The sequence below is a fragment of the Thunnus thynnus genome, chromosome 6, assembly GCF_963924715.1.
Source record: "Thunnus thynnus chromosome 6, fThuThy2.1, whole genome shotgun sequence".
In the NCBI taxonomy this organism is placed as follows: domain Eukaryota; kingdom Metazoa; phylum Chordata; class Actinopteri; order Scombriformes; family Scombridae; genus Thunnus; species Thunnus thynnus.
In genome coordinates this window covers 2,171,652-2,315,830 of record NC_089522.1, presented here as the reverse complement: position 1 = coordinate 2,315,830, position 144,179 = coordinate 2,171,652, and the positions used below count along the sequence as shown (strand labels likewise).

The window sequence follows — 144,179 nt, the reverse complement described above, 5'->3', positions numbered from 1 at the left end:
TTTATTATAAGTCATAGCCACTAAATCACACATGAACATAAAAATGTGAAAGATTTTTTCTTACTTTGAGGTGTTTGTTTATTTTTGTTTGTAATAAAATAATAATTCATTTATTATGTTTTTAATTAAAGTAACCCCTCCAGACATGTTTTAAAGAACATGAAAACACTCTGCTTCGACTAATAACTTGTGTCTGATATGGTTTTTCCTCCCTCATTAAAAAATCCAGAATCCATGAACATCCAAATATTTTTCATGTCAAAAGTTTTTCTGCTAGACACAAAACGCGTCCTACTTCCCTGTCAAGCTCATTCTCAGTGTATGTGCACCGGAGGCTTCAAGTTTCCACATTACACTTGTGTAAGTTGCATAGTCGGCCACACGTGGCTCCAAAATAGTTGTAATGCAAGTACACATGTTTGAACTGACATTGAAGGTGAGCACTAGGGATGCAGAGGTATCCCGGTTTCATGGTTATACCATAGTATGAAAATTGATAGTTATCATACCATGTACATTTGCTTATTACCAGTTTTGTAAAAACAAACAAACAAACATTCACGGAATGTCACAGAAATAGTAATAAATAATTTAATTACTTAATGACTAATTGTACAATAAAAACAGGGATGAACTCATTAGTTTGCAAATCAATTAACTAATCCATAAATAAATAGATCAAGTTACAAAGTAATTCATAATTTGATTTTATTGCCCATTAGAATATCAAATAATGAATTACTTTGTAATTTGGTCTATTTATTTATGGATTAATTAATTGATTTGTGAATGAATGAATGAATTCCTGTTTTTATTGTACAATTAGTTATTAATTAATTAAATGATTTATTACTTTTTCCGTGACCCTTGTGGTCCTCCAGATATGTCAGTCCAGTCAGATAAACAGTATAATTTTATCATGGTTAGTCCTGCCAGAGCAACTGGTGGATCAATCATTAAACACTTGTGCAGCCAAACATTGTCCAGACCTGCTTTATAGGTTTAGATCCACACAATAACTTATGAGACTAAGGCATTACTCTGATTAAGACATTTCCTTGGGTTGCTAATAGGAACCAACTTATAGCACAGGACATTTGTTCATAGCCTGAGGAGCATTTGTTAACAATGGGAAAGATAGGGTGAAGCATAGAAATAAAATGGAGATTGTGTATTTTGAAAAAAAAATACATAGTCTGTACATACATACAAAGTACATGTTTTACATATACAGACAGATGACAAATTAAAGGAAAAACTGGTACAGGTCTGAATGGTTGACCCCTACAGTGAGGGGATCCGGTGGCTCTGTTATTCTGTGGGGGGCATTTTGCTGGCATGGTTTGGGTCCACTTGTCCCCTTAGAGGGAAGGGTCACTGCAAATCAATACAAAGTTGTTCTGAGTCATCACCTTTAACCTGTGATGAAACATTTTTATCCTGATGGGAGTGGTCTCTTCCAGGATGACAATGTCCCAATTCACAGGGCACGAGGGGTCACTGAATGGTTTGATGAGTATGAAAATGAAGAGTATGAGTATCAAAACACCAAATGAGGGAATATCTTTTTGAAGAATGGTGTTGATCCCTTCAGAAGACTTCAGAGACTGTAGAATCAATGCCAAGGCTAAGAACACCATTCTTCAAAAAGATATCCCCTCATTTGGTGGTTTGATGATGGTGGTGGAGAGTGCTGTCTAACACATCAATCCAAAATCTCCCATAGGTGTTCAAAAGGGTTGAGATCTGGTGACTGCGAAGGTCAAAGCATATGATTCAAATCATTGTCATCTCATCAAACCATTCAGTGACCCCTCGTGCCCTATGAATTGGGGCATATTTGTACTGATGGAACAAATGATGTGGAAATGTGCATTATGCCAGCCACCACATTTTTTCACCCAGCTATCATTTTGAGAATTGGCCACTTTTTACATTTTTTTGGCTGGCCCTTGTTTGAGAATTTATGTATGAAATAATGCAAAGGAAACTCAATGCTTGATGTCAAGTTAAAAAGTGATAGATATACTATAGGTTGAGTCTTATAACTAGTAAAAGGGGGGAGATGATGTGGACAGTTGGGGTTCGAGGGGTTGAGGATCTCACCTGTGCCATGAGAATGCCGATCACTACACCAAGCTGATGAAGAGTGCCTAATGCTCCACGGAGAGATGTGGGTGAGATTTCCTCAACATACATTGGTACAAAGCCAGTGGACAGGCCTGAGTAGAGACCCACTATGAAGCGTCCAATGATGAGCATCTCCCAGGAAGCAGCCAGCTTGGAGAAGCCCATAAATGCAGCAGCAATAAAAGCGAGCACATTGGTCATGAGCATGGAGTTCCTCCTTTAGGAGAAATAACAAGAGTATTCATTAACACTCTGTTTGTCATGTCTATTGGAAGGAGTGATTAATAGTGTTGTTGGTCACAGGAAGAGTCATACCTGCCGAAGCGGTTGACGAAGAGGCCAACAGAGAAGGAGCCGAACATTCCTCCCACAGAGAAAATGGCTACAGAGAGCGACCACAGAGCTGTTAAAGTGGTCTGAGAGATGGGCTCTGAAAACCTGCTGGTCCAGGTCTCATTGTAGAAGTTCTCAATGATCTGAATCACAAAACAGCACACAGTAGGCTCAGTTGCTATGGCTCCACCATTTTGGTCCAGACTGAAATATCTCAACAACTATTGGAAGGATCATCATGATTGTCACTGTGAGCATGCTGACGTTAGCATTTAGCAAAGTACAGTCTCACAGAGCTACTAGCATGGCTGTAGATTCTTGTCAGTGTTATACCCAATTTCATTTCCACATTCTCAGATCCTTCTAGATGTGGACTAGGAATGGGCAGTGTCACAATTTTATTCCTATACAATCAACACCACACACAATCAACACTAGACTAACCATTTCCTGATATATGAGCTGACAAATCTATTTTCCACCTCTGATAATGACAATAAAGTCTTTGTGCTGATACATAATTTGGGACAGCTGTTCTAAATCAATGTGCCTGATAGCCCAGTCTAGATTAGACTGGTTGTAACCACAGCAACAATACAGATACCGCTGTACATTCATTTCATTCTCGACTGTCCTTTATATCATGATTTGAGACAAATATTGTTTAAATATTGTATATATTGTTTTAAAAAATTCTAGATCTATATTTGATAAGAGCTGATGATGGAGCTTTAAGTTAATTAAACAATATTACAAGAGAGGGTGTGCTTTACCGTCATTGTTGGCATGACAGTGATGCAGTCAGGAACAAGGTGCTTGCGAGCCCAGCATCCATAAGCACCCTCGAGTGTAATATTGCGATTATACAACTGTTACCAACAAAATATAAAACAAAATATGTTCATATTGTGGGGCAATTTGCTCTAAAAATAAAAAAACCTTTTTGCTAGTGTTATCGCAATTTCCATGTAAATACATGGGGTATGATTAATTCCTAGAAAACAATCACTCATGTCAGTAGACTCCTATGTAATGACACCTAGTTTACTTCTCCAGCAAGTAGGCCAACCCTTACTAACAACCTAGCAACAGACATGATTTCTAGTCCCAGTTGAGTCAGCCAGCCAACTTGAGCTAATACTTTCAAGAGATCATGGGATTTAGTAGCACGGTGTCACTGACTCACCAGCACAGCTGATAGAGGATGCCAGAGTGAAAGCTGAGATATATTCTCGACTGAAGGGAAAAACAATTAAGTCCTGTTGTGTACAGGGGTGCTGGGTAATGATAAAGAGTGGAGAAGGGTTTGGGTTTTTCAGTGTGTGTGAGTGTGTAACTCGTCCCACAGTCTCAGAATTCAATCCATTCTGTCTCAAGGGTCTATTTTGTTTTCCCCACTATCCCAAACCAGTTCAATTCAATCCAGTTTCACAAACATAAAAGAAACACAACTCAAAAGTCTGCTCTGGGTTTTACCGCTGATATCCACAAAACAAAACAAACCAAAAACGCTAGAAAGCAACACAGTACATAAAATAAGCCCAACAGAACTATTTACTATTCACAATGAAATGTCCCAGTATAATAAAATCACAGTTTGGCAGAGGGACACCTTATGAGCTTAGGTAGTGGTCCAACTGCATGCACAGCATCTTTAACTTGTACGGCAACCTTAAGCTCCTTAATCCTTCATGCCTCCAACATACTGCTGCATTATCTCATTAACCTGCTCCCTGTCATTGCAGATTTCTGTCAGGCTGACCAGCTCAGAAGCTTGTCACTTGACTCAGAGACTTAGTTTAGCATGCAAAAAAACAAGTCACTGGCCAGAGTCAAACTGAGGGCGTTGTCATCATTCTAGACCATTAGGCAAGGATTCTCCACTCACTTCATTTAAAAGCATAATATTTGTCTTTATAGCTTTCATAATAACGAGTATTTCATCATTTGTAACTGAATAATTCATGTGTAAGTTTTCCTATGTCTAGTACAAAATGAGTTATATAAATAAAGTTTTCTAAACTGATTTATTTCTACTCTGAGGCATGCTTCATGCTTCATTAGCTTCCACAGATATTTTAATATAGCTGTTGTACTTATAAATACGATTTTAAGCTATGCGGGACTATGCCTTAACCCATGTGTTTTTTCTCATAATTTTAACAATGAAATGTAAAGTTTGAGATTAACCTTTTAGGTCTACGTGAACTAACTCACTTCTATAATGGAGGGGTAGTGAGGGCATACAGTAAAGTATACGTCTGGATTTATGGATATATGTCTGGATTCAACTTTTACTAAAATACCTTTCAGTACCATGGGTGCATATTTTCCGATCCAATCAACTTTATTTATATAGCACGATTTTAACAAACACAAGGTTTCCAAAGTGCTGCTTAGCAAGATAAAAAACACAATAAATAGCACAACAGAACACAATAAAACGATAAAGGACACAATAGGATAAAAGTAATAAAATAAGATAAAATCAAATAAAATATAATAAAAACAAATAAAATCAAATAAGATAAGTGTTATTGCATGGCTCTCCCTCTTTTCACGGTCATTATTCTCACAAATTCTCTTTAAATATTTCTTGTCTATTTTCCCTCCTTCTTTCTTACTCGTCTCTCACACAACAAAATACTCACACTCTGAGGAGCGTTGATGACACCAGTGTTGTAGCCAAACTGAAGAGAGCCAATCACAGCTGTCCCCACAGCCAACATCAGCTGGGGTGTCACCTGTTATGACAGATAAAAAGTGTTCTCAGTTGCTTGAATGTAGGTTTTTTAAACAATGCTGTCAGATTTATGAATGTATGACAAAAGTAGCAACAGTAATAGTGTGTGTGTGTGTGTGTGTGTGTGTGTGTGTGTGTGTGTGTGTGTGTGTGTGTGTGTGTGTGTGCCTGATACTGTTGCACTTGCTATATTGTAGCTTCTTAATTACATGTTAGGAGTGCTGCCTCTGCAGAAGAATCATTTCCACAAAGATATGCAAATATAAATGTTATAAAGACAGCACAACAGTGCAGACACATAAAACACATCACATTACTGAGTGTAGTCATGGATGAATTACTAGACAAACTTACCAGGCACAGGCACAGGGGCCCAAGAAGTCAGTAGACCCCTAAACCTGAGTCAGTTTCAAGTGTTTAAAGTGACTGTTATTTACATTTTTCTACAAAAAGTCTGAGTATTTTTATATTGAGAATCTGACAAATCCAAGCACAATCCAATATTTGATTTCATCATTATTTTTTATTTTTTACAGCTGATCAATGCGTACAGCTACATAAATATCCCCTTGAGATATGAACACACTCTGATTTGAATAATAATTTGTTTCTCATATGGTTTTCCCACAAAAAAGTTCAACGACTACTTAAAAATTCTTAAAGTACATCTCCTCCTTCTCCCTCATTGAAAAAACAGAATCTATGAATATTCAAATATAAAAAGTTGAACTGCTGGACACAAGATATCTTCTACTTCACTGAAAAGTCCATTCTGTGTATGTGCACTGGAGGCTTCAAGTATCCACATCACACCTGTGTAAGTTGCATACTGGACCACGATTGGTTCCGACCATAGACTGTATATGCAGATGGACGCAGCGAGGTATGACGTCACCTGTTGGTTTGCATTGGAGCTGATTTGAAGCCCAGAGTTGCAGCTTATGTTTGGCGCCATCTTTTCCATTTGGAGCCAGGACCTTCCAAATAAGGAGTGCAGGGTATTTCCTTGTTTGCTACATTAAACTTAGTGAAATATCTAACTAAAATGGAAATCTCTGTCGGTCTGTATATACTGTACGTATGTCTGTCCTTTGATTTTTTTTGACAACCATTCATCCAATCAGTTTCCCTTCCTCTATATTTATTTCACAGATATAGTGTATTCACCATTAGTACTTTTAATGTTTGATACTTTAAATAGGCCTAGTGAGGCTCTCCCTGAGGAAACAAGGCAAGCCAGGACTCAAATATATGAAACAGATCTGTAATTGAAATAAAAATGATTTAATAATTGTGTTTGTGAAATATGTGGTCACATTGAGTTTCATAAATGAGTGAAACAGCATGGTTCTGGGTTGAAACAGCTGGTGTGTGTATAGTAAAACACAGTGAGGCCCACTGCTGGTGGGAGGTGATTCATGACCTGTTCTCTCAATGAAGAAAATGACAATCACAGCAACAAATGCAGTGGGATACTATGGATAATTCAGCTCCATGAAAGACATGAGAGTGGACCTCGACAGCAAATAATGTGAGTTTAATACATCCTCTCTGTTTGTCTTTCTCTTTGCTCACTGATTTTCTTTCCTGATGGTTAAATGTGTCTCTGCGTCTGTCTGTGTACAAATAACACAACTTTACACTTTCATATTGCATGTTCAAATCACCTTATAATATAAGTTGCAGTATATTAACATCACTACCCTGGGACGAGTTGGCCCATGGATGCATTATAAGAGCTGGATAGGGCTCCACAAAGCCAATTTTTACCAGTAGTCACTCACGGTATTGCAGTGAAAAATTCCCCTGCGGCCCAAAAAGCATTTTCCCCATAGACCACCACTGTAAAAGAGACATCTGTAAAACTGTTGACAGGACACATTGAACTGCAAACAAGGTCACTTATGACTCTCTCTATTATGATTTTTTGATGCATTGGGGCTTTATATTTATAAAACTTTCCTCAAGCCAAGAAAAACGATTTAAAAATCTGTGACATCATCACAATTTGAAGTCTATTACATTAACACCATTGCACATATTCAGTGGGCCACACAATGCAGATGCAAAAGATAAAGATCCGAAAGATAACAACTTTGGTCTTTGGCGTATGCACTGCACACAATTTAAGAGTGTAAAGTCATGTTATTTGAATGCAGATTAAAGCGATCGGGCTTGTCTGTGTGTATTTAACTCCAGAGCAAAAATGCAGAATGCCATATTGTGTAGACCACTGTAGGTTGTTGACCTGCATGGGTACTGCAGCTGTTGTATACACAGACATAGTCGCAGGGACAGAATCTGTCTTGAATCATTTGGAATTTCTCCAGTTTTGCCTTTATTTGTTCAGTGGTGGTGTGTGATTTGTGTCTAGGCAGTAGGTCTGGTTGCTTTGTGAGAATTTCTCACCCACTCTCACTATTCTTTTGTTTTTAATCTGTGCTGTATAATGAGTAATAAGCGGAAAGTAAATAGCATACTGTAGGGCTTTTAGAATATTCTTTTTATGTCATTCATATAGAAAAGTGCGTAAGTCATGTATTTGATAAATGCATTGATACTTTTTGATGTGAACATAAATCTGTTGTTGAAAAGTTAACTAACTGAATATTATGTGATTTGTTGTACTACATCACAATAGAGCAATAATACTGATTTGAAGAAGTAAACTTTGTTGTTAAAATGACACATCATCCTTCTTTGTAGTTTATTTCTTTAGATAATGTCTACTAAAATGAATGCTTAGTTTCATAGTTCACCTAACTGGCCCCTCTAAAACAACAGGCCCCTGCAGTTTACATGGATTAGAACCACAACAGCTTTTACATGGTAAATTTTCACACTTAGGACTTTAGGGCTGCAACTAACAATTATTTTCATTATCAATTCATCTGTTGATTATTTTCTCAAGTAAATAATTAGTTGTTTGATCTATAAAATGTCAGAAAATGGTGACGCTGTTTCCCATAGCCCAAGGTGACATCCTCAAATGGCTTGTTTTTACCTGACTAACAGTCCACAACCTTAAGATATTCAGTTTTCTATTGAAGAGGACTAAAGAAAACAGAAAATATTCACATTTGAGAAGCTGGAATCACAGAATTTGGTCATTCATGCTGCTACTCTCACTGAAGTGAAGGCTCTGGATTTTTTTTTTACCCCTGCAAAAGTATGCAGACTAGAAATGCTTGATTTTAAGGTGCTGTTGTTGTACACCATTGTTACACAGTGTAGTGCATAATGGATTTGGGAGTGATGTTCACACTTCCAGAAAACTGTGGGTGGTGATGAGCCAGAACCAGAAACATATTGGAAAATAAAAATATAATTATATAATCTTAAGAAATACTTTTTTCTCTCTCTTGGTGAACTTTAATTGGTAATGGTCTCGGTTTGATCAATGTCTAACAGCGCAAGTATATTAGAATGTAACTGATTTTCAGCCACACACATCTTGGGAAAACAAGAGTTGCATCATTGTCAGTAGACCATTCAAGCTTCTTTTCTGGAACTAGACAGTTTACAACATTGTCATCTATTGATCACATAGGAGTTACCTTGTCGCTGCACTCCATGTTGGCTGTTCAGATCACTCACAAACTCTGCTTCCACACTATGAAAAAAACCCAGTCCTTCTGGTCTGGCCAATATAATCTACTTTCTACAAAAACATGTCATTATGGTGATGTCTGCAGTATCATTTAGTCCCACAACAATGTTAACAAATCTTTCTCAGTTCCTCTCTCCATTTACCTGCTGCAGTAAGCAGCTTAATGACGTCAGCACTAAGTGGATCTTAATGGAGGAGCCTCTGGAGTGGAGTAGGTGAATCACTGAGCTGATTGGCTGAGAGGGAAATACAGGAAGACAAACATACAACAAACATACTCTTCAGAATGAAATTAAATTATATTGTCAAATATTATTAAACATATAATTACATATCCCTTTATCACTTTGTGAAGGGTAAGGTACTATGTGAGTTTTCAACTTCGGTGTCTTGTAGCTTGATAACTTTTTTTTTTTGTTTTTTAGAGGGCTAGTAGCTTGCAGAGCCTCACAGTGGCCATCAAGGAAATTAGAAATGTAGCCTCTTGGTACTGGGTTTCCTCTCACAGTTCAAAGACATGCATGTCTGGTGAATTGGAGAGTCTAATTTAGCTGTAGGTATGAGTGGTGTGTGACTGAGTCAGTGTGTGTGTAGACCAGGCCTGGACCGGCAATCAGGAGTGCTGGGCCTGGTTTAAAACTATTTTGACGACACAACGTCTTCTGTCACACTATCCAGGCTACTGTAATTTGTTGAAACTTAAAGATCTATGTTATTAGGGCCTGAGCCCCAAAGGGGCAAAGACCCTCTTGTATCTGTTCTGTTTCTTTCTTTCTTTCTTCTTTATTGTTCCGCCACTTCAGACCTAAATTTGACTCCCTAAACATGCTCAAAAACTCACCAAATTTGGCACACATATCAGATCTGGTGACAAATTTGATAAAATGTAAAAATTCGATACCTAGGTATCGAATATGGCCGTCACGGCCTGTAGGAATGTCATAGAGAGATTGAACCAAAGGTCAATTATTCATCTCATCAAGACTTACAAATCATACACTGACACCCCTGACCTAAATCCAACAGGAAGTCCACAATACACACGAAAGTATGACTTTGTGCCAATTTTGGACCCCGAACAAACGCTATCTCCTCCGAGGGCGTTAATGGTATCGGCTTCAAACTTTAATACATGACTTATCACACTGTGCGGAACAAAAGTTATTAAAAACTTTGTAATAACTCAAACGGTTTAGATTTTATAAGCCCCGAAATGTAAACCAATGGGGAGGCAATCTCTGGGCATGGACTTTGTGTCAAACAAATGGTTCTGATGTCTAAACTTTAAGTCTGACCACTTTGAAACCTGGTCCTCCACATGGATTCGCGACGAAATTTCCTACAAAAAAATATGATTTTTAATGTAGGATTTGGCCAAAGTCATGGAATTTATGAGGATGTTTCTCAAGAAGAGTGACATTCTCCTCTCCAACTGAGAGGGAGAGAGAGAGAATAGGAGGGGGGGGGGTGGGTGTGGGGGTTGAATGGAACTCATTGAATGAGAGTGATAAAGTGCTGCAGAAAAGTAAAATCAAAACTAAAATTTCTAGCTCTGTACTGCAGTTTTTCCTTTATTAGGGCCCAAGCACGTAGTGGTTCGCTCACACTCTCCATTCAAATATATGAGTATTTTTCTGTGTCCAGCTGCAGTTACTTATTGTCTCTACACACCTGACAGTACACATTTCAATCAAACTTTCACCAGGTCATGTGGGTTAAAAGTCTTTACTTTTCTAAAAATAAACTTAATGAAAATTAGGAAATTAATTTGTTTTACACACAAACTCATCAAGAGTTTTGTTTACTAGTTGAAATTCGAGTGAATGGGCCCAAAACTTGCATAATTTTGATGCCACAGGTGTGAACAAGACAGACATGTGTCACCCTGCAGAAAATTCTCATCCTCGCACTGTTGAGATTTGATGTTTCGCCATGACAGAGGAAGTTGCTATAACTTTATTGTACATGCTCCAGTCTGCACCAAACTTTACATGTTTGATAAGAGTCCTGGCCTGAACACGTCTACATGACAATATTTCCAGTCTTATAGTCTTATAGTTGTAATTTGCAGTCGCACAGTGTGCGAGTAAATTATTTTTCCACTTCGCACATATCTATTTTTAGGTACAAATGCGAGTGAAATACTCGCACTGTAGAGCCCTGTGACAGTACACATTTCAATCAAACTTTGACCAGGTCATGTGGGTGTAAAGTGTTAAAAGTGCACAATTTTGATGACACAGCTGTGAGTAAGTCAGCCTTATATGACAAACATCATCTGATTCACATGAAATTTTCAAGGTGTGCTCTACAGTTGATATACAGCGACATGATGTTTATTTAATGCATGTTTTCTAGCACCATATAGTGGACACAGGAAATGATATTTTACTCCTTCATGCAATGTTAGATAACAGACAACTAAAGTTACACGTCTTTGTCCAGCAAATACTCGTGGCACCGTACATTTAAACGTACAACAGACATGAAGTGCAATCAGGCAGATTCCCAGAGCCATGGAGACGAGCTTTGTGATTCGTCAGCTTCCAGAAAGTCCCAGAAAACGCCATTTTATTGACGTGATTGGTGCTACCTTTGGCTCGATTACTGGGCGTCGTGATGGCCTGATGACGTGTCATCATGCAAGCTTACAAAAACAGCCTGCTTGAGCTTGGCTCTTCCTACTTGGTCATCGACATCGAGGTAAGACGTGTTTTCATCTCTGTTACTGTTGAGATTTGATGCTTCACCATGACAGAGGAAGTTGCTATTACTTTCTTGTACATGCTCCAGTCTGCACCAAACTTTACATGTTTGATAAGAGTCTCAGCCTGAACACGTCTATATGACAATATTTTATCAGTTATGCAAACTGGATGAATAGCGCCCCCTACAAAATTGCAGCAAAGCAGCCCCAGTATCAGGCAAAATAGTGGACAAAGGAAGTGATGTTTGTCTCCTTCTTGCACTGCCTGAAAACAACCCGGGTCTGAAGACATCTACATGCCCGTGACAGAAGCCCTTCGACTGTGCCGCGGCCCGACATGTGCAAAGGCGCGAGGGCCCGTTCAATGTTGCTTGCAGCTTTAATTTCTTTTTGAAGGTGGAGAGAGTAGCATTGGTGCCACAGTAGTACAGAAGCCCACTACTTGAGAGCAACCTGCAGGTAAAAGACAGTTATACAGTTTAGGGTGATTTTAAGGAAAAAATAGTTTTAAACAGGTGTACTCAAACTTCTGATGGGTGTATAGCAGTAAATTGAAGAGGGTATTGCGCTCTTGCTCTGTTCTTTCAAGTGGAGAGAGTGGTTAACTATTAAAATGGTACATTAAAAATATGGTGTGCTCTTGCTTTTTTTCTTTTTGGAGGTGGAGAGAGTACTATTGGTGCCACAGTAGTAGTAGTAGTGTTGTCTCCCTTCTTGATGATATGTACCTTTTTTAGTTTTATGTGAGGTTAATAGCAGAACATTGTATTAAGCAGTTGTTGGCTCACTAGTTTGTTATTCACATACACTAAAATTCATCAAAATGCAGGAAATTAAGTGTTTGTAACTAAAATTTTCCTAGTGGGGGACCCCCAGACCCCGTTCTTAAAAAGTGGCCTGACTGGGGCTATATTCCGCGCTGTATTTCCTGGCCTGAATGATTTTCCCAGTCTGGGGGTTTTAGCTCAGTAGTCAGCGCAGTCGTATATGATCTGGGAGACTCCAGTTCAAGACCTGGTGTGGGGACCTTGTTCATAAGGTAGTTTATTCATGAACACTCATTGTAACACTTTCATTTTCTAAAATTAAAAGCGTAATAAAAACGAAAAGGATTTTTAAGCCTCTTTCCACTTTTATTCGAATACAAATACAAATACAAATAATTTTTCTGCCTCAACAAATACACATACAAATACAACATCCCTAACACATAACCCCATTGATTCCGGCAGTGGACCTTTGCTGCTTGTTGTTCCCTATCTCTCTCTCCCCTTGTGTCCTGTCATATCTCTGCTGTCACTAAAGGCATAAAATGCTAAAAAATATAGTTGAAAAATAATAATAACAGTAACTAACTTATAGTGAGTGCCATGAAATAACACAGTAATACAGTAATTATACACTAATTATACACTAATTCTATAACATGGTATACAATGAACATTATGATAAATGTGAATTCACCAGGACCATGATAACGTTCCTGACATATTTCATATTTTGGTACCATTTATTCACTGCAGTGCTACATTTACAAATAGATGTGATCAGAGGCTCCTCTGGGTCAGCCAAGTCCCTGACTCAATCCAACATCACTGTGTGTGTGAGTGAGTGTGTGTGTGTGTGCCTGTGTGTGTGTGTGCCTGTGTGTGTGTGTGCGTGTGTGTGTGTGTGTGTGTGTGCCTGTGTGTGTGTGTGCCTGTGTGTGTGTGTGCGTGTGTGTGTGTGTGTGTGTGTGTGTGTGTGTGTGTGTGTGTGCGTGCGCATGTGCGTGTGTGTGTATGTGTATGTGCAAGGAGTCCCTCGTGTTTATCCAGGTGAGAGGCTCTTGCTCTCTGTCACTAATCCTCTGAGTACTGCAGCTATTTATATGTCCACTCAGTGGAGACTGTCTCACTGATGCCAACATGCTCGACATGTAACTTGATGTTGTGGCCACTTATTACCACAAGTTATACAAGCATGGTGTATTTTCCCCAAGTGCTTAAAGCTGGAGTATGGGACTTTTGTCTTGTCTTCCCCCTCTGGCAGTGAGAGTAATTACAAAAAGACTGTCAACACGTGCTTACGTCATAGACTCTGCCATAGCCTACTCTGTTGCTACTATTGCGGCTGTAAAACACGGATAAATTGTTTTCAGCCTCACACAACCCCAGTGATATGACTCATGTCATTATCTGAATGTGATCCATTTGGTCTGATAACATTTGTAAAAGTCTAGAACAGCCGCATGATGAAATTATGTTTTCCTCATTCAAGTTACCAGAGAGCTAACTTGAAGTTAGCCGGCTCGGCTGGGAGAAGTCTCTAAAGTGCATGCTCTACCCATAGAGTATGTGTAATATGCATTCATCCGGCTAGTGCGGGAATGTCAAACCCAACACCAGATTAGAATCTCTGGTATACTGTGAAATATGAATTTGAGATTTACCTGGCAGTGATAGGCTTAATCAGCATTGTGTGAACTTGTTTGGCCAGGACTTGAATGTCACAGATATGCATTTATATGTAAAAGTTCCACACTGTAGGTTTAACCTTATCAAATTGATATTTTCAATACTAATCCAATAGTTATCCATTAGTTTCAGTAGTATCATAGTTGTATACGGTCCAGACAGTGCCTAGTCCCAGCTTTAATTTTTGAGAAGGTTAACATCAATATAGAAAGAACTGTGTGGGAGATACAGCCCTTTTAACACATAGTGCCCTGTGAAAGATTGCTCCTCTAATTTCTATCCAGATTAGAATATTTGCCATTTCACAGGAGTCTGGATTTTTAGGTTCCTTGAAGCTGCTTTTTTTTGTCCAAAAGATGTTTGGGGCATAAAATGAAGTGTTTTAACTCCACTTTACATTGTCCAATCTGCCCCAAATCTCTCATACTTGATAAGAGTACAGACCTAAACACATCTACATGTCAATATTGAGTCATAGTCATAGCACCACCTAATGCCAACAAGAAGTCTTAAGCGCCACTCTTTTGCAAACTACTCCTAGCAGGTTAGTCAGAGACACATAAAATTTGATCAACCAAGGTGTAAGACCTTAATGATGATTACTACTGAAGCTTTTGAGTTTTCATCAAAAGATGTTGCCATGGCAACACATTGGTCGCCACAAAATACAAAGCTGTTTTTAAGGGGCTAGACAAGCTTGAAAACTCACAAAACTTTGACCACACATGACAAGTCTTAAAGTCTGTAATATTGGAAAGGTGGCAGGCATGAGTGTGGCAGAATGGCTCGACAGCGCCCCCTACATCATTTAAACGAAGCAGCCTCCGTGCCACGTTAAACTTACACATATGAAAATCGGTACACACATGTATTATGCCAGGGCACACAAAAAGTCACTTGGACACATAGCTTAAACCCAACAGGAAGTCGGCCATTTTGAATTTAGTAGTCAATTTTGGCGATTTTGCATGCCATGTAACGTTCATCGCTGCTTGCACCAGCGCGAAGCCCTCTTGTATCCAAAGGAATTATTAGGGCCCAAGCCCCAAAGGGACGAAGGCCCTATTGTATTTCATGTGTTTGTTTCTTTCTTCTTTCTTTCTTTATTATTCCGCCACTTCAGACCTAAATTTGACCCCCTAAACATGCTCAAAAACTCACCAAATTTGGCACGCACATCAGGCCTGGTGAAAATTTGATAAAATGTAAAAATTAACAACCAACCAACCAAAATGTACTCTCTAGCGCCACCTATGTAACTAAAATGGTCGCCACAACCACTAGGAATGTCGTAGAGAGATCAAACAAAAACTCAATTATTATATTATCTCATCAAGACCTGCAAATCATACGTTGACACTCCTGACCTAAATCCAACAGGAAGTCCGCAATTAGCCTTTCTAAATAAGACTTTGCCTCAATTTTTGCCTCCGAACAAAATCTATCTCCTCCGAGGGCGTTAATGGTATCGGCTTCAAACTTTAATACCTGACTTACGACACTGTGCTGAAAAAACTTTGTAATAACTCGAATGGTTTGGATTTTATAAGCCCTGAAAGTTACAGTGCCACATCACATCAAATGTACCCCTTACAATGTAAAACTATGGGGGAGGCATGGACATTGTGTCAAACAGAGGCTTCTGACGTCTAAACTATAACTCTGACCTGTATCAATGGATTCATTACGAAATTTCCTACTAAAAAATATGAGTTTTAATGTAAGATTTGGCCAAAGTCATGGGATTTATGAGGAGATTTCACAAGAAGAGTTCTCTAACATTCTCCCCTCCAACTGAGAGGGAGAGAGAGAGAATAGGAGGGGGGAGATGGGTGTAGGGGGTTGAATGGAGCTCATTTTTGTAGGATACAGCAGAAAGGTCTATATACATACAGTACGTTATATACAAACTTTGCATGAAGTTTGGTGTTATTATCATTTATTTTACAATAATTATAGGTCTAATATGTATAATTCAGTAGTGGTGATGACCCATGAGGGGCAGGGAAAAAATGAAGTGAGGGTGACACTTTAGTGATAAAGTGCTGTAGAAAAATTAAATCAAATCTAAAATTTCTAGCTCTGTACTGCAGTTTTTTCTTTATCTGGGGCCAAGCACCTAGCGGTTCGCTCACACTATGTTTCACACATGTGTTTCATTCAAATATAGGAGTATTTTTCTGTGTCCAGCTGCAGTTACTTATTCTCTCTACACACCTGACAGTACACATTTCAATCAAACTTTCACCAGGTCATGTGGGTTAAAAGTCTTTACTTTTCTAAAAATAGACTTGATGACAATTGGGAAATTAATTTGTTTCACACACAAACTCATCAAGAGTTTTCAATTTACTAATTGAAATTTAAGTGAATGGGCCCAAAACTTGCATAATTTTGATGACACAGGTGTGAGCAAGACAGACATGTCTCACCCTGCAGAAAATTCTCATCCACACACCAAGATTGAGATTTGATGTTTCGCCATGACAGAGGAAGTTGCTATAACTTTATTGTAAATGCTCCAGTCTGCACCAAACTTTACATGTTTGTTAAGTCAGACCTACATTCAACAAACATCTACATGCCCGTGATAGAAGCCCTTCGACTGCACCACACCCCAACATACGCATGGGTGCGAGGGCCCGTTCTTTGCTGCTTGCAGCGTTAATTAGGGCCCGAGTCCAAAGGGTACATACCATATTTAGATGATTCCAAACAGAGCTGTTATCTTCATTTTTTGGTATCACTTACCGTTTGTCTGTAATTAGTTACCAAACTTTTGAAGGTGTGGCCTGATGCATTTAATGAGCCATAACTCTTCAATGCTGATTCGGATCGACACCAAATTTGAGAATCTTGTACATGTTATGACAGTTAACCATTATGTAAAATTTGATACAATTCTACCCACAGAGGGCGCTACTGTAATATTATAACATGATATTTCTACAGTTCTGTTGTCTTCAGTGAAATGAAACTTGGGGCACAAGTTCTCCATGTCAATGTGCACGACATAGTGAAACATGGTGCCAATAGCCCCACCTTGTGGCCATTAGTGAAACACCACCATACTACTTATTAAGTTAAATATCTCTTAAATTCAACATTCTATGGTGAATGTTCGAATTGCCACACACAAACTGTCAGAACTGCAGGCTGGGGCTGAAACAGAACATGCCACTGCATGTAGTGGGGGAACTGCTGAGACACTCCAAGAAACAGGGTCAGGGAGGAATGAGTGCCATGCAGCACAAAAACAAAAACAGCATCTGTTTTTCCAGACTGTTAATCATGACAAAGTGTTATGGGACCTAAAATCTAAACCCAAAGGCATTCTTGGTGGACATTTAAATATCCGGAGCATAATCTCAAGAGGAGATCAGATTCATACTCTACTGTCTGATTCAAACCTGGACTATCTTTGTTTAACTGAAACCTGGCTCCATAGAAATGTACCAGCAAACATGATAGATATCCCTGAGGGTGTTGATTTTTATCAAAGAGAAGTACAAATGCAGAGAAACAGAATTGAACACCACTCTTGAATGTTTAGCCCTAAATGTGATTCTTTCACCTCAGATAAATTTTAATGTTGTTGTTCTGTATAACCCACCATCATACAGTGCCTCCTTTTATGATGAACTACAAGATATAATGAAAAGTTTTGATTCACCCATAGAAACAATATTATATGGTGACAACAACATTTATTGGTTGGACAAAAATAATGAACAAAAACTGAAAATGAGTATGTCAAAGTTCAACTTCCAGCAGATGATTAAAGGACCTATAAGAATCACTAGAAACAGTAGAACCCTGATTGATATGGTATTTACCAATAAAACAGATTGGATAACAAAAACATGCCACCTATTAACTGGTCTGTCTGACCATAATATGACTCTTACCGTCTGGAAACTGACAAAAAAGTGGCTGCAGTATTTTTGTAGCAGCAACCCCGATCAGGTGAAGATGATCATCCCTATGTCCAAAATTGTGCAATTTTAACGTGATCTTGGGAATATTAATTGGGATCAGCTTATAGAAATAGATGACGTGGATGTGTGTTGTAACTTCATGACTACTGCTCTTGTGAAATTAACAGCAAAATATACCAAAAACATGAAATGTAAACAAAAGAAAGCAACTTTACCATGGCACAGTAATGAAATACGTAAACTTATGAAAAATAAGTTTTTTCATAAGTTTACGTATTGATCATCTGGCCTTGAAAACATCATTGTTTTCAAGGCCAGATGATCAATACTGATCATCTGATCTACAAAAGTTTAAGAAATAAAGTAGTCCTGGAATTAATCAAAGCAAAAGCATGAATGAATGGTATGATAAAGCCACCGTGGCGCATGAATTTAATATGTATTTTATACAATCAGCAGTGGAATTAACACAAAATTTTGATGCCCCAACTATAATTAATAAAACAGAAGTTGAACCATCAGATTCTTTTTGTATCAAAGAGGTCAATGAAGCAAAAATTGCAGAAATTATTAAGAAATTATCAGATACTAAGGCAAAAGACATTTATAATTTGGATACTTGTTTCATTAAGAAATACATCTCTATTAATAAGACCTGTGACTCATCTAATCAACTTATCAATTAGGACCAGCAAATTCCCAAATAACTGGAAAAAGGCAGTCATCACACCGGTCTTTAAAACATTGCATCTAATATGCAACTATCACCCCATTTCTATTCTTCCTGTCCTGTCAAAGGTACTTGAGAAGGTCGTCACAGCACAGTTAGTTAACCACCTCGAGACCAATCAACTCCTTCATCCACAACAATTTATTTTTAGACCAAAATGTTCCACAGAAACTGCAAATTTCATTGAAAATGTAAAGCGTTCATTGGACAGAGGTAATGTCATGGGGGCAGTGTTTCTTGACCTGAAAAAGGCATTTGACACTGTCAACCATGACATTCTCCTGTCTAAATTGTCTACATTCAACTTTTCAAAACAAGCAATTGATTGGTTTGAGTCATATCTTCAAACTAGAGAGTAATGTGTGAAAGTTGACCAAGAAAAGTCATCCCTTTTAAACAACAGAATGGGTATTCCTCAAGGTTTGACCCTGGGTCTGCTGCTTTCAGTTTGTTTATAAATGACCTACCTACAAGCTGCCCAGAGGCCAACTGCCAGCTTTATGCAGATGACGCGGTCATATATGTACCAGCCAAGTCACCTAGCAAGGCAGCGGAGATCTTGACTCCATACTTGGATGATGTCCATCAATGGCTGCAATGTAATCATCTTTTCTTGAATTTGAAAAAAACAGTTTCTATGTGTTTCTCCATTAGCAAGCAGGGCTCACTTGAAAATTTGAAATCAAGATACAGAATGAAGAAATAGAGGAGCTCAATGATTTAAAGTTTTTAGGAATAATCTTAGATTCACAACTCAAATTTGATAAACATGTAAAGAAGATTTCAAAAACAGTAAAGTCATAATTTTCTTAAATTAGTTTTCAAATGTATCAATAGTTTAGCTCCCAAGCCTCTTTCTTGATATATCCAAAGACAAGACAGTACCAGAGTAACTAGGAGCATGGTGAATGGCAACTGTAAAATACCATATCGTAGATCTAAATTTGGACAATTAGCCTTCTCCATACAGGGCTGTCAACTCTGGAACACATTACCAACTGAAATCAAATTAATTTCAGATATAAAATCTTTTACAACAAGGGTTAAGTGCTGGCTAAAAGCAAACCAGAGCTGTACCCATTTTTAGGTAATTGTATTGTATTGTTAATTTCTTTTTCAAACTGTACATCACAATCAATGTAATTCAGTGTGTATTTTATTATACTCCCATATCTGTAGTGCACTGTGGTTTTTATGATGATGAAAGCTGTATATTTTAATTACACTGTATATGTAAAGCCCAACTAGGGACAAGTTTCATGCTCTGTGTCGGAACTAGCTTTTTCACAAGAACTCTGTGAGCTGTGCCTCCAGCACAGCTGCTGCTCCTCTGCATTGTAGTGGAGAATTGCTTGATCACTCAATTTACACACAAAGAGAACATTGTCAGGTTTTGAAACAATGTAATAAAATAATACAATCAGAAGTACAATGCATCATATTTCTGAGAGAGACAGAGCATACTGTACCACCTAGAATTAGCCAGTTCTTAAGTACCCTTGTACATATATAATACACATACATATATAATATAACTAACCCTAAATGTCAGTGAACAACCCTCAGACAGAAACAAGGGTCAAGTGTGCAACTAGTCTAGGAATAGTATTTCTCCTCAACCATATGTGCCAGAATGACAGCACACAGGTGTGGACCAGAGCAGTATCAGATAACAGAGTGACATTGTTATCACATTGAACTGAAGAACAAACAACACTATCCTCTAAAGGCTTGTCAAATCAACACATCAAAGAGACATAGAGATCCACAGAACTATAATTTGTCCTACCACTGGCTCAGACAAAAGTACAACAACATAAACTAACTGTTAAACAAAGCTAAATAACTTGCATACTTTTGCAAACTTGCAAAAGTTTCATTTTACACAGCAAGGAGATAAGTTTAAAATAGACACAGCATGAAGGTATTTGGAACAGGTGTGGAATAACACATTAAAAAGAAAGTCATACAAGTACTTGTGTAAAATAGCATTTTATTTCTTTCTCAAAATTGTAATCCATGCACATTGTACCTCAGTGAGTATTACACAACCCAGTGTGCAGGTCATCCAGTTCCCTGCTCTGTCAGCCTAACAGGGGTGTCAGGTTTCAACATGCTAAATGGCAGCTTATTGACACATTGTGTGTGTGTGTGTGTGTGTGTGTGTGTGTGTGTGTGTGTGTATGTGTGGCTGACTTTACACTGACACATTGTAGATGTGATATCCTCAGCCCCTTCAGTGTGTTAAAAATACAAATTCAGAGCTCTGAATAAATCCAGGTATGATAAATAAGAAATGTGTTTGGTCACAATTAGTTATCTGATTATTAGTTGCTAATGCTATATCAGGTAACATGATATTAGGCCTGAGCTGGAGACATGCTGACTGTGAACTAGGTAAAGGTGACAGGTATGAACATATCACAATTGTGCACAGTGATGAAATCTTCATCTTGAATGACCCCATCGTCATAAACTGTTGTTCTTTTCAAGGCAGTCCTGACCTAATAGCTCCCTTCCCCACGGACCTGTTATTGTTGACTCTGCCTTTTTTCTCTGCACTGTTGTTGAGTTGAAAACCATGTAATGGTGTATGTGGATATGTGGAATTAATGTCCTTAGCCTGAAAAACAGTTGTATATGGGTGGGAGAAACATCTAAATGCATTTTATGTGTAAGTTTATTGATTAGAGAGTAGCGTCTGGAAGAGCTCTTCATCCACCACATCCTTTCCTCATTTAATTTTGTACAAATGTTTAAGGTGTGTACTGTGATAAACACCAGTTAATCAGAACAAGTCATTAGGCTTCTATGTGTTCCCTCAGCTCAAATTATCCCAAGGCAAAATGACACAAGTCTAGTTATAAACAGAAGCTGATTATAAACTGGAACAGGCATATCCAGATTTCCAATGAGAAACTCAACTGTCTACATAGTTTGTACCACAGTGGGTTCATTGTGGAAGGTGCAACAAGGATGCAACTCCCTTATCATTATCGTCAGTATCTGCTGTTTCCCAGTGACTCACAATTTAAAAACGATTGGTTTTCTTGATTTAAGGTCAGTGCCTACATGTTGCTGCCACCAGAAACAAGAAAAATATCCTTTTCTCGTAATTATGACACACTTTAACTTATGAATGTTTCTTGTTATAACAAGCACATAAGTCAGTTATTCAACCAACATGGTCAGCTCTATAATTATGTTGAATTTACTCAACACTATGGAATCCCTATTTCACTAAAGGATTTCTCACGTGTCTTTGATGCTGTCCCCTCAGGTGTTTTTTCTCTTTTTAAAGGTTTTAAGGGAAATGGCAATCACCCTATACTGTTGGATGCAACTGAAACAGCTGTTGGGAAAATTTGTTTTTCATGGCAAACTAAGAATAAAAAAATAAGGCAATCCATCAACTTTTTCCACAAGAAACTCTTGAGAAAGAGTTTGGCTGAGTCATAGACATATCCTTTAAAATGCTTCAGAGATTTTATCTAATTAATCATTATTTGCAGAAACTCAAGAAAGACATCGATTGTGGGGATCTCAGAGAAATACTGGTACATTTATTTTGGTCTTTGTCCCACATACAAAACAGCTGTAGAGTAAATTGTCACAATTTATTGCTGATCCTATCTACCCTCACTTTTTATTACTTTGGAAAAATGTATTGTTTGGATTCACTGAATATGACAAGAATCTGCTCACAGTTCTATGTGATTAATTTGCTTACTGTTTTGACTACATTTTATATTCACAAATCCAAATTCTTAAGCACACAGCCAAACTTTTCAGAGCTGACACTCCATATCAAACCAAACATTTCTTCAATATCTGAACGTACAAACAAAAACAGTGTTCAAATTTACAACCACTGTAAGCTTTACAAGTTATTTAACTATTTATTTATTTATTTTATTACAACCTTTAGTCCCCCTGGCATGTTTGTGATTTTAGACTCAAGTTGTCTACACAAAGTACTGTAAACCTGTTGTATACTTGTTTCAATAAAGCTGTTTAAAAAAAAAAAACCCAAAAAACAAGAACATTATTGACAATGATGCATTTACATAATTACATGGGAGAGAGTATTGGCTTATGTGGAAACACAGAAGAATGTTGAAATATGCAGGTGCATACATAAGCATGTAAGCAGACTAAGGTACAATATAAACTGAAGTAATACATGTTTTTGCTTAGGACTCTGTACAAAACAGGGCCTCAAGATTATACGTCATCTTAAAGCCCTATCATGGGGTTTTTGTTGTGCTTTAGTTGCATATACAGTATTACCAAACAAATTTGCAATTAATCAAATAATGAACCTGAAGCCTTGGGCCCCCTGAGGGTCTGGGACCCTGGAGCAGTTGCTTGGTTGATAATCCAGTCTTTACAGCACTAATACAACAGTGGATGCAGAACGTGATTACAACTGAAGAATTCCACACAGCTTTTTATTCATCTTAAATTTTTAAATTAACTCTTAACAATGCATATTTTTCTCATAAAAGCCAGGTATCTTGAGCATCACATTGGACAATTTTACAAAAAATGTATAAAGTAAGATGAGGCAGTAACTGTCTGCCATAAATATATATTTTTCCCAGAATAAAAGCTATCTATATTTAAAACTGTACATGTGGCAACTCAATGGTGTACCAGTGTCCAGAGCATCAGCATAGATTACATGTCTGTTTACATTTGTATTTCCAAAGCCTTTAAATTATGATTTTAATATTTTTTTATATTTATATCAGCATCAGTAAGTTAATAGGCTACAGTGTCACAGTATGCTTTGACCTGGTGTCTTTTTCATTGTTCTTGTTTTAACAAGAAACTAAATTATCTTATGATAAAAAAGTTGATTTTCAGTGAGGTTTTTAGTGCCATTTTAACAAGAAATGTTTTTTATTGTGGAAAAATATCTCATTATAACAAGGACATTTTAATTATAATGGACAAACTTTATTGGAACACAAAAGTTCTCATTATTGTTATAAAGAAAACTACTGTTGTGTATGAATGATCATAATAAACAGTGTGAAATTGTCTTCATCATCTTTACAAAAATGATGTTTTTGAGGACATGTACAATACAAATGTTGAGATGTTAAGAGTTAGTGGGATAAACAGTATGCCATGTAAAAAAATTGTAATGTACTTCTCTTTTTTTGTTGGGAATAACATGTTTTTATGAAAGAAGCCATGTTCTTTGCCAGTGTCCCATGTGTAAATACCCTGCTATACAGATGTGTTTATTTTGATATTCATCAGGTCAGTATTGTCAGCAGGGTTGCTGTGCCCCTCTGCCACCATTAGGCACCTTTCCATCTGGGATATAGGTCTTTATGGCAAAGGCAACAGCTGGCTGGCTGTCTGATGTAGGCAATCTGGTTGTCAGCTGCTCAGGTCAAGATAAGGCTTCCAGTGTGTGCAGTGGTCGGACTTATCAGTACCACCTCACATCATTTCTCTGCAAGGTGATGATTTGTACATTCAGTTGTTGACAGATTGAGTCAACAACAGAGTTACTCAACATGTGGAAAATCCCTGCCATGTCATCTGGCTGCTGCAGTGCCATGCATTGTCCTATGGCCTGCCTGCCCTTTTACTTGTAGTTATGTAGTGATCAAAATTCACTCTGAATACATAATAAATTCACAGTGTGTCTTGTTGAAATGCTACACATCAATTAATAGCGGGTCAAAATGCCGGACACTCCTCTACATAACTGAATATCACTATGTGACATTTTGTACAGTATTGAAAAAACTATTTAATGAGCTTTAGAAACCAGGCACAACAAATAAATATGATGCACATTTTAAACATGTCAAGGCAGCAAGTAGACAGTGTAACTGTAAATAAACTCATCAGCAGCTCACACATTTGACTGTCTGTCTTATTCTTATTGTCATAGTGTCATCATGAAACTAAGATTAAAAAGAAGTTTCACTCATACACAACATCTCTATCTGCATTACATCTCTATACTGGGTTTTCACCCACAACAGTATACACATCAATCAATCATTTATTATTCAAAAGCATTAAAAAAGCAATTCAAATATACCATTTGAAGTATCCTATGGAAATAAAAACATTCACTAAAAACACTTTACAAAGTATATAGCATCTTCTGTGGTTACTCAGTGAGATGTATCCACAAACAAACTTGTCTGGTAACCAGGTAACTATAAATCTGTACGAGCACAGGTGTCATTTGGTAGTTGTTGGAGGTCAAATATTTGTTTTGTATGAACGACTGAATATGGTATAGATGACACAGTACAGTTTCTTTTTCTTTTACCAAATTCACCATTCACTGAAATGCTAAAAAAACTCTTTTAAAAAATACTGTGAAGTAAGTTCTGTGTTCTTGATAGCAGCAGTAAAAGACAATGCATAAAATATCAACAATTTCATGGTGCTTTTCCCTAAAAAAAAAAAAAAAAAAAAGACGTTTGAAATGATGGATTTTATTCAGAGAGTTCCATCATCGAGTGGCTCTGGAGGTGCATCGAGCAGCTCAAACATGTCATCGATGACCTGCCACAGACAGTTCTCCAGTGGAAAGTCATTGTCCACCAGATTGACCAGGAAGTAGTTGTCGTGGATATACTTGATGATCATCCGTGATGGAGACTCATCTTCATAGAGTTTGGCCCACTGCTCGATCCACAGAGCAAAGGCCTCATCCTGAGGAAAACATGGGGACAGGTTTGGTGAAGGGAACATCTGATAGAAGCAAGTCAGAGCAGACCACAATCACATGTCCGTTATCTCTCAGGGTGCCAGTCCTGCCTCATAGGCCTTACCATTACACTAGCATTGAAGGGCATGGATTTATCAACCTAACTGGCCGAAATTTCTCAGTGATGCGAATGTGGTCCTACTGTTAGGAATAGGAATACAAGCATTTATCAGCTTTCTTAAACCAGTAAATCATTTGCATCTGTGCTGATGCTTAGAAGACTTCAGAGATATCCTAACCTGTTAGGAGCTGCAGGAGATCAGACAGAGACATTCTGTTGGAGAGAGATGTTTTGGGCACACTTGATGACAATGAGGTTTGACACAAACTTAAGCTCCTTGCAACCTTACAATTTTGGTCAAATGGACTTCTGCAACAACTAACACTTTCTGCAGTAATAATTAAAACTCTGACTGTTCTTAGTGCCTCTGAAATTGCGCATGACTCAAGAGTCCTCCTTAAGAGCAGACTAAAACACATTTGAACACTAGCTTGTTTCCCCCTGGAAGTTACCTTCTTAATGCTGATATAGGATATCTTTTCCCAACAGTGGGTGGCTTTATAGACATACTTAATTTTTCCCCATCTGTAAAACCACACACTGTAAGTTCACAAGACCCAGACCAGTAAATGGTCACTGCTTGTACATTCTGCACAGTACGTGATTGGATAAGGCTGCCTCGGACATGTCAGACAGCTGTGTCAAGTTGCCTGCTATTCATTTGTTATATTAATAAAACCAGTGGGTTGCAAAAGTTTACTGACAGCCCACTATATATAGTGATAAACATGAGATTCAATCTGTGTATTAAATGATAGGTTGACAATTTTTCAAGTGTGTTTAAAACAACAGTCAGGTGCCCATTTGAACACAAGAGGTTTTCCTCGCTGTAATCATTCCTCCTGTTCATACTGGCTATTAAAAGATCCCCTTCAAATGTGCTTGATGTGATGGGAGCCAAAATCCAGTGTCTCAAAAATGCATTTAAAAGTTGAGTTAGTCATATCAAGTGGATATCTGCCACATTTACACATTCACAGTCTTTTTAGCATCAAATTCCCTTTTTGTTTCCTTAGACAGTGTTTCCCTGTTGAGCTGTGGTGGAAGTATAGTAACAAAAAGAAGGACTTTGTTACTAAAAAGACTGTTACATTGAAAGATATCTACTTGATTTGACTAATTTGGACGGCTGAAGGTTCATATTAGCTTCAGATAAACCTTTAAATACATTTTTGCACAGAAGGAGGACTGTGGATTTTGGCCCCCATCACTTACATTCTAAGTGCATTATGAAGGGATCTTCTAATGGTCAGTATGAACAGGAGGAATGATCATGGCAAGAAAAACTTACTTCAATGTTCATTTGGGCTCCTGACTGTTATTTTACCTGTTGAACCTGTCCTTTAATTTTGGCATCATATTGTTGTATATGTAAACATGGTAATTTACCTAAGTTACCTAATTTTTTGCTTTCAAACATTAAGACTTTAAATAAAAAGTGGCACTGTTTTCTGCATTTCAAATTTGACCGCAGTCCAAAAACAGGCTCAGCTCAGAGCAAATGTCCTTCAGCAGAGACAATTACTATTTGAATCTATTGTTAACAAGAGAGATGAATAAAGAAAGTGTTTTTTCATGGCTGCTTTGTGTTTTAAAGTCTGCCAGACATCTCACAGGACAAAAGTTATTATATTCAATCTATGTGTTGGTATTTCACAAAATATTCGATATATTTCTTTAAACCACTGTAATTTCTTGCTTTTGTGCAGCTACTTCCAGCGGTAAAACAATCACCACTATATTCTGAGTTTTGTTTCCCTCAATAACAAAACCAGCATGCGGATGAAGATTCCTGAATTGCTGCACATTAGCAGGACAGTCTCTTACTTACCTTCCAAAACATAAAGCTGACTGGGTCCACTACAGTAGGCTGAACAATCTCCCTGCCAGGGAAGATCCCCCATGTCACAGCATTCGGCTGCATGTCTGGGGCGTTGGTCAGGTTATGGCCCTTCACAGAAGATATTTATTGTCATGTATTAATAATAAATATACATTCAAACACTGAATGGCAGGTGCCTTCTGTTCAAACTCACGTGCACGTTAACAATGTGGTAGTTGACACGGGGCTCGTACTTCTTCAGTACTTTGAGGAGGGCAGTCACATTTTCACTGGAGGTGAAGAACTCCAGATAGGCCTGTTGGATTGAGGCAACATGTCAACATATCAGACAAAACCAGCCTACTAGCACTCCATAACCACTCTATTCAAATACACTAAAAACTGAGCTAAACCAAACCAAATGTGGACGTGCCTTCTGAAAGACGTAGCCTCCCGCAGGTCCCCAGCCTACTATAGGGTCTGTGGAGGGTTTGCCGTTGATGTTGGGCTGGGAGTTGATAGTGAGCACGCCTCGTCTGTTCACCTTCTCCAGCTCCTCCTTCAGCAGGTTGGTCTCTTGGGCAAGAGGCTCATCGTTCCACGGCAAACACATCACCTGGCAGAAGAGGAAACCTAAGCCTAAGCATGGTAAATTGTCTCATGTCTGATGACAGTTACTGCTACAACTCTGTACAGAAGTGCGGTGTTTGTTTTGTTATCAGCAACAGTTGTCGCATTTACACTTTTAGTTTCACTCTTATTTTAATCTTTCTGTCATCTCAAAGAAGCTTGATTAACCCTCTGAACTTCAGTTCACTGCAGTTACTATTATCCAGAGCTTTTGTCAGTGTGTGACACCGGAGCAGGAAGTTAAGGCAGCTAGCTGAGGTTTGCATGCCAGCCGGTGTTTCGGTTTAACCAGTGACCATATTATCTGGTGACTTTCAGCTGAATGTGTGGTGGTTGTCATGGTGACGGCAGCTGTTGAAAACAAGAACATGACATGTTGGTGTCTGCCTAAAAGTCTTAAATTATCTTATGTTCAACACAGTATATAATCGTCTCGTCCTTTTGTATTACATTATGTAAATTAAATGGTGTGCGTAAGCGTGCATATGTGTGAGAGAGATGGCCTACAATGGTGACACAGTTTCGTATATGTATATTGTAATATCGTATGTATGCTTCACTTTGGGCTTATACTTGCAACGGTCACAAACTTAAAAAAGTTAAATTGCATTATTGTATGCAAATTAAGCGTGGCTGATGTTTGTACAGGTTGGACGGATGGACAGTAGTTGAGTTGTGATGGTACTGTTGGGGGGCGGGACTTTAAGGCTGCTTTATTACAAACAATTCCTCCATATAAACCTGGAATCTGTGTGTTACAGCTGACCTGTGCAGATGTGTAGCAAGATTATAAGATTCAGACATTAATTTAACACATTTCAAACCTGCCTGAGTCACATTAATAGCTGTATTTTGACATTTGACATTTCAGTAGGTTATGTTACAGATGCATCTGTGTGTGCGCATCTGTGCTAATTAAAGACACCCAGTTTGAGGCTTTTGTGCTCTCTGCAGTTATCAGTCATTATGGACCAATCTGTGTGCTGAAATGTGGCGAAAAGCCTGATACACTGGAAACCGCTCTGCTCACTCAGTCAGACTCAAAACAAGAGCAAATTGCACTCAGCTGCAAAACGTTACCGGCATGTTTGCACCATCATATAATTATCGCAATATCTTTTGTGAATCAGACCTTGAGGCGGGGAAGATAGCGGTTGAGAATGATGCGCAATTCATGGTGCTATCAGCAGCCACAATCAACTTTTTGTGAATTTGCACTACAGTTTTTTTTAATCAAGCCCACAATAGTACTTTCAAACATGGACACCTTTGCAATTTTGCTGGAGGATTCAACTGAGGGTCGACTAGTGGTATACTTCCAAGTACGAGACTGCCTTGTATTCTGAAATTATCCTATATTGTTTACGTTTTTTGTTTATTATATACAGATTAACAGCGGCACATACAAACACACACTCCGTTCAGTGTCACATCAGCACAAGCAGGTGGAGCACAAATACGCACCGCGCTCACATGAGGAAAACCAGCTATTTATGTTTTTTTCTTTTCCTGAAAACAAATCATTTTAAAAATAGTTTTACTAAATATATATTAAAATATTTTTCATATTTTTATAAATATAAAAACTCACTATTTGTGCTTTGACGAATACTGTTTCCGGATTGGCTCCACCCCTATTGCTTTGGCTGTATGTTTAGGATGGTTGTCCTGCTGAATGATGAAATGTGCTCCAGTGAGTTTTGATGCATTTGTCTGAATGTCAGCACACAGAATGCTCCTGTATACCTCTGCATTCATCCTGTTGCTTCAGTCAGCAGTGAAATCATTAATAAATGCCAGTGTGCCAGTTCCACTGGCAGCCATACATGTCGAAGCCATAACAGAGGCACCATGTTTGACAGGTGAGATGCTATGTTTTGGCTCATGAGCTGTTTCTTTTTTTCTCCTCTTTCCATCATTTTGATAGAGGCTGATTTTTGTGTTATCAGTCCATAGACTCTACCACTTTCTTTCTCTATGTTTTTGTGAACTACAGCCTGTCTTTCTGTCTGTGTTTTAACAGCTGGAGTCAGAATGTGGTTACCCTTGCTAAGCATCAAGACAGGGAACATAAACACACATAGAAGATAGATATTCATCTGAACATCTCACTCTAAGAAAGAAAATTAGAGATTTCCAAAAATGTAGAACTATTATACTAAATTCTCTGATTACAGCTTCTCAAATGTGAATACTGTCTGTTTTTTTTAGTCCTCTGACAGTAAACTGAATATCTTTGGATTGTGGACTTTTAGTTAGGTTAATACAAGACATTTGAGGACATCGTCTTGGGCTTTCAGAAACAGTGATCAACATTTTTCACCATTTTCTGACATTTTATGGACCAAATGACTAACTGATTAATTGAGAAAATAATCAACAGATAAATTAATAATCAAAATAATTGTTAGTTGTGGCTCTAACTGCAGGATCATCAACTATGTATGAAAGGTCCTTTAGCAGTCAGATCAAGTACACAGACTCACAAGAACAACACACAAGAGAAAGGCATTCTATCAATAGTCTCATCTACCTTGTGTCCACTGCGGTTAGCTTGGGCTGTGATGTAGCAGGTGAAGACCTCATATACGCTCTCCTCGTTCATTAGCTCCTCACCCCACATCTGCAGCAGTGCGTCTTTGGATGACTTGCTCTTCAAGTAGAACAGGTAGTAGTCATTTAACTCACCAAAAGCTGGAGATGAGGAGTTACCCCTGACGACATCAACAACAGGATACTGTTTTACCATACAGCCACAGGACAGTATTTCAGGGTTCCCACACATTTTCACAGACAAAATTTCAAAACTTTTCCATGACTTTTCAAGGAATATAATTTCCATGAACATACAATTAAAGCAAAAATAATCTTTTTTTTCACTGAAATTTCTTCAAGCGTTCTACATCTCACTGTTTCATATACCCACTGGGCGCACAGACTAGGCCTACAGCCTACGGTATACAATTAAACATCTATCTGCAAGTTATTTTCTTTAAATAACAATGTGTTATTTACTTTCATTTGGGCTACTCTTGAAATATGCTATGCACTGTGTGTGCTATCCATTGATTACCTATAGGCCTATTGTATAATGAAGACCGATAGGATGTCTTCAAAGGCAAAGTGGATGAAGGGAAATAAGTGTGCGCACGCAGGTGAACACGGCGTTCAGGCTCACCTAACTGCAAACTGTCATGATTCTTCACTGCCGAAATAAACTCATTGCAAAATGACAACTTTCTTCTTGTTTGTCCGAGTGGTGAGCCAGTGGGGAGCTCCTTTTGGAACTGTGGCCTCTCACTCCTTTCTTGTTAATTTAGATTTTGATTATACAATCTTGAATAACTTTATTCTATTGCTGTCACTATTTCTATTGATTGCTGGACATTAAGACTCTCGTAATTTGGGGTATTTTGTCATATTTATAAATCTATATTTTGGTGTTATTCTAACATCGGCTTGTATAGGCAGCTAACGTGAATGCGTGTGTATCTGCCGAGATTTGATTCATTGATCTTCCTTTATATTTTGATAGCTACATAGTGGGGTTATAATATCATCTTCGATTGTTTCATCATTATACATATTATTGCTATATTGTCAAGAAATTATGTGTATGATTTTCAGTTTGTGGCTTTAATTAGTAGCCTAAGAGAAGGCCCAGTCTTATAGCAACAGTAGGATAACCAATTAGACTAAGTATTAGGCCATCCGATCTGTCTCCCTTAAAACATTAAGAACTGATAGTAGACAATTGTAGGCTATGGCACTATTTGTAAGCTAATTTAGCCTAAATAAAAGATTATGCCATTATGGTCTATAGTTAACCATATCTGAAATGGGCACAGACACAAAGCCATTTTGTTATCAGCATTCTAGTTATAGCCTAATAGAGGGATTAGGCATTTGAGAATATTAGCTATAGCCCACGAGAGGAAAATGGACCAGGCCATATACATCAGGCGATGCTATAATTGATTTTTATGTTTGGAGTTGATGAAGAAAAGGTGCAAAGAGTTGAAACTGGTAGGGGATCTGGCGCTCCTGCATTTCTAGCCTAGCCTATATTACATCACAATGGTAAAAATAGAGGGAAGGCAAATTTTCAAGACATGAAACAATGATACTATTCTGTAGGCCCTAAACTTTACATTTTGGGATGAAAAGCCAAAGCATGGCTACACGAGAGGTAGGGCTGTTATAATCAGAGGATAGGCTGTTACACGTAGCCTATAAAGTTGTCTGTGCAGCTGTTTCAATCATCACAACAACAGGTTGGCTAAATGTGAACTTTGCATAGGCTACATAGTTTGCTGGCTAGGCTACAAAAATCAATGGCACATTGCTTTTAGTAGCCTACACACTAGTTTGATGAGCGAGGATGCATGTCAAAGTAGTGATGTGCGAGTCATGAATGAGTTGAACAACTCTTTTTACTGACTCCGGAGCAACAAGTCCTCATTTCCACTAACTTGTTCACTGACTTGCCCCTCCTACCTGCTAGCTAGCTAGTGCAAACTGCGAAGACGAGGCAAGACAACGTGTCACTATTTTGCAACTCTTATATTAACTGTATTCGTGGAGATCCTTAGCACAGGGTCTGCTCTCCTGAGGGTGACAAATGATTTGTTCTTGTGTTTAGATTCAGGAAATTACAGTATTTTAATTCTTCTGGATCTCTTGGCTGCCTTCGACTAGGTCAATCACTCCATCCTCTTGGACCGCCTTAAGCATGTTGTTGGCATTCAGGGACAGGCCCTTTAGTGGTTTGACTCCTACCTCCAAGACCAATCAGCCTCTATAAGAATTATAGAGCCTTATATAAGAATATTAGGCCCTATTTTGTTTTCTATGTATATGCTTCCATTGGGGTTTATTTCCAGAAAATATCCCCTACCTTTATGATGCAGACGACACCCAGCTTATACCTCCCACTGAAACCATGTGATCCATGCAGTGTTAACTCCCTCCTAAATTGCATTGAGGATATGAAATCCGGGAAGGCAAAAAGAGTTCCCTCAGCTAAACCAGAATAAAACTGAGGTCCTAATCTTTGGCCCTGCGGACAATTCTGCAACCACATTCAACGCCCTCGGGCCTCTGTCATTGAATGTGAGGTCCCACGCAACAAATCTTGGTGTTATTTTTGATTCTGGTTTAAAATTTGACAAACAAATCAACTCAGTTATAAGTACTGGCTTCTTCCATCTTAGATCACTGGCAAAGGTAAAATCATTTTTGTCCGTTAAAGATTTGGAGACTATAGTTCATGCTTTTATTTCCTCTCACCTTAACTACTGCAGCTAGTTCAAAAAGCAGCAGCGAGACTCCTCACTGGTACCAAGAAGATAGACCATATCTCTCCTGTACTGGTCTCTCTTCATGGTTTACCGGTGAAGTATAGAACTGATTTTAAGATTCTTTTATTTGTTTTTAAAGCACTGCATGGACTGGCACAAGGCTACATCTCTGAACTGCTCATCCCCTATTCCACCTCCAGACCCCTCAGATCTGCTGACCAATCACTACTCTTCATTCCACACACCCAGTTAAGACTAAAGGTGATCGAGCATTCTCACTTGTTGGCTCTAAAATATGGAATAGTTTACCACTGACCATTAGATCTTCCCCCTCCATTGATATCCTTAAAACCCGTCTATAGACCCATCTCTTCTCTTTAGCCTTATCATCATGAAGTCATGCCTGACCACACTCTAGCTTTAATTTGTTTGTATTTATTTTTTGTTTGTGCAATGCTGTTTATGTTGTAATTTTATCTGATTTTCTATCTTATTTGTGACTGTTCTTTTTGATCCTGTGTTTTTGTTTGATTGTAACCATCAATAAAATTACCCCATAATTTTAATTTGTAAAGCACTTGGTGACACTGGTCAGTGTCTGTTGTTTTTAAAGGTGCTCTATAAATAAATTGACTTGACTTGAACTGACTAAGTGACTCGAGTGACTCGAAAACCTGACTCTCTTTCATGAGTGACTCATAAAAACTCGAGTCAGTAAAAAGAGTCAAACCTCCCATCTCTATGTCAAAGTAGAGATAATCTGATAAAATGGCGCTTGGTCATTCAAAAAAAAAATGCAGGGCTAATTAGTTAGCGAACAGAGTTGCCAAGTGCAAGGTTAACATTAGCTGGCCAGCTAACACCTGAAGCAAATCGTTACCCATTTGTCCATTGTTTATGTTAACTCATTTTCACTGATTGAACATTCAACAGCAACAATACAAATCTTACCGTTGCTATTCCATCATGTGGAACTCTGATGTTTGATCTGTGACTCGGACCTATTCGCTAAAGTTGAGTGATGCTCTGTATTTAGATATTCCAACACTGGTCTATGTCACACGCAAGTACACTGTAAACAATCCCACTGGCTCGTGAGTGCGACGATTTGCGAAGAACAACACCTGGTTAGATGCAGCTCTCACCGTTTTTTTTTTTTTTTTTACACCATCAAAGTCCACCAACAAGAGACAATGAATTGGAAGTTACCCCTCTCTCTCTCTCTCTCTCTCTCTCTCTCAGAGAGACAGAAATCCGTTGTAAAAATGGAGAACTTGAATCTCTAATTAATTTCATTACAGACAACAAAACTAAATTCCATGACTTTTCCAAAAGTTTTGATGATTTTACTCAATTTCATGACTTTTCCAGGCCCAGAAAATGAGATTTTAAAATTCCATGACTTTTCCAGGTTTTCCATGACTGTGGGAACTGTGGTATTTTTTGACAGTAGGCTTCACCATTTTAAACAAGTAAATAAGTACTAATCAACATAACATTCTCCTCTAATCCTAATTAAAGACATCAAATTAATGCTACTTAACATTTATTCATTAAATACATATTTTAATAAGGAAATTGACATTGAGGTTTTGTCATACAAAATCTGAGTGAATGTTTGATCAAGCTTACCATCTGCCATTAGGGAACTCATCCCAGTCCTGAGTTCTGTAGATGTAGCTCTTGGGTCTAGATGCCCAGAAGATGGGTCGAACATCCTCTACCTTCCGTTTGGGATGTGCACTCACCGCCCATGGAAGAGGCCGCCTGGTAAAGACAACAAGCTCTGAAGCTCTAGACTACTCTGAAACACAATACCAGGTCAACAAAGAGCAGGGGACTGTTCTTCAAAACAAGTGTAATGTACCCAGGCTCTCTCTGGCCCTGTTTACACCTGACATTAACATGCGTCTCGGGTGATCCGATCACAATTGGACAGCTATAGTTACAGGTGTGAATGCACCCAAGATGCACTAAGGACACATTGAGATCCGATCACTCAGACCACATTCAGAGGTGGTCTGGACCACATGTGGCCACATTCATTTAGCAGTGTCAACGCAATACGTCCTGGGCCACACTGAAGGACCACCTACTCAACTGACCAAACATTCATATTTCTGGCAGACTAGGCACGGGAATTGAATTGCTGCCTCCTGTGTTCAGCTTGTTTGATAACAGGATAAAGAAATGCATTATTTTGTTTTCCGTCTTTCATGTGAATTAAACGAACGTCTTCCACCTCCCGTTTTTTCCTGTTTTCCCCGTTTCCCTAACCCATTTTCCTCATCAAATCGACAGTCAGAATAGAAATTTAAAATAAATAAATAAATAAAACAAACAGAAAAAAACTTTTTCGCTTGACTGTCTAAAAAAATATTTCAGAAGGTAAACGTTGCTGGATAGTTTCCTATGTAATGTCAAGTTGATATCTATAGTTTTTAGTTTTGCTGCACTGCTCGAAATAATGGAGCTCAGGATTTATCAGGAGTACAGCTGCTGTACTCCAAACAGTATGAACCTGGACTGTGTGTGTGTAACAGCTGACCTTTTGTATGTGTAGAAGAACACAGAACATAAATTAACATTAGGTCCTGAGCAATCCTGTCGGCATGTCAGGGATTTAAATAATCAATGAAGTTATGCTGCTGTGCCTTGTGCATAAATGCGCACAGCGTCTCTCAATGGGGGAGATGTAGCTGCAAGGAGATTGCTGCATATAACTCTATATTTGTTACACACATACATTCCAACGAAGCATTAGAGCAAATCAATAGGATGGGCATTTGATTTTCATGAGGGTGCACACAATGCACTGTATATTTGTTTATCCTGTTATCAAACAAGTTGAACACAGCTCTGGATGGAGTGGACCCCCGGTCCTCCTGCCAGTTAAAAACAACAATGAATCTGGTCTTGGCAAACGGAAATGATGTTAATACTTATTTGGGAAGTGAGATCCGATCACAAGTGGTCACTCAAGACGCATGTGGAGACGAATGTTAATGCCAGGTGTGAACAGACATACTTATAGCTGTCCACTTGTGATCAGATCACCCAAGACGCATATCAATGCCAGGTGTAAACAGGGCCTCTTTTCTGTATCTGATTTCACTAATCCTGATTAATTTACCAATCTAGGAGCTTATGCATGTGAAAGAGGTGGGATATGTAACAAACAGCCAAACATATGCAGAGGATAAGTGATCCAGAGCAGCATATTTAATGGTATACAATGAAATTATTGATTTCCGCAAGGAAGTTCACGTTCATGTTTTTCCTCCAGGTGCTCCGACTTCCTCCCACACACCAAAAACATGCAACATGCAAAAACATTGCCTGAAAGTGTGAATGGTTGTCTGTCTCTATGTGTCATCCCTGTGATAGACTGGCGACCTGTACAAGGTGTACCCCACCGCTCACTCAATGTCAGCTGGTATTGGCTCCAGCCCAAGCGGGTAGATACCGGCCTGAAAAGTGAAGCCAATGCAGAAGTGCCTTAAACTTGCATTATTTCTAATGGCCAGCAGGGGGCGACTCCACTGGCTGCAAAAAGAAGTCAGTTTGTATGGAAGTCTATAAGAAAATGACTCTACTTCTCACTTGATTTATTACCTCAGTAAACACTTTGCTAATGAGTCTCAATTGTTCATTTCAAGTCTTATTATATCATATATTGTAAATGCACCATGCTAACCAAGCTAGCAGCTAGCGCTATGGTCAGCTCCACCCTCTCGACCTAATATGGTCACCTCTGGCTCCAAAAATCAAACATGGCGACAGTCAAATTCAAGATAGCGATGGTCAAATCGCTAAACTTGAGGCTTCAAATTGGCAGTTCACAAACCAATGGGTGACGTCACTGTGACTACGTCCATATTTTTTACAGTCTATGCTCCAGCCCCTCGCAACCCTCTAGAGGATAAGCAGTATAGCTAATGGAGGAATAGAGTCCATATATTACAATAGCAAAAGTTACAAAAACAAAACACAGCACTAAAACTGGAATGCAAACAGAGCAAACAGTTACTGTTACAGATAAAATAATACAGTAACCCAATGATAAAAGCACTATCAGTGCTAACATATTGGGTAGCCTTGAATGAAAAAATGTGTTACTAAGATTTGTGTACTTTTTTTCAAGAAGAAACTATTTAGTAACACTTGACAATATAGTAAAACACATATGCAATAATATAAAATCTTGATGGGAGAAGTTTAAATACAATTTTAATCTAATGAATAACTGCTTAACATGTAACCTTTAAAATGAATGTGCTGTTAATGTAGAGAGGAGTACTCTGAAAATGTGTTTTCAATGATCTACCTGCTATAGAGTTCATGTGATATAACCAGAGTGGGACACTAAATGAACTGTAAACATCGACTAGATTTCCAATGTAACAGATTGCCATTTAAAGTCTTTCTACTGGTGTCTCTGCTGCTCACCCTGCTCTGTTACACTTGTCACTATATTGTGAATGCAAATGGTAATGTATCATGATGATAAAATCAGTTTACAAAATTCTGTTGTCCAAACTTAAATTAAAAACTAACATAGTTTGTTAGTTTTGTCTAATACAAAGCATAAAAGTGGAAAACAGTTTGTTGCATTGAATATTAATTTCTTTCCTAAAACTACACATGACTAGGGTTGCAACGGTATGAGATTTTCATGGTATGACAACCGTCACAGAAAATATCAGTTTCACGGTATTCCACAATTATTATCATCAGTTACAATGACGCTTACAGGAATGAAAACAGAAGGGTTTTTTTTGGTTGAACAAACACTTAATTATAGTTGTAAAGTTAAACTTGAAATATTTTTTTTTAATGTGATTTGAATGTTTGCACCAGTGATGGTATTCACATCCTTTACTTGAGTAAAAGTACTAATACCACACTGTAAAAGTACTCTGTTACAAGTAAAAGTCCTGCATTGAAAATGTTACGGAAAAGTATGTAAGTATTATCACAGAAATGTCCCTTGTGGCTGTTATACTAATATATATAATATCATTAGATTATTATTACTGATTATTATTACTCATTACTGCATTAATGTAAAAACAGGATTTTACTGATGTAGTTGGTTGAGGTGGAGCTCTTTTGAACTATTTTGTACCCAACTGCAACTAATGATTATTTTAATTATGGATTAATCTGCTGATAATTTTCTTCATTAATCGATTGATTGGTTTGTAAAAATTCACAAAATAGTGAGAATTGCCATCACAAGTGCTCTAAACAATTATCAAAATAGTTGCCAATTTACTGTAGGTTCACGACAGAACAGCCAGACTGATCTTGTCTGTACCTTAACTATCACACACACTCACTTATGTCAGCCCCCCGAGCCAGGAAAGTTTGTGTTTGTTTCTTTAAGGGGTCAGATTGCACAATTCAATAGCACATTTTATGATCGACGTTCAAAGTTCAAGTTTTTTCGTTAAGGATTTAAGTTATAAATGGGACACTTACTTTGATCTGCACGGGGGAAAGTGTTCCCTCCTTTGGCAGCCACTTTGTGTCCACATTTTTTACAAATTGGATATCTGTCCTCAAGGACAACTTTATGTTTGTCTTTGCGATATCCAAAATATTCCAAACGCTGCTGATTTCATCTTCTTTTTGGGGGAATGGTGGCATCAGTTAGCTTCTCTCTGCCATTTTCTCCGCTGCATGTGTGCATGTGGCATCAGTTGCCGAGTCTGACAGGCAGTCGAGGACGAAAGGAGATGCGCACGAGCAGGTGAAATTCTCTGTTCAGTTGCTTTTTTTTTTTTTTTTTTTTTTTTACAAAACCCTTAATAAGCAAATGTACATGGTATGATAACCGTCAATTTTCATACCATGGTATACCGTGAAACCGGGAAACCTGCAACCCTACTCATGACTTTTGCTGAAAGCACTAATGTCCCATGAGCAGGCAAGGAGATCACTGACCTGGGGTCTTCTATCCACATGCCCAGCTGTCGGAGGACCTCCATGGTGGCGACCTCTCGATTCAGTGTGTAGAAGTGGAGGCCAGGTACCTTGCCGCTGTCCAGCAGTACTCGGCACATCTGCACTGCTTGTTGGATTCCATAGTTACGGATAGCAGCGTCGTTGTCTTTGATGGGCTCAATGACTCTGGTGATCTCCTCTGGTACCTCGAGCTTGGACAGCTTGACAAGCTGACGCAGAGACTGGTAACCCTGGAGGAACAGGTTAAAGTTCAGCTTTATCCCAGAGGATGGTGTGAGAGAGGTTTAAATAGTGGTAATCATTTGATGTATTTCTTGTATATATTATACATTTCAAAATTGTTATTCTCAAACTAAGTGGTCAGTGTTTAATAAGCCATTCAACACCTGTTCTACACACCTTGCTGTGTAAAATGAGACAGTTGACTGTATGTAAGTTATTTAGCCTTTGTTTAAGTTAGTTTATGTTCTTGTACTTTTGTCAGCCAGTGGTAGGACAAATCAGTTATGTAAATTTTTATGTCTTTAATGTGTTGATCTGACAAGCCTTTAGAGGACTGTTGTCTGTTCTTCAATTCAATGTGATAGCAATGTCACTTTGTCATCCGATGCTGATTTGGTCCACACCTGTGTGCTGTCATTCTGGCATACATGGTTGGGAAGAAATCCTAGTCCTAGAGTAGTTGACCCTTGTTTCTATCTGAGGGTTGTTCATTAACCTTTAGGGTTAGCTATGGGTATTTTTGATCCTTTACAGGGGTACTTAAGAACTGGCTGCGTGCCAAATTGCCAGAGAGAGAAAAGGTAATTCTAGGTATACTTCTACTTCTGATTGTATGATTTGATTATATTATTTCGGTACCTGACAATGCTCTCTCTGTGTGTTTACTGAGTAACTGAGCAATTCTTCACTACAATCATCTGTCTGAAATTATGTGATAACAGATAGAACATTCCTTTAAGGGTAGAGATACACAGGTTGTCTACAGATAAGGATCTGGCTTCAGTCCTTCTTCAATTTATGAAGTCCTAAATGGGACATGAGCAAAAGCTTTTTTCCACAAGTTTGTGGTGCCCACCAGAAAGTTTGTGGTGTTTGTGGTTTGGGGTATTTTTACCTTTATTGGACAGATGACTGCATAGAGGCAAGAGTAGAGACAGGGGTATGATTCAACAAAGGCTGGAATCAAACTGGAGATGGTGCAGGTATGTGCCTTAAAGAGCAACTTTTTTTTTTTTTTACTGGATTTACAGTTTATGTGTCATGAAAATAATCCTGTAAAAGGTTCATGTATGATTTTATTTGTTTAACGAGACATAAAGGCAGAAATTAAGACAGAAAAATCAGCATTTTGAGCAGCACCCTTAAAAAAGCTTTTTCCCTCCAACAACGCATCATATTATGTCATATAAGGGAGTTGCTCTCCCCATCCCAGCTGCAGTACACTGTGCGCTACTAGGTACTTATGAGTCTGAGCTGTCGTCATTTATTGAATTTGTATTTTTTTTTGCTAGTTTTGTTTAGCATTTTATCATTTTTCATCATTGTGTATAATTGCCAACATGTATGTGTATGTGTAACGTGTATAAATGCTAACATTAGTTAGCTAACACTGTTAGCATCCTATTTTGTAAACATGGTTACTGTTTCACACAGCATGTTGTTAATTATTGACTTTGGATATCTAACACCCCATTCTGGTGTCTAGTTACATAGCTTAGTGACTTTCTCTCAGCTAAATCATTTGTAAGAATTTGTGCACTCAAATATCTTTATGATTTTATGGGGGGAATTATTATTATGCACAACTCCAACATGAAATTATTCGTCCAGTGACATAACTCATATTAGAGTATGTATATCAATAGGGAAATAGTCCTCCTTGTTGGACACACAAGAGAGGTCTATTAGAATTATAATTGTTATTAATCTCAATTATGATTTTGTAAGGGTATAGGTCTTTTAAGGTTAAGTGACTGAGATGCCAGCACAAGAAAACACAAACAAGTCCACTTTAGTTACATACACATTTATTACTAATACTACAGCTACAAGTACTAAACACAGCAACATTTTACAAACAAGAAACAAGAGGGAAAGGGAAACTGGTACACAAGGCTATGGCTAGTGAATGAGTTGAATGCATGATGTAGAGTTATCTAGTTTCAGTCTGCCCGCCCAGACAGTGCATCCTGGCCAATTCCAGGGGTTTCAGAGTTCTGGGGGAGCAAAGTCAGTCCCCCCCTGTCCACAGACAGGCGGGTACAGTTCCTGAATATGGTTACTCCATTAAACAAAGTATTTACAATTTAACAATTTCATGATTCCTAATTTTGCAATTTGGATAGTAGCTTTAGCGTCCTGACGGTAAAACAAGCAGGGTACTAAACATGATAGGGTTATCATGGATGATGGGATTATGTTAGTGGTACATGTCTTGGCTTAAAGGCAGTGGAATAAAAGTCTAACCAAAGTACATAACAACACACATATGACATACACACATCAACATACAACAATACTTGTCCTTAGACATAATCTAAAACTAATCCATGGGTTTTGCAGTCCTCTGGTCTTTGGTCTAACTGCAAACGGCGGGGGTACATGTCATTTGAGTGTGTGTGTATGTGTGTGTGTGTGCGAGTGGGCATGGCATATAGTGCAGCATGTCTTATGCCTTATGCTGGTTTGCTCAGTGATCAGTTCTTGGGTTGGTCACTCAAGTCCTGAAAATCGAAATCCACAGTGGGATCAAACCTGGTGCCAGTTCGTCCCAAGATATCCAAATGGTACTATCAATTCACACTGGGGTGTGAACTGGTCTTCCTATCTTGCTGGCTCTTGTAGCTTGAAGGATCAAAGATGGTTTGGGTCAGTGGTCTGGTTTGGTGACCATGCAGGAGATGGGGGCTCCTTACTTTATGGGCCAGCATTCCTTGGGTGTTGAAGACAGAGCTGGTCTGTTGTTTGAGGCTTGTGCTGTCTGCCTTCGAAACATGCAGGGACTTTATCCTACACATTTGAAATTTTTATTTTCAGGTGGTGTTGAGTAGCTGTGATATAAGGTTTTGGGAGATGCTGCAGTAATGAATGGTGGTGTCTCTGAGGCACTCTTACGTTAGCTGCATTTGTTCTGTAACACACAGTTGTTAGGGCCCATGCACTGAATGGTGCGAGGACCCCATTGTATTTGAAGGAATTATTATTAGGTGCTCGGGCCCTAAATTTTGTAGGTGACATCTAAAAACCTTTGCAATGCTAAATTACAAAGCTTTTTAGTTTTCATGGAACGCCCTTGGTGTGGCGTGACAGACAAATGCCCCAAATTTCTCATGCTTGATAAGAGTCCAGGCCTGAACACATCTATATGTCAATATTGAGCCACAGTCATAGTGCAACCTACTGACAACAGGAAGTCAGCCTTGTGTGGTCTACACATGATACAGAGCATTATGATGGGTGTTCTCTAGCACCACAAAGTGGAAACAGGGAGTGATGGTTATTTCCTGCATGCAATGCCCAATATTCATGAAAATGTATATCCATGCCATTTGCCTCCTTGTAAATGTATTGCTGCATTACTATTTCACTTATGTAGTATTGTCTACAGACAACAGGAAGTGAAGCCTATATGACATGATCCAAAACGCACGGTCTGAAGCGCATGGCGCAAGTGCATTTAGGGTGTGTCCAAATCCACTTTTGCTAGTTTAGCGGCAGAAAAAATGGTCGCAGCCCCAGATGCATGGTTCAGAAGGGTTGTCTTTAGTCTCTTAATTAATCATGGGTGTGCTTTGGGTGTAACATGCAATAAACCAATCAGAGAGTCATCTCCCATTCCCTTTAAAAGCCAAGTGCACTTGCACCTTGGCAGATTGCTATTATAATGGTGTATTTGCCAAGTAGTAAGAAGAAGCGCCTCTCTGCAGAAGAAACAAATCCGCTCGTGTGCAAAGTAAAAGGGCATGATCCATAACAAGCACACTGGTCCCTGCTGCTCCGGGACCCTTCCGTGGCCACCCCTCGACAACCAGTCTAAGATCCCATTCATTAATTTGTTGTAAATTTCTTTTAGTTTGTTTTCTGATAAGGTTTATTACTTTAATTACAGTTTTGGTTCTCTTTAATATTGTTTCATTCAGTCATGGAGTAACAGGTAAAATCAGCACGGTTTTAATTTCTGAAAGTATATATTAATTACTATTAATATATACATATATAATACATATATAATGTTAATATATTAAAGTATATTATGTTATTATTATAATATTTGTTAAATATTGTTCAAAAATTAAATCATTAATTTCAATCATGAAAAAAACCCTCATACACAGTTGTCAGGACTTGATCAGCTCTCTAAGATGCCGAACCTGCTGCTGGCAGCAGCTAGGAGTTGCACAGATTTATTTCCTTCTTTAGTTTAATCATTTTTTTCACATCATGTATTTCCCCATGTGTTCCTCATGTCCTCATGTATTGATATAGCAGGAAAGTTGATTCATGTCTGATCCGTTTTTGATATCCATTTGCTGGGTCTCGACAGACTCCCTCACCTACGTGTTGCCACGATTTGGTCAAATAATTAGACAATTTCATCCGTCATCACTGCAATTAGTTAATTCTGATAAATATTAAGACTAACCATTATTACATGTATTTTTTAAATATGCTGATGTACACAATAATAATCATTCACATTGTAATCCTTGTATTGTAATCTTTTGCATGTTTGTGCACTGCTGCGTGTCTGTGTGTGTGTAACAAGCAGAGTTACGCAAGTTGTGCAGCTGCCTATGTAGGCACATATTACTGACTTGATAATGCGCCCTTAAAATAACAGTGAAACACTGCGTCATTGACTTCAGACCAGGTTTTTGATGGTCTATGGCGCAATTGCTTTCTGCTGCCTCAAGATAGCAATGCACTGACCGCACCTCATTTTAAGACCAACATGCCCATGGGCGCTCAGATGGACACAAGTGCATTTGCTATTAAAATGACATGGGCACTGGACAGGAAAATGACAACTGCGTCGGTCTTAAACTAGCAAAGACACTTGCGTCATGCTTGGCGCCGCTTTGCGCTGGGTATAAGATAGGGCCCATAGTTCATCAAATGTATACACAGTTTCCAATAAGTCATCTCCAGCGCCACGTACTACACAGGAAATAATAATTTACCCATTTGCACAATGGTGCCCTCTTGTAATTGAAGGAATGCTTCTTAAGTATTAGGGCCCGAATTGAAGCGATTATTATTGGGGCCTGAGCAAGAAAGTGCCAGGGGCCCAACGGTCCCTGGTACCAAAAGTGTAAACTGAGGGAATTATTAGGGCCCGAGCACCTAGTGGTACAGAGGCCCTGTTGTATCAGAAGGAATTATTATCATTAGGGCCCGAGCACCGACAGTGCGAAGGCCCTATTATAATTCAAGGAATGATTATTATTAGGGCCCAAGCACCAAAGTGTGAAGGCCTTCTTGTTCCTGAAGGGATTATTATTATTAGGGTCTGAGCACCAAAGTGCAAAGGCCTTCTTCTTCCTGAAGGGATTATTATCATTGTTAGGGCCCGAGCACCGACAGTGCGAAGGCCCTATTGTAATTCAAGGAATGATTATTATTAGGGCCCAAGCACCAAAGCGTGAAGGCCTTCTTGTTCCTGAAGGGATTATTATTATTAGGGTCTGAGCACCAAAGTGCAAAGGCCATCTTGTTCCTGAAGGGATTATTATCATTGTTAGGGCCCAAGCACCGACAGTGCGAAGGCCCTATTGTAATTCAAGGAATTATTAGGGCCCGCACACCGGACGGCCCTTATTATTAGGGCCCGGGCACCTAGTGGTGCAAAGGCCCTATTGGATCTGAAGGAATTCTTAATCTTTTTCTTCTTCCAAAACAAACGCATTTTTGAGGGCCCAAACGTGCACAAAAAATTGTTAAACTTTGCACATACATCAGAAGTGGTGAAAAATTTGATATTTTATAGGTCCCGAACATGAGCGTGGCAAAATGGCTCAACAGCGCCCCCTAAACTGTATCCCCAGTGGCATGTTTCACCAACATGCACAGAAATCAATACGCACATGTATCATGCCCAGACGCACAAAAAAGTCTCTTGGAGCAAAACCGTAAACCCAACAGGAAATCGGCCATTTTGAATTAAGCAACTATTTTTGGCGATTTGCATGCTTTGTATTTTAGCAAACTTCTCCTACAGATTTGATCAGCTTGACTTCAAAATTTGTGTGCGTCATCTAGACTAGTTTGTGATTAAAATTCATCAAAATCAGTTTTCACTGAACACCCTTGCCATGGCGAATTTTAATGTTTCGCCATAAAGCTGGAAGTCCTTATAACTCCAATGTACATTGTCCAATCTGCCTCAAATTTCTCATACTTCATGAGGGTCCCATCCTGAATAGAATGGTCAGATAAGCCTTAAGTCTTTGATGGTTACATATTGTGAAAATGGTGAGTTTTCACTGGACACCTTCGCTGTGGTGGCGTGGCGTATTTCGATGTTTCGCCATGAACAAACAAAGTGTTGTAACTTGACTCTGCATGATCAGATCTTTTCCAAATTTCCCATGCTTGATAAGAGTCTCAGTCTGAAGGCAAGTACAGACTCATATTGAGTCATAATCATAGCGCCACCTACTGGCAACAGGAAGTCTTAAGCGCCACTCTTTTGCTTACTACTCCTAACAGGTTGGCCAGAAACAATAAAATTTGGTCAGCCAAGGTATAAAACCTTGAGGATAAAAACTCCTGAAGCTTTTGAGTTTTCATCAAAACTGTTGCCATGGCAACACATTGTTCACCACAAGGTACGAAGCTCTTTTTAAAAGGCTAGACATGCTTGAAAACTCATAAAACTTTGCACACATATGACAGGTCTCAAAGTCTGTAGTATTGTAGAGGTGGCGGGCATGGGTGTGGCAGAATGGCTCGACAGCAATATTTCAACAAAGCAGCCCCCGTGCCACGTTAAACCTACATGTGCGAAAATTGGTACACATGTATCATGCCAGGGCGCACAAAAAAGTCTCTTGGACCAGTACCTTAAACCCAACAGGAAGTTGGCCATTTTGAATTTAGTGCTCAATTTTGGCGATTTTGCATGCCTTGTATTTTAATGAACTCCTCCTACAGAATTGATCATAACAACTTCAGAGTCAGTGTGTGTCATCTAGACTAGTTTGTGATCAAAAGTTATCAAAAGATTTAGCTATCGTTGAAGTGAGTTGCCGTGGCATGGTGTTGAGTTTTGATGTTTCCCCATGACAGAGGAAATTGCTATAACTTAAACGGAAATGCTCCAATCTGCACCAAACTTTACATGTTTGATAACAGTCCCGGCCTGAATATATCTACATGACAATATTCCATCAGTGATGCAAACTGACTTAATAGTGCCTTCCACGAAAATTCAACGAAGCAGCCCCAGCAGCAGGCAAAATAGTGGACAAAAGGAAGTTTATCTCCTTCTTGCACTCTCTGAAAACAGCCTGGGTCAGAAGAAATCTACATGCCCGTGACAGAGGCCCTCTGACTGCGCCACGCCCCAACGTGCGCAAGGATGCGAGGGCCCATTCATCACTGCTTGCAGCTTTGATTATCAGGGCCTCAGCACTGACCAGTGCGAAGCCCTCTTGTATCCAAAGGAATTATTATTAGGGCCCGAGCACCAAGTGGTGTGAAAGCCCTATTGGATCTAAAGGAGTTCTTCTTCCTCTTCTTCTTCCAAAACAAACCCATTTTTGAGGGCCTGAACGTGCTCGAAAACTCATTAAACTTTGCCTGTGCATCAGAAGTGGTTAAAAATTAAATATTTTGTAGGTCCCGAACAAGAGCTTAGTAAAACGGCTCAACAGCGCCCCTTGAAAATTAAGAAAATTGAGCCCCTTGATACGGATTGTCGTAGAAGAATGAAATTCAGTATGCATATGTATCATGACCAGACACACCAAAAAGTTTTTTTGAGCCATACCCTAAGTCCAACAGGAAGTCAGCCATTTTGGATCAAAGTTGTGATTTTGATGTTGATTTTGCCATTTCCAGCCCACATTCTTTAATAAACTCCTCCTAGAGATTTGACCTCAGCAACTCCAAATTCAGTCAGTATCATCTACAGACCTTGGAGATGAAAAGTTATTAAAACAGTGATTTTACGACATTCCCAGGGGGCGTGGCCGGGCGGTGAATTTCAATCCTTCGCCATGAAAATTGAAATGGCCATAACTCCTGCGTAGATGATCCTATGAGACCCAAATCTTTTGTTCTTGAGAAGAGTCCCGCCCTGAACATATCCACATGTCAATACTGGATCAGAGTCATAGCGCATCAAGAATTTTCTGATCAAATTCAAAGTGGCAACAGGAAAGTACATGTTTTACACTTTGACGCCTTGTGGGTAGCACAGTGATTGGATCCACCTCAAATTTACTCAGAATAGCTTCAAGACCTTGGGGATTGTATATTCTGAAGTTGGTGACTCTCTGTTGAAAGGCATTGCCATGACAACTAGGCGAATTTTGATGTCTCGCCATGAAATTTCAAAGCCTTATAACTTGACTCCACGTGGTCTGATATTTTCCAAATTTCCCATGCTTGATAAGAGTCCCGGTCTGAAGGCAAGTAGAGGCTTATATTGAGTCGTAGTCATAGCGCCACCTACTGGCAACAGGAAGTCTTAAGCACCACTCTTTTGCTGACTACTCCTAGCAGGTTAGCCAGAAACACATAGAATTTAAATTTTCATCAAAAGCTGTTGCCATGGCAACACATTGGTCGACACAAAGTACAAAGCTGTTTTTAAGGTGCTAGACATGCTTGAAAACTCACAAAACTTTGCACACACATGAAAGGTCTTAAAGTCTGTAATACTGTATAGGTGGCGGGCATAGGTGTGGAAGAATGGCTCGACAGCGCTCCCTACAATATTTCAACAAAGCAGCCCCCACGCCACGTTACACCTACATGTACAAAAATCGGTACACACATGTATCATGCCAGGGCGCACAAAATAGTCTCTTGGACCCATAGCTTAAACCCAACAAGAAGTCGGCCATTTTGAATTTACTGGGTAGTTTTTGTGATTTCCATGCCTTGTATTTTAATGAACTCCTCCTACAGAATTCATCATAACGACTTCAAAATCAGTGTGTGTCATCTAGGCTAGGTTGTGATCAAAAGTGATCAAAATCTTGAGTTTTCGCTCAAAGCCCTTGCCGTAGCGATGTGGTAAACTTTGACGTTTTGCTATGAAGCAGGAAGTTGCTGTAGCTTGAATGTACATTGTCCAACCTGCACCAAATTTCTCATGCTTGATAAGAATCCTGTCCTGAACACATCTACATGTCAACATTGAGTCATAGTCATAGCTCTACCTACTGGCAAGAGGAAGTCAGCCTTATATGACAAACATCACCTGATTCACATGAAATTTTCAAGGTGTGGTCTACAATTGATATACAGCAACATTATGCATTACTTAATAGGTGTTCTCTAGCACCACATAGTGGACTCAGGAAATGATATTTAACTCCTTTGTGCAGTGTTCGATAGGAGTCCGGTCCTGAACACATCTAAATACCTACTGCTTCAACTGCGCTGTGCCCCGACGTGCGCAAGGGTGCGAGGGCCCGATCAGCGCTGCTTGCAGCTTTAATTCTCTATTATTCTTCTTCCAAAAGATTCACATCTTTGAGTGGCTAAACATGCTCAAAACCTTATGGAACTTTGCACGTGTCAGAAGTCGTGAAAATTTTAATATTTTATAGGTCTCAGGTGTGGGCGTGACAAAATGGCTCGTGGGCGCCCCCTAGAAAATTTCAAATTTGAAGCCCCTCCTTCAAAATTGACATACATGGAAGAAATTTGGTAGGGACATGCATCATGGCCAGACGTACAACAAATCATATTGGAGCCACACCCTAAATCCAACAGAAAGTCAGCCATTTTGATTTTAAGTTGTATTTTTTGCACAAATTTTGTCTTGTGTTTTAATGAACTCCTCCTAAAGATTTAACCCAATCAACTTCAAATTTGGTCAGTGTAATCTAAAGACCTTTGTGATGAAAAGTTATCGAAATCTTGTTTTCATGGAATACCCTTGATGTGGCAACACGGCGAATCTCGATGTTTCGCCCTTAAACAGGAAGTTGTTGTAGCTGGAAAGTACATTGTCCAATCTGCCCCAAATTTCTCATGCTTGATAATTGTCCCAACCTGATCACATCTATGTCTCAATAGTAAGTCATGGTCATAGTGCCACCTACTGGCAACAAGATGTTACAGGTGCTGTACTTTTACAATCTCTGCCTAGCAGGTTGAATACATCCACTTTGAATTTGATCAGAAAAGTCTTGATGAAAGACCTTGATGATGTTATATTGTGAAGTTTGTGAGTTTTGCTATGCTGTTGCTGTAGCAACACATTGAAATTCAATGTTTTGACATGAAAAAAAAAATGTTGACTCCACATCGTCAGACGTTCTCAAATTTCACATTTGATAAGAGTCCCAGTCTGAAAACATGTACAGGCCAATAATGAATCATACTCATAGTGCCACCTACTGGCAACAGGAAGTTACAGGCCCTATACTTTTACAAACCTATCGTAGTAGGTTAATCAGATCCACCTAAAATTTGGTCAGTTACGTTGTAAGACCTTGATGATGCTAAATCATAAAGCTTCTCAAAGACTGCACCCAAAGAAGATAGTGGAGCACACAGTTTACTTTAGTAATTTATTAAGGTGCAAACAACAAATGTTTCGATGCGCACTGCATCTTCTCCAGGTCTGACATTAGTCGTTTGCACCTTAACAAACTGCTAAAGTGAATCATGTGCTCCAGTATCTTCTTTTGGTACAGTGTTTGAGAAGTGGCCCATTGAACTCTTTGTAAGAATATACAGAGATTAGGTTCATGTTTGGCAGGCTCCATAGCACCCCCTAATGCGTAGTAGGCCGTGGCTGGGAGAAAGTTGCTTTGATATTCACAAAATTTGGTATGCACATTGTTCTCATCGTTTCGGACATATTTCACATAGGCTTTCATTGGGTCCACTCAAGCAGAAGTCAGCCATTTTGAATTTTGTGCATTTTTCCTGTATTGGATTATCAAATGAATCCAATAAATCCTCTAGGAGGAGTTTGAAAAAAATTGCAAAACACAGTAGAGATGATGTTTATTTAACACTCATTCTTGAGAACTGGGACAAAGCCTTATTTTGGGGGGGATTTGGATTTTTGCTCTTCAATTATGCTGGGAAAACATATTTTAAAAGATCAAAGTCTTGGCTATTAAACCTTGTAACAGGCCAACCTCCCAGTGATTTTATTTTTAAATAGCATTTTTTTTAGGTGAAGACTTGAATTTTGTCAACTCCGTCAGGCACACAAAAACTCATAGTGTTACAATATAAAACATGAAGGAAATGTTAAATGATTTTTGTTGTATTAAATACAAGATTATTTCATTAGCTGTATAATCAAAAAGTTTTATATCTTTTTACTCAAGAAATAAATGCCATTATAATGTTGCCCACGTACAATTTCTGTTGATAATGTAATTTGTCTTTGTGAAAAACTACATCTACTATCATTTATAAAACAATGAACAAACATAAGCTGTACCATAGAAACCTTTTATTGACATAAATTCATTTTTTAAATCATTATGTACATATATTTAATGAATATAACAGAAAAAAGCCGTCTCACGGAGGTGACTTCTCAATGATGGAGTTGACAGCCAAATGATGGAGTTGACATCAGATAAAAACACACAATAGTATGAAAACATAAAAAACCTGGAAGCACACAGAAAGTCATTTCAAACATCAATCTTCTTTATGATTGTTTAAGATTTTAACAGAAATCAGCTATTACATCGAAACCTTAAAAAAAACATCACAACCTTAAAAAATCTAAGAAGATGTGAGACTTTGTAACCAAAGTGATCAACTTTCAAACAAAATAACAGTAACTGTGAAACACCTATATCCTCTTTCAGAATTCAACAGACACCAGTTATCACTCTAGGGATGGGACGTTTTATCGAAATTTAATATCTCAATACAAACATGTGACTACATGTATGGGTAAGAAAAATTAATGGGAATATTATCTCCATGTTTTTCCTGCAGTAGTAATCACAATCACTGTGCTTGACCACTGACAATTTAACAAGCTTCTCATCCAAATTATATTATTTACATGTTGTAATGACACTTTGAAATTGTTTACATTTTAGCAAGACAGTGCCATTGCTTGAAAGATTTGTGGCTTAGAAATACAGAAACATATGTGCACAGGCATATTTTGGTGTCATTGAACCTTAAATCACAACTTAAACAAATCTCACTGGACACTGACATTGGACACTGGCCTCTGTAACAAAACTGTTGCTGTTTCGTCACTGGGAAGTAGATGGCTAATGTGTTCATCTTCTATGAAGTCCATTACATCTAGAGAAATGCTATATATTTCCCTTGTTTGACTGAGACGCATAGGAGCTGCATATCCGACCAGTTTAACCAGAACATCTTTACGAGGGCTAAGCATTCATCTCTTCTGCCATGTTGAGGTGTGAATTTCTCATTGGGGCCATGGGGATGCAGGAGTTCAACTCTCACATCCTGATTTTCACCATACACAGAGACAGCTCTGGCCAACCACCAGTGCTCATCATAAACTACTGACATCCGGTCACCAGGCTTAATACTCTCAGCAGTTATTCCTGTGGATGTGCCCTCAGGGCCTGATGGTGGCTCTTCTTCCATTTCCATCAGAAGTTGTGCTAATGGGCTTAACACATTTTCCTTGGGGGCTGCAGACTATCTCTGGTTATCCATGCTGCCTTGCTCAGTGCCTAAAGCAAAACAAACTGGACTGAAACAGTGACACATTCTTGGTTTACTGCAGAAACATGTCAATTCTCTGTACCAGACAATCTTTTGATCTTGGACGACCTGGTGAATCCTTCTTGTTGCAGGCAAAGGTTTCAGAGTAGGGGGAAGGACTCTGTCGAACCTCTTAATTTCTTGTCCATTGGTGAGGTAGAGTAGTACATTGTTAAGGCTGTTGGACACCTTGTCATGGAACTGCACGGCACTGACAATGTCATGTCCTCTTAAAACCAGACTGTCAGCTGCCCTCTTCACTGCCCCTCCAATTCCATCTGGAGTGCCCTTTCCATGTGAGGTTGGAAAAAAGTTCCATGTTGCCCTTTTAAACCCTAATTTCACAGGAATGTCACTGAGGAGGAAGATTTTTTTCTTATTCTTATATTGCTTGCTTGGACCATCCGACCAGAAATGTACTGTATCAACTGATGGATGTGCCCTGTGTATCTCTCTCAGTACGGGATCCATGTAGGCCCAAACAGATGCAGCATCTTGGCGTTCAGATTCAGAGATTGTGCAGAATCCTGACTTAGCTTCCTTTGTGTAATACATACCAGTATGTAAATTTAACAGAGGTAAGTTCTGTCCGAAATGGCAAGCCTGGACTTCAGCATGGTACTTGCATTTCCATGCCTCTGAAAAATCTATGTGTACGATGACCTCGTTCTCTTTGTATGCTCGAATCAGGTATTTGGTATTCTTGTGACTGGTTCTGTTCAAGACACACATGTGTTGTGGTTTTGCTTTTGAGTTTTTCCTCATATAATCGTATAAGCTCTGAGAGCTTGCCTTCATGAGATACCGTTATTGTTGAGGGGTATGTTTCACCTGCTGTCGATTGTCCCACTTTTTCCCACTGCCTCCAGTGGACATTAGTTGCCTCATGTTCTGGGAGCAGCAGTGTCTGCTTGTTTAGACAGCGTGTACATTTTCGAAGGAGGCAGGACTCAGTTGTTGGTGCGCAACACACCAATTTAAAACTGTCTTCCAGTTTTGTTGAATCCACAACCCCTGATGGTTTGAGCACCTCCAACATTAAAGCTGCCTTCTCATGAAGTTTACATAGGCATGTTTTGCGGTCAGAGGGTTTGGGCGTAGTAACATGAAAGGGCCTTAAAGCACAAAAAGATGAGTAACTGAGTTTTACTGTAAGGTTACTTGTGGTGAATTCTTTGTGTAAGTTTATCATAGAGTCTATTAAGATCATCCTCTGATGTTTTACTTTGTTCCTTGTTAAGGTGTCTTGTTTGTTGTAATCCGGGCAGAGTTGTGGAAGAAGTCTTGAACGTCTTTGGTGATGACCCGAAGGTAACTGTTTTTTTTTGCCTTGGTTTGTTTTTTGTTTAGAGATTTATAAGATATTCCAAACTGTTGGATCTTGTGGAGAATGTGACATTTTTTTCAGAATTTTTCCTGATAAAGTCAATGCTCGTTTCCTGGGTGGAGTTATGCGTTTGTTCGCGGAGAGCTCATTCACCAACGCATGGTGAGAAAGACCTCTTAATTGAGGGATTTCTCAAGTCACTTCTGCTAATCACTTTCTCAGTCATGGTTTGTGGAGAGTTCATGACACATTTGGATGCATGCTTTGCTCGTTTAACTTTTTTTTTAAGACGATCCCTCTTTCTTCAGTCTCAGCAGTTTGTTTTTTAAAGACTTGATTTCTCTTAAGCGCCTATTCTTATGTCTTTTCCTGGCCCTCTCTCCTGCAAGGGACTGTCTGCTAACACCTGGCTCATCAAAGCCCTCATCTAATGGACTACCTGGTGGTGTGTCTGCTAACTGCAGAGTGTGAAAGTCCTTTTTGCGCTTTCTTGACCTCCTCTGAGAACTTCTCCATGCCCTCCTCTTTAATCTCTTTGCTTGCTCACTCATGTCTCCTACTTGTTTTATTTTCCCTTCTGCAACCCTTTTTCTCCATTTTTCTCTTTCCCTTTGTAGTTCTTCTGTCTTGTTGTCAGGCTGATTATTTATCCTCTCTCTTCTCTTTGTCTCATACTCTCTGTTTCTGGCCCTCTTCACCTCCAAAGACAGGTTTTGTTTAGCCATTTGTACCTGAAACATTTTTAAGCATATAGCCTTCTTAGTCACTGATATGCGTCAATTAAAAAATAGTGATGGTATTTAAATAACTTAATGGAAAATAAAGTAGTAATTTCAAACACATTATTCAATTATTAAAGAGAATTGAGACTTATGTCATCTCTGTCAGCATAGATGTCTACTCCATCAGATGGAATATCTTACGGAGTTGACAAAATGTTAAATTTTTTTCAATTCACAGCATAGTCGTACTGAGTAGCCATTTTATTTTTCAAAGTTGCTAAGAGTTCTCTTAATGCTAATAAAAATACACATTTTTAACCCATAATTCTTATTTAGTTTTGTTCTAGAAGGGCAACAGAGTTGACCTATTATGGTTGAGACACACCTGATAGAAACATTATTTAATGAATTTATCAAAAAGTAGACTGCTTACCAGTGCTTGAGCAGCTTTCCCGCCTTTTTTGAAACCAGGAAGTGAGATAGGGGTCCTTAAAATATAGCTAACCCTTTTTATGCCTGATTAAATTATGCTTTTGTAGAAATCTGACGTTGACAAAAATCTGGGACACAACTTTAAATGGCCAATATTTTCATTTAAAATATATTTAAAAAAAAGATGTTAATAGTAAATGTTTACACCTATGTTATCAGTAGGTATTGTTAGTTTTAGATTTTGAAGGCTTTTAACATTTTTTAATTGTTTGAAGTTGTGAATTCTTGACGAAGACAAGGGTGTTTTCTGGCACAGGGCAAGTTTAGAAGTTAAAAAAATGAAATCAGACCAAAAAATGTTATAAATCATATTTCTTTCATATATATATCTATATATATCTATATATATATAGATATATATATAAAGAAACTATGATGCAGAGGAGGAGGAGGTACCATCATGGAGGGACAAACCCCTACACAGCATGTACAACCAACAGAAAGAAAAAGTGGCTGATATCAAGAAATCCTACCAGTGGCTGGAAAATGCTGGACTGAAAGACAGCAGAGAAGCACAAATCATGGCAGCACAAGAACAGGCACTTAGTACAAGATCAATAGAGGCGGGGATCTACCACACCAGACAGGACGCCAGGTGCAGGCTGTGCAAAGATGCTCATGAGACAGTTCAGCACATCATAGCAGGGTGTAAGATGCAGGCAGGAAGAGCGTACATGGAACGCCATAACCAAGTGACTGGCATAGTGTACAGGAACATCTGCACTGAGTATGGGTTGGAGGTCCCAAGGTCACAATGGAAGACACCTCCTAAGGTGGTTGAGAATGACCAAGCCAAGATCCTGTGGGACTCCCAGATCCAGACTGACAAACTGGTAATGGCTAACCAACTGGATATCATGTTGATTGACAAACAACAGAAGACGGCAGTAGTGATAGACGTAGCAATCCCAAGTGACAACAACATCAAAGAGAAAGAGCACGAGAAGATAAAAAAATACCAAGGGCTGAAAGAAGAGCTAGAAAAATGTGGGGAGTAAAGGCAACAGTGGTGCCAGTGGTAATCGGAGCACTGGGGGCTGTGACCCACAAACTGGGAGAGTGGTTCCAGAGGATTCCAGGTACAACATCTGAGGTCTCTGTCCAGAAGAGCGCAGTCCTAGGAACAGCTAAGACACTACGCAGAACCCTAAAACTCCCAGGCCTCTGGTAGAGGACCCAAGCTTGAGGAAGACACATCACCACCCCCCCATGGGAGGGGGGTGAGAGGGAGATTTTTGATTTTTATTTTTTATTAATCTTTTAAAAAATTAGTAATTAGTGTGTTGATAAATAATAATTTTTTGGTAGGACATGATTTGTCCCAATTCTCAAGAATGAGTGTTATGTTACTTACCTTATTTACGTGCACTCATTTCATTTCAGCTTGGTGTGAGAGTCTCTACGGCATTTTGCTGTCCTTTATGGTTGCACTACTCTCCTCTGCTCTCTGTGGTTCAGTAAAGGCAGGGCTAAGCCCTCCGTGTGTGCAGCAGGGGAGAGACAGCGAACCAGGTGAAGTAAGTTGAATAATAGTAATAATTTAATAAAAAATAATTTAATCTGCACAAAAGATGGACGGATGACAACTGGGGGGCGGGAATTATATGCTCACCAAAAACTATTTGGTTATTGATATTTGAGAATTAGATTTCTTTTTATACATTAGCCAACATATACACCAATACTGATGTATTTATGATTAGCTAATATCAGCTAATAATATTAGCTCTACTCTAGATCAAACCAGGGGAAAAAAAATGCAGCAGGGCAAAGTAGCAGTATTAAGTCCTACAGCAGGAGCACAGTGAACATGCTTTGAAATCAGGCTACTGGCAAAACTATTTAATAATGTTGACTGCATTCTAAAAAATGATAAACATAAAAAGCTGTTCTGCAAGAGGAAATTATTGTACCTACTGTTATTCACTCTAGTAATACGTAATGTATTAGCAAAGGTGCAATCTTCTAAATGTATTAAGCCAATTCATGTCTAGTAATTTATTAATTTCACCTACTTTGGACAGTACGACAGTGTGAGAGAGACCTAATATCTAATATTTATTATGAGAAATACGTCAAACGATCCGTCATATCACAGTTTCATCACAATTGCAAATTTAGTGCAATCAACTGCACTATGATTACTGGTTCTAGTGAGTAAAATAAGTGAATAAAAATGCAACAAAAGGGAGTGAACAACAAAAACAAGACTGGAGTAATATAAAACACAATGTCCCTACAATTCCTTTAAGTTGTAGGACTGGGTGAACATGTATTTCCAAAAATAAGTTTCCCAGTATGGCTCCGGCAGCAATCAACCTCTGATTTCTTTATGCTAATATTGTATAAATAGTGATATTCTTGTTCCTGAAAGTAGCAGTGAGTTACCTGAATGGGGAAGATTCCAGGTAGGATGGGACACGTGATACCAGTCGACCGGCAGTCATCTAGAAACTTAAGGAAAGTCTCGGCCCTAAAGAACAGCTGGGTGATGACAAAGTCTGCTCCGACATCCACCTTCTCCTTCAGGTGTTGGAGGTCATCCTCATAGCTCTCTGCCTCAGGATGGCCTGTGGGGTAGCCTGGACACGCAAACATTTCAATCACTGACTGATACTTCAAATGGAGTTCCACTTAATCTGTGTACTACTGATCGGTAGGCTGAGAAAATACCAGCAACACAGATGTCAAAGTAGTCATCAAACTCTGATCGGATATGTTTAACAAGGTCAACAGCATAGTTGAAGCCTCCTTCCTCTTCTTCCCAGTCTGCTCCTACTGGGTCTGTGGAGATATCAGAATAACACACATCACATTTGTTATCTACAGTTGTATGCAAAAGTTTGGCCACCCCTTAACAAATAACATATTTTGATGATTTTTTAATTGAAAAGATGTAAACACAGCCTCTCTAGGACATAAAAAAGACAATATTTTATGCAAACATTAATGCATAGTTACTTTTTATGTCATAACTTGAAAAAAAAAAAAAACATCATTGTGGCATGTGCAAAAGTTTGGGCATCCTAAGAGTTCTGAAGTCTCAGATTCTTTTTACAAGGTCTCAGACATTGATCAGCTTGTTAGGCCTGAGCCATGTCAACAACTGCAATTAGGAAATGTCAGCTGGTGCCAATTTTAAAGCTTTACAAATACTCTGACTCTTCAAACCTTGTGTCAACACTCAGCAACCACGGGTTCCTCTAAGCGGCTGTTCAAGACTCTGAAAATGAAAGTTATTGATGCTACAAGAAGATAGCAAAGCGTTGTCAGCTTGCAGTGTAAAATGTAATTAAGAGATGTTAGTTTAGGGAAACTGGTGGTCAAGATGACATTTGTAAAACCAAGAAAACCCAGAGAAAACTGCTCGTATGCTGGTCAGAAAGGTAAACCAAAACCCCTATTTGACTGCAAAAAACCTGCAGGAAGATTTAGCAGATCAGGAGTGGTGGTGCACCGTTCCAACGTGCAACGATACTTGTACAAACAAGACCTTCGTGGAAGAATCAGTAGAAGAAAACCTTACCTGCTTCCTCATCCTCATGAAATTCAACGTCAGAGGTGTGCAACAGAACTTCTACAGAAACCTGATACATTTTGGAAACAAGTGCTGTGGACTGATGAAGTTAAAATAGAACTCCGTGGCCACAATCAGCAAATGTATGTTTGGAGAAAAAAAAGGAGCACCTTGCCACCTGTTAAGCATGGGGATAGACCTATCATGCTTTAGGGTTGTGGCACAGCCAGTGGCACAGGAAACATTGCACAGGTGGAGGGAAGAATGGATTCCACTAAATACCAGCAAATTCTGGAAGCAAACATCACATCGTCTGTGAAAAAGCTGAAGCTGAAAAGAGGGTGGCTTCTACAACAGGATAATGATCCCAAACATACCTTGAAATCCACCATGGACTACCTCAAGAGATGCAAGCTGAAGGTTTTGGAATGGCCCTCACAGTCCCCTGACTTGAACATAACACAAACACAACACAAATCTGTGGGAAGATTTTTTAAAGAGCTGTGCATGCAAGACGGCCCAAGAATATTGCAGAACTGGAAGCCTTTTGCAAGGAAGAATGGGAGAAAATCCCAAATACAAGAACTGAAAGACTTTAAGCTGGCTACAAAATGATATCTGCCAGAGAGTGTGTTATTAAGTATTGACTATGTAGGGTGCCCAAACTTGTGCACATACCACCATGTTTGTATTTTTTTTTAATTTTGTTCAATTTATGACATAAAAAGTAACTATGCATTATTGTTTGCTGTAAATAGTATTTTTCCCATATTCTAGAGAGACTGTATTTAAATCAGATGTGAGTTTTTTTTCAAATTTGTTTCCCCTAAAAGGAGCCCTAATAATCTGTGTATTAAGATAGACTTGCTTAACTTGCATAGAGATATTCAGTTTACTGTCATAGAAGAAACCAGAAAATATTCACCTTTGAGAAGCTGGCATCAAGAGAATTTTGACTTTTTTTTCTTAAAAAAAAAAAAAAAAAAAAAAGACTCGAAATGATGAATGGATTATCAAAATAGTTGATGATTAATTTAATGGTTGGCAACTAATTGATTAATCGTTGCAGCTCTAAAGTCATTTAATCAATATCTAACCTGACTTTTAACATGTAGAGCAAGTTTTAACCCCAAGCAAAACTACTGTTACGCTCTTCATTACTGAGAGGTGCAGGCAGGAAGAAGTAAGTGAACTGTTTTGTCTTGACAGGAAAAACTATGGAGCAAAGAATTCCAAAGAGTGTGCCACATATATTGTAAGCAGCTCACTCCCAAAAAAACATATACTGTCCTACCTCCTCTTAGTGCCATGATGTTTTTGAGGCCCAGGTGCTTTGCTTTGGCCAGGTAGCCAGTGATCTTCTCTTTGGTCTGGTTGCAACAGGTCAGGTGGAGAATGCTCTCTAGGCCACAATAGTTGACCGCTGTGCTGGCGATCATCATGGATGAGGTTTCCTTGTCAGAGCCCGGGTCCCCTGCTGGATGCCAGGTAATGTCTATGAACAAGGGCCCTCCGGAGCCCATACGGTCAAATCTGAAGAAAAATGACATGCTCAAAAAAATAGCCCTGTTATTATTCTGTAGCAATGTGGACACTTCTTAAGTGGATAGTGAGAATGATATATTACTTCTGTGTACCAGTGTTGTAGTACTTGAGTCCAGGACTCACACTGGAGTCCAACTCGACTCCTGATTTTCAGGCCTCATGACTCGACTTGGACTTGAGCACTGATGGCTCAGACTCAGACTTGAGTATTTACTGTATATGAGGACTCAGACTTGTTAATTGAGAGAGAAGTAAAAGGTTTTTTTGTTTGTTTGTTTTTATTAGTTTTTTTTTGGTAATAGGCCCTTTTAATTTGGCATACAGATGTGACCAAAATTATTGGTACCCTTGCATTTTATTAACAACAATTATGAACATTGTTGAAATTAAAAGATATTTTATTATCAATGCATGTCTATATTTGGTTTGTAATGGAACAAAACAAAAAAGTTGTGAAAATAACTGAATTCATGCTTATTCTACAAAGACATGCAAATTCTAAAATAGCCTGGACAAAATTATTGGTACCCTTTAGAAGCTTTAAGAAATAGTTGATTAGTAGTGATACTTTGAGTAGACTATTATGTTTTAATTAGTATCACAGGTGTTTTCAATCTTATAATCAATCGTGCAGCCAGTTTAAAAGGAGAAAATTACTCTCTCTGCTGTTTTGTGCCACTGTGTGTATCACATCAAACACATCGAACATGGAAAACAGAAGGAAAACTAGAGAGTGGTCTGAAGACATTAGAAAAAAGGTAATAGCTAAGCATGGTCAACTTCAAGGTTACAAGACTATCTCCAAACAGCTTGATGTTCCTGTGACCACTGTTGCCAATATCATTAAGAAGTTTAAGGCCCATGGAACTGTACCTAACATCTGGATGTGGTCGCAAGACGAAAACTGGGCCAAGACTGAACAGAGGGATTGGACAAAGAAAGAACCAAGGAACACTTCAATACAGACCCAAGCTGATCTTCAAGCTCAAGGTACAATAGTTTCAAATCACAACATCTGTCGCTGTCTGAATGAAAATGGGCTCCATGGTACAAGACCCAGGAAGACCCAACTTCTAAGGGGGAGACACAAAAAAGCCAGACTGGACTTTGCCAAAATGCATGTTGAAAAGCCACAGTCCCTCTGGGAGAATGTGCTTTGGACAGATGAAACAAAATTAGAGCTTTTTGGTAAATCACACATATCCTATGTTAACAGAAGAAAAAATGAAACCTTCAAAGAAAAAAACACTATGCCTACTGTGAAACATGGAGGAGGCTCAGTGATGTTTTGGGGTTGCCTTGCTGCCTCAGGCACTGGGTGCCTTGAATTTGTGCAGGGCACAATGAAATCAGAAGACTATCAAGGCATTTTGGAGTGAAACATACAGCCCAGTGTCAGAAAGCTGTGTCTTAATTGCAGGTCATTGGTCTTCCAGCAGGATAATGACCCCAAACATACATCAAAAAGCATCCAAGAGTGGATGAGAAGAAAATCTTAGACCGTGGAAAGAGCTGAAAGCATTTGCAGTTGGGAGACGGTACCCATCAAACCTGAGAGAACTGGAGCAGTTTTCTCAAGAGGAGGGGGCCGAACCACCCGTGGGGAAGTGTAGAAACCTTATTCAGAGTTACAAAAAGCACTTAACTGTAGTTATTGCCTCCAAAGGCTGTGCTACAAAATATCAAGTTAAGGGTACCAATATTTTTTGCCTTGCCAAAAATACCATTTTCATTTGTTTTATTGTATTAAATAATATGTTGGGTTAGAAATCAAAAGTAAAGTTTCAGTTATATTTAATGTGAAATAAAGAATGATGGATACCATATACTTCTGTCAGTTTCAACTTAATACAGAGAAAATGTAGTTTTTTTTAAAAAAGGTGTGTGGGTAACAATATTTTCGGCCACATCTGTAAGATATTAACTATTTTAATTAGAGATGCACCGATCAATCGGCCACCAATCTAAAACGGACGGTTTTCAGCTGATCAGCCATCGGTGACTGGCAGACCTGTCTCATATATCCATTTTTTTGCTGGTCAAATTTTATGCACGTAGCCACACTATGGTTCACGTCAAAAAATCTTATTTAATTCTTATAAAGAAAGAAAATCAGAATTGGTAGGTCAGACTTTTAAAAAAATGCAAATCAGAATTGACCAATAAAATTGTAATTGGTGCATCATTAATATTAATATGATGATAACTGTTATTTTTGTTTTATGTAGACCTTTTTTATTTGTATGTCAGCTCTTTGACCGTGCCACAGTGGAACAGTGGACCCCATCTTGGAACTCGACTCAGACTCAACCTTGATGACTTGGACTCGGACTCTAGTAATGGGGACTTGATTTGGACTCTTCTTTGGTGACTCAAACTTGGACTCAGACTCCAACACTTGGGACTCGGGACTCAAGACTCAACTCAGACCTGAGATTTAGCAATTCGACTACAACACTTGTATGTACAATATCTACAATATTTCAAGTGTGTCTTAAAACAAAAGTCAGGTGTCCCTAAGAACACTGTGAAAGGTTTTCCTCCTGCTCTTATTGGCTATTAAAAGATCCCCTTCAAATGTGCATTCAGTGTTAGTGATGGGGGCCAAAATCCCCAGTGCGTCCGCACAGTCATTTTGTGCAAAAATGCATTTAAAAGTTGATTTAAACTTATATGAGGATTCAGCAGTCTGAGTCAAGTGGATATCTGCCAGGTTTAGTCTTTTTAGCATCAAATTCCCTCTTTGTGTTTCTTCAGACAATGTTTCCTTGTTGAGCTGCAGTGGAAGTATAATAACAAAAAGAGGGATTTTGGCACTAATATACTGTAACGTTCAAAGATATCTACTTGGTTTGACTCATTTGGATGGCTGAAACTTCATATTAACTTCAGATAAACTGTGAGGACTGTGGATTTTGTCTCCCATCACTTACACTCTAAGTGCATTATGAAGGGATCTTCTAATGGTCAGTATGAACAGGAGGAATGATTATGGCAAGAAAAACCTTTTTCAGTGTTCATTTGGGCAACTAACTGTTGTTTTAAGACAGACTTGAAAAATTATGAACTCATCCTTTAAATGTATGAGGAACAAACCATGACATTGATCTTTGTCAGTCACCCTCTTTTCTAGAACTATATATAAGCAAACTAAGCTCTCTAAAGTTTTTCTTCAAGGATTACAAAACGCTGTATAATAAAGCTTTATTATTTTAGAAATAGCCTTACAACTGTTCACTAAATTCTTTGAGCAAGTCCATGTGTCCAACGTCTGTATGACCTTTGTTGATGCAAAGTACATCATGTTTGCTGCATATTTAATTCAAGTCCAGTTTGACTTCACTTGCCTTGAGATGAGGTTGACAGCTCCACTGGCTGTGCGGGGAGGAAAGAATTCAAGTGAGAACCAGCGGTCCCCGGACTCCATCCTCTTCCGCATCTTGTCCCGTAGTCTGTCAGAGCGGTCTGCATCCAACACTGGTGTGGAACAGCGGGAGCTCTCCTTGGAGCTTTCCCCACCGCTGTTGCTGGCCCCACTGGATTCGCTCTTGCATGAATGCCAGCTACCGTCCCCTCGATGAACCTGGTTCACCATGATGGCAGATTACACTGAGACTAACGGAAAAACACAAAACAAAAACAACGCTGAAGTTATCTTCAATTTGGTGTTAAGGGGAAAGTTAAAGGGGACCTATTATGCTCATTTCCAGTTCTATATTTTTATTTTGGGACTCCACTAGAGTAGCTCTGCATGATTCACAGTTCATAAAACTCTTTATTTATCTTATATTGGCCCTTTATGCAGCCCCTCAGTTCAGCCTCTGTCTGACCAGGCAGTCTTCGCTCCTTTCTCTTTAAGGGCCCCCTCCGGATAAGTCAACGCTGTTCTGATTGGCCAGCTTTCCAGAAGCCTGCCAAGGCGCAGCTGTATCAGAGTTTGCAGCAGATTTTGGACTGATGTGTTAGACAGTGCTCTCCACCACCATCATCAAAACACCAAATGAGGGAATATCTTTTTGGAGAATGGTGTTGATCCCTCCAGAAGAGTTCCAGAGACTTGTAGAATGAATGCCAAGGCTGAGGAACACCATTCTTCAAAAAGATATTCCTTCATTTGGTGTTTTGATGATGGTGGTGGGGAGTGCTGTCTAACACGTCAGTCTAGAATCTCCCATAGGTGTTCAACTGGGTTGAGATCTGGTAACTGCGAAGGCCATAGCATATGATTCAAATCATTGTCATCTCATCAAACCATTCAGTGACCCCTCGTGCCCTATGAATTGGGGCATATTTGTACTGATGGAACAAGTAATGTGGAAATGTGCATTATGCCAGCCACCACATTTTTTCACCCAGCTATCATTTTGAGAATTGGCCACTTTTTACATTTTTTTGGCTGGCTTCACATCATTTTCATACTCATCAAACCATTCTGTGACCCCTCATGCCCTGTGAATTGGGGCATTGTCATCCTGGAAGAGACCACTCCCATCAGGATAGAGATGTTTCATCATAGGATAAAGGTGATCACTCAGAACAACTTTGTACTGATTTGCAGTGACCCTTCCTTCTAAGGGGACAAGTGGACCCAAACCATGCCAGCAAAATGCTCCCCTAAGCATAACAGAGCCACCGGATCCCATCTCTGTAGGGGTCAAGCATTCAGACCTGTACCAGCTTTTCCTTTAATTTGTCATTCATCTGTGTACGATATGAAAATAAGGAAAAGCATAATAGGTCTCCTTTCCGGGAATCATAAATAATGATATTTAGCGGTGGATTCTGTTTTTTTCAACACTTATACTTATGAAAGTGTGTTAGACATCTTAGAAAAAGCCTTAATGCTGTTTAAACCCAGTTTCATTCAGATTTGTGAAACCTTTACTTTGTTTAAGAAAAATGAAAAAAGCGATTTCACTGATATTTCTCCTTCCAGACTGAATTAGACCAGGTCCAGGCCAAAAACCACAACACTTAGACTTGTCAAATCCGGACTAGATTAACAAGGGGACTCCAGAGACTCATAAAAACACAGTTTCGGATTTGTGAAAACTTTATTCTATTTATGAAAAATGAAAAAACGGGCGATTTCGCTGTTTTTTACCCCCCCCCCCAGAGCACATTAAGGTATACTTATTCAGTATTCACAAATTGAAAAGTGGGTTTAGACAGCGTTAAGGCTTTTGCTACAATGTCTAACACTCTTTCATGAGTGTAAGTGGTGAAAAAATCAGCTGCTAAATATCATCTTTTATGTTTCCCTTAACTTTCCCCTTAACCCTTAATCTGAAGCTAGAAGTATCGTAAAGAAAGTGACTCGTATTCAGTCAATAATTTTAGACATTTATACTTTGACAGCAAGGTAAAAAACGTCACACCAAACTCTGTCCAAAACATTTTCACAACGTAACCACAACCCCATACAGCAAAGATAAAAAGTTAAACAATTCTCAACATTAATTCCCGATACTTGTCAAGGTACGGAGAAAGTTCAAATTAGTTACATGTTTAGAGTCCTGCTGGTTGGCTAATATACAGAATTTATCGGAAGACCACAAAAAGGTCCCAAATATCGTATCCTACCAGGTTTATCCCTTTGCAGCAACGATAAACTATAAACTGGTTGGTATGTTGAAGAGTTTGGTGTTACAGTTAGTTCCCAAACACAGAATGACAGGAGCCGATCGTTTTATACTTATCATGCGAGCGCGCGCACATGCACGTGAAAAGTACAACAAAAGCAAAAGCTTATTAAAAGGCAGCTGGCCCTCTGGGCACAGCTAGCTGGGTACCTTACGCACGATTGTAGCATATCGGTCATTAAAATAGATTATAGTCTATGGTTATTAACATAGACTATACACAGTCTATGGTTATTAATAGAGAAATACAGGAGTAACGCAGGCTGTAATGATAAGCTACAAGCTAACCCCAGATACGCACTGTTAGGGCATACGTTACTTTTCCCACCTTCCCCTGCCTGTTGTCTTTGTGTTGCCGGTGTCCCGGGCTGTCTCGGACCGTTTCCCATGCAACATAGACGAACATTAGCTGCAGCGTGGGGCGCGTGGAGCCTGGTACAGCGTGGCGAGTGTCCACGAGTCGGTGCTATATTGAATCACAGACCTCCACGACACACCCACTTTACTCCATGTCACGCCCACTTTACTAAGTGAATTCCCCCCCAGTTGATGTTGCCACCGTAACTGTATGCTACACAACACCCCTCCCTGACCCTCTAACCCTAACCTAACCATCTCACTGCTCATGCCTAAACCTAACCGAGTGTAGTAAAGTGGGTGTGTCGTGTAGATACTGCGAGTCCGCAGATACACCTACTTGTTGACTTCAGGAAGGGAAACCCCATGATACATCCATAGGCAAACTGTTTTCTTTTCTTTTTCTTCTTCTTCTTCTTCTTCTTCTTATTCGTTTTCTTCTTCTTCTTCTTCTTCTTCTTCTTCTTCTTCTTCTTCTTCTTCTTCTTCTGTTGGTTATTGGCGGTTGGCAAATGGCCTTTAGGCGCATTACCGCCACCTTCTGGACTGGAGTGTGAATCGCAACAGTTACTACATTATTACATAAAATTCTCCTATTAAGTCCTGTGTTTTCTAAAAATCTGAAAATAGCCCTGTGCCCTACATCACCTGAACTCCTATGGAACATTTCTCTAATACCAAGTGTCATGTGACTCTTTTGGAGTGTAATTTTAAGTGTCAGTAGCACAGTATAAAAATACATGCTCCACCGTTTCCTATCGTTCACAATGCTCACATCTACTCGTAGCCTGCTTCATTGTGTTTAAGGTGCTGTTCAGACCATGACCAAATCTTGATATAATGTCCTCCTCCTTTCTATTTCTATTCTCTTTCTCCTATTTTTCTTTGAATGCTATAGTAGTATTGGCTGTGATATTATGGATCCCACTGCTTTTCTTGGCAAGACGATCAATGGACAAGACACGCCCTGCATAGCATTCAAGTGCTTTGATTAGTCAGGTGTCCATGCTCGTGCCGCTAGCCTGCTAGCGTTTAATTCCTAACTGTATGTTCAGTGGGTGTCTGGTATGGGGTAATGGCCCAGCAACAAATTTCCGATCAGGGAACGTTCTATGAACATTGCCTGAAGGGTAGGGGAACATCCTCTGGACCTCCCTGAGGGTTATTGTGGAAAGTTTTCTTTACGGTCCGCAAATGTTCGTTTATTTTAAAGATTTACTGTTCGCTCACCATTTGCAGAACGTTAGGAAACCAACGGTCCACGAACAGTGTGCAAAGGTTCGCAAACCGGAGTCAGCAACACTTCAGGTTCCCCGAACCAAAAATTGTTTGCTGAGTATCCATCAGTCTCTCAAAGGCGAGGTGCTGTCCGCCCATGGTTCGTACCGCTGTTCACAGCAACGCTGCCACTACAATACTACTATCAGCTCCTTTTTCTTTTATAAACCCTCAAAATATTCATATCCATAGCCATTGTCATGTCAGCTGTTTAAATAACAAAACACCACCACTGATTGAAATACTTTTTTGTTACTTATTTAAACTTAAAGTCATCCGTTTCCCTGCTGCCTTCACATTTTTAATTAATTGATCTGATGGATAATAGGCTGTTCAGAGTTAAGTTGTTGTAATGTGAAACTCACTGGACTTGAGAAACACTGAACACCCTGCTGCATGTGTATAGATTAATTGCACTGACAGGAGGTAAAGCCAGCGGCATATAGATGTACATGTACAGACCCACATACACACATTACAAACAGGCAGGACATTGGATTATGATTAGAATTTAGTATTCTTCATTGTGGGATTTTAATAATCTTAAACCCCACCAATTTATTCATTTGAACATGAACAACTTCAGTTTTAACAGCTGGATTCTTGGCTCCTCCATAATTTGCTGTAACATCTTTGACACAGAGGATAATTAGAGCCTGAGCCCCAAAGGGGCGAAGACCCTCTTGTAATCTGTTCTGTTTGTTTGTTTGTTTCTTCTTTCTTTATTATCTCGCCACTTCAGACATAAATGTGACCCCCTAAACATGTTCAAAAACTCACCAAATAAAGTGCCAAAATGTACTCTACAGCGCCACCTATGTCACTATAATGGCCGCCACGGCCCATAGGAATGTCGTAGAGAGATCAAGCCAAAACTCAATTATTCATCTCATCAAGACCTACAAATCATACGCTGACACCCCTGACTTAAATCCAACAGGAAGTCTGCAATAAGCCCATCAAAGTACAACTTTGGGATGGGTGTGGTGGTTGAATGGAGCTCATTGAGTGAGAGTGACAGTTTAGTGATAGTGCTGCAGAAAAATAAAATCAAAACTAAAATTTGTAGCTCTGTACTGCACTTTTTCCTTTATTAGGGCCCAAGCACCTAGCGGTTGTCTCACACTCTCCATTCAAATATATGAGTATTTTTCTGTGTCCAGCTGCAGTTACTTGTTGTCTCTACACACCTGACAGTACACATTTCAATCAAATTTTCACCAGGTCATGTGGGTCAAAAGCCTTTACTTTTCTAAAAATAAACTTGATGAAAATTAGGAAATTAATTTGTTTTACACACAAACTCATCAAGAGTTTTCAATTTACTAATTGAAATTCAAGTGAATGGGCCCAAAACTTGCATAATTTTGATGCCACAGGTGTGAGCAAGACAGACATGTCTCACCCTGCAGAAAATTCTCGTCCTCACACCATTGAGATTTGATGCTTCACCATGACAGAGGAAGTTGCTATAACTTTATTGTAAATGCTCCAGTCTGCACCAAACTTTACATGTTTGATAAGAGTCCCGGCCTGAACACGTCTACATGACAATATTCCATCAGTGATGCAAACTGGATGAATAGGGCCCCCTACGAAATTTCAGCAAAGCAGCGCCAGAAGCGCGCAAAACAGTGGACAAAGGAAGTGATGTTTATCTCCTTCTTGCACTGTCTGAAAACAGTCCGGGTCTGAAGACATCTACATGCCTGTGACAGAAGACCTTCAATTGCGTCGCGGCCCGACATGCGCGGAGGCGCAAGGGCCCGTTCAATGCTGCTTGCATCTTTGATTAGATAAGAGATTGTTAAACAATCAGTATGGCATAAGTGACATATGTCATTTGTCTAAGTTTGTTTAAGTCTAACAGGCACAAAAAAAGTACCAGAGGGGTGAGGGAGATGTCAAATACTGAGACTTTGAATGTCCTAAGAAGAAGTCTAGTGAGGCAAAATAAGTAATAACAGCTGTGTGAGTGTACCACACAGGTGTGTAAGGACTTATTATCATGAGCCACCCGTGATGGTGCATTGGCCACAGCGTCAGCCCATGGACCAAAAAAAAGGATGCAATATATTGATTTATTTCTGTGTGAAGGTTATGGGTTCACAGTACTTTTATTCACCTGTTTTCACAAATTCAAACTTGCCATGATATGTTGACAAAGCTTTTTTCAAATTATGAATTCCCTTTAAAATCAGATAAAATGAAAACAATAACAAATAGTCCTACAAATTGGCAGTTTCTCACAGCATATTAACATAGCAATTTGATACTTTCAACACATCTGTGCCTAAGAAGAGCAGGTTCCTTGATCACCTTTGCGGGCAGAGTGGAATATCAAATGTATCCAAGTCATATGTAATCAACATGATTTGCTGAAATGTGTTTGAGATGCGCTGAATTTTGTGTACCTGATCTCCTGACAAAATTTATTGAAACAATTAAAAATTTAGGTCACTGCACCAGCCATAGTAACAAAACAAGCGGTCCTATCACCTTCTTGTCCAGGTCATTGTTGATGCTGGCCGAAGAGCTGTGAGCCACACCCAGCAGTGAAGATATCACAGGTGGGCTTCAATGTGACCTAAAGGTGCACAGATAAAGAGAAAAAAAAGAGTGAGTGTGTGTGGAATGTAGGTGAATTTGAGTTGAATTAAACTGTAATCAAAAGGTACATGTAGCATGTAATCCAAATATTTAAGCTCTGAAAATATTAACTTTTAAGTTAATCAACTTAAAAAATTTGAGGCAATCAGTTGCCTTAAATTTTTTGAGTTCTGTTAACTTATTTGGGTTTACAGTGTGGACATCCACAGTAGAGAGATGACAGAAAATGAGAATGAATGTTGAATGACATGCAACACAAGTCCCTGGACAGACACTGTGGTTCATGTTGGCACCTAGACCCCTAGTTCACCAGGGAGCCTCAGTCATCATTTTAATACTACTCTAATACCTTAGATGCATCGCTATACTGTCCGACTCTAGTAAGACACACTAATTAATATAGCTTGGAGAGTGGAAAAATAACTTACCATGGGTGGAATAATCATTGTCAAATCTGGCAGGCCTTTCTACGGTTTTCTTTTTGTTTTCCACCTTGGTATCAATGTTGGATGTGTCCGCTGCAAGTTGGGCCTCTTCAAAGGCCTTGTTTTTTGAGTCTTAACATATAATATGGAGAAAATTATCAATGTAGAATTTTAATACATTCCGATTCCATTTCAGCAATGTTTCTCAAACTGTGGGGTGGGCCTGCAAAGGGAGGTGTACGGAGTTTCAAGATTGAGTTTCACAAGATTTATTCAAGTGTTTCTGATCACAACAAAATCATTTAGATTATGATATAAAATAACATAAAAATATAAAAATAAACAATAAGATTGTCTGTTTAATTTTCCACATCGAAAAAAAAACGTGAAATTAAAGACAAAACTATGGGTTAGACAATAATTCAGTATTATCAAATGTCAACTATCTGGAATTACGGTGACAATGTGATCATGTGTTACCATCTTTCAAATTGTCATCATTATTATTGTTATTAGTATTATTATTATTATGGCTATTATTATTCCTTTTGTCAACACAGGTCCAATTAAAAAAGAAGCTGGGTAAAGTGGTGAAAAATACCCATTGCAGAAAATACAAAACTTATTTAGGTATAAACAGTACCTGGGAGGTATAAAAAGCTAAAAAGAAAAACACCTTGTTACCAAACATTTATCAGAAACGCCGCTGATAAAACAAGCAATAATTTAAAAGCACAGTTGGTTTTACTCAATTGACAATTGACTACTCAAAGTTTCCCTCTAGCCACATAATCAAAGTCTGTGTTGTTTTTGGGGTTCCAACATACATCACCCTCCAATATAGCGGAGGAGGGGAGCTGTAATTATGGAGAAGTTAGATAACAATTATGACAAATTCAGATCTAACACATAATTTTGATGACTGTGGCATTACATGACATAGCAAATTCTGTATATTTTATGCAATTTTTCAAAAGTTTCAATCTTTTGAGACTTTGATTGATAATGACTAGAATTGTGAGTCTAAAAAAAAAAAAAGTCACTAGACTTGACAGCATACTGTCAAATTAAATTTCCATCTCTTTTTTGGTTAGTGTTGTCAGTGAGGGAAACTGTTAACCTGGTTGCTGGATATGGTCACAGATTTCTGAGTCTGATGGAATAGTGTCAGAGCTGATAAAAATGAATCATTGCAGAGCAAACCTAAATAAATATGGGAAAGGTAATACACAAAACATGAAAATTAATTAATACAGTAATCAACAGCTCCCTCACTTTCTCTTCAAGTGTAATGTTATGAGTTAACAATTTAAGTTGCGACCAACTTACAAAAGTGGTTCAATGGTTGGTAGCCAAGGCTGAGGGCCTGTATGACCTCTCTGTTGCCGTGGAAACCAGCTCTAGAGGCCAAATCTTGATATAATGTCCTTCTCCTTTCTCTTTCTATCCTCTTTCTCCCACTTTTCTTTGAATGCTGTAGTAGTGTCGGCCGTGATATTATGGATCCCATTAATTTTCTTGGCAAGACAATCCATGGGTAAGACACGCCCTGTGTAGCATTCAAGTGCTATGATTGGCCAGGTGTCCATGCTCACACCGCTAGCCTGCTAGCATTTAATTCCTAACTGTATATTCAGTGGTTGTCTGGTGTTGAATAATGGGAAACGGACTATGACTTAACAGTTAGAGGCAAGCTTTGAGAATGTAATATTTTATGTATAGCTTGGAAAACAGCGATATGGGGCACTGAATTTGATGAATTTACTATTTATCAAACCACAAGAATGAGCACAACACACTGATTCTCACTCTCACTTGTTCTCTTCCTTACCATCTCCTCCTGCTGGAGATAAATTAATGGAAAGCAGCTGTCAGTTGCTTTAGAGGCGAAGTGGCCGTCTGGCCGTCTTGCCCCTTTCTTTCTTCCTGTCAGATCTCTTTTCCCACGACTGCTGCTGCTGCTGCTGCACTGAGGAGCTGAGGAACACTGTTTCGAATAAAGACCCCACAAAGCTATTTCTGTGTCCTGTAATTTCCTACATTGTAGCTCCTCTTAAAAAACAGAAAAAGAAATTTATGTTGCAAATGGCAATTTTAAAATCTGATCACTGTTTCCATCTTTTTGCGCTAATCAAATAAACACCTTTAAGCTCATTCATTCATATAATAAAAAACAAAAATAATAATCCCTGTCACACTACTCTAATTTACGGACACCATTATCTTTTTCAGATTCTACAGTAACAATCACCAATAATCTACTTTAAACATTAATATATTTCATTTCTTTGTGTGACAATGTCAAAGCATGTGAATCATAAGCTTTTCTTACCTGTAGACAGAGTCAGAAACAGGATCAGAGCTCCATAAAGCTGCATCGTTAACAGATTGTCAAACGTATGAGAGAACTGTAGAGAAGATGTGAACTCTTCTGAAGTCTCCCTTTATCGGTCCAACCTCTCAGTTTTCTTCCAGAACTTTCATTTCCTCACAAAGTCCCCACCCAAGTGAATGTCAGCCCTAAAAGTGACGTCATCTTATCTGTGACAGCCATCTAACATGTACTCTTGTGTAAACAAAGACGAGAACTGAAAGTGACAAAGTCATCTTTAGTAGCAGATAAAATCTCTTTTGTATGATATAAAGCCAATTTGCCATTTCTATGTACAAATATGAAAATATTGCGGTTTATCATTAAACTAATTTTCTAACTATAGTTCATCTAGTTTCTCTACAAGTCTGCAAGAAACACATTTTAGTCCAAACTATACATTTATTATCATTATCATTTTTTAAATTTATTTATTTATTTGTCAATGCCATGATATGTAGGTTTTGAAAATTCATTACTTTGGCACCATCTTGTGACTTTCTGGTGGTAGTGAGTTAGCAATGTTAAAGTGGAAGTGTTCATTACGTGGTCCCCTAAAGGATAGGTTCACAAAATTTCAAGTGTTTCAAGTGTTTTAACAGTCAGGTGCCCAAATGAACATTAAACAAGTTTTTCATGCTGTAATCATTCATCCTGTTCACACTGGCCATAAGAAAATCCGTTCCTTATGTTTTTTTAATGAAAGTGAATGGGACAAAACTTTGGATAATGTCAAATGCAACTGACATAATTCTCACTTGTAAGCTACATTAACTGTATCAGTTGCTGGAAAATTTCCGCCATTACCATTTTTTATTTAAGACTGTCATATAGGCCTACCTTCTGTTTTACAGAAGAAAAATTAATATTTTTTGTTCGAATGTAGGGCACACCAAATATTTTATTTGTATTTAAGTCAGTAGTGGTGTGAAAAGTAATTAAAGGCATCAAACCAGGAAGTCAGAAATCTGTCTTCTAGTCTGCTTTGTTAATCCTCAGGATCAACAACTAACCATATAATTTATTAATTTACACGATTGTTCATATTTTATGTCCTGTTTTATCACTTTTCTTTCTAGTTAGGGTCTCATAACAAGGCTGTTATTTGATAGTGTTCATTACATAGCCCCTTAAAGGGTGGGTTTACAAAATTTCAAGTCTGTGTTAAATGCCCAAATGAACATTGTTTTTTCTTGCCATGATCATTCCTCCTGTTCATACTGGTCATTAGAAGATCCCTTCATAATGCACTTACAATGTAAGTGAGGGGTCACAAAATCCACAGTCCTTCTGTGTAAAATTGTATTAAAGGTTTATCTGCAGCTAATATGAAGCTTCAGTCACATCGTAAGGTCTAAATGCATTTTACTGTATAAAAGTGCTTCCCTGTCATTGCTCGGGCCCAGCTCACCAGCTCAGATCAGCTCTGTGTTTGCAAGTTCACCAGTATGTCAGCACGCTTCATGAAACTCACACTCTACAGACCACATTCTGCTGAACTGAACTTCTTCAACATCAACCACCACTCTGTTTGTGGTCCGGGACAGATGCACTAGTTTGTATGTATTCAAATTCTACACATTCATTGTAACATTACAAGACCTGTGAAGATTGTCAATTGTGAATTTGTAGGTTTTTTCTGTTATAGGAATAAGCCATTATAGTTATTTTAGCACTTTTTGTACTAGCCTACTTATTTCTGCAGTCTTTTGTTGTGGGTGTTTTAGTACCAGTAGTTTATGGTAATTGATACTACTACTATACAGAATACAGTGAGAAGCTTATGTGTTAAACCTTAAGTGGACATCTAAGTGTTACAGCGTATAGAGGAGAGTCTTCAGCTAGTACTGATTTTGTTTATCTACAAAAACTGCATATATAGCATTGTACATTGTACATGTTTTGTTCTGAAGCTTTTATTATTATTTTATCCCATCTGAACACAAAATTTTGCTGTTCCGAATAAAGACCCTAAAAAGATATTTCTGTGTCCTGTAATTTCCTACATTGTAGCTCCTCTTAAAAAACAGAAAAAGAAATTTGCGTTGCCAAATGGTAATTTTAAAATCCGATCAGCACTCAGTCTGCTTTGTTAATCCTCAGGATCAACAATTAACTGTATAATTTATCAATTTGCTCATGATTGTTCATGTTTTACTGTTACATAAAATACATAAAGTGCAAAGTATATTTAAGTACTGGCCTTAAGCTCCAGTTATTGCACACTGGGAGGTGAGGGGATTGGGGTAGAAGCAGCATTGTTTTGTAGTGCCACAGCCCTGGGAAAGAAACCGTTTTTCTTCCTGGAAGTCCAAGCTGCAATGTTTCTATATCTCCTTCCAGATGGCAAGAGGTTGATTATGAGGTGTAGATTGCTTCCAAGTCCGGATGATATCCTGTGCTGTGTTCACTATCCACTGGAGAAGTTTTCTGTTGGCCTGATGGTAAACCACACTGTCATGCAGCATGTCAGTATGCTCTCAATGGCACTGCAGCAAAAGTTTGCAAGTTTGAGGTTTAAAAAGAAATAGGAGTGGTACAGTGGAAGTGGTGATGCATTGTGCTGCAATACTTTGTGTGACAAGAACCCACGTGTGCTTTACAGGAAGCCTGAAATCTTTTATGTCTACTGGTTTGCTTTGTTAATCCTCAGGATCAACAACCAAACATGACAGCAGCGACATGCTGCATTTGATATGGATGATTCAAACTTTCAGCCCCACAAACTAAGTAGACTAACTGCCGGACATTTTCTGTTATTATCATTTTTGTTTGATTTACCTATAAAAACCATCATATACATGCCATATTTCCTGTTTTACAGAAGTCAAAGGAATATTTTTCATTTGAATGCGGAACACACCAAATCTTTACTGCATTTCATTTATGTCTAAAATGGAGAGAGAGTTTGTTGACTTATGTGTGTGTGGATTTCAATTCTGCATTCAGTGCGATGGTGGTGGTGTGAAATTTTTTTTAAAAAGCATAAAATCAGGAAGTGAGAAATCTATATTCTGGTCTGCTGTGTTAATTCTCAGAATCAACAACTAACTGTATAATTTATTAATATGCTCATGATTGTTCATATTTTACATCCTGTTTTATCACTTTTTTTCTAATTAGGATCTCATAATAAGGTTGTTATTTGATGTAACTCAGAGCATATAAGAAATAAAACAATTTAATGGTCAATTGTAGGTATTTTTTATTGAACAAACATGGATGTGTTAGTGCTGTATTTCCTGATTTCTCTCTTGTTTTTCCACCTCTAAAAGGAAGTGTAGCTTAATACTGTGTTATACACAAGATCAAAGAATGATGTTTGCTGTTTGAAGTGTATAAAGTGTTGGAAGTGATGATGCATTGTACTGCAGTACTTGGCATAAGAAGAAACTACATGGGCTTAACAGGAAGCCTGAAATTTTTATGTCTACTGGTGTGCTTTGTTAAACAACAGGATCAACAACTAACCACATTATTTATACATTTTCTCATGATTGTTCATACTTCATGTCCTGTTTTATCATGCATGCTATTATTTTCTGTATATAGTGATGTGAAATGTAGCTCATAAGGAATAAAACAATTTAATGGTCAATCATATTGTGGTTTTATTGAAAAAAATATTGAATTGTCGTCAAGTCAATTTCATTTACTGGTTTTATCGTTTATTCTTCCTAAGTTGCACAAATTTGATGATAAAAAATTAGCCTAAGCTGCAGCTGTTGAAGCACCTCAAAGAAAGAGAGTGATGATGGCTGAGGATACCAGTAGGAGGATGACACTGGGACCAGCAGGTATGGCACTGTTACACAAGTCCCCTTCACAGCAAGTCATGGGCCTTACACATACAACACTGTTAAAGCAGGTCTTGGTGATTAAACCTGCAAGACATGATGGAAAAACTTCAATTTCAACAACAGCTTCCAGGCATTTAGTACAGAAATATATCAGCTCAGACTCGATCATCTCTTTGAAATGCTCAATATTAGCTATATTTAGTAATACTATGTAAGAACAACTTACCATTCAAATCCATGGAGGAACAACGGTTTGAAATGAAAGGACAAATTGTAATTTGTGTGCAGGATTTAGGGTCGGTGGTTACACATGTGTAGCATCTTAATCCATATGCTGTACAGAAATACAAATACTGTCACACACATTTCCACAAAAAAGAGGAAAAAAATCATAAAACATTTTTTTGTTTTAACCATTTTAAGTTCCCACTGCTCAAAAACTGGCTTTTCCTACTGGAAGCAGACACTCATCACCACAGTTCAGAAATGTTTCCAGTTCTTACACTGTAGCTCCTCTTAAAAAACTGAAATTTCCATCCCTTTGTGTTAATCAAATAAACATCTTTAAACTCCTTCATTCATATAATAAAAACACCACAGTTTAGTGCATCATGTCCTCAATCACTCAGAAATGTTTCCAGTTAGACAATGGGATGAGGAACTCGCTTAATATGAGTCCTTATTAAGTTCCTGCACTGTTGTTCCTCTTAAATACAGAAAAAAGGAATTTGCGTTGCCAAATGGTCATTTTAAAATCCGATTACTGTTAAAAATATTTCCATCCCTTTGTGTTAATCAAATAAACATCTTTTATCTCATTCATCTATATAATAAAAAACAAAAATAATAATCCCTCTCACTCTTTTCTAAGTTACAGACACCACTTCATTTTTCAGATTCAACAACAACCTTTTAACATTAATACATGTCATTTCTTTGTGTGACAACATCCAGCCAGAGCATGTGAATCATAAGCTTTTCTTACCTGTAGACAGAGTCAGAAACAGAATCAGAGCTCCATAAAGCTGCATTGTGAACAGATTGTCAAACGTATGAGAGGAAACTGGAGAGAGATGTAAACTCTTCTAAAGTCTTTCTTTATCAGTCCAACATCTCAGTTCTATTGTAGCACTTTCATTTCCTCACAAAGCCTCCACCCAGGTAAATGTCAGCCCTAAAAGTGACGTCATCGTATCTGAGAACTGAAAGTAATGAAGTCAATCTTTGTAGCAGATAAAATCTCTTTTATTTGATATGAATCCAATTTGCCATTTCTATGTACAAATTATGAAACAAACATTGTGAAAATATTGAGGTTTATCAATACATTTATTTTCTTACTGTAGTTCATCTAGTTTCTCTACAAGTAAGTACACATATGAGTCACTCTATTCCAAATTATATCTTTATTATCATTGTCATTTTTAGAAATTTTGCTTTGATTTATTTGTAAATGCCACGACATGTTGGTTCTGAAAAAAATTCAAGTGTATCTTAAAACGATAGTCAGGTGCCCAAGTGAACATTAAAACAAGTTTTTCATGCTGTGATTCCTTCCTCATGCTCTATCAATGTAAGTAACAGAGGACAAAATCCACAGCTGTATCTTGTTTGCACACTCTGGATAATATCAAATGCAACTGACATAATTCTCACTTGTAAACTACATTAACTGCATCATTTACAGGATCAGTTGATTACCCATAAAGACTGTCATATATATGCCATATTTCCTGTTTTACAGAAGAAAAAGGATTTTTTTGTTTGAATGCACAGTACACCAAATCTTTGCTGCATTTTATTTATGCCCAATTTGGAGAGAGAGTTTGTTGAGCTTTGTGTGGGAGGAATCAGTCGACCTTTTGGTGTTTTGCACTGCAGTAGTGGTGTGAGAAGTAATCAAAGCCATAACACCAGGAAGTCAGTCTTCTTCTAGTTTGCTTTGTTAATCCTCAGGATCAACAACTAACCTTATAATTTATTACTTTGCTCATGATTGTTCATATTTTATCTTTGCACAGCTGCCCTTCACCACAACAACCATGACACATTCCCCTGAAAGCCACCACGGTCACTGGTTAAAGCAAAACCTCAGCTAGCTTCTTCTACATATATATACATACATATATATATACACATATATACATATATATATATATATATATATATATATATATATATATATATATATGTGTGTGTGTGTGTGTGTGTGTGTGTGTGTGTGTGTGTGTGTGTGTGTATATATGTGTGTGTGTATATATACATATATATACATATATACATATATACATATATACATATATATATATATATATATATATATATATATATATATATATATATATATGTATTACAAACTCAACACAGGTGAGTGAAACAAGACACATGTGAAACATATGAGGCAATCAACAAAGGCGAGCAAACACAGGAAGTAAAAGTAACAAAACACAAGGAGAAAACATTTCAAAATTAAAGCTGCAAGCAGCAATGAACGGGCCCTCGCGCCTCCATGCATGTTGGGCCACGACGCAATCGAAGGTCTTCTGTCATGAGCATTTAGATGTCTTCAGACCCGGGCTGTTTTCAGACAATGCAAGAAGGAGACAAACATCACTTCCTTTGTCCACTGTTTTGCCTGCTGCTGGCGCTGCTTCGCTGAAATTTCGTGGGGGGTACTATTCAGCCAGTTTGCATCACTGATGGAATATTGTCATGTAGACGTGTTCAGGCCGAGACTCTTATCAAACATGTAAAGTTTGGTGCGGACTGGAGCATTTACAAGAAAGTAATAGCAACTTCCTCTGTCATGGTGAAGCATCAAATCTCAACAGTAACAGAGATGAAAACACGTCTTACCTCGATGTCGGTGTGACCGAGTAGGAAGAGCCAAGCTCAAGCAGGCTGTTTTTGTAAGCTTGCATGATGACACGTCATCAGGCCATCACGACGCCCAGTAATCGAGCCAAAGGTAGCACCAATCACGTCAATAAAATGGCGTTTTCTGGGACTTTCTGGAAGCTGACGAATCACAAAGCTTGTCTCCATGGTTCTGGGAATCTGCCTGATTGCACTTCATGTCTGTTGTACGTTTAAATGTACGGTGCCACGAGTATTTGCTGGACAAAGACGTGTAACTTTAGTTGTCTGTTATCTAACATTGCATGAAGGAGTAAAATATCATTTCCTGTGTCCACTATATGGTGCTAGAAAACATGCATTAAATAAACATCATGTCGCTGTATATCAACTGTAGAGCACACCTTGAAAATTTCATGTGAATCAGATGATGGTTGTCATATAAGGCTGACTTACTCACAGCTGTGTCATCAAAATTGTGCACTTTTAACACTTTACACCCACATGACCTGGTCAAAGTTTGATTGAAATGTGTACTGTCACAGGGCTCTACAGTGCGAGTATTTCACTCGCATTTGTACCTAAAAATAGATATGTGCGAAGTGGAAAAATAATTTACTCGCACACTGTGCGACTGCAAATTACAACCATAAGACTATAAGACTGGAAATATTGTCATGTAGACATGTTCAGGCCGGGACTCTTATCAAACATGTAAAGTTTGGTGCAGACTGGAGCATGTACAATTAAGTTATAGCAACTTCCTCTGTCATGGTGAAACATCAAATCTCAATGGTGTGAGGATGAGAATTTTCTGCAGGGTGAGACATGTCTGTCTTGTTCACACCTGTGTCATCAAAATTATGCAAGTTTTGGGCCCTTTCACTTGAATTTCAATTAGTAAACAAAACTCTTGATGAGTTTGTGTGTAAAACAAATTAATTTCCTAATTTTCATCAAGTTTATTTTTAGAAAAGTAAAGACTTTTATCCCACATGACCTGGTGAAAGTTTGATTGAAATGTGTACTGTCAGGTGTGTAGAGACAATAAGTAACTGCAGCTGGACACAGAAAAATACTCATATAATTGAATGGAGAGTGTGAGCGAAGCACTAGGTGCTTGGGCCCTAATAAAGGAAAAAGTGCAGTACAGAGCTACAAATTTTAGTTTTGATTTTATTTTTCTGCAGCACTATCACTAAACTGTCACCCTCACTCAATGAGCTCCATTCAGCTTTGACACAAAGTCCATGCCTAGAGATTGCCTCGGTTTACATTGTAAGGTGTGATGTGGCACTACAACTTTCAGGGCTTAAAATATCTAAACTGTTCGAGTCATTACAATGTTTTTACCAACTTTTGTTCAGCACAGTGTCATAAGTCATGTATTCAAGTATGAAGCCGATACCATTAGCACCCTCAGAGGTGATAGTGTTTGTTCGGAAAAGTCTTATTTAGAAAGGCTAATTGCAGGCTTCCTGTTGGATTTAGGTCTGGGGTGTCAGCATATAATTTGTAGGTCTTGATGAGACGAATAATTGAGTTTTGGTTTGATCTCTCTATGACATTCCTACGGGCCGTGGCGGCCATTTTAGTTACATAGGTGGCATTAGAGATCACATTTTGGCACTTTGGGGGTTAATTTTTACATTTTAACAAATTTTTTTACCAGATCATATGTGCATGCCGAATTTGGTGAGTTTTTGAGCATGTTTAGGGGGTCGAATTTAGGTGTGAAATGGCGTTATAATGAAGACAGACAGAAAAGTCTTATTTAAAAAGGTTAATTGCAGACTTCCTGTTGGATTTAGGTCAGGGGTGTCAGTGTATGATTTGTAGGTCTTGATAAGACAAATAATTGAGTTTTGGTTTGATCTCTCTACGACATTCCTATGGGCCGTGGTGTTCATTTTAGTTACATAGGTGGCGCTAGAGAGCACATTTTGGCACTTTGGGGGTTATTTTTTACATTTTATCATATTTTTCACCACACCTGATGTGTGTGCCAAATTTGGTGAGTTTTTGAGCATGTTTAGGGGGTCAAATTTAGGGTTTAAGTGGCATAATAATAAAGAAACGAACACACAAAATACTATAGGGCCTGAGCCCTGTGGGCCCTATTGTATTGTATAACAAACACACAAAAAACAATAGGGTCCATGCCAGATTACCGTTGAAGAGGAACTGTACACGTGTGTTCATTCCCGTTTTTCTTTGGAGCTTTTCCCCCTCGCTGGACGAGACGAGACTTCGACCTGTGTTCGCCTGAACACTTTTACCGGATCCACGAGAGACTGTTACCTTCAGAAGGAGGAAAAGAGTTTCTTCACGGAGAAACGGATAACTTCTACGCCCCGCTGTCTATTGACTGAGTCGACCATCCTGCGTTTCTTCGCTGCTCCCCGAGAAACCAGCGCCATCAGCCTCGAGGAACAAGGATGGCACCACCAGTACCACGCATTGGAGGACTTGCTGCTGGATCCCACTAACAGACTCTTTCACACACATACACACCGGTTCGCTTTGGAGAACGACACAAGTAAGAGGTTGTCTGGGCAGAGATAATATTAGATTTGTGTGTCTCTAAGCTTAGTGCTTGTACTGTACCGCCAGGTCCCGTTTGCTGCTATACTCTGAGGAGTATATTTTAAGTTGTTGCCTGTTTAGTTGTGTTCACCGAACTAGACTGTTTGTTATTCTTGCCACCGCAAGTGAAAAGTAAGTTGCTTTTTCAGTTCACAACCAGACAACATGCTTACAGACAACCGTCCGTACGCGTGTTATCTGTAGATAAAGTAACCACTGCTCTCCTCTCACGGTCACGAGACGGAGAGTCGGTCTTCCCTCTTCTCTTTCCCTCTCTCTTTTACTAACATACACACACACTCACACACCTACACATCCACCTAATTACGCACGTTTTCCACACATCTGATGGTCAGATAACGTATAACTATCACCCACTTTGAATCTGTGTTATCCGCCATCATACACGTGTGTATAAACGCCACCAACCACCGGTCGGTGCTATCTGCTATTGTTAATGGGAACTCTGTCTGCATGTATACATCCATGGAACTCTGTGGCGTCTTCCGCCGGATATTTCTCGCATGACGATTCATTGTCACCTTGCTCGATCCATGGATATATTATAAGAGCTGGATACCAGACAAAAAATGGCGCCCATTCAGTCCTATAGGAATTGCTCGCCTGGCGCATACGCCAAAAAAAGTTTCTAGCTTCCAGGTTTGCCCACTGAATATGTGCAGTAGTGTTTTCCCCATTGACCCTGCCCATGAGCTCCCGCTCTGCCCATAGGCTTTACATTATGATGACATCACAGATATTTAAATTGCTTTTCTTGGCTCAAGGAAAGTTTTACAAACATAAAACCTCCATGGATTAAAAGTTCATAATAGAAGGAGTCATAATTGATGTTGTTTGCAGTTCTGTCAACAGTTTTACAGGAGTCACTTTTACAATGGTGGTCTATGGGGAAAGTCCTTTTTGAGCCGCAGGGGGATTTTTTGCTGCAATTCCACGAGTGGCCACTGGGAAAAATTGGCTGCAAGGCTGAGCAGCGACGCTCTATCCAGCTCTCATTATACATCCATGGCTCGATCACGTCGGCCATCTTGTGACTCACATACACACACACACACACACAAAGACACACACACTCTCTCACACTCAAACACACACACACACACACTCACTCCCACACGCTTTGTTTACCTGTTTGACTTTACACTGCTGCTGTTTTATGTGTGTTTTCACTTAGGATTACTTGGTAGCACAGTGTTTATTAATTGAAACAATTGTTGACTTTGTTGGTTCTCGTGGAGATTAATAAATACTGTTTATAGCTTTAAAGAGAAGTCTTTCTGTCATTATTGTTCATATTTTATTGTGATAAGTGGTTGATTGAGAGAGTCAGAGCTCAGACTTTCACCTTCACCGTTCACTTAGTGATACTGATATTTCAGGTATTAGCTCCCCTAATTGAACAACTTGTTTATGAGACTACTTTACAGTTTAGTTATTTTTGTTCTCAATTTCATAATTCATGATTATCTCAAGTAATTAGGAATTATTACTAATAACTAAACGTACTCTTTTGAAATCCAACACTTTACATGTTTGATAAGAGTCCCGGCCTGAACACATGTACATGACAGTATTCCATCAGTGATGCAAACTGGCTGAATAGCGCCCCTACGAAATTTTAGCAAAGCAGCCCCAGCAGCAGGCAAAACAGTGGACAAAGGAACTGATGTTTATCTCCTTCTTACACTGTCTGAAAACAGCCCAAGTCTGAAGACATCTACATGCCCGTCACAGAAGCCTTTTGATTGCACTGCAGTCTGATGTGCGCGGAGGCGCAAGGGCCCATTCAAAGCTGCTTGCAGCTTTAATAATTCCTTCAGATCCAGTAGGGCCTTCGCACCGCTTGGTGCCTAACAAGTACTCTTACTTTTGAATGTTGTTACTGTGCATCTCTGTGTCTCCCTCTTTCCTATGTATCCTTATCCTGCTAGTCCCCTCGTCTTACTTATTATTTACTTATTTAAAACTTATTGGCATAAACTGTCACTCACTTTGGTGTTTAAGAATAAGTTCAAGAGCAGTTGATCTTAGGGAAGCAGAGCTTCTGTGTTCAACATTAACTGTTGTCAACTGCCCCAGGAGTACATGAGAAATGCATTTGGTTTCTTATGGAATGTATGTTTTCTTTGACAGTATTAAATGAAACCTAATGTGAAGTAAGGTAAAGGTCTTTACTTGTATGTTAAGCAAAAAACTTTACTCTGGCATTCTTTCACATAAACTGCTTATTCTTCTAATAGTGTGTAATGCTACAGGAAATCAGAGGCATGCATACTAGAGTTAAATAAAAAAAAAATATTTATTTGCACAAAAACAGCCAGAACTTTTGTCTGACTCTCTAAACCCCTGGGTACATTCATCGTGGGGAAAAACAACTGAGGAAGTCCATCAGGTGAAATGGCTAGGGTAAAGCAAAGGGTTTGGAGAAGATAGATGAGGAAGGGAGATTGAGAGGAACAGCTGTGACAGAATTGACAAGTGTGATGGCTACCCTTGTATGTAAAAAATTTTTTAAAAGAAAGTGCACATCAAACATCACAAAATAAAAAATCCTGGCCTCTTTTTTGCTGCCAAAACATTAGTGGGAAATCCAAATCCAGCATCACCTTACTGAATTTGGTCTCTCAGACACTGGGCAATATTTGTTAAATATATTATTTCCCTGAGTGGTGAAATGAACTCTGTCATGCAAAAAATGGCCAGGACCTTGATGCTTTATCTGAGGATGATGTAGAATGCTTTTACCTACAGACAAAACAAAGGTAGCCATCACACTGTAAATAAAGCGCAGGGCTTTGTCTATCATCTTAGGCTGGGCAGACCTCGACCGGCACCACTGAGTGATGGCAGAGAAGATGATTTTCATCTGAAGGAATTGTCAGTGGAGATCTTGCAGGTCCTGTTTGATCCCTGCAACGAGCTTGATGCTCTTGATGTTCCCGAGGTCATTTCCTCCACAGTGGATCACCAGGACATCTGGCACAGCTCTTCCTCCAAGGCACCGATGAAAGAAGAGGAGGAGGTTTCTCCAAACCATGCCCTCCTAGCTGAACCACTGGACCTGGGCACAAAACTTTGGTGTGTCCACCTGCACTGAAGGGACAACCCTAAAAGATTTTGCATTGCAGTTTAAAGGATTTGTGGATTCCTGCCCTGAGCTGAAGAACAAAATAAAAAAGACTGCAAAGAAATGATGAACTCCTCCCACTAAAGTGGGTAAGGACTGACAATACAAGCCTTTCATAGCTGTGCACTGGAGAGAGGTAAGTTTGCCTGTTATGAGCTGCTGCAGTGCTGGACCAACATGGCTGCTACGAGCTAATTTTCAAAAGTATAGACCCATTTCTCGACTTGTTCTACTCAAATTCATGCAATGAAGTAGAAGACATAAGCATAATAAATCTCTTTAGTGTGGGTGAAGCTTGCCTGTCAAACACACATGCATAAAAAAATGATTGTCATAACTGCCATGAGCAAAAACATTTGATTTTAGTACACATGTACACATAACGTACTGATTCATACGAGGAAGTTACATGGTTAATGTTGGGAAGTTACACTTTAAAACCCCAATTGTTACTCCCTTGTTTCTCGTTGTTTTGTTTTCTTCCACTGTACCTACATTTAAGTACCAGCAAGAGCCGGAAAGTATTTTATATATACGGATTCATACGAGGAAGTTACACCGTAAGTTCCGGGAAATTACATGGTAAGTGATGGGAAGTTACACTGTAAAACGCGGGCTGTATTATAAAGTGTTACCAGAAACATAAACAACTTTGCTCATTTATTAGAATTTATTAAGATTTTTCTTTTCATGATGTTATTTCCTCCATTAGACTGTTTCTTGCTGACAGACAGACTCTTCCTGACTTTAATTTTATCCATAATAACAGTTAAACACATTTATATTTTACATCATTTATCGTCATTTCTAGTCAGTCACGTCAGGCTGAAAATTCCTGAGTGTCAGGTTCGATATGAGTTAGATAATGTCCATTTTCCCAGAAACATTTAGCCAAATACATATTTTCCAGTGTTCAAAAGACACTATGGTCATATTCTGGGTTATTAAAGAATGAATTCACAATCAGAATATCAAAAAATAGACTACAGATGCAAATAATCAATAACTAGTATAAACGCATTCCGTGAGTAGAAATGGTTCACACAGTATAAATACAGAATGCAGGTTTTTATTCATGTTTGTTTTTATTTGGGTGTTTGTTAAACATGTAACAGGCTGCAGAGAGGAAACAGCTGCTGCAGTGAAAAAAGTGCACCTTTATCAGTATTATCACAGTGCACGTGTGCAGACACAAACTCCATCAGAAGTTTCTACAGCTGTAAAAGCCGGCTGACAGCTCACAATTAACAGATTTTTAAGTATATGATGAATCAAAAAACAAATAAAACATAAAATTTGGGAATGATACACTTAAATTTAATCTGTAATCTGTCTCCACTTCGGTATGAAACTGCAGATCAGTCTGGTCAACTGCAGCGTCCAATCAATAACTGATATCCAATAAGGGGGCGTGTCGGCCGGTAAAAGACTTCCGTGAAGGCTGCTCTCGTGTTTCCTCGCTCCTCGCTCCTCAGGGATCCATCCTCGGTCCTCGCTCCTCGGGGCAGAATAAAAGACTTGGGACGCCTGTCAAAATGGCGCATCAGGAACAACTTCCGGTTCAGGCGAGGAGCGAGGAGACATAAATGAAGAGACTTGAGATGTACCCTTTGGATGCACCCTATGAAACCTACCAGCTCTAATCATGGCTGCCACTTAGATACTTCCGGGTCATTTCACTTAGTTAGGAACCTTCCTAAGCAAACAAAGACTATTCGACCGTAAACTGTGTGTTTTCATTCACAGCAAGGACTTTAGGATGGTTTAACATTTGTGTGCAAATAACACGCAACTCTGACGGTGTTGAGTAATTTTCCGCCTTTGGCGTCACATGAAGGGAGCTGCTCAGCTGTGTTCTCGTGTCATTGGAAATATGTAAACTTTTTTGTCATGGTGACAATGTCGTGAGCATAACTTTTGAAATCCAATTTTAGGACACAACACCTGTTAGGATTATTCATTCGCTGTAAAGCATTAAGTCAGGTGTAGTACCCACTGTATGTGTTTGCCGGGCACTTTGAACACAACTTCTCAAAGTCGCCCGTCAACTATTAACGTTTTTTTTACCATATGCCTTGAACGCAGCATGACACAACAACGAAGATGGCGTGTTGTGGAGACTGTTTTTGTTGCCAATGTTGCTGCAGAGACGGAGAGACACGGACACCAGAAGAACTGGTATGAGAGGGTATAGTAATTTGGCAAAGTGGGAATCTCTTGGTTATTTCAAGATTAGATTTTTTTTGCTCAGAGTTTGTCATGAGCTCTCTTTGGTGCTCTGATCTGGGCTGCTTGCTCCACCCCGCTGTTCTTGTATTGCAGCTTTTGCAAACAGGCCACGATTATCTTAAATTAATTCACAATATATAAGCAATAACTAGGCCAAAACAGAGAGTATCTCTCTTTACAATGTAAGTGCATCACATGGGGATATTGCTTGCTGTTTCCCCCTGACGCTTATGTAGAGAAAGTCCATGGACCAAACTCCGTTTACAAATATTGTAAATTATGGCTTCTTCTCTTTTCAATGAAACTGCTTGCTTACTGTAACCTCAATTAAACGTTTTACGGTGTTAAATATTAGTGTTAAATCCGGCGTGCATGTTACACGCAGATTAGCAATTAAATATAGTATTTGATTGTCCTGTTAGACCAACTATCCTCAAACATCCAAATTAGTTTAGGTTTTGCTTAATGAAAGTGTTGCTTGGTGGATCATCAATATGCCAAATTTACTAGGTGTTATCAGATGACGGAGTTATTCGAATTGATGATCTAAGGAAAGAGGATGTTGTATTGCTGTACAGACTGTAAAGCCCTCTGAGGCAAATTTTTGATTTGTGATACTAGGCTGGACAAATAAAATTGGATTTGATTCGTCTTTTTTCGTAGACAATCCTTGGGGAAATCCGAGACGAAGAAGATGAGATTCTACCCAGGAAGGACTATGAGGTAAGAGACTTGTGAGAAACCCTTAGAGAGAGATTTCCAGCCGTGTGTTTGTGTAAATAAACACACATGAGACGGTAGGAGGTGTATATCATGGATGTTTAAAGAGAACTGGATACAGGAAGAGCGCCAGGCTTTGAAGCCAATTTGACATAGCGGCCAAACCGTGTAATTACAACGTCACGTGATGCACACTGGCCCAAAAAGACTTTTTCCCATAGACTTACATTGTGAAAGAGACGTCTGTGAATCAGCGGATAAATTTTTCTGAGTGTCACAACCCCCACGAAATGACTTGCCTCACTATCAGAATTAAATCCGTTCGGTCTGATCACATTTCAAAAGCCTCGAAGAGCCGCATGATTGAATTGTTTTATCCCCATTCAAGTTAGCCGGAGGGCTAAACCGGAAGTAGCCGACTCGGCCAGTGAAAGTCACAAGTGCGCATGCTCTATGGGCCGCACAATGCGGAAGATCCAGGTACTTTCATACCGGGAAGTTGATCTTTTTTTTTTTTGCTTCATGCGCCACTGAGCAACTTTCATAGGAATGAATGGGGCCCCGCCTCCAACACTGTATCCAGTTCTCTTTATACATCCATGGTGTATATATACTGCGAAACTGTATTGCAGTATATATGTGTAACTTTTTTTTTTGTAATAAACCAATAACAGGTACATTGCAAAGCCCTATTACCCAGTAATAAAGTTCTTTCTATAGATCCAGTCTGTTTGGCACTTTCACCAGCCTGCCACTAGTTGTCCTGTAGTGCGCTGTGAGTGGTGAGCTGCCTATGGGCTGGTGCAGGTCAGTCTGCCTGACCGGCCTGAGTTCTTGGCTGCTTGTGTCTCTGTCCCAAGTGTCAACGTCCTTATCCTTGTCCATAATGGTTTGGGCTGGACTACTGTGCAGCCTGCTGTGTTGCTCAGAGTGGTGTCTTAGAGTCTCCTTCTCTGCTGGTCTCAGGTAGGGATGCACGATATTATCGGCACGTCATCGGTATTGGACGATAAAAGCTCTACAACGAAATATCGGCATCAATGAATTCTGCCGATTATGAGAGGCCAAAATGTTGCCTTCCCCTCCGCCGCCTGACTGTGCTTCCCTCGATGGACTGTGTCACCCCGACGGTCTTGGTGGTTTCCTCCGCAGGCTCCACTTCACTCAGCTGCCCGTCAGACCAGCTGCTTCTTCCCACTTTAACCTGAATAACAAACCGGTGCTCGGTGCTCCGGTTGGTGCTCAGGTGGCGAGATGCTTGACGCCATGATGGTGCTACTGGTGTCAGTCTAGTTAGCTTGTTGGCAGCGTGGTATTTTCTTTCCTACTGTAACTGCTTTTATGTCCTCGCTGGCGATGTAACTCCTGCCACAGTGAAGCACGCACGCATTTATATTCGGGTCCAGTTTCTTCTGACACCATGTTGGTGTAAATAAATACACATGAGATGACAGTAGGTGTACATATACTGCGAAACTGTATTGCATTGGGGCAACCAGAACATACCACTACAAACGCTATTGTCTGATGGAATGTACCATTTACACACAACACTAGGGGGGGTGCTTGGCCCAACAGTCCCTTATAACACCGTGTTGGTTCAAGGTGGCCTTGCGATACACAAGAATCATTCAAATTTGTAAAAGTAATAGTTACACTGCCTTTATTTTGCCTTTAACAGAGCCTTGATTATGACCGCTGTATCAGCGAGCCCTATGTGGAGGTTCTGGAGGGGATGGACCACAAGGTAAGACAAGTTTAAACTATTTTTGTTTTTTCTCAAAAAAATTTCACCTACTAAAGACTTAACTCAGCTTCTTTCAACATCAAATTTGGCGTTCCACAAGGCCCTTGTTGTTCTCAGTTTACATATGTGATCTGTCTAATGTTTGTAAACTAGTTTATTATATTTTGTGAAAACAAGCATCTTTAATTCTCACAGAAACCCAAATGATCTGACTGCTAATTCATATGTCTAAATAACTTAAAGGTGCAGTGTGTAGAATTTAGTGGCATCCAGCAGAACAGACTTGGCAGAAATGGAATATCATACTCATAAGTATGTATTTAAATAGTGTATAATCCCAATAAAATAAGAATCATTGTGTTTTCATTACTTTAGAGTGAGCCCTTTATATCTATATTGGGAGCGCCCACCGTAGGTTCCCCTACATGCTTGGAAGGGGAGTGTGAGAGGAGGTGTATTCATATGGTTGCAAGCTGCAACCTCACCTCTAAATCTTAACATTGATCCTTTTTAGTTAAATAAACATTAACTCAGTGTTAAAGGATGATGCTGGCATCATTCTATATTTCTGGTTTTGCTGACAAATCCCATGAAAAGACAAAAGCCAACAATGTGTTAGTCTGTCTCTCATTACTTTATGACTCAGCCCCAAGCACAAATACAATACTTAGTGGGATCAGTCTTTGTTGATGTGTGTCTTTTTATGGGATTTATTGACAGTAAGATAAACATAGAGTATTACTTGAATTAATTATTTAAAATAGCAGAAATCATAGGAATAGTTGGCTAAATAAGATACTATAGTGCTGAATTTTAGCACTACACTATATTTTATATTACATAATGATCTATCCTTTTGTAAGTTACTGTAATATAGCTTGATTGAGGCAGATTCTCTCTTTACAGCCTCTACTGTTTTCAGTGTTTTCCAAATCCGCAAACTCCTGGTTCTCCTGGTTATACAGTGTAATTTCACAAACACTCTGCCTTCTGTCTTCAATGATAATTTTTTCCTTATCCCATTCACAACAACTAAACCAGGAACAGAAAACAAACTCCCACTGTCGAATGTCTTACCAAGGTCCTAGATTATGGAATTCAATCCCCACTATTTTTTCTGCCTTATTGCTAGACCTTTTTATTTTGAATTTACATAACTGTATCGTAGAATGATGTTTGTGCAGATGATTGCATGATTTTTGCTATTTTGCTCTTGAAATGTGATGTTTAGAGTAACTCAAATACAAATAAATAAATAACTGAATAGAATAACTAAAAAATATTTGCAAAGTATACACTGTTCAATAATGTTAATATGCTATACAAACATATATATATATACATATATACATATACACACACACACACACACACATATATATATATATATATATATATATATATATATATATATATATATATATATATATATATATATATATATATATAGAGAGAGAGAGAGAGAGAGAGAGAGAGAGAGTATGGTGAAAACTATTCAGGTAGGATGCTTACTGAAGTATGGTTTCAGAAATATTAAATAATTTGTTTACCAAAAATGTACAGAAATTGAATGTGCTATGATTAGGGACTGTACAACCAAATATCATATAGACAACAGCTTAAGATTGGGATATTTGTATCTGTTGCTATTTAATGTTGAGAGCTATGGAAGAGGATTAGGGTCACATAAAAAAAAAAAACAATTTTCAGGACTGAATTCTGAGAATAAAATGATAATTTAAAAAAAAGTCTGATTTTTTTCCCCCATGATTCTAATTCTCTTTCATAAAAAGTCCTTGATTTGATTTGATTTGATTTGATTTTGTTTTTTTAAATATCAACAGCTTTTATAAACATTTCTTGCCATCCAATAGAAAGCCAAAAAGTATGAAGCAGTACGGTGGATGATGGTGTTCGTAATTGGAGTCACAGTCGGTTTGGTACGTGCATTTGAGATATTTGGTTTTCTTTGCTAGTTTCCAATATGCTGCAGATGAACAGAGAATGTTACCTTCTTTACTCTTTCAGGTGGGCCTGTTTGTGGATTTCTTTGTACGCCTCTTCACCAAACTCAAGTTTACTTTGGTTGGTGATTGTATCCTTTAACACACTTCTGCAAACTTCTGAATGTGATACAGCTCATTTCACTTACACATCAGTGATCTCCAGGAGCTTAATGATCTCAGAAACTCAAAATACAGCCTGTCATGAGCTGTTGATGACTAAGCATCAGAGTCAGTGAGATTTGAAAAACATCAGGGACGATAATAGAAATAAATCCAGGACCTTATCATCCTATCCCTGACCAAGTCCGATATGTTGTACTTTATAATATGTTAGAGTCAGTAAACCTGAAACTAAAAGTTGCAATGTTATGAGAATAAAGTTGTAATTAACCAGTAGGACTTGATTCTCATAACATTACAAAAGTATTTCAACTTTTCTTGAAATCACAGATGGTGTTTATTCTTCACAGTGACTTTGTTTTAGTTCTATGTCGGTTAGACATGTTTACATCTTAACTTGTTTTCTGTAGTTTTGTGGAAAATCACAGGTTGCATTTTATTAGAATATTAGGTGTCTGCATGTGCACTGTACAGACCTGCACATGTCATTGTACAGGTCTGTAATTTCTGTATAATTGGCTAAGGAGGCTTCCTGGAGAGAACTATGCACTTTGATCAAATGATAAATTGATTGGTTGAGAGGATAATCAGCAGATTAATCGATAATGAAAATAATCATTTGTTGCAGCCCTTCTGGAATGAATGAATTGGAAATGGACCCATTGAACACTACCTCTGTTTTCCTACAATTAGTATTAAATTGCATAGTTCTATTAGCACACTTAGTAGGAAATTATTAGCAGATTACTGAGCCATAAAATAAAGACGGTTTTTCTACCTTAGCTTAAATGCCTGAAGCTGTAGAGAAGTGCAGTGACAAAGGCTGTCTCCCTCTGTCTCTGCTGGAGCTCCTGGCATTCAATATGACCTTTGTGTTCATCGCCAGTGTGCTCGTCCTCATTGAGGTAAGACTGCTCAGATATGTTTTTCCAATTCCAATGTAAGATGCAGTATGTCTAACTTGTCTAACTTTTTGTCACTTTAGTGTTCCCTTTAAAAAAAGTTTATTTAGAAAAACATGTTTCACCCCACTAAGTAGCCGTGTTTCCATTAGATTTGCAAGATAATTCTAAGCGAACTTTTGAAATATCGCAAAAAAGGAAAATACGGATTTCGTGCGTTTCCTTCAACTGGTTTGAAGTGAATAAACTAGGCTACGCAACACATACTTTGATCAGTAGATGGTAGTGTAGGCTTAAATAATAAGTAAATAGTAAACAGAGTAGAAGAAGCAGAAGTTGCCAACCAGAAACAAAACAAATAGTTATATTGCCTTGGCGAGAGAAAAATGGAGAGAGGTCTTCAGGAATTTGTTTCAATTGGGCAAGTTGTCATTGATCTTTCATGTCAGCTAGTATTGGCCATGCTTCATGCTATCTGGAGAGGCCTGAAGACGCCAAGAGCAGAAACAGCTGATCAGTCATGTGATTTAAATGTTTGCTACGTCATTATTTATTCGACAAATGCGTTTCCATTACCCATTTTACGCCTAATCTCTTTTTCGACATTTCCAAAATCCACCTTAAGCGAGCATAAAAACTTTTTTGCAAAATTGAGGAAGTATTTTCGAATTTTGGCGTTTCCGTTAAGCTTTTTTAATGTGATACGCACAAAATGCGCACAAAAATAGGTTAATGGAAACACGGCTTGTGAGACCCTAAATTCTAGTGTGAGATGTTTCCACTGGTGAGAAATCATCTCCACATAGAAAACTGTGAAACACATTGTTTCCTTGAATTTGCACTCAGCAACATAAGATCTTTTGTGTTTCTTGAGTCTTTAGTATCCTTTGGTATAAAACATCTCAGACTGGCTGAGGTGATAAGCAGTGTCATTACTATGCACTTTGGTCCTTTACAGGGTTACTATGAAGCCTTGATGTTTCTGACCCCACTTTTACCTGTTATTAATAGATTGTGATACATTATTTCACATTTAATTCCATGAAACTGTGGTTGTGATACTAGAAAATACACTCATCTGTAGAATCGTGAGATAATGGTAATATGTCATGTTTTATGTATCCAGCCAGTAGCTGCAGGTTCGGGGATTCCAGAAATCAAAAGTTACTTGAATGGAGTGAAGGTTCCTAGAGTCGTCCGACTGCGAACTTTCCTCTGCAAGGCTGCTGGCGTTCTGTTTAGTGTAGCTGGAGGTAAAGTATGACATATGTGTACACTAAAAGTGTTTTTGTATTGAAGTAGCTGACAGCTGACATTTTTTTTTACCCATAATCACACTAAATGTGGCAGAGACAGAAAACACAGGACAAGTATTTACAGTCCAGATAATAAGTATTTGGACACTTGCACGTGTTCTTCAGGCTCTGTTGAACCCCTAAACTTAGGGCATAATGTTTTAAAAGGGCTGTATCCCCCACACAGTTCTTTCTATACCTGACCTGGGGCGACAGAGCCTTCTCTATAGCTGCCCCTCCCTCTGGAACTCTCTCGAAACACATCCAAAACTGCACTGACCTGTCTATGTTCAAAAAACTAATCAAAACACACCTTTTCAGAACTACTTTTAATTGATTAATGTTGTGTGTTACCTTGTTCTTTTAGTGTGTTGTTTTTTATGATCCTTCTAACTTATTTAAAGTGTCTTTTCGATTGCCCTGAAAAGTGCTCTATAAATAAAATGTATTATTATCCTGTTAGTGAAGGAATTATTAAGGCCCGAGCACCAAATGGTGCGAAGGCTGTCTTGGAACTGAAGGAAGTATTATTAGGGCCCAAGCGCTGAATGGTGCAAAGGCCCTATTGTATTTGAAAGAATTATACTATTGTACTTAAAGGAATTCTTCTTCCTCCAAAAGAAACACATTTTTGAGTCCCTAAATGTGCTTGAAAACTTACGAAACTTTGCACATGCATCAGAAATGGTGACAAATGTTATATGTCTGGGACATGGGCTTGGCAAAAAAGCTCAGGGGTGCTGCCTACAAAATTTCAAATGAAAAGAACCTACCCTTAAATTTGATGTAGATGAACATAATTTGGTATGCTCATGTATCATGTCCAGATGCACAAAAAAGCCTCTTGTAACCATACCCTAAGTCCAACAGGAAGTCGGCCATTTTGAATTTACTGTGAAATTGTGCAGTTTTTGCCATTTCCAGATGTTGTATTTTAATGAACTCCTCCTAGAGCTTTAACCCAACCAACATCATATTTGGTCAGTGTCATCTAAACACTTTTGTGATTAAAAGTTATCAAAATCTTGAGTTTTTGCTGAATTCCCTTGATGACATGACATTGAACCATGAAGGTTCTGTGTTTTCATCGAATGCCATTGCTTTTGTGGCGCAGTGAATTTCGATGTGTCGCCATTGCAAAACAAACTGTTGTAACTTGACTCCACATTGTCAGATCTTTCCCAAATTTCACATGTTTGATAAGAGTCCCGGTCTGAAGACATGTACAGTCCCTTATTGAATCATAGTAGTAGTACCACTTACTGGCAACAGGAAGTTATATGCCCCATACTTTTATTAACTACTCCTAGCAGGTTAACCAGATTCAACAAAAATTTGGTCAGCTAAGTTGTAAGATGTTGATGATCCTAAATAGTGAAGCTTTTTAGTTTTCAGTAAAAGCTGTTCCCATGGCGACATATTATTTGCCATGAAACAGGAAACTGTTTTTTTAGGGAGTAGGATGCTTAAAAAGTCACAAACCTTGGTGTACGTGGGGGTATTTAAAGGTCTGATATGGATCTTGGACTTGGATGTGGCAAAATGACTCGAGGGCACCCCTAGAAAATTTAAAAGTCAGTGCCGCCACATTTAAATTTGTCGTAGATGAACGAAATTTGGTAGGCACACCTATCATATCTAGATGCACAAAAGCCTCTTGGAGCCATACCTGAAGTCCAGCAGGATGTCAGCCATTTTGTTTTAACTTTTGTTTTAACATTGGAAGGTGTCATCTCAAGAAGTTTGCAATTAAAAGCTATCAAAATCTTGAGTTTTCACTGAATGTTGTTGACGTGGCAAACTTTGATGTCAGTCTTATATGACAAACATCCGATTTACATGGAATTTACAAGGTGTGGTCCACACATAATACACAGCAACATGTTTTAAGTCCTTTATTAAGCAAAAATGCCTAACATTTTATGGTTCCAGTTTCTCAAATTGGGGAATTAGTTGCTTTTCCTTTTATTACAGTAAGTTATATTGAATATCCTTTGGTTTTGGACTGTTAGTCAGACAGAACTAGTAACAATTTGGTTATGTCACCTTGAGCTTAGGAAAAAGAGATGGGCACTTCTCACAGTTGTCTGATGTTTTTTAGAGCGAACGAGTAATTTAGAAAATAATTATCAGATTAATGGATAACTGATCATTTTTTGTTAGTTGCAGCCCTAAGACTGATCAGAGATAATTGTATTTATACATTCTGACATTTCGAAGAGCTGATGGCAAGACCACCAACACACAATTAACACCTATTTAGTTACAAATGATGTAACCTTGTATCACTGCCACTGACTGAACCATAGCTGCTTATTAATAGGTCATCATGTCAGCTGTCAGTTTCAGCAAATGTAAGAACAAAGTGTTATTCATCAAGATATAGTGTTGAAAATGAAAAAAAAAAAAGATGTGACTGTGACTTATCAAACAGAGCTTTCATTTATATCCTGTACTTGTGAAGAGTCAGGATCAGTGCTGAGCAGGTGGGTGGAGATTAGCTCTGACTCAGTGTGTGTGTGTGTGTGTGTGTGTGTATGTTCACTCAGGTCTGTTTGTGGGGAAAGAAGGTCCGATGATACACAGTGGAGCCATTGTGGGAGCTGGCCTTCCTCAGGTAATAATCAGTGACAGGAAACTAGAATAACTGAATGCACTGCTGATGTAGTAGCAGTATAGTATGTATGTCTAAAAAGACAGTGTTCTGATTTTAGGGTTTATGTATCTGATAATAACCTTAATTCAACCACACTAAAATCCATATCTCATTTCCATGTGAGAACTGGCAAAGACAGCTGCATTATACCCAGTTACAGAACACACAAAACACAAAACACTCCTTTAACATGTTGGCACTGGGAGGGGCTGTGGCCGACAATTTCTCTAATCTGACGATTTTACCCATCAATTTGACAGGTGTGAGGTGTGAAAGCAAGGTAGCGTTTACCCTAACCCAAACTAAGTCAGGATTTTAACTTCTCTTTCAAGCTGTCTTGTTTTATTTTTGGGGCGGCTGTGACTCAGAAGATAGAGCGGGTAGTCCACTTATCGGAAGATTGTCGAAGTGTCCTTGGGCAAAATACTGAACCCCCAATTGCTCCCAAAGGCTGTGCCATCAGTGTGTGAGTGTGTGTGTGAATGTCCTGATGAGCAGGTTCGCACCTGCCTGATGGCAGCCTCTGCCATCTGTGTATGAATGTGTGTGTGAATGGGTGAATGTTGACATGTAGTGTAAAGTGCTTTGAGTGGTTGGAAGGCGCTATATATATGCAGTCCATTTACCATTTATTTTTCACACACTTCACACTGTCCATGTGTAAAATTGAATGCCTTTAAGGAGAGACCGTAAGAAACCGTGTGCCCTTATTCCATATTCCAATTTACTGAGGCAAGACTATAGAGACACACAAAATACACTGACTTTTTTGAGAGGTCAGGGACGCAGTGGTGTCTAGCCAGTAGGAGGCTATTTTAGTGTGGTATTTAGGTATCAACAATTTTGCCTTTAAAGGATAGGTTCAGAATTTTTAAAGTGTCTTAAAACAACAGTCAGGTCAATTAAAAGATCCCCTTCAAGTACCTTTTCAATGTAAGTGATGGGGGCCAAAATCCAGTGTGTTCGCACAGTCATTTAAAAATTACTTTTGAAAATGGATTTAAAAGTTTATCTGAAGCTTATATGAGGCTTCAGCAGTCTGAGTTAGTCATATCAAGTGGATATCTGTCACATTTACAGTCTTTTTAGCATCAAATTCCCTCTTTGTGTTTCCTCGGACAGTGTTTCCCTGTTGGCCTGCGGTGGAAGTATAGTAACGAAAAGAGGGACTTTGGCACTAAAAAGACTGTGACGTTGAAAGATATCTACTTGATTTGACTCATTTGGATAGCCTCATATTGGTTTCAGATAAACTTTTAAATACATTTTTGCACAGGAGGAGGACTGTGGATTTTGAAGGGATCTTGTAATAGCCAGTATGAATGGGAGGATTGATTATGGCAAAAAAAAAAAAAACTATTTCATGTTCATTGTTGTTTTAAGACAGACTTGAAAAATTGTATTCTTCTTCAGATGACATTGTCAAGGAATGGCTTATATCAGTGAGTTGTTTCATTTCATTGAAAAAAAATGTGACTCGACTTAACTTTACTCAGCCTTACTTGACTTAATACGATTTGACTTGACAGAATTTAATTAACTAATGACTGTTAAATGGTCCAACCACTGATGCATTTGACTCTTATTATGGCTGAAGTGTGCTGATCAGATAGTCTCTCCCTCTATCAGTTTCAGAGCATCACTTTTAAGAGGATCAAATTTGATTTTCCCTACTTCCGCAGCGACAGGTATGGTTGTGGTACACGCTCTCATTAACACAACACTGTACACTGTTACAAAATACAGATTGCAAATATTGTCATTAGTATAGCTCATTGTGCTGTCTTTACTGCTCTCAAGGGACAAGCGAGACTTTGTGTCAGCGGGTACTGCTGCTGGAGTAGCTGCTGCCTTTGGTGCTCCCATAGGTGGCACCCTCTTCAGCCTGGAGGAAGGCTCCTCTTTCTGGAATCAGGCCCTGACTTGGAAAGTGGTATGTCTTGCCAATACCCACATAGGTCTTGTGTTTTTTGTAGGTGTTGCATAGTGGCCCAGGTTATGCACACAGTGGAGAAATGTAATTGATTGTGTCAGAGTTGAGGAAGTCAGAAATGCAGGCATCATGAAGTACTGTCACTAAATAAGTACTATATGCAGAGACAACTTAAGTTTTATGAATTGAGCTTTGTGGTAGACTATATGATCAAAGACTGTGAGATGACAAATACAGCAGTTGATTTAAGGATTTTGAACCGTACTTTATCCTCTGTTTCAGCTCTTCTGTTCCATGTCAGCCACTTTCACCCTAAACTTTTTCCGTTCGGGGATAAACTTCAACAAGTGGGGGTCTTTTCAGCTGCCGGGTCTGCTCAACTTTGGAGAGTTCAAGGTAAAAGCTCTATCACTGGCTGAATGAAGAGTTTGTGAGTGTATTTTGTAGACACATGTTCTTAAAGGTTCTTAAAAGTAAGTCGTACTAAGTAGAGCTGAAACTATTACTCAATTCATTGATTAGTTGATTGTCAGAAAATTATTGGTAACTATTTTATTCATTTTTCCAGTAAACATTCCAACTGAATATTTATGGGGTTGGACTTTTGGTTTAACAAAACACCACTTTTGAATAACTTTTTCATCATGATGGGCATTTTTTATTTTTCTCTGACATTTTATGGACAAAACCATTAACCATAATGAAAATAATTGTTAGGTTCAGCCCTAATGCCAACCATAATGATGTTAAAAAATTCCAACCTTTGAAAAATAAAAGGCCATCACTAGCTTCATAAACATGTCTGTACAGTGATATCAAGTTTTGGAAAAAACGGTCTCATAAGCAAGTTTTTGACTACCTCGACAAGACTTATATCTTTGCTGACAGTCAAAGTGGTTTCAAGAAAATGCAAAGTGAAGAAGATATTAAATCGGCCTCAAGAAGACAGAAAGTCACTACTGCATTATTCCTCTACTCAAAAATGCTTTTGATACTGTTCAGCATAAAATATTACTTAGGAAACTGCAGAAGCTCTGCGTTGACTCTATAACAATTAAATGTCTTTAATCTAGAAGGAAGGAGTCAGTATTTTCAATTAAAAATGGTCTATCCAGCCTTTCCCCATGCAGCTATGGTGTGCAGTAGGAGTGAAGTCTACTTGGGCCATGGCTGTTCTGCACATACAGTAGTGACTTTCCACCACCAGTAGTGTAAGAAGTACTCAGATCCTTTAAAAGTGCATAAGTATTATCAGCTTGATGTAGTTATAGTATTGCAGTAAAAGTGGTGGTTCGGTCCCTCTGACTGATATATTATATATGACATCATTAGATTATTAATAGTGAAGCATCAGTTTGTAAGCAACATGTTACTGTTGTAGCTGCTGGAGGTGGAACTAATTTGAAGTACTTTATATACAGTTAGTCAAGTGCTTCCCAACCTAGGGGTCAGGCCCCTCCAAAGGGTCACCAGATAAATCTTAGAGGTCGTGAGATGATTAATGGGAGGAAAGAAAAAAAAACACATAGTTCTGATGCACAAATCAGTTTTCAGTTTTTGGACTTTTTCTCAAATCTTTGATTTTTGGTGAAATATTGGATCATTTGAACATATATCTAAATTAAACCACATGAGAAGTTTAGAGGGAAAAATCACTATTTGGTGGAGCTGTTAACAACTCATAGACATCTGAAATGTGACCCCGACTACACACTGCTTTTTGTAAGATGTCAAAAGCCAAAAAGGTTGGAAACCACTGGTTTCATCTTTAACAATGTGTTATATTTTAAAAGCATGTTATATTATCCATTGTGTCAAATCTTCATCTGAAAAATAACTAGTAACTAAAAGTAGTACAATATTTCCCTCTGAAATGTAGTGGACTGGAAGCATAAAGTTGCAGAATATGGACATACTCAGGTAATGTACAAGTACCTCAAAATTGTTCTTAAGAACAGTACGTGAGTAAATGCACTTAGTTATTACCTTCTGCCACTGTCCAACACAGTTAACTAAGTACATAATACATATGTATGCAGATGATACAGTTCTTCACTCTTCAGTAAAAATGACAGAGGAATGTCAGCAGGATCTAACAAGGGAGATGGAAAGAAGAGTGGCCTTGTCATTTAAACACACAATATGTAATTTCAGCCACTAGGGGTTTCTCAATCAAAACAATAACAAAAGACGGTCTGTGATGACGGTGTGAAGTAGTGTGGGATCATGGGAGTTGTTGTGTTCATTATTAACAACTAGCTTCCTCGAGTTAGGATTACTCCAGTGTTCATCGTTCAGGATGTTTTTACCGGGAGCTGAATTATCCACAGAGGTCTCCTCCTCTCCAAAACAAATGGACCCGGTTTCTAAAACAGAGAAAACCCTGAATAAAGCAGTTTCACATTAAAAATCAATGTTTCTCTGACACTGTTCAGCAGGCACAGGACGTCCGGTAGTGGCTGCTAGCCGAGCTGCTGCTAATGTTTGCTCAGCTTGTTTCTCTGATAACTTAAGATCCAGATGTTAAGCAGGTTTCCACCGGGAGCCGAATTATCCACAGAGGTCTCCCCCTCTCCAAAAACAAATGTACATGGGGATTAAAACCATAAAAATACTGAATAAAGCTATTTCACATAAAAAAATCAGTGTTTCTCTGACGATGTTTGGCGAGCACCGGACTTACGGGAGGGGCTGCTAGCTGAGTTGCTGCTAATGTTTACACACCTTGTTTCTCTGATAACTTAAGATCCAGAAGTCTGATGACTAAAATCCTTTATCTGGTTAAAATATATAGTTAAAAACGCCCAAGATTTAAAAAGTTTATCGTAAAACTTGGCTTAAAACTGAATAAAAGTCAATTTATAACAGTTTCTTTTGAACAACCACAATGCCGACATATTATCTTGTATGTGTATACTCTTTGGTAGACGTCATAGTGGCAAACAGCCACAACGCTGATGTATTATGTTGTAGGTGTATACTCTTTGGTAGATGCAATTGAAGTGGACAAACACAACGCCGACGCATGCATCTTGTGCACGTATACTCTTTGGTAGAGGAGTATGATGCCATTGACAGGCAACCAAATAAAATGGACCGTTACCTTTACTAAAATTTCTCTGGGTTTGAAAATTGTTGGAAACATTTGGGATAATGTAAGTACACAATTCAACAATATATATAACATAGGTCTCCTTCACTACAGTGGAGGAGCAAAGTGTTTGTAAACAGGAAAATCCTCAGCACTCACATCACATACAAGACCCTTCTCCTTACTCTTACAAGTGATCAACAGAGCTGCATCTTTGTTTTCGATATGTGCAGGCTACCAAGGAATCTCTAGAAAGCAGTATTAATACTGTGTAGATGATCCTGATAACTTGAATTGAATTGAATTGAGTTTCAATTGAGTATCATCATTGTCTTATTTATTAGTGTCTAGATGGAGACAAGAATTGCCACCTGTGGACTGCAGTGGACCTGGCCTTCTTTGTCCTGATGGGGATGGTGGGTGGACTACTGGGGGCACTCTTCAACTGCATGAACAAGAACCTGGCCAAGTATCGCATGAGACACATCCACCCCAAAGCCAAGTTTATAAGGTGATTTCTTTATCACATGTACGCACAGGGCACAGTCCAGCTTCATCTACAACTCTCAAATACTTAGAAATGTGTCTCTAATTTTTTTTTTCACACATGTAATTACAGTAGTTGATCTGATCTCTGCCTTTTCCAGGGTTTTAGAGAGTCTGCTGGTTGTCATGGTGACAACAGTGGTGATATTTGTGGCTTCCATGTTACTGGGTGAATGTCGTGACCTGTCCTCCCCTACAACCCATAACAACACAGTAAGTATCATCTCTTTCCTCCAATGTTACAGTACTGAGCCCAGGTTCTACAAGTCCCTTTCTACGTGATCAACTACAATCAGTATTTGAATTTTGAATTTTGAAAAACCAACCATCATTATGTTTTTAATCATCTTTTATTAAATCAGAACTTACCTGGAGGCAAATGAAAGATAATACCACACTGGATGAAACGTAGAACAGATGGGTGAAGAACCTGTCAGACATTGAACTTACCCAGTCAGAGCAAGATGTCCAAAGGATTAAACTTTGCATCACATCACATCACACCACAGCATTTACCAGTAGTTGACCTCATTGCAGCAATGGAATCAGTTATGTAGGATATTCCTCAGCAGAACACTGTCTATCTTAAAAAGTGGAGGCTTCCATAAGATACCAAACCCCCCACACACACATCAAACCAAGGACTCTCTCTCCATTTCAAACACAGCTATAAATTAGTTGTGAAAACCAGTCAGCCACCCTGACCAAACCCCAAGCAAAAGCCATATCTACAGTTAAGGTAGATCAAAACCCTCCTGGAGTAAGCAGACATCAGGACAGGATTGGCAAGGGACTGCTAACTCTGAAAAGCCAGGTTTGGGGATACAAACCATCAATCATGAACAATATCATCGCGTATATCTCAGACAGTAACATCAAGTTCACACGAGAGGACGTCAAGAACAACAGCTTGGCCTTTTTGGACTGTACCATACACGTTGAAGAGGACAGGAGCCTCCACATTGGAGTATACAGGAAACCCACACACACAGACCGATACTTACTCTTTGACTCTCACCACCCACTGGAGCATAAGCTAGGAGTTATAAGAACTCTGCACCAATGAGCTAATATTGTACCAACAAGTGCCCAGGCCCAAGAGAAGGCGCACAAACACCTGAAGGATGCACTTAAAGCTTGTAGATATCCTAACTGGACCTTTGTGAAAACAGCCACAAGATCCAGGAGGAACATCAACACTGCGCGTGGTGAAGAAAAGAAGAATAAACGCAACATCATCATTCCATACTGGTCTGGAGTATCTGAAAAACTCAGGAAGCTTTTCAACAAACACTGCATCCCTGTGTTTTTCAAACCCACAAAGTCAGAAACTGATCCACCTGAAAGACTGCACATCCAAACACAAGAAAATCAAGTGCATGCAGTCCAATGCCTTGAGGAATGCACAGACTTGTATAATGGGGAAACTACTATCCCCCACCTACAACCATTCATCCCTTCACAGAAGACTTAACAACCATTCACATTTGGCCTCATGTGACAACTCCAATGACTGCCGTTTACACTTGGCCTCAGGTTACTCCAAGCACTCAAATGACTGTTGTTACAACAGCAAGGAGCACTAAAGAACCATGGCGTATCAGTGACCTCGGTAACGACCCCATAGAGGTTAAATGCCTGGGACTCCCTGCCACTCAGTTGGAACTGAAGAAGCCCCTTAGATGAGAGGCGAAACATCTTCAAGTATCTACAACCAAGTCCAGTTGCCCTTGATTCAACCCTCCTTGGATAACCATGACCTGTATGACTGAGAAACGTAACAGACACATTAAGTCGTTGTTGTGTGTTTTGTTTTCAGCTGTCCGGCAGCGAGGACATCAACTCGACCATCCGCCAGTACTTCTGCACCAACAAGACCTACAATGATATGGCCACACTGTTCTTCAACCCACAGGAGGCCGCCATCCACCAGCTCTTCCACCAGGATGGTGAGATGGGAGCATGCACACATTCACAACAGCTTTTAGTTCATCTTAAATAAATCTTGTAATTGAAATATCTTGAAATTCCCCCTTGGATTTCCTTTCCTTGACACCTCAAGATGTATTGTAATTTTAATCTATGTAGTTTTTATTTTTCCAACAGGGTTAACTATCAGTAAACTGTCTTGACTGTACAGGCCACTGACATCTTTTTCTTTAACAGAAGGAAAAAATAGAATATGTTGACATTAGTGTGCTATTAACCAAAACTCAACATCTGAAACTGCTTCGTAGTAAACACTTTGTTTAAGACTCTGAAGTAGTAGAAGGAAATGTTAAGTTATAGTCTCTATGGGTTTGTTTGTTTTGGTCAGTGAGGTAACTGAGGGTATTTGATCAGTTTTTCACAGTGAACTGGTCAGCCGCATACACTTTGCCAAACTGATGCTCCAACAAACACAATCGAGATCAGCGAAACCCTTTCTATTTTGCTGCTGTTGCGCCCTTGTTACGTTAGTTACCTGTTAAGCATCATTTTGAGTAAGGGGCAACCCTATTAGTCAAGGCAACTCCAGTTTTATTTGTATAGCCCAATATCACAATTCACAAATTTGCCTCAAGGGGCTTTACAGTCTGTACAGCAATACAACATCCTATATTCTTAAACCCTCTATTCAAATAAGGAAAAACCCTTCAGAAAAACACCCTTTAATGGGGAAAAAAATGAAAGAAACCCCTAAAAGAGCAAAAGGATGACAAAATAATAGATGACATTAGAAATCAGTACAACTAAGCAGGACTCGCCATTTTGTGTCACAAACTTGAATACAGTATTTTACCTCATCGCTAAAAGTGGCTAACCTATTTGATACCTACTAGTGGCCACACCTTTTATTAGGTTTTCTGTATGTGTGTGGTTATTTGCTCAGATTCAGGTGGTATATATTATTGACTGACTGGTCATAATAAATTCTTGCCTCCTGTCCTTCCTCAGGTACCTTCAGTCCTGTGACTCTGTCAGTGTTCTTCTTGCTGTACTTCCTGTTGGCCTGCTGGACGTATGGGGTGTCAGTACCCAGTGGCCTCTTCGTCCCTTCACTGCTCTGTGGGGCAGCTTTTGGACGTTTGGTTGCCAACATCCTTAAAGTGTAAATACAATATTCTTGTAATGTTCTGACGACCAAGAATTAGTTGTGGAGCTATGAAATATCACAAACATCAAAGTGATTCAGAATTATATTCTGTGTAGCACATTTTCTCACAAAATAGCCAAGGAAGTGAGTGAATGTCACAGAATTTAACTTTTTAGGTTGGTAAAAATATATTTTTGTAAATATTTCACACATACGTTGCATTAAATTGTCTCAGTTAGTCTAGCTGTAGTAAAAACACAAGGGACATTCTTAGGTCTTACAGTTGTTGTAACAGTTGTTGAAAATCCACAGTGTGTGAGGAAAAATTTGGGTTTTTTCACTTTGGACAGAGCTCAGCTAGCTGTTCCGCCCTGCTTCCGCTATCTCTGTCCTTTTCCTCCACTGCTGCTTCTCACATCTTGCTTTCTCATTACACAGTCACTCATCATTGACTGGAGTGATACTGCTTCTTACTGTGTGTCTGTTCTCTATTAGGAAACTGGGAATGGACATCTACTCTGGAACCTATGCTCTCATTGGAGCTGCTGCATTCCTTGGAGGCGTGGTCAGGATGACCATCAGTCTGACTGTCATCCTCATTGAATCCACAAATGAAATCACATATGGACTCCCTATCATGATCACTCTAATGGTACACTGTCATGTTATAAATTTCATAATTTTTTATTATTAACCACTGTGCTAATGTTTTAATTAATATGATTCCAACCCCCTACATAAAAATTATTTTGTGTTTGTCTTACATCTGTCCTGAGATATGTACAGTATAGATGTGTTGACACGAGTATTGTGTATCCTACAGTTTTGTTGGGTTTATCTCATAAATGCTTTTGTGTTGATGATCAGGTTGCAAAGTGGACCGGAGATTTCTTCAACAAGGGCATCTATGACATCCACATCCAGCTGAGAGGAGTGCCACTGCTGGAGTGGGAGACAGAGCTTGAGATGGATAAGTAAGATTTGTGCAACTTATTTATCAAAGTACAAGACTTGGTGCTGTGTTTTTGTGCAGGCACATGGGGCAAAGTGCTGATCTGTGCCTGCAAAGTGATTTTTTCCTGAGGTGCTGAGGGATTTTTAGGGCCCGAGCCCTAAGGGCGAAGGCCCTCTTGTATTTAGGGCCTGAGCCCCAAAGGGGTGAAGACCCTCTTGTATCTGTTCTGTTTCTTTCTTTCTGTCTTTCTTGCAAAATGTGCTCGAGAGCACCACCTATGTAACGAATATGGCCGCCACGGCCCGTAGGAATGTCGTAGAGAGATTGAACCAAAACTCAATCATTCGTGTCATCAAGACGGGCAGGAATGATCTTTGAGCGGCAACTCTTATCAGTGAGCTGATTTTGCCGTTGCTGAAGTGAGAAGGATGAGATTGGCAGTGAGGCGCTGCCTTATATACTATGTGAGACACATGGAATTGGTAGGCGCATCCTGATTGGCTGGCTACATACATGCAAATTTCAGTGAGCAATTGTGTGTATGTGATTGGAGGAGAGTATTACCCATAGAGTTCAGTAGAGGGTGGAGCCTGTGTGACATGGAGCAAATATCATGGCCACAGCCTCTAACAAGCCCACTTAAAATTGATCATAATGTAGTCTTTCTGATCATGCTCCATATCCAAGAGCGCCAGGTAAAATTACCAAAAGTGCAAGTGCTGAGTTTTTCTTTTACTCATGGAGTTATGATACTTCTCTTACTTTGACATTAGATACCAGCTATCAACAACTTCAGTCCAAAAGTTTCCCCTATAAAGATAATTCTTATGTGTGTTCATGTTATATGTGTGTATCTTTTCCCTCATCCTTCCAAGGCTGACTGCCAGCGATATCATGGAGCCCAACTTGACTTATGTGTACCCTCATACCCGAGTCCAGTCTCTAGTCAGCATTCTGCGTACCACTGTGTACCACGCCTTCCCTGTGGTCACTGAAAACCGACAGAATGAACGGGACTTCATGAAGGGCAACATCCTGGTCAGCAACAACATCCTCTTCAAGGTATGTCCTGTGCCATTTAACATTTTTAGCTGTTTAAGCTGAGTGTCATATCCAGAGGGAGAGCGAGGAGGGGCTCAGTGTCCCACCCAAGGATGTTTCATCACACAGGACTGACCTTATGGATTTCAAACATCTCTCTAATGATGTTTCCGTAATGACAACAATGTATACTGTACTGCTAAAGCATGAAGAAAAAAATGATGCCTGCTTATCTTCTAGCTATTGCCACATTTTATTTAAATCAGTTTCATTCCAAATATTTTCTTCTTTACTGTCTTTCTCTTTACTCTTTCCTTTTCCTGTAAAATTATATAGTTTTACTGTTCCCAGCACAACATTCACGATTTATATGTATGGGTGTATTTAGCGGTGTAAACAGTAGATGGAGGTAGAGGTCTGTGTGAAATGTCAGCAGTGGTGGGCCAAGTATGAAACCCCAGGTTTATTTAGGGCCCGAGCACTGACCAGCGTGAAGCCCTCTTGTATCCAAAGGAAGAATTATTATTGCCACCTAATGGCAAGAGGAAGTCAGCCCAATATGTCAAACATCATCTGATTCACATGAAATTTCAAGGTGTGGTCTACAGTTGATATACAGCAACATGATGTAATGGGTGATCTCTATCACCACATAGGGGACACAGGAAATGATATTTAACTCCTATGTGCAATGTTAGATAAGGGCCCGGTCCTGAACACATCTGCATGCCTGCAATAAAGGCCCTTCGTATTTCATGTGATTCTTTCTTTCTTTCTTTCTTTATTATTACGCCACTTCAACCCTAACTTTGACCCCCGAAACATGCTCAAAAACTCACCAAATTTGGCACGCACATCAGGACTGGTGAAAAATTTGATAAAATGTAAAAATTGACACCCAAAGTGCCAAAATGTGCTCTCTGGCGCTACCTATGTAACTAAAATAGCCGCCACAGCCCGTAGGAATGTTGTAGAGAGATCAAACCAAAACTGAATTATTTGTCTCATCCAGACCTACAAATCATACACTGACACCCCTGACCTAAATCCAACAAGAAGTCTGCAAGTAGCCTTTCAAAAGAAGACTTTGCCCCAATTTTGGCCCACAAACGAACGCTATCTCCTCCAAGGGCGCTAATGGTATTGGCTTCAAACTTAAATAGATGACTTATGACACCATGCTGAAAAAAAGTTGGTAAAAACTTTGTAATAACCTAAGTCTGATTTAACTCAAACTATAAGTCTGATTTTTAAAGTAAAATTTGGCCAAAGTCATGGGATTTATGAATAGATTTCACAAGAAGGGTACTCTAAAATTCTCCTCTCCAACTGCTCCTGGTCATGTGACTCCCTCAGTGCTGTGAAACATTCCACAATACACCCTCATTATAAAATCACAGGAGGAGCAAGAAAAGACTTTAAAACTCATGCCCGTGACAGAAGCCCTTCGACTGTGCCACAGCTCGCCGTGCGTGGAGGTGTGAGGGCCCGTTCATCGCTGCTTGCAGCTTTAATTAGGGCTTGAGCCCAAGGGCGAGGACCCTATTGTTAGGGACCGAGCCCAAAAGGCAGAGGAAAAACAATAGGGTCCTAGCCCACAGGGCGAGGACCCTATTGTTTTTCATGTGTTTGTTTGTTTCTTTCTTTCTTTATTATTATGGGAATTCGCATCTAAATTTGACCCCCTAAACATGCTCCAAAACTCACCAAATTTGGCACGCACATCAGGTCTGGTGAAAAATTTGAGAAAATGTAAAAATTAACCCCCAAAGTGCCAAAATGTGCTTGAGAGCACCACCTATGTCACTATTGTAATTCAAGGAATTAGGGCCTGGGCCCCCGAACAAACGCTATCTCCTCCGAGGGCATTAATGGTATCGGCTTCAAACTTTAATACATGACTCATGACACTGTGCTGAAAAAAAAGTTGTTAAAAACTTTGTAATAACTCGAACGGTTTGGATTTTATAAGCCCTGAAAGTTGCAGTGCCACATCACATCAAATGTGAAACAATGGGGGAGGCATGGACTTTGTGTCAAACAGAGGCTTCTGACGTCTAAACTATAACTCTGACCACTTTCAAACCTGTATCAATGGATTCGCCACAAAATTTCCTACCACAAAATATAATTTTTAATGTAAGATTTGGCCAAAGTCATGGGATTTATGAGGAGATTTCACAAGAAGAGTACTCTAACATTCTCCTCTCCAACTGAGAGGGAGAGAGAGAGAGAATAGGAGGGGGGAGATGGGTGTAGGGGGTTGAATGGAGCTCATTTTTGTAGGATACAGCAGAAAGGTCTATATACATACAGTACATTATATACCAACGTTGTATGAAGTTTGGTGTTATTATCATTTATTTTACAATAATTATAGGTCTTATATGTATAATTCAGTAGTGGGGATGACCCATGAGGGGAAGGGAAAAAATGGAGTGAGGGTGACACTTTAGTGATAAAGTGCTGTAGAAAAGTAAAATCAAAACTAAAATTTGTAGCTCTGTACTGCACTTTTTCCTTTATTAGGGCCCAAGCACGTAGTGGTTCGCTCACACTCTCCATTCAAATATATGAGTATTTTTCTGTGTCCAGTTGCAGTTACTTGTTGTCTCTACAAACCTGACAGTACACATTTCAATCAAACTTTGACCAGGTCATGTGGGTTAAAAGTCTTTACTTTTCTAAAAATAAACTTGATGAAAATTAAGAAATTAATTTATTTTACACACAAACTCATCAAGAGTTCTCAATTTACTAATTGAAATTCCAGTTAATGATCCCAAAACTCACATAATTTTGATGACACAGGTGTGAGCAAGACAGACATGTCTCACCCTGCAGAAAATTCTCATCCTCACACTATTGAGGTTTGATGCTTCGCCATGACAGAGGAAGTTGCTATAACTTTATTGTAAATGCTCCAGTCTGCACCAAACTTTACATGTTTGATAAGAGTCCTGGCCTGAACACGTCTACATGACAATATTCCATCAGTGATGCAAACTGTCTGAATAGCGCCCCCTACAAAATTTCACCGAAGCAGCACCAGAAGCGGGCAAAATAGTGGACAAAGGAAGTGATGTTTATCTCCTTCTAGTACTGTCTGAAAACAGCCCGGGTCTGAAGATATCTACATGCCTGTGACAGAAGCCCTTCGATTGCACCGCAGCCTGACGTGCACAGAGGCACGAGGGCCTGCAGCTTTAATTAGCTCTTTCTTCCATAGAGAGAATAACCTGTCTCATGTAACTTGTAACTCACACAGGTCACTATTTGTGGATTAAATGCCACTATTAATTGTGGATTAATCCGCCAATGAAAATAGTCCTCAAAAAATGCAGTATTTCTTCATATTTGAATAATGTGCTAAATACTACACTGACAAGCTTCAAATGAAAGTATATATTTATGAGATTTACATCTTCAATAGGAACCAGTGAGCTCAGAGATAAGAGCCACAGACAGAGTAGAGAAGTCAGAAAGTATTGAGAGACAGACACATTGCTGGTTTTGGTGTTTTCATGGAATTTGTAGACAGTAAAAAAATGACAGAGAAATACAGAGTTTAAACAGATCTAATATCTCTGGTTGCATCAGGTTATCGTGGACAATATTGCAAGTCAATGAGCAGAACTATTTTATAGCAATATTGGATTTACAGGATGCTTGAATCAGTGTTATTAAAATACTTTGATTTGTTAGGTACTTAATCCACTGGATGAGACAGAAATAGATATTCCTGTCTGGTAGTTTATCTATAAAACATTTATCAAATGAATTTCCTGAAAGTACACTGTATGATATTATTATTATTATTATTATTATTATTATTATTATTATTATTATTATTATGTATTGAAGTCACACAATGAAATTACTCATTTTCAAAAGTTATTCATACTGATTTTTGTATCAAATGCACACACACACGCACCTTCGAAGTGCAGAAGTATAAAAACAAATGTGTTAAGTAGTAAAAAAATTGTATATAAAAATGAATTGATATGCTGATGTTAATGAGATTTTCTTGATTATGTCAGTGGTCGGGTTCATGGTTGTGCTCTGTGCTTTTATACCCTGCACTGTGACATTTAGAAATCCAGCGTTGTGTCCCGTGCCGGGGAGCAACGAAGGCGCTGCCAATCCATGAAATCATACCCATCCAGTGAGCTGAGGAATGTTTGCGATGAACATAGCGCTGTTGTGGAGCCTGCTGAGGAGGGAGAAGACCTGCTGCAGCAGATGTTAGAGAGGAGGTAGGACAGACACACAGGTACACCAGAATTCACATGGAAACAAAGTAATGTACAAGATCAGATAAATAACTTTCAGTCATGAATCAACAAAGTATAAGTCAAAGTATACATATTAAACACCTAGACAGGTGTGGGGTTTACTGCTGACTGCTGTAATGGGGTCACACTAACATTAATAGTGACTTTTCGCATTTTACTGACCTAGTCAGGAAGGGACATAGTGAAGTTCATCCTTGTGAAACAGTCAGCGCTAGAGGGTTGGTGACATAGTGGCTACTCACAGGGCTAGTAGGCAATTTACAGTCACTGGCAAGCTAACTGCTATACTCCAGCTGAGCTGGGTTGCAGAAGGGAGAGAGAGATGCATTGATTTCACCTGAACAAGTAACCAAAATTCAACAAGTAAATGCTTCTTAGTCCAATGAAATGACCTTGGGTGCTGTTCTCAATGCATTCTAACAGTTGGCAGATACCAAATCATCCTCGTTTAATGTGATGGTGCTCCTCATAAATTGCTGTCTGTTGTTATTCATTTATTTATGTTATTTATATTTGTTATGGCTGTCATGTGCAGGCATGCTCCCTACCCCAACCTGTACCCAGATCAGTCTCCCAGTGAGGAGTGGACCATGGAGGAACGCTTCAGACCACTCACCTTCCATGGCCTCATCCTGCGCTCTCAGCTGGTCAACCTGCTCATCAGAGGAGTCTGCTATGCTGAGAACCAATCGGTCAGCCCCCCCAACACCACACCCCACCACCACACCCCACCACACACATACGTGCAGAGATCTTATGTACTGTAACTGTTTAGGTACATTTAACTGAATGTCTCCTCATGCCTTGCATCACAGAGTGCCACTCAGCCCAGATTGTCCTATGCAGAGATGACTGAAGATTACCCACGTTACCCTGACATCCATGACTTGGACCTTGCCTTGCTGAACCCCCGTATGATAGTGGTACAACCCATTCAGTCATACACTTATAGCATTACTGTACAAAGTAGAATAGGAATATCAACTTTAAATTCAAAAATGTTCTTGATTTGACAAAAAATCTGATGTTCCCGCTGTTTCCAGGATGTCACTCCCTACATGAACCCTTGTCCTTACACGGTGTCACCTAACACCCGCATCTCCCAGGTGTTTAACCTCTTCAGGACCATGGGCCTGCGACACCTACCGGTGGTCAACGCTGTTGGAGAAGTAAGTAGTCATCTGAATTAGAGTAATTCTATACCAAAATGATCAAGGTTTGGCTTCCTACAGGTTTTTCCAGTATGGGCTTAAAGGCTGATACCTAGTTCATTCAGTATTTTTATAACCATGACAAACCAGGGAAAACACAAATTAAGAACTTTATTATTATGTTTCAGTCTCGTGTGCAGTGGCTTCTGTTGTGTCTGATCAAACTCTTGTTCATTACTTGCAGATTGTTGGAATAATCACAAGACATAATTTAACCCAAGAGTTCCTTGTGGCCAAACTGCGACAGCACTACATCACTATTTGACCCGATGTCCTGCCGTCCTTCAAACCTGAATTCTGTTCCGCCTGGTCCTGAGCCTTTTCCTCTGTCCATTCCTAATAGCAAATAGGCATTCCCAAACAATACAAGATATGCACAACCATACTTTCTCTGTGGTACAGTAGGCAACACAGTTCTCCAGTAAGTGAAATCTCTGTTGTATTTCACTGGAGTGTTACATTTCAGTGTTGAGGAATTTTCAGCCTCTGATGATCCACTGGCTGTGATGGTTGTCTGGACTGTGGACACATAGATGTGTTAAAAGGATCTAAACTGACTTTATCAGGGTGGTCTGTATACAGAAAATCACAAAAAGTTTTTTCTAAATTCCCTAATAGATCCATATCCGGTAATTCATGAACACTTTAAGGGCAGTCAGACTGTGAGCAACATGGTAGATGGGTTGCTCAGTTCTCACTAAAGAAAGTTTAATGATTTTATAGCACTGAGCCTAAGCAGATATGTCTAGTCCTTTAGAAAACATTCAAAAAGTTCTGACACTGAAATATCTAGAAAAGTTAAGAAATATTTGTCAAAAAAGTCTCCTCTGTCACGATGAGTCTGTTGTGTCTATGTAGACGAGTTTGGCATCAGCCTGTTTTAGCAAGTAGCACAGTTTCAGAATTGACTAATAGATGATGTCTCACTGAAGTAAGATCAAAGACTGTGGTTGGACACTATGAGTGTCAGTGAACATTTTAAAACACACTTTCAAGCAGACTTTGTTCAGTGATTCAAATAGGTCAGGTGCTGTGCTCAAAGATTATTGCTGCCACACACAATTGACCAATCAGAGTTATGTAGGCAGTATTCAAAATGGAGAAGTAATTGTCCTACATAGCTAGCTACCTAGCTACAATCATGAAAATAGCTACAAAATGGCAACTTACAGAAAAAACAACATAATTCTCTATACACTACACTGCAATAGCTGTTCAATTTTTGTGAAATAGTTACAGCTTCAATGACTTGTTTGTAGTGTTGCTCACAGTTTGATTGCAGGGTTAGACTTAGTGTAGATCCTGGGGTACAAAAAGCTACCAAAGTGAAATATCACTTGTAAAGGTTTCCTTACTACCTTCATGACAAAATCTTTTAACCTTTTGATTATGCTTTATTATTGTTGTCACTGTAGCACTTTTATTTTTGATCATTTTCTGATTATTTTAATTGACTTTATTTGTAACTAGAATATATGCACTAAAAACAGGTCGGCATCCCTTCCGCCTGCTAATAAAATACACCTCAGTAGATCTTAGAGGAGTTTGCTTAGTGAACATGTCAGTTCATTCCAAGTTGGACATATAGTAACTTTTCAAACCACTTCAGCAGTCTGTAAATACATCAGCATTGTTTTGCACTCATGACATGTAGTAATGTTTTCACTGTCGTTCAGTCAGTTCAGTGTTAGAATTTGTCAGGGCTAAGGGGCCTTCATGAATGACAAGTCTTGGGTGATGTTGACCCAGGTTTTGTTATTAAATAAGAATTTTGAAGGCATTTTGAAGGCAAACAGCAAAAATCTAGTTTCAGTAAAATCAGTGTCTAAAATAGTTCATGTTAGTGCTCTGCTATTCATTTTTCAGCAAAATAGTACATTTCTGGTCCATTGTACAAGTACATCATTTTATTTTCATTCCTTAAAGGGAATCAAAATGTGACTCTGAGCAAAGGGAAGTAAAAGGAAGTGGAACTGTACTTTTATTGATCGATATAAAGTCCACTGTATGTCAGAGTGATAAATTATGAGCAACCTTGATGGAACATATATGAACATCAAACATTCCTTATTGTATCTTGTATCTGCTTTATGTTTATTATTTAAGAGATTATTTTTTATACAATTTTATTTTTATGATTTGCTGCTTGTGCTGTGAAAGGTTGTCATGCGATTGCATTTCTAAATGGACCAGGGCCCTCCTGGACAATATCATTGTTTATAGTCTTGGCATTGCTCACTTGTTATTTTAAAATCATAATTTTTATCTATTCTAATACTACATATGGCATAACAGGTGTCATTCAGAATATGAGATTAAGAGAAACAATAGGTAGTACATGTCCTACTGTGAAGCCAGACCTGAGGGACTGTTTGCCAAATACTTTGTTTGACATGCTTGTTTCTTATGTCATGGGTGGAGGTTTGAACAGCACCATGTGCTTGTTTAATAATTTGTAGTTTCTACAAAGGTAGAAAACTGGCACAAGGCAACAAAGCTGCAGCCATTGAACAAAAAAGCAGAGAGACCTCTGTCTTGTGCCTTTATTATTGTTCAAATAAAGGTCCTTCTGTTTTGTCAATCATACAAATAGTCTGCATCCTTTTTAAGACATCTGTGAGACTATACTCGAGCACAGAATTTCCTTTTTGTGCTAAAAAAGAGAGTGTTGAAAGGATGAATGCAGGTGGTGTAAAATAAATCTCCAGGTTCATTATGACGTCTATAAAGAGATACCTTGCATTTCTAATTTGGAACTGAGAAATGCGAGGTGGTGCTTCTTCTCTGACATCATTGCCCAAAAACAATAATGCATGTGCCTTGATTGATACTGTCAACAGGCTAACAAACCCTCCTGTGTCAGTAGCCCCTGAACCTCTGTCCACCAGAGCTTGCAATGAATTTGCCTCCTTCACAGAAAATATTCAGATAATTAGACAAGCACGAATTGCCTCCATATCTGGTACAGGGTATGTGTTTGTGTCCCTGTGTCCACTTTAAATCAGTTCAAGTAGTATGACACAATTTTATCCATTCAACCATAAAAACCTGGAGGACATTATACAACATCTGAAATTCTCCTGCTGCTGCCTTGATATTATGCCTACAGGCTTTTTAAAAATTGTTTCAAATTGCATGGCCTCAGATCTTCTATAAATTGTCAACACGTCTCTTCTCTCAGGTGTCTTTCCACAGGCCTTGAAAACTGCCGTCATCAAGCCACTCCTAAAAAAAGAACAGTCTAAACATTTCACTAATGAACAGTTATAGGCCCTCTTGTTCTTAAGTAAAATGATTTAAAAGCTGTTTGGCACTAAACAACTGTTTTGATGTCTTCCAGTCGGGTTTCCGACCACACCACAGCACTGAGACTGCTCTTGTTAAGGTCCTCAGTAACATCCACTTAAACACAGAATTTCAGTCTTAGTATTACTGGATCTCAGTGCTGCATTTGAAACAGTCAACCATAACATATTACTAGAGAGTAGTGGTGTAACGGAACATAGTTGATCCGTGATCCATATGGTTTGCCCCCACGGTTCAGCACACATGTGAACTGTGGATTAACTGCAAAATTTTATGTCTCATTGGAGACAAAGTAAACAAATTGCTGTAAGTACAAGTCATGGACAGACAGCATGTCGCTAAGGGATTTTGAAGAGCAATGACTAAACCTGCAGGTATGTTTTCATGCTGTTTAATGTGCTGCAGCTCAGCAGCTAATTAGCCATCTAGCTGCTAACTGACATTAGCGGTGCACTTTTCCCTGGTGAATGTTTGTTTGGTGGCTTGTTCAACAAGCTAAGCTGCAGAACAAGACATGCGTTCTTGTTTGTAAGTTATCATCAAGTTCTGATGATGTGGACACAGACTATTGTTTCCTTCATACTGTGTTTAAAGGAAGAAGGTATCATGTCTCATATTGTACTTAAATTTAACAATTGAGTATTGAACATTTTATAAATTTTAGATTTTATTTCAACATTGGACATGACATTGAATGTTGTTTTTCATTACTTAAAGTATTTTACAGAATAAATGGAAAGAAAAGTTTTATTTGTCTCTCTTTTTTTTTTTTTTGATATGACCTGAGCCATGAGTTTTGTGATCCGTTGCATCCCTACTAGACAGACTGAAAAACTGGGTGGGACTTTCTGGCACAGTACTAAACTGGTTTGAATGCTACTTAAAGGACAGGGACTACTATGTGTCTATAGATAATTAAACATCTGAGTGGACAAAAATTAGTTCCCCAAGGCTCCATTCTGGGGCCTCTCCTGTTCAACATCTACATGCCTCCGCTGGCTCAGATTATGGAAAACAACAAAATATGTTACCATAATTATTCAGACGACACACAAATTTACATAACCATATTACCAGGGGACAATGGTCCAATACAAGCACTGATTAAGTGCATTGAACAAATCAACGATTGGATGCACCAGAATTTTCTTCATTTAAACAAAGATAAAACTGAAGTAATTGTCTTTGGAGCTAAGGGAGAACAATTAAAAGACAGCACCCAGCTTCAATCAATAATGTTAAAAATCACAACCCAAGCCAGAAATCATGGACTCAGACCCAACAGTCACATTAAGAAAATTACAAAGTCAACCTACTATCACCTGAAGAATATATCAAGAAGTAAAGGACTTATATCTCAGCAGGATTTGGAAAAACTGCATGCATTTATCTTCAGTAGACTTGACTACTGTAACAGCGTCTTTACAGGGCTCGCTAAGAAATTGATCAGACAGCTGCAGCTGATTCAGACGCTGCTGCTCGAGTCCTCACTGAGACCAAAAAAGTGGATCATATAACTCCAGTTCTCAGATCTTTACACTGACTTCCTGTCTGTCAAAGAATTGACTTTAAAATACTACTGTTGGTTTATAAAGCACTGAATGGTTTAGGGCCAAAATACATTTCTGATCTGCTTCTATGTTATGAACCATCCAGACCTCTCAGGTCGTCTGGGACAGGTCTGCAACCTGTCCCCAGAGTCAAAACTAAACGTGGAGAAGCAGCGTTCAATTTTTATGCTCTACATATCTGGAACAAACTCCCAGAAAACTGCAGTTTTGCTGTTTTTTTAATCACAGCTGAAGACTTTTCTGTTTGCCACTGCCTTTTATTAAACCAATTTCGAGGGTTAATATCTTATTCTGCACTGTAACTTTTATTCTCCTATTTTATTCTCCTATTGTCTGATTCTATTTTAGCTTTTTTGTTTTTTTTTTAATTTAAATGTCTTTTTATATTGCCTTGTGTTGCTTTTATATTCTTCCTTGATGCCTTTCATGTCCTATGTAAAGCACTTTGAATTATCTTGTTGAAATGTGCTAAACAAATTGAAACAAACTTGAACAACAAACTTGCCTTGCCTTGACCACTGAACGCCTTAAAAGAGAATATACCAACCTTTGCTCGAGTGCCACTATCAGACTATATCAAAATCTAATTGGCAGAATTTTCAGCATGAACTTTGCTGAGCATGTTCACAGAAGGATGAACCCTCCTAGTTTTGTACACTCTTTGAACTTTCCAGTGCAACCCTCAGGAGGAAACCACATATCTAGTTTCACTACCAAAGAAAAGCTAAATTGTTAGTATGTTGTTCATTCCATTCAACACTGTTGCCAGTGGTGGAAGAAATATTCAGATCCTTAAGTAAAACTTAAGTAAAAGTACAGCAATGTAAAAATACTTAATTACAAGTAATAGTCCTGTATGAAAGATCTCACTCAAGTAAAAGCACATAAGTATTAGCATAAATGTAGTTAAAGTATTGCAGTAAAAGTAGTGGTTTGGTCCCTCTGACTGATATATTATTATATATGACATCATTAGATTATTAACACTGAAGCATCAGTGTGTAAGCAGCATGTTACTGTTGTAGCTGCCGGAGGTGGAGCTAGTTTGAACTACTTTATATACAGTTAACTAGTTTAGTCCATCGGTTCCCAACTTAGGGGTCCGGCCCCTCCAAAGGGTCATCAGATATATCTGAGGCATCGTGAGATGATTAATGGGAGAGGAAAGAAGAAAAAACAAAGTTCTGATACACAAATCTGTTTTCAGTTTTTTGGCTTTTTCTCTAATCTTCGGTGAAATATTGGATCATCTGATCATTTATTGATATGAAGTTTCACTATTTGGTGGAGCTGTTAGCAACTCGTAGACATCTGAAATGTGAGCCCGACTACACACTGCTTTTTGTAAGAGGTCAACAGTAAAAAGGTTGGAAACCACTGGTTTAATCTTTAACAATGTGTTGTATTTTAAAAGCTTGTTGTATTATCCATTGTGTCAAATCTTCATCTTAAAAGTAACTAAAGCTGTCAAATAAATGCAGTGGAGTAGAAAGTACAATATTGCCTTCTGAAATGTAGTGGAGTGGAAGTATAAAGTAGCATCAAATGGAAATACTCAAAGTACAAGTAAGTACAGTTCATGAGTAAATGTACTTACTTACTTTCCACCACTGACTGTTGCATTCTAGGGTGCATTGTAAGATTGCAGCTGCTAGCAGATCTTTAATCTTATTATGTACAGTTTTTAAAATGATTTTCCATCTATCCTGGGCTCAGCATCAGTTCCACCAATCTTTTTGGTTCACACTCATTCTAAAGTGACAACTTGCACATGACAGTTTCATAGTTACAAATGAATAGATGCATGTTCATGCAGGGACATCTACTTCGATAGATGCGAGCCTTTCTCTAAAGCCCTGTTCAGAGTTTTCCACATTAAGTCTGGCCTGGGAACATAGCTCAGTTAGTAATGCGGTCAGTCTGGTGCACAGTGGAAAGAAAACCTTCACTTGTCCTTATCACAAGGATCAGACTGTTAAGACCAACATCTCAGCAGCTCCCTTCAACACTGTTCTGTCCTGCCAGTCTCCCAAGATAATAAAACTTGGCGTGAACAATGGACTCAGGTCAGTTTAGGATGGTCTACCTCAGCAGCTGGCTGCTGTTAAAATGCTTCATTGGTGTATTACAAGAGTTTAATTGATAACTCCATAACTAACTCCATAATCTACATAATCCAACTGGACAGAGCAGTGTGACAGTTACTTTGTAATAACCCACTGTGACGTCTCCATCTTGTTGGCTGTCAAATGCATTCAGACAACAGTAGTTAATGGGTGAGTCACAGCCATGTTTCCTGCATGAATCACCTCTCTCCCAGCAGTCTATTTTTATTTGACAGCAAGTCGAAAGCAATGGGTGACATAGGTTTATATCCATCCATCTAGACACAGTTATCCTGGTCAGGTGAGGAGTCTATTCCAGCATGCTTTGTATGAGAGGCGTTTAAAACATATTTACATCATTTTGAAAAATGAACAAACAGCAAAAAATGTTGGCAACTTGCATCCAAGTTTAATTTTCTGCAGCTTTCTTTTGATTTTTTCCAATTTACTTTTGCCTTTTACTTTTGTACTTTGTTTTAATTTTTACTTTTTCTCTTGGGGATCTCATCTACCAGCACACAATTTGTTTATTCTTTTGAGGGTGACACTCTCAGATTACATCAGATGGAACAGATTGTATAATGGTTTGCTTTTCAAGCCCTTCAAAACAGACAGCAGGAGATGTACAGTACATGTGATCCCAATCCCAGTATACCAATACATGTGATGATAAGTAGATGATTAAAAGGGTACAACAATGATAAAAGCAGAAGTGACCCAACACAAACCAACTGAGATTATTAATATTTATTATGACACTGATTTTTTCATGCAGTGGTTTAAGACTGTTGGTGGGGAGAGATAATTAGCAGTTTTCATTTTTCAACAACAGTGAGCATGTACTGTAACCTTATGATCCAGGACTGAAAAAAACTTACTGAATTCTTCATATGAAAAAAGAGATTTTTATTTGATTTTGGTAGCAATCCACATGCAGTTATGTATTTAATTCATCTCCTTTGTGGTGTTAATGGAATGGGCAAACAGCCCATTTGTCACTTCAAACAGAAATACATACAAGAGATACACACAGCTGAACTGTCAGTAATGCAAAATCATACATATCCGATGTCTTTGGTTGTGTCTTCAGTTGGAGATAATAAAACAATAATCCAACATCTGTCCCAGGAAACTATCAGCCTAACCTGACGGAAAAATGACACAAACACAACAACAGAATAAGATTTGTTGTGAATAAATGGTCATGTAGCATCACTGAAATGTATTTATTCATATGTATTTCATGTTAACAGCCTTAAGAGGCTGCAGTGTTCATCATAGCCCACAGTTAGAGAGATCTCAGACAATACAAACAAGATACCACTGGTTTTGTTATTCTTATCAATACTGGATCTTTCAACACTAAGAGCCATGTTTGCTACTCTGTGAGGTTTTACATATAAGGTTTTTTCATTGTGGTGGGGCAGTCACACTGAGCACCGAGCAGTCAAGCCGCATTGGCAGGGTGTGAGTGTTTTTCCATATCAAAGCATGGCATGCTAAAAGAAGTATTGTACCTTGATGACATGTTGGAAGTGTGCTGTTTGCAGAAAAACTCTTGTCTGCAGCTCTTCATCTAACATCTCACTGTGGCTGTTTCTGCTTATACTATTGCTCCCTGCACTATTTATAATTAACGTGTTGTGTGGGACTGTTATTGTTGAAGAATAGCACCACTATTATACATCCATATTCAATATGGCTGAAAGTGATCAAGAAACAGTAAAATAAGGCAGCTATCTAAGTACAAACAAGAACGCAGCATAGAAACTAAACTTCAAACCACAGAGATTCAGTTAGAAGCTGCAAAAGTACTGAGAGCTGAACACAGAGAGACTTTAAAGATAGATTCACAGTTTTTCAAGTGTGTCTTAAAACAGCTTGACTTGACTTGACAACTTGAAAAATTGTGAACCCATCCTTTAAAAACAGCTTTCTCTATGGTCACTCGCACGGTAACATGCATTACTATTGGGCACAGTGGCGCTTTGCACTTAATGCTAATGTCAGTATTTAAGCATATTCATATAGTATATGCCTATTTCAGTCTCAGTTTGCATTATGTTGAGAATACATTACAAGTAAGGTATTAGTGCATTTTTATTATGCACAACAATTATACTTTTAATTATACTAATACTGTAAGTATATTTATAGGTTAGTGTGATATTTTTGTAGTCTAAAGTACCTAGCAATATCTGCCAAATACAATTGCAATATATTTAAATTTATCCAAAGTACAACTTTTAATACACTCACTACAAGTATCGAGTGATTTCAATATAAACATATAGTGCACTTATAATACTAATATAATTATAATAAGTGCGCTTAAAATGCTTTCAGAAAATATACAGTAATATACTTTTTTCTCATTTCCATAAATGAAATATTTTATATTTATGTATGAAATGTTAAAAATGGTATGTTCCAAGTATTTTTTTGACTTCAGAATATATTGGTAAAATTCTATAAGTTCAATGTCAGTATATTGGCAATATATTATAAGTTCAACAGTACGTCTGATGCTTTAAGTATATTTTAATACTAATGTACTACTTTGGAAGGCAACAGTACCCAAAAATACAAGGAAAACATACATTGTGTACATACATTGTGTACATACAGTGTATTTAAGCATTAAAGGACAGATTCACAATTTTTCAGAAGGAGTCCATATGAACACTGACAGGTTTTCCGCGCTGCAATCATTCCTTCAGTTCATACTGGCTATTAAAAGATTCCCTTCAAATGTGCTTTCAATGTAAGGGGCCAAAATCTACTGTGTGTCCACACAGTCTTTTGTGCAAAATGCATTTAAAAGTTTATCTGAAGCTTATAGAAGGAGAGGGAGGACTGTGGATTTTGATTCCCATTAGTTACATTGTAAGTACATTATGAAGGGATCTTCTAATGGTCAGTATGAACAGGAGGACTTATTACAGCAAGAAAAAACTATTTCAGTGTTCATTTGGGCACCTAACTGTTGTTTTAAGACTTTTAAGACTAAGGCAGCTTTCAGTATATTAAGTATAACTTGAGTGGTTTAAATTTAATATGACTGTAAGTAGTAATTTTAAATATTTAAAATGTATACTGAGGTTATACTAAATGTACTTTTAGGAAATATACAGAAGTATAGTTTTTTTTCCACTTGGGTAAGTACAGCCAGAGCTGCTCAGAGCTGCTAGCATGGCTGTAAACTCTAACTCTTGTTTCTTTACCCTCATGCTTTAGCATCCTTCATCCAAACTTCATCTTATTTCTTTCTGCCATTCTTACCTCTTCCATTGTTGCATCCCAGACCGCTGGCATTTCCTATTCGATCCATCCTGGCTCCAAAGCAGCCAGAGGCCCGTTTCCTGGCGGTCAGCAGCAAGTCCTGCAGGCGGCTCCTCTGACTCACGGCCCTGCTCTGGCCCTCAGCGGGTGGTTGAGATCTGTCTGATATCAAAGGTTCTTGGTCCAACTCCTGGTCCAGGCTCCATCCTCGGCTGGTCTGGCCACGCTCAGGTTCTTGGTTTGTTCCTGTGTAGTCAGCTTCAGAGGCCTCCTCCTGGGCTGCTTCAGCCACAGTCTCCTCAATGCGCTCCAGTAAAGACTAGTGTGGAGAGGTGAAGATGGGTTTTAAATAAATGATACTTTCCTTACAGTCATGACCCAAAGAAGTTACATTCTGCCAACATGTTTTAAGGAAACACATGCTGATTGGAAAACATAAGCTCCCTAGTCAGTCTGTAACTTGAGGTAGCCAAGACACTCTAATGCCTCAAGTGGTTATAACATTTTTGCTGTCACATTGCACAAAATGACGATATTGTGTATATATACACTCACCGGCCACTTCATTAGATGTACGAAGCTTATACATTTTCAGTCTTTGTTGACATTATCAGAAAGGTGATTGTACTGTTCTCATTATGTGGCAACACAATTTAACAGCAAGCCAAACTCCGTCCAATAAATGCATGAGAGTCAGGGATCATCTTAGTTTTGTCTTTAATAAGATGCCGTTGTAGATGCATTCATGAATCAAGAGTGAAACTGTAGAAAACACAACGAAATACAAAACGATTCAATACTGTTGGAGCTGGTGACACAGCAAGGTAGCTATGGCTTACTGCTGCATACTACATTAATTTTAACTAAACCAAAATGTATGAATTTCTGATATGAATGTTTAATAAATTATAATAATGCACTCGCACTTGACATACAATGTAGTTCACACAACAGCCTACATTCTATTTTAGCTTATATCAGCTCTACAACAGGCAAACACGTTAACTCTCAGCAATTACAGAATAATCTTACAAAGTTCACAAAATATCACCAAATGCGATTAGTATTTGAGATTACATAACACAGAAACTTACAAATGATACTTTCACAAGCTTAAACAAAGGGATGGCAGCAGATGAGATACATGTCTGCTCCTCAGTCTGCTTGAGAAGAAAAGGCTGCTTTCAGATCACATGAAAACTATTTCTTGTACAGACAGGTTACTTCCTGTTCAAACAAACCCACCACTAGGAGGTACTAAAACACTGCTAAAAGAACTCAAAAGCCTGGGGCAGAACAGTGATAATTCTACTTGATGTTTATTTTTGAGGTCGTAGTGGGTGGTGGTGATGTACTGGAGTGCATTATATTGAAAAGTGTTCCTTATATTTTGCCCCCCTCATGTAAGTTAATGCAGTGGACAAAATATTAGAAACATCATTCAATATAAGGCACCCTAGTACACCACCACCACCCACTACGACCTCAGTAATAAACATAAAATAGAACTATCACCTTTCTGACAATAAAAAAAACTGAAAATGTATAAGCTTCGTCAATGTAGAATTTATAGCAGAGCTGTTGTATTGGATTGCATTAGATTGTACAGGTGTTCTTAATAAAGTCCATGGTGAGTGGATATATCAGTGACCAATACGAACAGCAGTTTCATCACCTATCATAATGACCACAGTCTATTATGAAAGTACTATACATGCACAGGTGTTCCTAATAAAGTGGGCGGTGAGTGTATGGTGTTAATTATTACCACTGACTCAGTGGTAAAGGAATAGTTCAACACTTGTGGAAACATGCTTATTTGTTTTCTTTTTTAGAGTGAGATGTCTGTAAAACTACAAAGCTGGAATCAGGACATGGTTTAGCTCAGCATTAAGACTGGAAACCAAAATACACCTACCAATACCTCCACCATTTCCACCAATGCTTAACGAATAACATTCCTTCATTAAAGTAATTTTGTGAAATATTGCTCCAAGGGTTAGGGTTAGAAAATAAATATCAGTTTAATCCCTGTGCATTTAATTAAAACATCTGGAGCTGGAAATGTTTAGCCTAGCTTCTCCCAAACACTGGAGCAGAAGAAACTGCTATGAAAATACTGTTGTGCCAAGGGAGGTTGTGGGCGATCCACTTAGAGAACAGTATATGAGCACAGCCTTTTTCTCCCTACAGTTACACTGCAAACAAGATTTAACTGCCTCTCTAAAGCAGACATTCATTATCTAGCAACATATTTGAACTTTGTGGACAATCACAGTTAAGCACATAACATTTTTGACATAATTTTGATGTTGATTAAATAACACCAGTGAAACCTCATTGTCAAAAGTTTTCATAGGGACTCTTACTTTGGTAGAAAGTGTTTCTAAAGAAACCTGTTAACAGTGTGTTCTGTGAATTTTTCCAAAGTAACCAGGATTGTTTCCGGAAAGATTTTTAAAAATGTAATTTTAACTGCTCTGTGCAAAACAAATAAAAATACATTCACCACTATTATACTGGGGTGGAAAGAGAACTCTTAAAACAGCAAACTTCTGATTTAAGTGAAAAAGCTCTGATAAACCCAGTGTACACTTCCCATCTCAGCACCAAACAGACAGACACAGTTAGAGACTAAATGGTGGACATAATGGAGCATTTAGCAGCTAAAGAGACAAACATTTTTCTCAGGAGCTGGTGACCAAACTAGAGCTAAAAAGGACAATGACAATTAAGCACAAATAGAGTGAATGTTGGACTAACATTCATCACATTGCCAGAAACACAACTTCAAATAAATAATAATGTGGCTCTGTACCTGCTGGATGCTTAAATAATTAACTGTTTGCTAACATGTTGCCCATATCAACTTCACAGTGATTTCATTGCTGTTTTTACAGCTTGTTGCGCTGCCCCCAAGAGGCCGAAAGAATGGGTGAATGCAGGTAAAGTCAATTCCATGACCAGCCCAGTTTAGCATAAGACGACGCATCAAGGTGACAGTACCCTACCCCATGTCTATCCAGATGCAAAAATGAGGAATTCATAAGTTACAGACACAGATGTGGATGAACACAACAGCCCCACTCATCTTTGACATTGGAATACACTAAATTGTTATCTTACTCCCTATCTTTAATTCTCAATAAACCTGCCCTTCCTCAGAGCAGTCTTAAGACAAACAGGTGTGATGACTGGAGGGGTGAGATGGTCTCTTACCTTCAGCTGGGCCAGGTCACTGGTAGAGGAGGGCCTTCCCAGTACATGGCTGTTAACCAGTGCATGCTGACACAGCAGGGCCAGCAGGACCCATAGGACCGCAGTCCTCATGTTATCCTTCTGCTGCTGCTAGTGATACTATAGCCAGCACTGCAAGCTTTTATATACGTGCTAAAACACAATACACACACGCACATACACACACTTACCATGTAGCAGACAGTCAGTGTCAGTGGCTCATCATTTTGTAGATCGCCTCAAGTACATTCTGACACCTCTGCATGATAAGGCAGCTGGTCAGATGTACTTTTAAGTGGTGCTTGGTGGTGGGTGATGTGTGTGTGTGTGTGTGTGTGTGTGTGTCTGTGTGTGTGTCTGTGTCTGTGTGTGTTTGTACAGTATATGTGTCTGTGTATCATCACACTTACCAGCCAATGGTGGCATGACCTCAGGAGCCATCTCGGACCTCTGAGCTCAGTCGTGGTGTATATTGACAGGAATGCAGCATTCCCCATGCAAATACTCAACACTGTCTACACTCTTGAGCCTGATAAATACCATAGTAGGTTAAAACTAGGCTCTGCTGCTCCACGGATGAATGGAGGCATTCCCTCCAAAATAAGAGAAGGAAACAAAGACATGTAGTACTTTCATAATAGACTGTGGTCATTATGATAGGTGATGAAACTGAACTTTGTCTTGATCACTGATATATCCACTCACCACAGACTTTATTAAGAACACCTGTACAATCTAATGCAATCCAATACAACAGTTCTGCCATGAATTCTACTTTTATGAAACTTATACATTTTCAGTTTTTGTTGACATTGTCAGAAAGGTGATAATTCTACTTAATGTTTATTATGGAGTACTGGGGGTGGTGGTGTACTGGATAGCATTATAATAGAAAGTGTGTTCATTATAAAGCCACCCTCGTGTATATTAATGATGTGGACAAAATATTAAACATTAATAATAAACAAATATTAAACTATTAAACACTAGAATTTATAGCAGAGCTATTGTATTGGATTGCATTAGATTGCACAGGTATTCCTAATAAAGTGCTTGGTGACTGTATGCACAGTTATTTGAAAAAGCAGCAATAAGCACAGTATGAAATATATCTTATTCAATATATTTTATGAACAGAATCAGACATTTTCAGACAATTCCTTTATCTCTCAGTATTAGCCCAACCCAATTACAATTAACATTGGGTCTCCCTGGGCAATTGCTACACTTTTCCACTGCTTTATTCCCTGTATACAAAGTGCTACCTTTGATGATTCAGTTAAAATAGTCAATTTTGCCTATGATGGTTGAGATAGTGACATGAACAGACAAAATTAGCATATAGGAGGGAGTTGTTTGATCTTACTGTATGAGCTGGTGCAGTTGAAATAATCTCATTTTAATATTGTAAAAATTTAAGATGATTGTAGACTTTGGAAGAGGGGAAGGTGGATAACTAGCTCTTGAAATTGCCAGAAAACCACTTGAGAATGTGGCACAGTTTAAATTTCTTAGCACTATAATCTCACTGTGAACCTTAAATGTTTACAAAATCTTAATGTTGGCTCATCAGAGATGACACTTTTTAGGAAATTCAAATGAGGAGTTTCCAGGGAAACTATGGTTCAGTTTTTCACAGTTTCACAGATCAGTTGCCAAAAGTGTGCTAATTTTAATTTGGTAAGTTTGATTTGGTAACCTATTTCTTGACTATTGCTGAAACAAATGCATTAGAGAAAATAGTTAAGATTGCATCTAAAATTACTGGCTACTTCCTACATCTGTCATTCCCATTTAAAAAGTTCAGCTTTATGAATATTGTTTTTTATATTGTTGTTGGGGATGATTCATACTTTCTGAGAGGAGATACTAACAACTTAATTTCAAATATCAGGCATTCAGGACAAAGACTTGCTCTGAGGCTATTCCACTCTTCAACAGTAAAACTGGCACTTTAGGGAACATCTTAGATTCTTTGTATTTATTTATGGTATTTTATGTATTTTAATATATTTATTTATAAATTGGTTTAGTTTATGTTGTGTAGTGTAGTGGTGAATTTTGTCTTATTGCACTATGAGCTCACCAAGCCAGGTTCCTACTTTTGATGTGATGGCAATAAAGTTAACTCCACTCATTTTCCTTTTTACACATCAATCAATCAATAAACCAATCGATCAAATCAACTTTGAATTGACAATCTGCTATTTAACCATTACATTTCATTTGAATGTATGGATAGGATATGAATGGGAACATCAGAGCTTTCTGCTCTTGTAAAATGTACTAATTTGTCTCTTTGGAGTTTAGATGAAGCTTTAAATCTGTAAAAGTGCTCTAGACTGGAGGTTATCATAAACAGACTTTAACCTGGAGAAGACCTTGTTTGCAGTAAAGCCAAGGCATACAAGATAATATCATCTCCGTAAAATGGGTGTTGCAGAGTTCACTTGGAAAGTAATATTATTAATGTATAGAGTAAATGACAGAGGACCAATTATTGATCCTTCTGGGTGTTGGGCCTCATACTCCATGAGACAAAGGCAGGCCTGCATGCAAGTTCCAAAGCCTGATAGCCAGAAATGGCGCCCAGGAGACAAAGGGAGTCCATTTTGGACATGCACTGTTCTAACATGCACTGTTCAGTTCACACCTAGGTGCTAAACCGGAAACAGTCTCAACAAACAGTCTCTCATTGGCAGAGACACTCCAGTCCCGGTGACACAGTCCTGACGTCACTGCCCCTTAAAAAACTGAGGGCACCCAGAAAAACATGCACTCCATTGTGACTGAGCTGGGGGAAGCTTCGCTGCCTCCGTGAGCCAGTTTACTGAAGGAGGTAACCCCGTGCACGTGCTTTTCCCTCACTGACTGGAAGACTCCCCTCACTGGACAGGACGAGACGAGACTTCGCCCCGTGTTCAACCAAACACAATTACCGGATCCGAGAACCTCTGCTTCAACCAGCGCTCTCACTGCCTGCAGAAGGAAGATCCAGACCCGAAGACGGACTCAAACACACACCCTGCCCGCTTTCTGAAGCGACCAAGTAAGAGGTTTAAGTCTGGGCGGAGACATTCTTGTTGTGTGAATTGATGGACTGCCGAGCCCCTTTGTTTGAAGTTTGCTGCCTGTTTAGTTGTGTTCACCATGCTAGACTGTCTCCTGTTTGTCCTGCTCGGGACTACTGCTGTGTTTGTGCCACCGTGAGAGAGAAAGTAAGTTGCTTTGTCAATCAGAAACCAGACAACGTGCGGTACAGACTGCCGTCCTACGCGCGCTGGACAAAAGAACCACTTCTCTTCCCCTCACGGTCGCTTCCCTCCTCTTTCTTTCCACTCTTGTGACTAACCCACACACACACACACTCACACACATCTTTTTACATATCTGACGGTCAGATAATGTCAGATAAAGACCTACCCTGTCCGTCCTTATCTGCCATCTGACGTGCGTTTCACACGGTATTGGGTGAGTGCAAGACGCCGACCACCAGGCGGCGCCATCTTGCTATTGTCTTACCAAGACACCGCCATCTCTTCCGCCATTTGGTTCTCGTGTGATGTGACTTCCTCCCATAGTCATGTCCACGTCTAAACCAAGCCCCAAGGAACTGCGCCGGGCTGTGAAACCAATCTGACATAGTGGCCAAACCATGTAATTACAACATCAGGTGACGCTATTGGACCCAAAAGACTTTTTCCCCCAGACTTACATTGTGAAAGAAACGTCCGTAAATCAGTGGATACATTTTTTTGAGCATCACAACTCCCACGAAATGACTCGTCTCACTGTCAGAATTTGAGCCGTTCAGATCACATTTTGAAAGTGTAAAAGATTGAATTGTTTTATCCCCATTCAAGTTAGGGCTAAACCGGAAGTAGCCGGCTTGGCCAGCAAAAGTCACCAGTGCGCTTGCTCTATGGGCCCAATTATCCCGGAACATCCAGGTAATTTTATACCTGGAAGTCAAACTTTTTTGGCTTCATGCACTACTGAGCAACTTTCATAGGAATGAATGCGGCCCCGCCTCTGATGCTGTATCTAGTTTTCTTTATACATCCATGGTCTAAACCCTCGACGTCATCACATCAGATCACATCGCCATCTTGTTTCTCACACACGTGCACATACACATGCACACACACGTCTTCACCTGCATTGTACATAGCTGTTGTTAATGTGTTTGCTTAGGTAGAACTAGATTTTAGAATAGTTGTTTATTGATCAGAGCATTTTTTAACTTTGTTGATTCTGCCAAGTTTAATAAACACTGTTATATCTTTAAAGAGATGTCTTTTGTCATTATTGTGTTTTATATATTGTGAAAAATGGCTGATTGAGGGAGCAAGAGCTCAAATTCATACCTTCTGTGTTCACCTGTGAATACTGATATTCCTCAGATATTAATATTCTAGAACTCTTTTAGAACTCTGTCAATTTCCGGGTGGTGCCCCATAATTATTAATTCATATTGATAATTCTATATTTTTCTATAATTAATAATTATCTCTGATAATTATTTATTATTGCTAATAACCAACTGTGCTCCTCACAGATCTGACAGTTGTGTCCCCCCTGTGAGGTTCTTTAACAGTTGGTGCCCGAATTATTGATTAATATTATAATCCCTTGATCTCATAATTCATAATTTTCTATGATAATTATGAATTACTACCAATAACCAAATGCACTCCTACCAATACCAACATGGGACACCCTTTTTCAACACTTGTGGTAGTCATTTGTCGTTTCATTGATTACACTGGTTTGGTAGAGATACATTCATTAATGTTGCATTATTGTATCCATATACATACAATAAATGTGTTTACCAACTATTTTGCCACGTATGGTGATGCTGAGGGTACACTCAGTTCAATGATTTGCAGTTGTAAACATTTATTAAAACATTGAAGACACATAAAGAACAGCGTTGCATCCATTTAAATAAATATACGTGTAAGCCACAAACAATATTCAATAAATATTAGTAAATAAATAGCATTTGAATAAAAATATTGATTTTGGTAAAGACATTGCAGTTCCACAATTTAGATGGTAAGACTTCATCTTCACTTTGGATCTGCAAGAGAACAAGAGAACAACAAATATATCATTAAAACTATTCAGGTTTTCTCATGCTAGTTTTATGATATAAATTCATGGTACACATATTGTAGACTATGCAACATTATCGAAATGAAGAAATTATGAAGACAGCATGAAGGGAAAAAACACAAATGGTGGATGGTGTAGTTTCCCAACCTCTTTTGTGTCACTACACTAGCAGCTGAGTTCAATCTTTTTCCTTATTGGCTATTATAATAACTTTCAGGTATCTCATTTACATTCAAAGGTTATATCAGTTCAACCTTGAGCTGCAGTAATCCTGTATATTACTGCAGTGAAGTTACAGTAACTTACTGTATTTGCCGACAGTGTTGCACCCCAGAGAGCTCATGGAGCCTATTCTGTCCATCCGTCGACCGAAGCAGCCAGAGGATCTCCTAGAGGAGTCGTTGTGGACTCTCTTCAGGTCCTTGGCTGAGAGAAACTCCCTGATTGCAGCCTTGTCCAATCCATTTTGGTGCTGCTGTCCATCTGCTGCCTCTTCTGTGTTCCAGCTGTCAAGACTTTCCCTCTCTGGAGAGACTCTCTGGTCCACCTCAGTCGGCTCTGAAACAGACTCCTCTAGTATGTGAAGGAGCACCTGCAACATCCACATAGACAAGATAAGACAAAATAAGTTGGACTAAATCTTACAAATGTAATCTTAAATAATTGAGCTTTTGAAACATTCTTTGTCAGGATAAGTCCCAGATAAACATTGTCAGGCAAAATGTCTTTCAGTTTAATGTCATGTTGTTGACTATAATGTTGCAGCATTAATTGTTCATTAGGTATTCATTATGCTCATACTTAATCTTTCGAAACACTGATTTTACATCAAGAACCACATTTCAGATCACAGAGCCATTTGATCACATATAGTCCTAGGGATCTATACAGGAAGTTGCTGTTGATGAAATGTATGAAGGCAATAGATATCATCATACAATACATTCTTTTACTCAGATAAATTCAACTTCAATACTGTAAATAAAAACATTCTGTCTTGCTGCTGCACCTTGCCTAAAGCCTCCACTGGGACCCATGATGGGGCTCCGAAATCCCAGCTTTCAGAATCACTCATTTGGAGACTTACCTTTAAGATGTCCATGTCAGTGTCAGTCAGGGTGGTGCTGATGGGGTATGTGCTGAATAATTGCAGGTTTAAGATGAAGAGGAAGCCGCAGACTGGAATGGAAGACAGTTGCATGTTTCTCTGTGAATTCCTGGTGTTTGTATTAGATGGATGGATGCTTTTTAGCTTCTTTGCTCAGTGGCTGTTTGGATGCTGAGCCCACAGCAGCACCCTCTGGTCTTTTATACTTTAGCTTGATGCACATAGGTATGCCAGGAATTGGAGTCGCATTCCTGACACCTGATTCTGATAACAGGAGCTGTTGGAAACTGCTCCTTTTAAAGTGTTGTCTCTCAGATATGGGGCATTCGTATGACATAGCCGCTTCCATATGCTACTGTGTTTCAGAATCATACTCCACACCCCCCTCAACACGGGACATTGTTGTCACTGAGCTACGGGAAGTAGTAAACTAACAGACAGTGTGATGGTGTTACTAAACAGAGGGGTGTACGTGATTGTGGTAGGATAGCCTTCAACGGGAGGAACCAGTTTCAGACTGCCACTCTGGTAAAGGGTCTTTCAGCAAGACATGTTGTCCTATTAACTTTCAGGACTGACTGACTGACCTCTCTGTGGTCACAGCAAATGTATTACATGAATATTGCTGTTTGTCCCACTTATAAATTGTTTTTTAAAACCTTACAGTGGGTTGTACTTAGTCCTAATGCACTGGTTTTTAGCAGTTCTAGTGGGAGAGCTCCAAAGATAGATTTGCATGATGTTTTATATTGCTTTATTGTTGGTCCCCTGAGAATGAAACTTAAAGATCTCCTCCAGACATGTATTAAGACATATACAAAAAACTCTGCTTGGAAAAATAATGTGTGTCTGATATGGTTTTTCCACCAAAAAAAAAGTATAATTACCACCTTAAAATCTTTAAAATGACGTCTCCCCCTTCTCCCTTATACAAAAATCCAGAATCTATGAATATGCAAATATAAAATATTTTTCATTTTAGAAGTTGAACTGCTGGACACAAGATGTCTCTTACTTCACTGTAAAGTCCATTCTCACTGTATGTGCACTATAGACTAAAAAAATATGAACGTAGCCACTGTGATATCACACACTGGTTTATGAAGAGCGGTTTTGAAACTCAAAGCGGGCGGCTCCAGCTGTCGCCATCTTGGCAGTGCCTGACTCTGCCTAACTCCCGGCTAATCCAAAATGGGCAAAGACGTGGAGCTCAGGTGGGCTGGATGAAGCCTGGTTGCTGAAACAAACCACCTAGCGGCTAGTAACCTGTCACTCAAAGCGGCCATGTCCTTAGTTATGCATAACTTTATGGCTCAATAAATTCTAAAAGGGTGAGTTCACCCCCTGTACAGTTGTCATGGGAGGGCAAATTAGCTATAGAGACCAAAACCGTACTAGGCTGTAAACATATTTATTTCTGCTGTAAAGTTGGGCATTTTAATATGGGGGCTATGGGGATTGACTTGCTTTTGGAGCCAGACTAAAATGACCATTTGAGGAACTGCAGTTTTTGGCACTTCTGCATTGGCTTCATTTTTCAGCCCTGGAGGTTTGTCGCTTGATGTGCAATGGAGGATTCAAGTTTCACTATCACACTTGTGTAAGTTGAATATTGGACCATGACAGGCTTCCAAACTAGTTGTGATGTTTTTCAGCTGCACGCTTCTTAGTTTGTTGGTTATCTTTTATTACCGTTTGGTTCTGTAAATTGGTATAAATAATTTTCTTTAACTTACGTTAAGCTACTTTGATTTGAACTTGACGTATAGATACACATTTACATAACATATTCAAACATCCATTCACCTCATCTGTACAAAGAGAAGCCTACAAGCAAAATCATCTGATGGTACGATGATAAATGTGTGTGTTGGAAGCAAACGTTGCAAAAATTTGAAAGGATTTGGCTTTCCACCAAATTAGAAAAATCTTGCTTAGTCTGGCAAGATAGTCCTAAAACATACAGTAAGACCCTCTGTTATGCAAGAGCCGCCTATTGCTCATCATTAATAAAATAGAATAAAAACAGCCCTAGGTTCCTTTTCAGCACTTTGGCCAGGCTGACAAAGAGTCATAGCTCTATTGATCCATGTATTCCTATAGATCTCAGTAGTAATGACTTTATGAGCTTCTTTATTGATAAAATTCTAACTATTAGAGACAAAGTTCATCACCTCCTGCCCTCAACAGGTACCGATTTATCCACAACCACAGGAACCTTAGAAACAGCTGTAAAACTTGATATATATTTAGACCATTTAGACTAACTTCAATGATTTGTTCATCTAAACCATCAACCTGTCTCTTAGACCCCATCCCCACTAGGCTGCTTAAGGAAGAGGTTAGCACTTAGTAGTTAGTTAGCACTTCTTTACTAGATATGATCAATCTGTCTTTGGTAACAGGTTATGTACCACAGTCCTTTAAAGTAGCTGTAATTAAACCTCTTATTAAGAAGCCTGCTCTTAATTCAGGCATTTTAGCCAACCTTTATCTGATCTTCCCTTTCTCTCTAAGATCCTTTAGAAAGCAGTCTCTAATCAGTTATGTGACTTTCTACATAACAATAGTTTATTTGAGGATTTTCAGTCAGGATTTAGAGCACATCATAGCACAGAGACAGCACTGGTGAAAGTTACAAATGATCTCCTAACTGCATCGGACAAAAGACGTCTCTCTCTACTTGTCTTGTTAGATCTAAGTGTCATATTTGACACAATTGACCATCACATCCTATTACAGAGGCTGGAATATTTAATTGGCATTAAAGGGACTGCATTAAGCTGGTTTAAATCCTATTTATCAGATCAATTTCAGTTTGTGCACATTAATGATGAATCCTCCATGAAGGCAAAAGTTAGACACGGAGTTCCATAAGGTTCTGTGCTTGGACCAATATTATTCACCTTATATATGCTTCCTTTAGGTAATATTATTTGGAAACACTTCATAAATTTTCATTGCTATGTAGATGATACCCAATTATATTTACCAATGTAGCCAGATGAAACCAATCAGTTCAAGTTCATAGAGACCTGGATGACCTGCAATTTTCTGCTACTAAACTCAGACAAAACTGAAGTTACATACTTTCTCAAAAAGATGCAGAAAAAATAGTCCACGAATTTATTACTTCTAGGCTGTATTATTGTAATTCCTTATTATCAGGCTGCCCTAACAAGTCTCTAAAGACTCTCTAGCTGGCCCAGAATACTGCTGCATGTGTACTGACAAAAACCAGAAAGGTTTTTCTCCCATATAAGCTTTGCTGCATTGGTTCCTGTAAAATCCAGAATAGAATTTAAAATCCTTCTCCTCACTTACAAAGCCCTTAATGGTCCGGCACCATCATATCTTGAAGAGCTCATAGTACCGTATTATCCCACTAGAATACTGCACTCTCAGAATGCAGGCTTACTTGTGGTTCCTACAGTCCCAAAAAGTAGGATGGGAGGCAGGGCCTTCAGCTATCAGGCTCCTCTCCTGTCAAACCATCTTCCAGATTCAGTCCGGGGGACAGACACCCTCTCTACATTTAAGAGTAGGCTTAAAACTTTCCTCTCTGATAAAGCTTATAGTTAGGGCCGACCAGGCTTGCCTTAGATAAGCCCTTAGTTATGCTGCTGTAGGCCTAGACTGCTGGGGGACTTTGCACTGAGCTTCTCTCTCCTCATCCTCATCCTTTTGTTGTGTTTTGGTACTATATAAATAAAATTGAATTGAATTGAATTGAATGCATCATTCTGCAGTGAAAGCTCAAGCATCCAACTGTAGGAACAAGAACAAAACACAATTTTGAGTGGAGGGGGACTTTAATGACTTTTCACCGAGATTGTACCCTATAACAGGCAGATTCTTACTATGATCTATGTCTCTGTGTGTCAGATTTTGTCATCTTAAACTGCTAATCTAATACATGCTTGGTTTAGGCTTGGGTTTGTGTGCACTAAATTACTGTATATTACTGTGTACTATATATTATTTAAACTTACATTTTGTTTTCTAAAGGTGCTGATTCAACTTTATGTTTATTTTGGATGCTGTAGTTTGTGGTGCTCTCAAACTGTAATCTTTCATACTGACAGATGTCTCTAATCTTCCATCCACCTATTCATATCAATAGTCTAAAGGCACATCTCGGTATAATGTATAACCCAGTACAATTTGACAGTAGTACAATCTACTGCCTCCAAAGTCGTTTTGAATCAACACCTCTATAAAACAAAAACTGCACATTGTAACCTTGGTAAGGAAGGGTTTATTGCAGGTATGGTGTTCCTAATAAAGTGGTAACTGAGTGTATATACTGTATATTTATAGACAAAAGTCTTAATTTAAAGTTCAATTGGCCCATGCAGCCATTTGCAGGCCTGCAGAATGTCTTCAGTTGTATTGCTTAAGTCAATTTTGGTCATAATATACAGAAAAAGATTTTAAAGTTACATGTACTGTAACAGGGTGGGATTCAGGGTGTGGCTAAAGACAACCTTTGATACATACAGTGTCAACAAAGATACTGCTCATTGATCTCATCAAGTGATTTTGTATGTAACATTGCCAATTTCAATAGTCAATTTAGAATGCTCCTTGTGCACTTTTGGATACAATCCACAGCATACTACAGTATACAGGATACAATAGAAGATACAATAGATATTAACCTGAAAAGTTAATATCTTACAAAGACATTCCTTTAAAACAGACAGATCAAAACTTTACAACTGACCTAATGAAACACTTTATTGCTCCAGATTCTTTTTTTTTTTTGTCTCAATTATCCTCTGTCTCATGACTGCAAACAATTAGCCTGTGTGTCTGTAGATTGTCCACACTGCGTCGACTGCACCAATAAAAGATAAGAATTAAGTTGTTACGTTTTTTTTCTCAAGCAAAGATATGAACACTGAGAAACAATTACACATCTTTTGTGATTTCCAATAAACAGTTGGCATTAAGAGTGATCCTCTTACTAAAAAAATATACTTTCCGACCGTTCAAAATAAGCTCTACTGCGGCTGTTTTATGCAGCTGCACAGAATACAGAATGTTCTCATACTGTGAAAAACATATTAGTGTCAATATTATGTCGGTGATCTGTCCAGTCTGAACTAGGTACTTTACATACCATTTCTCTGCAATACAGTTTTATTGGATTTCTTGATATTACACTAGTTGCAGGAATGTATTTGCCTTTTGATACTTTAAAAAGTACCTTCTAATATTTCTCACGTCCCTTTTTTGGATTTTTTTAATGTTCTTATGTATGATCAAAGGAATGTCTGATGTGTCTGCCTTTTTCTAACCTCAGTATAAGTGTATAATATAATGTAACTAGGGAGTGATTTTTAATGATGTGCCATTAACCTAAGAATATGCAGGTTTTCACTCATCTTACTCGATTTTTTGTAAAAACAAACAAACAAACAAACAAAAACAAAAAACATCCTGTAACCGTTCATAGATACATCGTGAAATTTTTGTGATTAAAATCTTACCAACAACAAGGTACAGTTGTTCATTTTCAAATCATGATGTCCTTCTCAACATTATTTAGATTGACATTTAAATTGATCTTCTGTCTATAGTATAAAAATGAAATAATAACAAAATAACTGAATTAAATGATTCCCCATCTAACACACTGGTTTATTCAATCTGCATCTAGGTGAAAATTAGTAAGCAGCTTTAAATTATCCATCAATATTTATGAAAAAAGAAAAGAATTTAACCACAGACTAAGATATAAGCAAAATAATTATTTTACTACAATTCAATCTGTTACAAGGCAACTCCTCTTTATTCAACAAGAAAATAATAAATAATAAATACTTTTACAATCATTTATTAACAGCTCACACATGAACAAGGAAATCACAGTTCTGAATGAGAACCATAGACAGGAGAGACTGAAATAATTGCCCATCAAAGTGTCAGTCAAAGCTTTTTGAGTGTCAGAGGAGCTTATGGTCACACTGATGTGCAGATGGGAAAACTCTGCGTCATCCACACCTGTTGACAGAACAAAAACAAATTAATATACCAGATTAAAACGGACTTTGTTACATTTTGATGTCTAAAGCGATGATAACTGCAGCTGCTGCCCAGGTGCCCTTGAGCAATGAACCACTAAACCTCCAGCTGCTGCAGAGCACTCAGTGATATCCTATAAATGTGTTATCACTATGAAACAGAAGCAGGTGCAATTAACTTCATTTTCTCTGCATAAATAAAAAATACATTTGCACAGTTTTGTCTCCCAATAGCATCATTTTCTTATAAGTTTTGCATGTCAATGTGTGTCAAAAAATTGATGTGGATAAAACACAAAATTTCCCTGTTTTGTTCTTTGTGTATACTGATACTAATTATCAATAAATATTAAATGTATTATAATGTATTAATTGCTCTGAAAGCAAGCCTTAATCAAGTCCCTAAAAGGTTTTGAATGCATTTGTCACTCACATTCTGCATCATATTTGCATATTGCAAATATTACATATTTCTTTCAATCTCAGAAAATAACCCATTTCTCAACACTGCTGTATTGCTTTCCCCGTATATCATAAACACCTGTGAATCCTTGATTGAAACTGAATTGACAGCACATCTGCTTCTCTGTGAACAGCGATGTGTTAAACTCTTTTTAGCATAACTCCAATTTTCTGTTTTTCTGTCTCAGATTTTTCATTGAGAATTTAATAATAATAATGCAAACAGGGAATTGAAATCATATTTCCACCCAGCTCCCCAGTCCTTACATTCAGCATCCCAGCCCGCTGAAGGAACCGATCCTATCTAACCGGACACCAAAGCAGCTCCTCAGCCCGCCTTTCTTGTACCGGTTCCACGAGCGCTTGGAGGTCCTCACGAGGTCTTTGAAGAGAAGCGCGAGGACGCTTTGTTTCGCCGCCAGCGCAGAGTTGCTGGGGTCGGAGGAGTCCCACGGCTGTTCCTCGGAAGCGCCGAACACCGACTTGTCTGTGTTTCCATCTTTAATTTCCACCTCCATCTCCTCCGAGGAGTAGTATGGCGCGACATTAATCTCCTTTTCTAGAAGCTGCTTCAATCTCTGAGGGAAAAAAATGAACGCTGTTAAATTATCAGAGTAATTAAGCTCAGGCCAACGCATTCCTCATTAACAAAGGAAACTGTAGGCACAACTGCACAGGTAGGCCGACATAACCTGGATGTAAATAGTTGTATCACCTCTAGCAAACAGTCACTGAAAAACACATTATTCATTATTGAAGACTAATACCTTTAAAATATGACATTTTCATCTTAGTGTCACGTCAGTCAGTTGTGAATTGAGATTTGATATTTACCAATTAAAAGTGCCGGTAAACTTACCTGTAGATCAGAAACGTCTTTAGCTCCAACGAAATTAAGCACTAAGAGCAGAGATAAACAGCAAACGGAGATATTTGGGCTCATCTTCTTTTATGTTTTTTATTCTTTTTTTCTGTTAGGACCGGCTGGCGTTGCTCCTCTGGCTCGTGCTCGTCTGGCTCAAATGCCTTTATACACGACCTGATTCCGTCACGAGGACAGGGAAAATTAACGACGTGTGACTAATGTTTCTACACGTGGGAGTACAGGCTAACCTGACTGTTGACAATGAGGACTGAAGTGTTCGCAGGTTCAAAGTGAAGACTCAAGCCTCTGAGGTGTTGCGTTGCTCAGGGTCAGAACGCCTGTATTCAGAGCTCAATTTGTGTTACATTTTTTAGCAAACTAAAACCTGCAACTTTAAACAGAAATTCAAATTTTAAGAGTAAGGATCACAAAATGACTTTCTTTCAGGGGGAAAAAAACATAGCAGCCATAGAAAAACCAAGACAAAGTCACCTTTATTGCCACGTATTAATACTGTCAAAGAAATATAGCTACCAGACAGTGGTGGAATGTATTTAGTACAATTCTGAGGTACAACAAAAGATTAATTGTTACAGATTAAACTACTCAACAGTATACAAAGCAGTTACAATTAGCTCCACCTGTATTCACTAAAACATTAAAATGTTGTGTACATAATGCATCAGTTATAATAAGCCTAGTGAATGTAAATTCATTTCAGGCAGTGTCTGTCATTAGAGTAATCCACTCTTTGATTTGTAGAGCCATTGTGTTTATCTAGCGGTGTAAAATAACTGCAGCTATATTGGTGATCGCCATTATGAAAGACAACTGATAATAACACATGAGGTATAATTCGGTTCTATTTCCAGCAGACAAAGTTTAGATTATAATGGAATCAAGAGATCTAAATGTTGACCCAAACTCTCTTAGTGCATATCTCTTTCAACATAAATTATTCTTAGCTGGAGCCTTAAATGTGCAGTTTTACTAGAGTTAAATAATACCTATTCAATATTTTATACTGGCTGAGCTTTCCTCTCCTTATGCATTGACTTGCAATTGATTCATTATACATTGCCATGCTTTTTCATTAATATCACATTTTAGATCATTCTGCCAGATCTATTTTCCTCCAGCACTGAGTAGAGTTCCCCTCCACTAAAAAATATGTTTTTCTTCTTGTTTCTTTTCCTGTGATGTTCACTGTACAGAATGATGTATATGCAGAGTTTGTTTTCACATTTATCTGCTGAAGGAGGAAAGTTTCTCTGTTCTCACCTTAAATCCCAGCTCAACACGTGTACCTATAAGCATGATTTGTGACATCATAAGTAGTTTGTAGCCAATTGTGGTCCAGCATGCAACATGCACAAGTGTGATGTGGAAATTTGAAGCCTTCACTGCATATACAGTGTTTGTACCACCTCCACCCTGCCAAATTATGAGCGATTAGCCCTGGACCCTGTGAAGCTGAGCACACTGTGTGGAGGTGGATGGCAGCTAATTGACATTTCACCAGCTTCTCAACTGGAGGGCTATCATGCAAAATTGACTCAGGCCTCAGGACAGCAGTGAACAAAACCACATGGTTTTTATTGAGGAAAACAGAGGTTTCCTAATTTGATCTGTTGGTCCTGTCACACAGATGTGTGGAGAAGTCCTTGTGCTCAGTGCTCAGATCATGTGATATAATTGAAAAGTGCAGAACAGCTACTGAAAGAGACCTTATTTTCAATTCAATTTTTGATCATTTGACATTGTACTGAACACTTTTTTGCTTTTGAGTGGCTTACATTTCTTTAGCCTGAGTCCATGCTAATGTTATATGAGGACATATTAAAACAATATTTTATCAGTTGACAATATGTTGCAAATTTCCCTGTAGGTCTCTACAGCTTCAGAACAACTGAGCCATGTGGTATTTTTCTCATTCCCCAGTTGGATAGACTGGCTGACATTTAAACCTCTTAGCTGTCACTCAGATGAAGAATGTGCAATCCACCCTATTACCGGTTCCCCTCCATTAAAGGCCTTAATTAGAACATAAGCGCCTCATCATCTAAACAACAAAGCTCGCTGAACTGAGGCGACGAACTCTGAAATGAGTGGGATACAGTGGGTTAAAAGTCATAATGATGTCAGAACTGTATATCAGACAACACAGCAGTGGTTCCCAGAGCCACATCCTTCAGGAGGAACTCCCCAATGGGATGACTACAAGTTTGATTGAACCATTATTTCTTTTACTAGAAATAATTGAATTTACAGAATGCATATTATAGGAATGACTTATCATAGGTTTTTCTTCCATAACTTTTGCATATTGAATAAATATCTGCACTTCTTTGGGGGGTACTCATAATTCATTAACTGATTTCTTTAAAGATTTGTGTTGTACCTCACTAATGTCAACTTGATAGCTGCATTCAGGGGGTGTAAATAGCTTACTTATGGTAAATGTGCATGCTACAGTGGTGGAACAGGTACTCAGATCCTTTTCTTAAGTAAAGGTAACAATACCACAATGTAAAAATACTCCATTACAAGTAAAAGTCCTGCATTAAAAATCCTACTTAAAGATCCCCTATGGACTGTTTAGAGACATATGTAATACATGAATGCTAGCTAGCTAACTAACCATTATGGACATAAAGTTTTTCATGAGGAGTCAAACTCAGCTGCAGTTGGAAAAGAGTGTAAAGAAGAAATGGTAGAAAAAAGTACATATAGGCAGGAAAGGAGTGGAGAGTGAAGAAACGAGAAAAGGAGTGGACAGAATGGAGATGCTTAATACGCTACTACTTATGTTACTAGTGCTATTTAGATGTTAGATATACAATATTTCTGTATGGCTCATAGCTTTACAGAGCCATACTTTAAGATAACAATATATGCCCATGTTCTTTATCCTACTATGCTGTTCCCTAAAGAAATGTAATATAATCTGAGTAAATGTTCCTCTGTTGGCCTAATATTCAATTCAGAGTTTTGAAGACCACATTTACTTGTTGGAGATCCTTAATCTGCAGTTAGAGGTTGCAGGTTTGCAAGTTGCCATCAGCGTATGAATGGGTGAATGTCACTCGTAGTGTAAAAAGTTTGAATGGTCGGAAAGACTAGAAAGGCGCTGTACAAGTACAGTCAATTTACCATTTACCATGATGATATCTTTCAGTAAGCCAGCCTAAAGGCCAGGCGTCTCCATGTGTTCTCTCAAGACATTTTAAGCTGAATCAAATAAACGGTTAATAGCTTCAATGTTCACCTTGTTTTTCTCTTCCAAATCAGGGGGCTCTGCCAGATTACATAATGAAAGTTGTTTTTGCCTTTCTCAATTGTAAATACTAATCAATATCTAAGTGATAATTACAATCAGAAAGCTTGTATTATAATCAAAGCTTATATATATTTGTGAGTATTAAGCTGTGTTTTAGACCAACATAACCCTGTGTGAAAAAACGTTGGGGAAAAAGTTGGACATGTCTCAACTTTTGCTCCAGCACAAAGTCATCTGGCAAGGTGCAGTGGTGGCCAATTACATACAAGTTAGAGTTCAGCATATACAAACAAGTCTTTAACACTGAATCTTTAATCTGAACTGACTATACTGAATCACCACTCTCACTGATCGAATCAGTAAGTGACCGCTGTGTTCACTTACGTTGTATAACTGAAGTGCACTTGAATAGTGACACTTTTACTATTTTACATACTAAAATGAATTGAAAGGTGATGTGAATGTTTATCTTAGAGAAATAATGAACATATTATATAGTTACTATGAATCTTTGAACTGAACGTAATGAATCAAATCAACAAAGAGATTTGTAATTTACACCTCTTGTGCAACTACATATTCCTAGTAGATCATTTAGTAGCATGAATGTTGTATTTCTACTGTTTACCTAACAATCATTGTGACAAAAGATAAAATCATTGTCCGTAAAGGTCTGTCTAATTGTATCATAATACTGCAGTGTTTTGGTGTCTGAAAAGCCTTCGAACATCATATAGATTTAATGAACTGTTTGCACAAGTGAAATATGTGATAGGCCACACCCACTTGCACCAATCAGTATGGCACTTCAGATTTTGGTTAATACTTGTCCCCAGAGCATGCACACCAATTTTGGTGAAATTCTGTCCTCTGGGTTTTCAGATACACATTTGTTGCGTCCCCTATGGGTCGGGTTCAAAATGCTTTGGTAGACTTATTCCCAATCAAAGACTGATGTTTCGACCAAAATTTATGATGATTGAACAAATGGAGCTTAGTGAAAGTTCAGTCAGGAAGACTGTCTTTTGCATGCTCAGGTCTGTAGTTTTATTTCTCAAACCATCTGTCATTCCCATCCCTCATGCATGCTCATTCATAATTTCCTTGCTGTCATTTCCCTGGGCGTCAATTAAGACATCAGCTGTTCACATCAGCTGGTCACATTTAAACAATAGCATGGTGACACACTTTCATTGTCAGCCTATCGTATCGTGGCTG

General features: G+C 38.7%; 6 protein-coding genes and 1 long non-coding RNA gene across 12 annotated transcripts in view; 1 reads left to right on the top strand and 6 right to left on the bottom strand.

Moving 5' to 3' along the window:
* The window catches only part of LOC137183986 (solute carrier family 2, facilitated glucose transporter member 1-like), an 18,404-nt gene extending 9,494 nt beyond the window's left edge, over positions 1 to 8,910 (bottom strand). The window contains exons 1-4 of the mRNA XM_067591252.1: positions 8,764 to 8,910; positions 5,115 to 5,207; positions 2,446 to 2,606; positions 2,107 to 2,347 (exon numbers count right to left, since the gene is read on the bottom strand). Coding sequence (XP_067447353.1) covers positions 2,107 to 2,347; positions 2,446 to 2,606; positions 5,115 to 5,207; positions 8,764 to 8,781 — 513 coding nt within the window. The 5' untranslated portion in view covers positions 8,782 to 8,910. The remainder of the gene's footprint in view (positions 1 to 2,106; positions 2,348 to 2,445; positions 2,607 to 5,114; positions 5,208 to 8,763) is intronic.
* Positions 8,911 to 24,395: 15,485 nt separating this feature from the next.
* On the bottom strand, positions 24,396 to 66,175 carry mthfr (methylenetetrahydrofolate reductase (NAD(P)H)). Of its 3 annotated transcripts, none has more exons than XM_067591250.1 (12): positions 66,036 to 66,175; positions 63,044 to 63,311; positions 59,446 to 59,684; positions 57,308 to 57,418; positions 57,023 to 57,216; positions 39,161 to 39,411; positions 34,844 to 34,978; positions 30,445 to 30,625; positions 27,715 to 27,897; positions 27,496 to 27,597; positions 27,291 to 27,410; positions 24,396 to 25,343 (listed from the first exon to the last, which is right to left on the bottom strand). In XM_067591250.1, exons 2-12 carry the CDS (start codon positions 63,289 to 63,291, stop codon positions 25,128 to 25,130), a joined length of 1,980 nt encoding a protein of 659 aa, XP_067447351.1. In that variant the 5' UTR covers positions 63,292 to 63,311; positions 66,036 to 66,175; the 3' UTR covers positions 24,396 to 25,127. The 3 variants fall into 3 exon arrangements, with proteins under 3 accessions (XP_067447351.1, XP_067447352.1, XP_067447350.1); XM_067591251.1 differs by lacking the exon at positions 66,036 to 66,175 and adding an exon at positions 65,640 to 65,870; XM_067591249.1 differs by lacking the exon at positions 66,036 to 66,175 and adding an exon at positions 65,667 to 65,869.
* Positions 66,176 to 69,268: 3,093 nt separating this feature from the next.
* Positions 69,269 to 72,473, bottom strand: LOC137185308 (uncharacterized). The gene is made up of 4 exons (XR_010928818.1): positions 72,341 to 72,473; positions 71,840 to 71,985; positions 70,012 to 70,140; positions 69,269 to 69,560 (listed from the first exon to the last, which is right to left on the bottom strand). It is a non-coding gene; the product is annotated as an uncharacterized lncRNA (long non-coding RNA).
* Positions 72,474 to 86,245: 13,772 nt separating this feature from the next.
* clcn6 (chloride channel 6) lies at positions 86,246 to 120,618 on the top strand. 2 transcript variants are annotated; one of them, XM_067591244.1, is made up of 24 exons: positions 86,249 to 86,752; positions 86,855 to 86,947; positions 87,662 to 87,721; positions 89,400 to 89,465; positions 91,340 to 91,405; positions 91,494 to 91,560; positions 92,390 to 92,496; positions 93,620 to 93,746; positions 96,338 to 96,405; positions 98,074 to 98,132; positions 98,245 to 98,377; positions 98,660 to 98,773; positions 101,813 to 101,979; positions 102,116 to 102,227; positions 103,834 to 103,963; positions 104,952 to 105,105; positions 105,586 to 105,742; positions 105,958 to 106,064; positions 106,921 to 107,107; positions 111,185 to 111,345; positions 111,920 to 112,076; positions 112,200 to 112,307; positions 112,428 to 112,553; positions 112,780 to 120,618. In XM_067591244.1, the coding sequence occupies exons 2-24, from the start codon at positions 86,873 to 86,875 to the stop codon at positions 112,858 to 112,860; spliced, it is 2,589 nt and encodes an 862-aa protein (XP_067447345.1). In that variant the 5' UTR covers positions 86,249 to 86,752; positions 86,855 to 86,872; the 3' UTR covers positions 112,861 to 120,618. The 2 variants fall into 2 exon arrangements, 1 of the variants encoding a protein (XP_067447345.1); XR_010928592.1 differs by having other exon boundaries at positions 86,246 to 86,947; positions 112,200 to 112,296.
* nppa (natriuretic peptide A) lies at positions 120,469 to 126,239 on the bottom strand. 3 transcript variants are annotated; one of them, XM_067591246.1, is made up of 3 exons: positions 126,079 to 126,239; positions 122,860 to 123,178; positions 120,469 to 120,722 (listed from the first exon to the last, which is right to left on the bottom strand). In XM_067591246.1, exons 1-3 carry the CDS (start codon positions 126,187 to 126,189, stop codon positions 120,718 to 120,720), a joined length of 435 nt encoding a protein of 144 aa, XP_067447347.1. In that variant the 5' UTR covers positions 126,190 to 126,239; the 3' UTR covers positions 120,469 to 120,717. The 3 variants fall into 3 exon arrangements, with proteins under 3 accessions (XP_067447347.1, XP_067447348.1, XP_067447346.1); XM_067591247.1 differs by having other exon boundaries at positions 120,469 to 120,717; XM_067591245.1 differs by having other exon boundaries at positions 120,638 to 123,178.
* Positions 126,240 to 130,981: 4,742 nt separating this feature from the next.
* Positions 130,982 to 132,512, bottom strand: nppb (natriuretic peptide B). The gene is made up of 3 exons (XM_067593653.1): positions 132,305 to 132,512; positions 131,524 to 131,809; positions 130,982 to 131,182 (listed from the first exon to the last, which is right to left on the bottom strand). Exons 1-3 carry the CDS (start codon positions 132,416 to 132,418, stop codon positions 131,172 to 131,174), a joined length of 411 nt encoding a protein of 136 aa, XP_067449754.1. The 5' UTR covers positions 132,419 to 132,512; the 3' UTR covers positions 130,982 to 131,171.
* A 5,587-nt stretch (positions 132,513 to 138,099) lies between these two features.
* nppal (natriuretic peptide A-like) lies at positions 138,100 to 141,919 on the bottom strand. The gene is made up of 3 exons (XM_067593652.1): positions 139,676 to 141,919; positions 139,084 to 139,394; positions 138,100 to 138,334 (listed from the first exon to the last, which is right to left on the bottom strand). Exons 1-2 carry the CDS (start codon positions 139,757 to 139,759, stop codon positions 139,086 to 139,088), a joined length of 393 nt encoding a protein of 130 aa, XP_067449753.1. The 5' UTR covers positions 139,760 to 141,919; the 3' UTR covers positions 138,100 to 138,334; positions 139,084 to 139,085.
* Between the last annotated feature and the right edge of the window lie 2,260 nt (positions 141,920 to 144,179).

Excerpts from the sequence above, each read along its gene's own strand:
- mthfr (XM_067591250.1), bottom strand. The coding sequence starts at position 63,291 with ATGGTGAACCAGGTTCATCGAGGGGACGGTAGCTGGCATTCATGCAAG. Across the intron at positions 57,419-59,445 it reads CATCATGGCACTAAGAGGAG|ACCCAGTAGGAGCAGACTGG; the intron begins GTAGGACAGTAT and ends ATATCTCCACAG. Across the intron at positions 39,412-57,022 it reads CTGGAATCTTCCCCATTCAG|GGTTACCAGTCTCTGCGTCA; the intron begins GTAACTCACTGC and ends CTGTTCCTCCAG.
- clcn6 (XM_067591244.1), top strand. The coding sequence starts at position 86,873 with ATGGCGTGTTGTGGAGACTGTTTTTGTTGCCAATGTTGCTGCAGAGAC. Across the intron at positions 86,948-87,661 it reads CACGGACACCAGAAGAACTG|ACAATCCTTGGGGAAATCCG; the intron begins GTATGAGAGGGT and ends CTTTTTTCGTAG. Across the intron at positions 106,065-106,920 it reads ACAGAGCTTGAGATGGATAA|GCTGACTGCCAGCGATATCA; the intron begins GTAAGATTTGTG and ends CATCCTTCCAAG.
- nppa (XM_067591245.1), bottom strand. The coding sequence starts at position 126,189 with ATGAGGACTGCGGTCCTATGGGTCCTGCTGGCCCTGCTGTGTCAGCAT. Across the intron at positions 123,179-126,078 it reads GTGACCTGGCCCAGCTGAAG|TCTTTACTGGAGCGCATTGA; the intron begins GTAAGAGACCAT and ends TCTCCACACTAG.
- nppb (XM_067593653.1), bottom strand. The coding sequence starts at position 132,418 with ATGCAACTGTCTTCCATTCCAGTCTGCGGCTTCCTCTTCATCTTAAAC. Across the intron at positions 131,810-132,304 it reads CTGACATGGACATCTTAAAG|GTGCTCCTTCACATACTAGA; the intron begins GTAAGTCTCCAA and ends TGGATGTTGCAG.
- nppal (XM_067593652.1), bottom strand. The coding sequence starts at position 139,759 with ATGAGCCCAAATATCTCCGTTTGCTGTTTATCTCTGCTCTTAGTGCTT. Across the intron at positions 139,395-139,675 it reads AAGACGTTTCTGATCTACAG|AGATTGAAGCAGCTTCTAGA; the intron begins GTAAGTTTACCG and ends TTTTTCCCTCAG.